Source organism: Rhinatrema bivittatum, unplaced genomic scaffold (assembly GCF_901001135.1).
Source record: "Rhinatrema bivittatum unplaced genomic scaffold, aRhiBiv1.1, whole genome shotgun sequence".
NCBI lineage: Eukaryota > Metazoa > Chordata > Amphibia > Gymnophiona > Rhinatrematidae > Rhinatrema > Rhinatrema bivittatum.
Genome location: NW_021820795.1, coordinates 1 through 133,186, shown reverse-complemented (window position 1 = coordinate 133,186; position 133,186 = coordinate 1). Strand labels below are relative to the sequence as shown.

Below are 133,186 nucleotides of genomic sequence, written 5' to 3'. Positions count from 1 at the left end.
TAAGCGGTCTGTAAGCCATGAGTAAACAGGATTACGATTACAATATAAGCAACTCCCATTTCAAAACAGCACTAAGTGCCAGCAACAACCATACATATAAAAAAAACAACCCGACAGCAACTGCAAATATTACACCCAGGCCAGTGACCGAGCCAGAACTGAATTTTTGGCTGGGCCCAAGGTTATTATAGGGGTGGGCTCTAAGAATATACATCTGAGCCATGGTAGCTATACTGTAATTGATAAAAACTAGCATGCACCCAGAAGAAATAACCATCAAACAAAATCAAGAAATAATGAATCATAATAAACCCATACTAATATGAATAAATATTTCAAAACATCTGATAATTAAAAGTTATATTTCCCAAAATACCAATAAAATATTTCAAAACAGCAGAAACTTCAAACACCTCAATTAAATCTGCTGAGGATTTTAAAAATTCTCCTGCCCTCGATACCTGGCTCTTTTGATTTCCAGTCACTCATGGACTGGGAGAGGTAGGGTGGCACAAACTTTATCTTTTCTCTCTCACACACACATTCTTACATGTTCATTCTCTCATATACAGACTCTTTCTCCCTCATATGTACATAGGCTTTTTCTCTCTCTCACACGTTTCATTCTCTGACACACTCCCTCTCTCATTCACATGCCCATGCACAACTCTACCTATGAAAAGGCAGCACTGCAAATATTACACAAGGCACTGGAAAACAGAACAAGCCAGGCTGCTATAGATCACTACGCACTAGCAGAATACCTGACCTCAGTTACACATGCAAAATACATATAGAACCTCACCAAATACAGAATAAACACCAGAAAGTATAAACAGAAACATGCAGACAAAAACTGAAATGGACATCACAAGCAGATGCTGTATACAATGGAAAAACAGAATAGCCACCATTTCTCATAAAACAATCATATTAATAAAAATATTTCAAAACAGTTGATGAAAAGATCATCCAATAATTAAAAACTCAATATAAAAATATTAAAATTGTCCCAAACACCAAGAAAATATTTCAAATCAGCAGGCACAAATAAACCCAATAATTAAAACTAGTAAGGGTAAAAAGATTGGGCTCTCCATACTTGGGAACTTTTGATCCTAGTGACCCTAAGCCTTGTGGTTGATTTATTTGAGTATTCATATCCCGTCCTTCCGAATAGTTTAAGGCAGGTTACACAATAACATACATAGTAATCAGTCAGGGGTGAGAGGCTGTGTACAAAGTTTCTCCTCTCATGTCCACATGCTCACTAACACACTCGCACTGTCAGATGCTCACACACACTCTCATATGTGCCTCCCATACATGCACATGCTCTTTCAGATACAAACACGCTCCCACATACATGCTCTCAGATCCTCCCTGACACACACCATTCTCCCTCCCTCACACATTCCCATACAGGCTGCCCGATTCATCACAGTGAGCTCTCTAATGCTTCTCCCCTCCAGAAAACAAAAAATATTTTTACTTACATTGGTGGTCAGGGAGGGAGGAAAAGAGTAAACAACCAATTCACATTTAGCTGTTCCACTCATTATTTAATAAACCTCTATCATATCTCCCCTCACTCTCTTCCAAGCTGAAGAGTCCTAACCTCGTTGGCATTTCATCCCCTTTATCATTTTGGACACTCTTTCTCTGTACCTTTCCTAATTCTGCTATGTCTTACTTCAGATGTGCACCCAGTACTCAAGATGAGGATGCACCATGGAGTGATACAGAGGCATTATGATATCTCTGTTTTATTCTCCATTCCTTTCCTAATAATCCCCAGCATTCTGTTTGTGTATGATATATGAACACAAGATGAGGATGCACCATGGAGTGATACAGAGACATTATGATATTCTCTGTTTTATTCTCCATTCCTTTCCTAATAATCCCCAGCATTCTGTTTGTGTATGATATATGAACACAAGATGAGGTTGCACCATGGAGTGATACAGAGACATTATGATATTCTCTGTTTTATTCTCCATTCCTTTCCTAATAATCCCCAGCATTCTGTTTGTGTATGATATATGAACACAAGATGAGGAGGCACCATGGAGTGATACAGAGACATTATGATATTCTCTGTTTTATTCTCCATTCCTTTCCTAATAATCCCCAGCATTCTGTTTGTGTATGATATATGAACACAAGATGAGGATGCACCATGGAGTGATACAGAGGCATTATGATATTCTCTGTTTATTCTCCATTCCTTTCCTAATAATCCCCAGCATTCTGTTGTGTATGATATATGAACACAAGATGAGGATGCACCATGGAGTGATACAGAGGCATTAGGATATTCTCTGTTTTATTCTCCATTCCTTTCCTAATAATCCCCAGCATTCTGTTTGTGTATGATATATGAACACAAGATGAGGATGCACCATGGAGTGATACAGAGGCATTATGATATTCTCTGTTTTATTCTCCATTCCTTTCCTAATAATCCCCAGCATTCTGTTTGTGTATGATATATGAACACAAGATGAGGATGCACCATGGAGTGATACAGAGACATTATGATATTCTCTGTTTTATTCTCCATTCCTTTCCTAATAATCCCCAGCATTCTGTTTGTGTATGATATATGAACACAAGATGAGGTTGCACCATGGAGTGATACAGAGACATTATGATATTCTCTGTTTTATTCTCCTTCCTTTCCTAATAATCCCCAGCATTCTGTTTGTGTATATATGAACACAAGATGAGGATGCACCATGGAGTGCTACGGAGACATTATGATATTCTCTGTTTTATTCTCCATTCCTTTCCTAATAATCCCCAGCATTCTGTTTGTGTATGATATATGAACACAAGATGAGGATGCACCATGGAGTGATACAGAGGCATTATGATATTCTCTGTTTTATTCTCCATTCCTTTCCTAATAATCCCCAGCATTCTGTTTGTGTATGATATATGAACACAAGATGAGGATGCACCATGGAGTGATACAGAGGCATTATGATATTCTCTGTTTTATTCTCCATTCCTTTCCTAATAATCCCCAGCATTCTGTTTGTGTATGATATATGAACACAAGATGAGGATGCACCATGGAGTGATACAGAGGCATTAGGATATTCTCTGTTTTATTCTCCATTCCTTTCCTAATAATCCCCAGCATTCTGTTTGTGTATGATATATGAACACAAGATGAGGATGCACCATGGAGTGATACAGAGGCATTATGATATTCTCTGTTTTATTCTCCATTCCTTTCCTAATAATCCCCAGCATTCTGTTTGTGTATGATATATGAACACAAGATGAGGATGCACCATGGAGTGATACAGAGACATTATGATATTCTCTGTTTTATTCTCCATTCCTTTCCTAATAATCCCCAGCATTCTGTTTGTGTATGATATATGAACACAAGATGAGGATGCACCATGGAGTGATACAGAGGCATTATGATATTCTCTGTTTTATTCTCCATTCCTTTCCTAATAATCCCCAGCATTCTGTTTGTGTATGATATATGAACAGAAGATGAGGATGCACCATGGAGTGATACAGAAGCATTATGATATTCTCTGTTTTATTCTCCATTCCTTTCCTAATAATCCCCTGCATTCTGTTTGTGTATGATATATGAACACAAGATGAGGTCGCACCATGGAGTGATACAGAGACATTATGATATTCTCTGTTTTATTCTCCATTCCTTTCCTAATAATCCCCAGCATTCTGTTTGTGTATGATATATGAACACAAGATGAGGATGCACCATGGAGTGATACAGAGACATTATGATATTCTCTGTTTTATTCTCCATTCCTTTCCTAATAATCCCCAGCATTCTGTTTGTGTATGATATATGAAACACAAGATGAGGATGCACCATGGAGTGATACAGAGACATTATGATATTCTCTGTTTTATTCTCCATTCCTTTCCTAATAATCCCCTGCATTCTGTTTGTGTATGATATATGAACACAAGATGAGGTCGCACCATGGAGTGATACAGAGGCATTATGATATTCTCTGTTTTATTCTCCATTCCTTTCCTAATAATCCCTAGCATTCTGTCTGTGTATGATATATGAACACAAGATGAGGATGCACCATGGAGTGATACAGAGGCATTATGATATTCTCTGCTTTATTCTCCAGTCCTTTCCTAATTCCATTTGCTTTCTTGGCCGCTGCACATTGAGCAGAGGATTTCAACATATTCTGCACTGACACCTAGATCCTTTTCCTGGGTGGTAACTCCTAACGTGGAGCCTTACATAGAGGTGAATTTTAAAAGCCGCCATGCACATTAAGTTAGGTGATGCGCAAAGAAGTTGGGCTCATGTGCAGGCCGAGCAGATTTTAAAAGCTGCCAAGATGCGCGCTGCTCTCCCCCGGCATGCGCAGTTCGAACATTTTTAAAAAGTGCATGTGAGTGGTCTGGGTGGAGCGAACCTGAGCTGTGCTCATCAATACCTATGCAAGCCCTGCCACATTACTTTACATCCACTATGGATGCCGCGTAAGTTACAAATGAAAGAAAACTGCAGGGGCTTAACTGGGGAAAGTAAAGGCTATCAAACCAGGAGGGAGGTTGGAGGTCTTCTTTCATAACTGGGGATGTCGTCGGCACGCGCCTTTCTTCAAATCCCCTGATTTAGGTGGCAGAAACATGATTTGCACGCATTTGCGAGCAGTGAGGCTATTTTTTATAACATGCGCGTGCGTCCCTGGGCACGGGCTGACGTATGTGAGCATGCGTGCCAGTTTGTACGTTACCATCCCCGTGTAGCTATAATTGCTGTTGTTCACTTTAAATTTCATCTGCCGTTTGGATGCCCAGTGTCCCAGTCTTGCAAGGTCCTCTTGCAGTTTCTCACAAACCTCTTGTGATTTAACAGCTTTGAATAATTTCGTATCATCCGCAAATCTGATCACCTCACTTGTCGTTCCCATATCTAGGTCATCGATGAATATGTTAAAAAGCAACAGTCCTATTACAGATCTATGGGGCACACCACTACTCACCTTTCTTCATTGAGAAAAACTGAACATTTAACTCTACCGTTTTCTATCTCTTAATCGGTTTCTCAATTTACAACAGAGCATCGCCTCCTATCCCATGACTTTTTAATTTCCTTTTGAGCCTCTCATGAGGGACTTTGTCAAACATTTTTCTGAAAATTTAGATGCCCCACCTTTATCCATGTTTATTCATAGCTTCAACAAATGTAGCAAATTGAGATGGCAAGACTTCCCTTGGCTAAATCCATGTTGACTTTGTCCTTTAACTATGTTTGTCTATATGTTCAGCGATTTTGTTCTTTACTTTCAGCTCAATGCACAATTAAACTCTGGAATTTGTTTGCCAGAGGATTGTGGTAGGCAGTTAGTATAGCTGTGTTTAAAAAAGGATTGGATAAGTTCTTGGAGGAGAAGTCCATTACCTGCTATTAAGTTCACTTAGAGAATAGCCACTGCCATTAGCAATGGTTACATGGAAATAGACTAGTTTTTTTGGGTACTTGCCAGGTTCTTATGGCCTGGATTTGCCACTGTTGGAAACAGGATGCTGGGCTTGATGGACCCTTGGTCTGACCCAGTATGGCATGTTTCTTATGTTCAGCCATTTTTCCTGGCATTAACGTCAGGCTTCAGCAGTCTGTGGTTTCTTGGCTCATCCTTTTTAAGAAAAGCAGCATTACATTGGCCACCCTCCAATCTTCAGTACCAGAGCTGATTTTAATGACAGATTACCAACAGTAGGTCTGCAGTTTCATTTTCCAGTTCTTTCTGCACTCTGGGACTGCTACTCTTTAGTTTATCAATTTGCCCTACTACAGTTTACAGGTTCACGAGATTTCTTTCAGTTCCTCTGAATCCTCACCTTAAATATTACTTTTGGCGTGGGTACTGCCTTACATCTTCCTCTGTAAAACAAAACAAAGAATTAATTCAATTTCTCCACGCTGGCATTGTTCTCCCTTAGCTCCCCTTTTACCCCTTGATCATTTAAGGGTCCAACTGACTCCCTCACAGGCTTTTTGCTTTGAAGGTCCCTGAAAAGGTTTGTAAGAGTTTTTGCTTTCACAGCAAGCTTCTTTTCAAATTCTCTTTGCCTTCCTTCTCCATGCTTTGCATCTAATTTGCCATTGCTTATGACCTTCCCTTCATTTAGACCCCTCTTCCATTTTTTGAAGGATATTCTTTTGGCTATCAAGCCTCTCTCCTGTCACCGTTAACCACGTCCGTAATCATTCGGTCTTTCCTTCCACCTTTTTTTCAATGCATGGAATACATCACGTCTGGGCCTCCAAGATGGTATTTTCAGACAACGTCCATGCTTGATGTAAACTCTTGACCTTTGCAGCTACTCCTTTCAGTTCTTTACTAAACATTTTTTCTCATTTTATCCTAATCTCCCTGTTGAAAGTTAAATGCAATAGCAGTAGATTTCCTTATGTCCTCCCTCCAGTTATTAAGGAAAATTTTATTAGTATTGGCAAGTGGCATAATACCATTACCTCTTTCACCAAATTATTGTTCCACTAAGGATTAGATCTACCTTTTTTTAATTCTTGTATCAGCTGCTCCATGAAGCAGTCATTGATATGTATGTGCATTAATTGGCACATACCTATCAATGGTTTAATTTCTTTTGGCAGTACGTGTGTATCTTCATGAATGAACAGTAGACATGGAAAACCGATGGTATGCACATATGTAGGCGGCCACACACACATACGAGCATACCGTCAATTTTGCGCACCTACTCTCCATTTGCATGCGTACCGCCGAAACAAATGAATTGACCAATGAATGCACATCCCTAGTCATTTATTTCATCTTATCTCCTTAGTATGTCCTGCTGTGACATTTATCCAGTCAAAATGGGGGTAATTTAAATCATCCATTATTACTGTGTTGCTATTTTTGTTAGCATGACATCATCTGTCTGTTCATTCTGGCCAGGATCTTATGGCCTGGTTTTGGCATCTGTTGGAAACAGGATGCTGGGCTTGATGGACCCTTGGTCTGACGCAGTATGGCCTGTTCTTATGGCCAGGGTGGACAGTAGTACACTCCCTTCTCACATGGAATTTCTAACCATAGATTCTGCAGTGCCTTTTTGTTTCCTGTAGAATTTTTATTCTGTTTGACTCTATGCCCTCTTTAATACCTCAACCAATTTGATCCATCCTATCATTGCGTTACAATTGTACCCTGGTAGTATAGTGTCCCACTGGTTATCCTCCTTCCACCAGGTCGCTAAGATGCCACTTATATCTACCTCTTCATCCAGCGCTATACACTAACTCTCCCATCTTATTTTTTAGACTTCTAGCATTTGTATACAGACACTTCAAAATATGTATTTTATTTGAATTAACAAACTGCTTATCAGTTGACAGGGATAATTGATATCTTACTCCTCTTTATTTAAAGGCACATAGGCTATTTTGGCATTTATTGCAACTTCTATATCAGGATGCCCTAACATCCCTGTTTCGTTAGTATCCTTCAAACGTACATCATTCTGAACCATCTGCTTCTGAGCAACTGTCAGCTTACCCCCATCATCAAGTTTAAAAGTTGCTCTCTCTTCTTTTTAAGGTTAGTGCCAGTAGCCTAGGCCCATTCCACCAGAATAGACTGCCCCTTCCCCAGAATGTTCCCCAGTTCCTAACAAATCTAAAACCTACTTTCTTGGATAATGTTTCATCCAGGTATTGAGACTCAGGAGCTCTGCCTGCCTCTGGGGTCCTGCGCATGGAACAGGGAGCATTTCTGAGAATGCAACCCTGGAGATTCCATATTTCAGTTTCCTATCTAAAATCCTAAAGGTAGCCTCTAGAACCTCGCTCCTGCATTTTTCCTAGATCATTGATACCGACATGAACCATGACAGTCTGCTCTACCTAGATAGTGCATGAGGTCCACTACCTTTGCACGAGGCAGGCAAGTTACCAAACGATTCTCATACCCACCAGCCACCTTTCTAATAATTGAATCACCCACTTTAATGGCCATCCTAACCCTTCGCACCTGGGCACACAGATCACCTGGAAGGCAGATTATAGCTACAGACTTAATTAACATCTCAGAGGAGATGGTGGAAGGAGGATAACCAATGGGCAGTGCTATTCCGGGGTACAAATGATATCGCAATGACAGAGAGGAGCATCTGGAGGCAGAGTGGTGCTTTATGTCTGAGATGGCATAGAGTCCAACAGGATAAACATCTTGCATGAGACTAAATGCACAATCGAATCTTTATGGGTAGAAAATCCCTTGGGTGTCGGAAGACTACAGTGATAGGAGTATACTACCGTCCACCTGGTCAAGATGGTGAGACAGACAGTGAAATGCTAAGAGAAATTAGGGAAGCTAACCAAATTGGTTAGTGCGGTAATAATGGGAGATTTCAATTACCCCAGTATTGAATGGGTAAATGAAACATCAGGACATGCTAGAGAGATAAAGTTCCTGGATGGAATAAGTGACAGTTTTATGGAGCAATTGGTTCAGGAACAGACGAGAGAGAGAAATTTTAGATCCAATTCTCAGTGCAGCATAGGATTTGGGTGAGAGAGTTAACGGTGGTGGGGCCACGTGGCAATAGTGAATTAATGACTGGAAGGGGGACCGTAAACAAATCCACAGCTCTAGTACTAAACTTTCAAAAGGGAAACTTTGATAAAATGAGAAAAATAGAAAAAAACTGATAGGACCAGCTACAAAGATAAAATGTGTGCAAGAGGCATGGACATTGTTAAAAAAAAAAATACCATCCTAGAAGCACAGTCCAGATGTATTCCACACATTAAGAAAGGTGGAAGGAAGGCAAAACAATTACCAGCATGGTTAAAAGGTGAGATGAAAGAGGCTATTTTAGCCAAAAGATCTTCATTAAAAAATTGGAAGAAGGATCCAACAAAAGAAAATAGGATAAAGCATAAGCGTTGGCAAGCTTAACTTGCCAACACTTGGCTAAGAGAGAATTTGAAAAGAAGTTGGCCGTAGAGGCAAAAACTCACAGTAAAAACTTTTAAAATATATCCGAAGCAGAAAGCCTGTGAGGGAGTCAGTTGTACCGGTAGATGATCGAAGGGTTAAAGGGCACTTAGAGAAGATAAGGCCATCGCGGAAAGATTAAATAAGTTCTTTGCTTTGGTGTTTACTGAAGAGGATGCTAGGGAGATACCTGTTCTGGAGAAGGTTTTCATGAGTAATGATTCAAATGGACTGAACCAAATCACAGTAAACATAGACTATGTGGTAGGCCTGATTGACAAACTGAAGAGTAGTAAATCACCTGGACCGGATGGTATGCACCCCAGAGTTCTGAAGGAACTAAAAAATGAAATTTCAGATCTATTAGTAAACGTTTGTAACCTATCATTAAGAACATAAGAAAATGCCATACTGGGTCAGACCAAGGGTCCATCAAGCCCAGCATCCTGTTTCCAACAGTGGCCAATCCAGGCCATAAGAAACCTGGCAAGTACCCAAAAACTAAGTCTATTCCATGTAACCATTGCTAATGGCAGTGGCTATTCTCTAAGTGAACTTAATAGCAGGTAATGGACTTCTCCTCCAAGAACTTATCCAATCCTTTTTTAAACACAGCTATACTAACTGCACGAACCACATTCTCTGGCAACAAATTCCAGAGTTTAATTGTGCGCTGAGTAAAAAAGAACTTTCTCCGATTAGTTTTAAATGTGCCCCATGCTAACTTCATGGAGTGCCCCCTAGTCTTTCTATTATCCGAAAGAGTAACTAACCGATTCACATCTACCCGTTCTAGACCTCTCATGATTTTAAACACCTCTATCATATCCCTCCTCAGTCGTCTCTTCTCCAAGCTGAAAAGTCCTAACCTCTTTAGTCTTTAGTCATTAAAATCATCCATTGTACCTGAAGACTGGAGGGTGGCTAATGTAACCCCAATCTTTAAAAAGGGCTTCAGTGCCAGGAAAAATAGTAGAAAGTGTTCTAAAGATCAAAATCACAGAACATATAGGAAGACACGGTTTAATGGAACAGTCGGCATGCCTTTACCCAAGGCAAGTCTTGCCTCACAAATCTGCTTCACTTTTTTAAAGGGGTTAATAAACATTTAGATAAAGGTGAACTGGTAGCTGTAATGTATTTGGATTTTCAGTAGGAATTTGACAAGTTCCTCATGAGAGGCTTCTAGGAAAAGTAAAAAGTCATGGGGACAGGTGGCAATGTTCCTTTCGTGGATTGCAAACTGGTTAAAAGACAGGAAACAGTAGGATTAAATGGGCAATTTTCTCAGTGGAAGGGAGTGGACAGTGGAGTGCCTCAGGAATCTGTACTGGGACCCATGCTTTTCAATATATTTATAAATGATCTGGAAAGAAATATGACAAGTGAGGTAATCAAATTTGCAGATACAAAATTATTCATAGTAGTTAAATCATGAGCAGATTGTGACAAATTGCAGGAAGACCTTTTGGGACTGGAAAATTGGGCATTTAAATGGCAGATGAAATTTAATGTGGACACGTGCAAGGTGATGCATATAGGGACAAATAACCCATGCTATAGTTACACAATGTTAGGTTCCATATTAGGTGCTACCACCCAGGAAATGATCTAGGCATCATAGTGGATTATACATTGAAATCATCGGCTCAGTGTGCTGTGGTAGTCAAAAAAAAGCAAACAGAATGTTAGGCATTATAGGAAGGGAATGGTGAATAAAATGTCATAATGCCTCTGTATCGCTCCAGGGTGAGACCATACCTTGAATACTGTGTGCAATTCTGGTCGCCGCATCTCAAAAAAGATATAGTTGCGATGGAGAAGGTACAGAGAAGGGCTACCAAAATGATAAAGGGGGATGGAACAGCTCCTCTATGAGGAAAGACTAAAGAGATTAGGACTATTCAGCTTGGAGAAGAGACGGCTGAGGGGGGATATGATAGAGATGTTTAAAATCATGAGAGTTCTAGAACGGGTAGATGTGAATCGGTTATTTACTCTTTTAGATAATAGAAGGGATAGGGGCACTCCATGAAGTTAGCATGTGGCACATTTAAAACTAATCGGAGAAAGTTCTTTCTTACTCAACGCACAATTAAACTCTGGAATTTGTTGCCAGAGGATGTGGTTAGTGCAGTTAGTATAGCGGTGTTTAAAAAAGGATTGGATAAGTTCTTGGAGGAGAAGTCCATTATCTGCTATTAATCAAGTTGACTTGGAAAATAGCCACTGCTATTACTAGCATCAGTAGCATAGGATAGACTTAGTTTTTGGGTACCTGCCAAGTACTTGTAGCCTGTATTGGCCACTGTTAGATTCAGGATGCTGGGCTTGATGGACCCTTGGTCTGACCCAGTATGGCATTTTCTTATGGATCATTTCCTGCCATACCAAGATGATAGTCTCCTGTCAGGTGACCATGCTCTTCCAAAGCAGCACAAGGGCTGATTGACTGGAGTTGGGACTGCTCTAATATGTCCCTTAAGGTCTTCTCCATATTCCTGTTTCAGCTCCTCCAGGTCTGCCACTCCGGCCCTCCAGCGATTGGACTCGTGCTCTGAAAGCCAGGAGCTCTTTCCATGAGTTCACACATACATCTCACCAACAGGCAGATAATCATACATGTGGCACTCATTGTAAAAGACTGAAGAGCTTCCCACCTTGCTGCTGGACTGTCTGCATCTTCATTTTATTGCTAAAGATTTAAAGCTGATTAAGGAGTAGGTATGTCTCCCACTTTAAGCGGTTTTTAAATTATTTGGTGCCTTTTAAATTCTATAAGGCAGATTTGAAAATGCTGTGCACCCAAAAAAGACCAAGTGAGTGTAGAAGAGCATATGTGTGAGTAAACAGTATTTTAAAACCCACTACCTACATGTGTAACACAAAGACTGCGAGAAGCTTTGCATCTAGAAAACAGGGGTGAACCGGGGTGGGGTGTTCTGGGAAGGGGCCCACAACTACGCGTATAAGTTGCTTTTTTTAAAACCTGTTAAAGTGATGTGGGCCAGTCTTTTACCTGCATATATTTATTTCTGCTCAATATCAAATGTGATTATAAATGTCATAAAATGATTGGGGGGAGGGGTCTGGGTAAACTGGGAGGAGCGCAGGCTGAAGAACCAGAGAGGTCGGGATGACTTAGACTGGGCAAACAGGTGGACAAATTGGCAAAACTGGTAACGTTCTTCACATGCACTTGTTTTAAAATTGTGTTCACTTGCCTGTGTAAAAGCTGACCAGTCTGAAGGAAAATACGAGAATAACCTTTGCTCATATAAATGCTGAAAATTAGGAGCACACTCAGTGTGTTTTAAATGGCGTGTGCTATATAAAATTCAGGAATGCGTGTGCCTGTATGCTTATTTTAAAGTTACCATCGATGCAACTGAATCCCCAACGTGAAGGCCTCCCCAGAGAGATCGCCATCGTGTTCTGCCTCTGCCCCCATCACTGCCCCGTAGTCCTCGAGACCTGCAGCGCGGGAGATTCCAAAATGGCTTCTGTCTCTGGCAGATGTGTGGCACACTGCGTGTCAGGTCCCTCGCAGATTGGCGGCGAAGCAGGGGCTAGGCCCACCATCGAGCAACGGCCAGAATTCTCTCCCCCCGATCAAGTGCACGCAGGGTAGACTGGGCTACTGCTCTGTAGCGGCCCAAAGGAGCCCATGGGGTTCTTACCCCTTGAAACCATGGGTAGACCTGTCCATCATTTCCCTCCATGCTGCAAAGACCACCACCAGCAAGGCCCTCCCCGTACACTTCTTCCCCACTCTGTAGTAGTCTCGACTGGCCCAAAGCCCCTGACAGTGCCTATCCTATACCACAGCAAGGCAGCAACTGGGGATCTCTGTTTGTGTCCGCCTTTGTTCATTTTTTTTTCATTTCCCTGCCGCTGAGCCCTTCAGGTAGAGTGTGTGTGTGAGTGAGTGTGAGAGAGAGAGAGTGTGAGTGTGATTGGGGGGGGGGGTGTGACATATGAAATCAGGAGGAAACCACCTCTCAAGTAAACACACAAGAGAGCACTTATCTGGCGTTTCAGGCTTTCCCTTCATTAAAAATATTTTTATACTACCTGTCTACAATACTAAGCAGTTTACAATAAAGCATTCATAAACACTTCAATATAAAACATGTTAAATAATACATATGCAACTAAAATCTTACAATCAAAAGACAAGATAAAAAACAAACTAAATATTTTAAATGATCACTTGCTGCGTTTAAAACACATGTTCAGCCCCCAACCCATCAAGAAGAGAGATTACTAAAAGCTATTTTTAAAAAGTGAGCTTGAACTCTCTTACTACATTTTAACAATGGTTTACTTTTGATGCTTCCAGGTAATAAGTGCCACAGTTCAGGTCCTTGAACACAAAACAGGTGTCCATTTTTTCCAACACTGTTCTCCCACCAAGCTCAACCAGGGGCACTAAAGGGTCTGGGAGCTACAGATGGGCTCACACTGCTGACCTAAGCCAGTGGCCTGGTCAAGAGCCAATGTCGGGCTGCTGCACCAATCCAGACTTAGCATCACTTGGAGGCAGAAAATACTGGCTTCCTGCTGCTAGCACCACCTCCTAAGTAGTGGCTGTGCTGTCACGCAGGAAAACAGTTTTATTTGTGGGGGGAAATATTACCCACTTATGGCGGGACTGGTGGAGCTGGAAGATCCAGTTTTGTGATCCTGGTTTGGCCTCAGCTCTCATAAGCGGCAGTCATCAGAACATAAGATATGCCATTCTGGGTCAGATCACAGTGGCCAATCCAAGTTGCAAGTAGCCGGCAAGTACCCAAACATTAAATAGAGCCCATGCTACTGCTGCAGGTAACAAGCAATGGCTATTCCCTATTGATTAATAGCAGTTTATAAACCTCTTCCAGTAACTTATCCACATTTTTTTTTTAAACCCAGCTACACTGTCTTAACCACATCCTCTGGCAATGAATTTCAGAGCTTAATTATGCTTTGAGTGAAAAAGAATTTACTCCAATTTGTTTTAAATGTGCTACTTGCTAACTTCATGGAGTGCCCCCTAGTCCTATTATCTGAAAGAGTAAATAACCAATTCACTTTTACCCATCCAAGTACTTTCATGATTGTGTAGACCTCTATCATATCCCCCCCCCTCAGTCATCTCTTCTTTATGCTGAACAGCCCTAGCCTCATGCTCTTTATCATTTTGGTTGCCCTTCTCTGTACTTTCTCCAGTACAACTATCTTTTTTTGAGATGCGGCGACCAGAATTGTACACAGTATTCAAGGTGCGGTCTCACCATGGAGCAATACAGAGGCATTATGACATTCTCTGCTTTATTTACCATTCCCTTCCTAATAATTCCTGTTTGCTTTTTTGACTGCCATAGCACACTGAGCCAACTATTTCAATGTGTTATCCACTATGACACCCAGATCTTTTTCCTGGGTGGTAGCTCCTAATATGGAACCTAACATGTAATTACAGCATGCCTTTTTCCCTATATGCATCACCTTGTCCATTGGAACGCCTAATTTTCCAGTCTCACAAAGTGCTCCTGCAATTTATCATAATCTGCTTGTGATTTATCTAATCTGCCTAATTTTGTCTCAGCTGCAGATCTGATCACCTCATTCATCGTACCCCTTTCCAGATCATTTATAAATACATTAAAAAGCACCGATCCAAGTGCAGATCCCTGAGGCACTCCACTGAAAACAGACCATTTAATCTTATGCTCTGGTTCAAGTTTGCAATCCACAAAAGAACAGGGAAGTTCATGTTGCCAGGAGGTGGGGGAGAAGGGTGGAGGGAGAGGGAAAATGATAATGATGCCAAGGTGATGTCAGGGGGTGGTGGGAATGGGAAGAGGTGATGCAAGCAGGTGGGGGAGATGGAAGATTGGCGTCAGTGGGGGAGAGGAGTGGAGAGAGATATTGCTAAAGGGTGAGGGAAGATATGATGATGCCAGGGAGGGAAGAGGTGATTGGCATGGGGCGTGGAGGAAGAAAAAAAAGTGATGATGCCAGGGAGTGAGGGATAGAGGTGGAGGAAGAGGGAAGATGATGCTAGGGGATGGAGGCAGAAAGAAGGTGATAATGATGCAAAGGGTGAGGGAGAGGGGTAGAGGGAAGGAGATGATGTCAGGGGAGAGGCATGGATTATGATACTGAGGGAAGGGAGGAGGTGATCCCTAAGGTTGGGAGGAGAGGGAAGAGAACGTGATGATGGGGAAGTGGCTGGTATACCTGTGCCATGAAACCAGACGTTTGGGAACCACTGCATTTCAGTATAAGGGACAACTTTAAGAAGCGTGCAAAATTATGGCCCAGTAATACATTTAAGCAAGTTTGCTGCACAGTTTTGAAACTGTGCGTGTTTTGCCCAAGAATTTGTCTTCCTACAATGACTGACAAGGGAAAAAAATCTATAGAAAAAACTGAAGGCATTGGGAGAGTTGCATCCAGGGCTCAAGTGAAAATTCAGCAAAAGCCCTACAGCTCCTTTTGCACTTTTATCTTACTTGAAAATTATGGAAGCAAACCGTCTTGCCCGCTTTATGCCCTGATTTTCTCCAAACCCAAATCTGTTCCTTAGTGTCCTCCTTGTACACCATCAATAATCTCACAGTGAAATGATCATGAAAAACCCAGGAATCCACAGAACGCTGCCTGAAATGGAGCCAAGCATTTTAGAAGTCTGATAAAAAAAGAACAGGAACCCGACGCTTACAGATGTTTCCCTGGGTATGTAAAATAGATGAAAACAACAACTGGTGAGACCTTCTCTTTAAGAGTATGAAATAAAGTTACTGTATTAAAAAAAAGACATGGAGAAGGGACCTGTATGGTGTCACTCATGTACATTATCATGGCAGCAGAATTCCAATGTTGGCTCAAAAAAAGATATAGGAAAACCGGTTCTTAACTGCTAATTTTCGTTCCTGCAGTACCACACATCAGTCCAGGCTCCTTGGTTTTGGCTCCCTACCAGCAGATGGAGGCTGGGAAGGTTTCACTAACACTATATATAATCCAGTGTGCCACCTGTAGTCCCTCAGTATTGATCTGTACCCAAGTGAAGATGACAGCAACAACCATACATTTCTAAGCAAACTCGCTGATCTCTGAGCTGGAAGAAGGTGGAGTTGCCCAAAAAGACAATGGAAAACTCTTTTCCCAAATTTAACATAAGTGATCAACATCGAAAACTAACAACTTTGCATTACATACAAAGTAACAGTACGAGCGGCGGACTCCCCCCCCCCCCCCAGTAAATGGGGGGGTCTCTGGCCTGATAGGTGGTACTACAGGAATGAAAATTAGCAGGTTAGAACCAATTTTCCTTTCCCTGTATGTACCCGGATCAGTCCAGACTCCTAGGATGTACCTATACTCCCCTTAACTTGGGTGGGACATGGAGAGTTCCGCTCGTAGCACACACTCACTAAAGCACATGGAAGCACACTCACATCCAAGCAATAATGCCTAGCAAAAGCATGCAACAACTTCCCCGTACTGCCCAGCAAATTTCATGTGGAGACGCCTGTTGTGACTCAGCCCAGGAAGTTGCCCGAGAACGCGTCAAGTGCGCCCCTAAACCTCCAGACAGCGGGCACCCTTTAGAAATGTAAGTCAACTCAATCATGTCCTTCAGCCACCACATAATTGTAGCCTTAGATGACTTATTTGCCTTCTTTGAACCACTCCACAGTACAAAGAGGCGATACGATTTACAAGGAGGTGATGTGATCTACAGAAATCATAAGTGATCTTTAGATACCTCTATAATGCATGGCTCCAATCTAAAAGCCTAAGCTCCCCTGTGTGAGGCGTAGACGAATCCAAATCCATAAAAGCTGGAAACTCTACTGTCTAAGATGGAACACAGACTACCTCAGGCACCATGCATAAAGATACCCCTGAATCAGACATCTGTAGGAAGGGATCTCGACATGCCAGTGCCTGGAGCTACGAAATTCTCCTGGCTGAACAAATAGCCTCCAAGAAAACCAATTTAAGAGTCAAGTCCTTAACTGTAGCTCTCTTTAGTGGTTCAAACTGAGCCTCACATAGAAACATAGAAATGACGGCAGAAGAAGACCAAACGGCCCATCCAGTCTGCCCAGCAAGCTTCACATTTTTTTCTCATACTTATCTGTTTCTCTTAGCTCTTTGGTTCTATTTCCCTTCCACCCCCACCATTAATGTAGAGAGCAGTGATGGAGCTGCAACCAAGTGAAATATCAAGCTTGATTAGTTAGGGGTAGTAGGGGAAGTAACCGCCGCAATAAGCAAGCTACACCCATGTTTATTTGTTTTACCCAGACTGTGTTATTCAGCCCTTATTGGTTGTTTTTCTTCTCCCCTGCCGTTGAAGCAGGGAGCTATGCTGGATATGCGTGAGGTATCAGTTTTTCTTCTCCCCTGCCGTTGAAGCAGAGAGCTATGCTGGATATGCGTGAAGTATCAGTTTTTCTTCTCCCCTGCGGTTGAAGCAGGATATGCATTGAAAGTGAAGTATCAGGCTTATTTGGTTTGGGGTAGTAACCGCCGTAACAAGCCAGCTACTCCCCGCTTTGTGAGTGCAAATCCTTTTTTCTTCTCCCCTGCTGTTGAAGCAGAGAGCTATGCTGGATATGCGTGAAGTATCAGTTTTTCTTCTCCCCTGCCGTTGAAGCAGAGAGCTATGCGTGAAGTATCAGTTTTTCTTCTCCCCTGCCGTTGAAGCAGAGAGCTATGCGTGAAGTATCAGTTTTTCTTCTCCCCTGCCGTTGAAGCAGAGAGCTATGCTGGATATGCGTGAAGTATCAGTTTTTCTTCTCCCCTGTCGTTGAAGCAGAGAGCTATGCTGGATATGCGTGAAGTATCAGTTTTTCTTCTCCCCTGCCGTTGAAGCAGAGAGCTATGCTGGATATGCATTGAAAGTGAAGTATCAGGCTTATTTGGTTTGGGGTAGTAACCGCCGTAACAAGCCAGCTACTCCCCACTTTGTGAGTGCGAATCCTTTTTTCCACATTTCCTCTTGCTGTTGTAGCTTAGAGTGATGTTGGAGTCACAGTAACCATGTGTATGTTTATTGAATAAGGGTATTATCTCCAGGCAGTAGCCGTCATTCTGGCGAGCCACCCACTCTTTATTGACGGCCTCTTGATTTTATGGATCCACAGTGTTTATCCCACGCCCCTTTGAAGTCCTTCACAGTTCTGGTCTTCACCACTTCCTTCGGAAGGGCATTCCAGGCATCCACCACCCTCTCCGTGAAGAAATACTTCCTGACATTGGTTCTGAATCTTCCTCCCTGGAGCTTCAAATCGTGACCCCTGGTTCTGCTGAGTTTTTTCCTATGGAAAAGGTTTGTCGTTGTCATTGGATCATTAAAACCTTTCAAGTATCTGAAAGTCTGTATCATATCACCTCTGCTCCTCCTTTCCTCCAGGGTGTACATATTTAGATTCTTCAATCTCTCCTCATAAGTCATTTGATGAAGACCTTCCAAATGACATAATCTTCTAAGGACAAGATTCAGATTCCAAGATGGACAAATGTTCCGCACCTGAGGATGTGTGGACAGAGGATACCCTTGCACTTTACCCCAGAGACAACCCAGTGTCGCTACCTGGACTCTCAGAGAGTTAAAGGCCAGTCCCTTGACCAGAACCTTTCTGTAGAAAAGCCGAAAGTCAAAATATGCGACACCATAGCCTGAACAGACTGAGGATGCACTGCGTCCTGCAGACCAAGACTCGAAGATCCTCCAAATTCGCACATACGTCAAGGATGTAGAAGGTCCCCTAGCCTGCAATAAGGTGAAAATAATCACTTCAGAATATCCCCTCCATCTCAGTCATTTCCTTTCAGAAGCAAAGCCACGAGACAAAAGTGAGCCACCTGACCCAAAAATATTGAGCCCTGGTGGAAAACAGTCGACTGATGTCCGAATCTCAGGGGCCCATTTATGGCCATGTTGATCAGATCTGGGAAGCATGGTCAATGTGGCCACTCTGGAGCTACCAGGATCAAGTTGCCCAGATGTTTCTCTATCCACCACAGTTCCTTGTCCACCAGAGGCTTTGGGAGGGTAGACAAAAAAGAATCCCTAGAGTCCACAGCAGCACCAGAGTTCCGATTCCTTTGTACCGTGTTCTGTTCAGTGGCTGTAAAACAACATTTTGGAGTTCTTTGTTCGGGATACCCCCATCTTCTGTGAATGAGACACATTGCTGCCTCAGACAGCACCCATTCCCCGGGGTCTTTCTCCAACTGGTAAAATCCACCTGAATGTTGTTCACTCTGGCGATATGAGATGCTGCTAGCCACACCAAGTGCTGCTCTGCCCAGAGAATCAACTCCCAGGCCTCACTACCTGATTCTGGTTCTGCCTTGAAGGTTGATGTAGGCCACAGTTTTTGCATTGTCTGATAGGTTCCATACTGGATGGCTGCATAACTTTGGCATACAGGCAAGCACATGAAATGCACTGCTCTCATCTTAACCAACTGATAGGCCATGAGGCCTATTTCAACCATTGGTCCTGTGCCAACTGATCTTGCCACACGGTCCTCCAGCCAGAGAGCCTTGCATCAGTGGTGACTATTATCCAATTCGGAATCTCCAATACCACACCACGCTTGAGACTGGTGCATGTAAGTCACCATGAAAGACTGTCTCTGGCTTTCCCCTCTAACGGAAGAGGAAGATGAAACTCTTCCAATAATGGATTCCAGCAGGAGAGAAGAGCCTCCTGCAGAGGCCGCACAAGTCTGAACGCCCAATGCATTAATTACATCAATACCATAGAACCCAGGACCTGTAAATAATCCCAGACCCTGGGCACCAAAAGCTCTAGCAGAATTCTCATCTGACTGCAATTTCAACAATCTCTCTCCATGGGAAACACTCTCTCCACCAGTGGGTCAAGCTGAGCTCCGAGATTCTCCAGAGTTTGTAAGAGGACTAAATGGCTTGTTGCTAGATTTACCACTCATCCTAAAGACTTAAAGCACATCTGTACCTTTTGTATCGATTGTTGACAGAAGTCATCTGATTTTGCACGAATGAGCCAATCACCCATATACGGATACACCAATACACCATCCTTTTGCAATGCGGCTGCCCCCATCACCATCACCTTGGTGAAGGTACATGGAGCCGTTACCAGCCAAAGGGAAGGGCTTGAAACCGAAAATGTTCCCTTAGGATCATGAACCTCAGTAATCTCTGGTGCGCTGGCCTGATGGGTATGTGCAGATACACCTCTATCAAGGCGAGAGATGCCAAGAAATCTCCCTTGCATACTATCGCTATGAGGGCCCTCAGAATCGGACTTCAGAGTTTCCATGCAGAAACTGAGAACCTTGAGAGCCGCATTAACCTTCTTTAAATCCAGTGTCTCTTGAATTGGATATGGGGAGGGGTGGGGGAAGAAACAGGATAACTTAAAACTGACCTGCAGCCACACTAAGTGTGTTAAGGGTCTGAGCCAACAAACTCAGCAAGACATCTCTGTGAAAAAAGAATCCAAAGTAGCTCTCAATCATATGCTATTTCTCCCTCTTCTAGAGGTGAGAAATCCAATTCCCCATCGGAATCCTCCAATGTCTCATGATCCACACCCCCTTGAACAGTACCAGGGACATCCTTCCTACGGCATTTGCCCGCTGTGGCTAACATCCTACATCCAACGCAATTCGGATTCAGAAAAAACCTAAGCACAGAAACACTTCTACTCTCACTTAATGACATCATTCTCAGATTTTGACACTGGTCACAAATACCTACTCATCCTCTTAGACCTATTAGCAGCATTCGACACGGTTAATCACACAATACTCCTGGACTGTCTAACCGAAATAGGACTAACCGATGTAACCCTACCTAACAGAAACTACCAAGTATCAATTAACAACCTCTCCAAAAAATAAACCTGAATACTGGAGTGCCCCAAGGATCCACCCTGTCCGCTACCCTTTTCAACATATACATACTGCCAATATGTCAACTTCTAAATAACCTTGGAGTAACTCACTTCATATACGCGGACGACATACAAATACTTCTACCAATTCAAAATACACTGGAAGAAACCTACAGGAAGACAGCCACATACCTAGCCGCAATCAAACTACTAACATGCCTGAAACTCATAATAAACATAGAAAAAACCGAAATAATAATCTTGGAACGTAAACCCACCCCCTCACCACCACCTCCACTAAAGCTTGAAAACCAATTAGCCACAATCTCCCCAGTCACACAGACCAGGAACCTAGGAGTCATCATTGTCAGTGAACTATCCTTCAAGAATCACAAACAAAATCAAGGAAGGATATCATAAATAGTTAACCCTAAGGCATCTAAAACCATTCCTAACCTCACAAGATTTCAGATCTAATCTTCAACTACTCATTTTCTCAAACATCGACTACTGCAACTCCACTCCAGAGATATAATGCTTTTCAAAAAGCATTCCCAACCACCACCTAATATCCCTTCAGATGCCACCATACGAAGAGACACTAAGGACTTACAAGTTACATTTCAATACTCTGTATTAATACAACAAGACACCCCATAAGCCACATTGTCATAAATGATCAAATTAATGTCATCTACAAGAATTAATGTCAAAGCTGCAACTACAAGATTTTATTTATTTTATTTACATCTTTTTACTATGCCGACATTCAAGACGAAAATTCTTATCACATCGGTTTACATCGAACCCAAACCTTGTAAAAGTTACAAACAACAAGTATCATCGAACCAAATCTAGGAAAAACTTATATAAATTATAAAAAATGAAATGTATAACAATGTATAACAAGGGATAATCAAGATAAATACAGTAAGTACAGTAAAACCTCGTAAGAGGATATAGATAACTTCAAACTTAACTCAGCACTTAGCTCGGATCTTATGGAAGGACAGGGCTATCAGGGAGGAGGGACTATGCGAGGTGGGGGGAGATAAAGCAACTAGGGGTTGGGTGAGGGAAAGAAAGTAAGCGTTATTACAGCAAGATTTTGAGCGATAACTGCATCAGGAGTCCGTATTTGTGTCGCAGGTAAGGAAAAGCTTGTATGAATAACCACTGAGGACATAATGGCAACACTGTCTCAGGTGGATCCTTCCAACCTCCTAACAAGAATTAAGTTTAAAATACAATGTTAAATAAGAATTAATCACAGTGTTATATAAGAGTTCATTACAATGTTAATAGGAACTAGTTACAATGTTAAATAAAATCTACTGAATGTTGTAATGTAAACCTAGAAGAAGTTACAATGTAAAACAAGAAGTCCCTCCTTCTTGAACACAGTTACAATGTAAACCGATGTGATATTATAAATTGAACACCGGTACATAAAAAATAAATAAATAAATAATAGGCCGAGGGGATGTCCCAACATGGTCCAAAGCTGTAGTACTCAAATAGCTTTGAGCATCTAAACAGCACTGATACAAAGAGCGAGAGAGAGAGTGAGGACTGAATTACTATCAAACGGCAAGCTTAAAGATTGCAAGGTGCTTGGACCTGTACATCCCTGGTGCTTAGCTATCCTAAACGTCGGCTCTATGTTGCCTCCTGTGCGCACACCAATGCCACCCAGGCATACAAGCACACCCCTCCAGGACACGCACAAATATGCACTTGAGACTAGGTCGCGATCAAAAGCACCCAAGTACATGCACAAATACGTGCTCGTATAGGCCGTGGTGGTACGCTCACAAATAAGTGTGCAAATACGCGCTCCAGTCTAGGTTGCGGCCTTATGCGCACAATACCTACACAAATATGTGCTTAAGTCTAGGTTGCAGACATACATGTGCATAACTAGGCCGGGGCCTTATGCACAGTGGTCCCTGTGCATGTAACCGCCACACGGTGAGAATGTGTGCACACACCTATGCACACGGGAAAAGAAACGCTGCCGTGACATACCACATGATTAAGCAAAGCCTGCCTGCACCTTCCGCGCATTTTGGCCCGGATCCGTTTAACATCTGGCACCGAAAATCTTCGGCCTGAAGAGCTTCTCAACAGCTCAGGCCTCCTGACTGTAATATCTACTGTACCACTCGAATCTTGTAAACAGTTATGATGGCGAAACCGAATGAGAATCCATGGAGACTGGGGCCAAAAGCCAGCATCCCACTAAAAAAGCTTTGCGAACAAGCAGATTAAAACTGGCAGAAGACCTCTACCAAAACCAGAGACTCCTACTCAGTGCAAATGCCTCTTTGCACCTCTGCGGGACAGGGAACCACCAGTGATAGTTGAGGAGGGGATTCCCCTGCCTCTCCCGCTGACATTAAGGAATTGAAAACGGCTGCTGTTTCCGCGCTGACAGGGAAAGCCTCAGCGCTAGACCCCATCACCCGTGAGGTTTGTTATACCAGTGCGGTCATGCAACATGCAGACCCTTGAACGCCATGCCGTTTTTGCCACACGCATACACTGTTCCTCTTCACACCCGTGGCACCACCAGCACCAGGGGAACAGTCCCTCAGTGCCATGGAGCCAGCACCCGGTCTCCTCCGTAGGCAAAGAAGCTGCTGAAAAACCCCATCGTTGAGCTCCCCAAGCTTCCCCCTGGAAGCCTGCTGCTGCACAGATTCCTCTAATTATTTCCCTTTTTCTCTATTTTTATTTTACTGTGATCAAAAAGATACATAGAAACCAATACTTTCCTTTGGTGCAGAGGTTCAGGTTCCAGGTGCGCAAGCCACATGGCAGATCAGAAAGGAACCAGACCACTGGCTATATTAGTCTCCTTTCACCAACATCTAGCGACCCAGCCCAGGACAGACCATATAAAAGGGATACTTCCCTGCTCCACTGGACTTATGGTGCAGAACTGCCAGCAGATTCCACCAATGTCTCATGGGGAATGAGGGATCTGGACCACCAGATGGCCACCCCATGGACCTCCTGACTGAGCTATCAGAAGGGTCACCAACCCCCTGCTGATCCATGGACCTACCAGGATCTCACAACCCCCTGGGAGTATCCAGAAATTTTGTCTTTTAAACTTCATTTTTTTCCTCTCTCTCTCCAGACTGCAGGTTTTACACCATCTACCATCTACTGGAGACAGATCAATACTGAGGGACTGCAGGTGGCACACTGGGTTATGTAGCAGTGTCCGTGAAACTTTCTCTGTCTCCATCTGCTGGCAGGGAGGCAAAGCCCAGGAGTCTGGACTGATCTGGGTACGTACAGGGAAAGCAGATTTGCTTACCTGTTAACAGGTGTTCTCCTAGGACAGAAGGATGTTAAGTCCTCACACATGGGTGACATCAATGGATGCAGCCCAGAACGGAAAACTTATGTCAAAGTTCCTGGAACTTTGACTGTGCATACTGAGCATGCCCAGCATGCTCTGATCCACGTGTGGTCCCTCTTCAGTCTCGTAACACAGCATTATGATAAAACTTTTATTTATTTATTTATTTATTTATTTATTTAAGTTTTTTATATACCAACATTCAAGACGGTAGTCCCATCATGCTGGTTCACATGAAACAGGGGTGCAATAAACTTTACAATTTGAACAATGGTGCAGAAAAGCAGTTACATGTAACAGGGAATCAAAAACCCACCAGAAACCCAACTCCGTGGAGTGGCGGGCAGATTTTGTGAGAACTACTATCCTGTCCTAGGAGAACATCTGTTACAGGTAAGCAACTCTGCTTTCTCCTAGGACAGCAGGATGGTAGTCCTCACACATGGGTAAATCCCTAGCCACAGGCTGCCCCCCAACACAAAAGGGGACCAACAAGCACCAACCAGGTGTCAATGGGCACAACAATCACAGTGCTGTTGGTAACTGAGGGGGAGACAGCCTGAACCCAAACAGTGGGCCCTAGATAGGAAGAGTTGGGTTCTACACCTCAAAGAGATTCCAAAGGACAGACCGGCTGAACCTACTGCCACGTCAGCCAACCCTATCCAGACAGTATTGAGATGCGAATGTGTGGCGAGAACGCCATGTCGCAGCTTCTCAGATCTCCTCCATGGGAGCTGCTCGCAAGTGGGCCACCGATGTTGCCATGGCTCGAACAGAGTGAGCTTTAACATGACCACCAAGATGCAGTCCCGCCTGGGTATAACAGAAAGAGATGCAGTCTGCTAGCCAACTGGATAGTGTCTGTTTGGCAACAGCAACTCCTGACCTATTCCTGACAAAAGAAATAAAAAGTTGGGTAGACTATGGGCTTCTGTCTGCTCCAAATAAGAAGATTGGTTCTTACCTGCTAATTTTCGTTCCTGTAGTACCAATGGATCAGTCCAGACTCCTGTGTTTATTCATCGGCACCAGGGCTTTTCAAGCAGTGTCAGTGAGGCTTTTCTCTGTCTCCATCTGCTGGCAGGGATGAATAAACCCAGGAGTCTGGACTGATCCGGGTACGTACAGGGAAAGAAGGCTAAGGCTCTCTTGCAGTGCTCATTTGCCTTGGTGCGAATGGGAACTGGGAAAGAATGTTGGCAGGACAATTGACTGGATAAGATGGAAACCATCACCACTTTAGGCAGGAACTTAGGATGTGACCAAGACTACCCTATCATGATAAACTTGATATAAGGTGGTTAAGTCACTAAGGCCTGGAGCTCGGTGACCCTGCGTGCTAAAGTACAGCCACCAGGTCAAGTACTTCAGGTCACAGGAGCACAGTAGCTCAAAAGGAGCTTTCATCAGCTGAGTTAGCACCATGTAGAGGTCCCAAGACACAGTGGGAGGCCTTAGGGGAGGCTTCAATTGAAGCAGGCCCCACATGAAGCATACAACTATCGACTGTACAGAGACGGGCACACCATGTACAGCTCGGTGGTATGTGCCAATTGCACCAAGATGAACTCTAACAGAGTTGGTCTTTAAGCCAGCCTCCAATAGGCGTAGGAAGCAGTCAAGCAGTTTTTGCGCAGGGCAGAACGGGTTTAGGGCCTTCTGCTCACACCACACAGAAAACCTCCTCTACTTCAGTCCATAAGACTTTCTAGTAAAAGGCTTTCTGGAAGCTACCAGGACCAGAGATACATCCTCAGAAAGATCAAGTGGCTGCAGGATTAACCTCTCAACATCTAGGCTGTGAGCGACAGGGCTTGGAGGTTGGGATACCTGTCTTGATCTTGCATGATGAGATCTGGTGAAGTCCCCAGACTGATCGGTCTCCAGAAAGACAACTCCTGAAGGAGTGGAAACCAGATCTGTCTCAGCCAATAAGGTCTTTGAGGATCATAGTCCCTTGGTCCCTGTGAAGCTTCAAGAGAGTCTTTGTGACTAGAGGAATCAGAGGATATGCATAAAAAAAGACTCCTGCCCTAATGTCAGGCAAAGGTGTCTGAGGCTGGTTTTCCATCTGACATGTACAGGGAGCAAAACCTAGACACCTTCCTGTTGCAGGGGGATGCAAACAAGTTCACATCCAGGCTCCCCCAGAGGCGGAAGATCCAGTTTGTTACCCCCTGGTCCAGAGACCACGCATGGGGTCTGATGGCACGACTCAAGTCTGTCTGCTATCACATTCTCTGTTCCGGCCAAATACATGGCCCTGAGTACCATCCCATGGGACAGGCCCCAGGACCAGATCTGGACCGCTTCCTGACACAGGAGATAAGACCTTGTGCTTCCCTGCATGTTGACATACCACATGACAACTTGGTTGTCTGTATCAGGACAATTTTGTTGGACAGCCGATCTCTTAGTCCATAGTGTGTACCTGATTGCCTGGTGCTCCAGGAAATTGATTTGACACCATGCTTCCTGGGCTGACCGTAAGCCTTGGGTGTGAAGACACTCCACATGTGCTCTCCACCTCAAGGTGGATGCATTTGTGGTTAGGAAAATTTGGGTAGAGGGATTTTGGAAAGATATTCCCCATTCCAAATTTGAGAGAACCCATCACCAGGAAAGAGAGTCCTGGAGAGGCAGAGTGACTCTGATGCGAGCCTGGAGGCTTTGCGTGGCCTGGTGCCACTGCGACCTCAGGGTCCATTGTGCTCTGCACTTGTGTAAAGGTGCCAAAGGAGTAACATGGATCGTTGCGGCCACATAGCCCAACAGCCTCAACATGTGCAGAGTTGAAACCTGTTGGCTCTGTTGAAGCTCTGCTGCTATGGACGCCAAGGTGACCGCCCTAGAACGCGGCAGGAAGGCTCTTGCCCGAGCCATGATTAGCAGGGCTCCTATGAAGTCCAATCGAGGTGATGGACTGAGATGGGACTTTGGGTAGTAGATGACAAACCCTAGCGACTACAACACCCAGATGGTCAAGCACAAGGACAGATCGTCCCCTGAGAGGTGCTCTTGACCAGCCAATCATCCAAGTAAATGAAAACATGCACACCCAGTCTGTGAAAGTGCACCCCCACCACAGCCAGGCATTTTGTGAAGACATGTGGGGCCGACACTAGGCCGGAATGGCAAAACTCTGTATTGGAAGTACTTTTTCCCCCCCACCACAAATCTGATACATCCTGTGATTTGGGAAGATCTCGATATGAGTGTATGGGTCCCTTAAATCGAGGGAACATAGCCAGTCCCCTTTTTGCAGGAGGGGAATCAGGGTGCTCAGGGAAACCATCTTGAACTTTTCTTTTTTGAGAAACTTGTTCAAGGCCCTCAAGTCTAGGATGGGATGGAGTCCCCCTGTTCTCTTTGGAATTAGAAGTGCCAGGAGTAGAATCCCTGCCCTCTTTGCCTTGGTGGGACAGGTTTGACTGCTCTGGCTATTAAAAGGATGGAGAGCTCCCATAACAGTACCTCCTGATGCGCTATTGGCCTCCAAAATGGGCACAGGGGGGGACAATTTGGTAGGACACCCAATAGGTTTAATTGATACTCTTGACAGACGATGGGCAGAACCTACAAGTCCAAAGTTATCCTGGGTCACCGATCCGCAAAGAACCGCAGTCTGCCCCAGGGTCCAGCATCTTGGGTACAGGTGGCTGGTTTATGCTCCCTACGATCCAGTCAAAACCTCAACCCAAGATTTGGCTGGGGAGCTGGCTTGGGGGCTTCTCTGTTGCCTAGGTTGGGCCATGAGAGCTCACCCTCTGTGAATGGAAGCGAGGGGCCGGTGGATAGTACTTCCTCTGGCAGTAGAAAGACCGCCTCTGACTCTGCCTTGCAGTCTTTCTGGCTAAGGAATGCGGGTGGAGAGCTGCTGGAGGGTCTCATGGTGATCCCACATCCCTCATCTTGTCTCCAAAGAGATTCTTTCCTGTGCATGGCAAGTCAGCAAGTCTTTCCTTTACCTCTGGCTGGAGATCCAAGGCCACAGCCAGGCCATTCTACGAGCATTGATTCCTGCCAGCTGGACCCTGCGCTCCAGTTCCTCTTCGAAAATTGCCGATGCCAAAATCAAATGGAAGGCAGGAGGGGTGGCCAAACCTTCCTTGGATCTCCGAGCTGGATCAGCAATTGGTACCAGGACCAGTGGAGACTTTTGCAGACCCCCACCATTGATGGAGGATGGGCACTCTTCGTCGCAGGGTTGCTTTGGAGGCATCATGACATGAGCCGGCACCTTCATGAACCCAGCACGATGCATCAAGGGTGACCGGTGTCGATACTTCCTTGGCTTCCCTCTGAGCTCGACCCGGTCTTTCCACAGTGCCAAGGTCAATGACGATGAATCTTACGTCCTCGACCTGGAAGAGACCTACAGGGATTGGGCTCCGGCACCTCTATCAGCCAACAGTGTTAACAGAACCAACGGCGGTGCTGATGGCTTGGTATTCGTCGGTGCTGCTCCAAGGTCCATCAGTATCGATGCCGAAGTTGATGGCTCAGACTTCCTCAACCCTAAGTTTTTTTTTCAACCCCGGACATTATCCAATGCCCCCAAGGCAGAGGGGACACACTTCGTGGGGGTCCGTGATGGACATGGTCCTCGGACACTGGGGATACTGACGAAAACCAGATGAGGCCATGACGAATGTAAAGGGAAAATGGGAGTTGGTGACGGCAAGTAGTTTATGCTGGCAGGCAGAGATTAAAGGGAATCGAGAAGGACCCGTGTTCGATAAAATTGCGAGAAAACCCGAAAAGAATGGTGGAAAAGTTTTCAAAGGCAATTTCTTAAAGAAAAGCCACAAGCTCATGCAACCATGATGCGAAAGATCCGCAGGAAAAAAAAAAAAAAAAAAAAGGAGACTGAAGAGGGATCCCCATGTGAACGCGTGGAATAGGGCATGCTCAGTATACACAGTCAAAGTTCTAGACTTTGACATAAGTTTTCCGTGCCAGGCTCCATCCGATGGTGTCACTCGTGTGAGGACTACCATGCTGCATGTCCATGTAAATTATTGGCTTGATGCTGACAATTTGAACTTTTCTGCTTGCTTACATACAATAAACTTTATGGACATTGTAGAGTATTTGATATCCTTCCTCCTATTATTGGTTGGACCATCGCCTATTATTATTATTTGCTCAATAAAATATATTACATTCAAAAAATGACAAGAGGCAGGTGGCACCTTATAGACTAATCAATTTATTGAGGCGTGAGCTTTTAAAGACAGAGTCTACTTTATCAGATGTAAGGTACCAGCTGCCTCTTGTCATTTTTGCTACACCAGATTATCATAGCTATCCCTCTCAAGATTTTGATACAACTTTCAACAAATCCATTTTGTCCACGTTCAGTACAACTACAAGAACGTCACAGGAATTAAAAGGTGACAATTTTTTTTTTGCAATTTTAAAATTATATTTTCCCATACATTTCTGTTTGGAAGAGAAAGCACCTTGTGGCTTTTCAGACTGCAATGACTGCTTGGTAAATCTGAAAGATGCATTGAAGTGCACACATTAAAGTTACAGGGTGAAATAGACTTTGAGACAGCAGGTATTAACATTTTTCTTTAAACAAACTAGTGGACAGAATTGTCTTTCCAGTCCCCACACCTCCTGAGTCCTGCCGTATCCACAGTACCCTGGTAACACTCCATTTGAGACATGGCATCACTGCTGATGGTCATATGATAAGGTGCAATGGCACAGCGGATCCTCTCTCGTCCCACATTTGTGGCAGATGTGCCCACAAGAGATCATCAAGCCCAGTTGCCATGCTGCTGCTGCAGGGTTCGGAGAGCCAGGGTCCATCTCTCCAGCCACTGGCAGAGACTCAGGCTGTGACGCGTCTCCCATGAGAGGGCAAACTGGGCTGGCTGCTCCCACCTGGAAAGAGAGAAGAGAAGCCATGACCTGCTTTATCTGCATAGTGCCCCTGAATCCCTCTATATTGTGGCATCAATGTGGGATAAAGACAGTGACAAAGAAGAGAGATAAGGAGACAAAATGACAATAACCAACTCAGGTAGGGCAACTTCGCCTTTAGCTCAATGTGTAGAGTTGCAGGTTCAAATCCAGAGGTTCCCAAACAGGCTGTGGTGCTGCAGCAAAATGTGTAAAACACCTTTATAAGAAGCTAGAAAATCAGTCTGAATACCAGCAGATGAGCTAACATCGTTGCCTCATATTTTCATCTGCAGTCTGCCCAGTACTGCAATGATGCCCTATAATCAGCAAAACTAGCAGAAAGCAGAGTTGCTTACCTGTAACAGGTGTTCTCCCAGGACAGCAGGATGTAGTCCTCACGTATGAGTGACATCATCAGGATGGAGCCCAATCATGGAACACTTTTGTCAAAGTTTCTAGAACTTTGACTGGCACCTACTGGGCATGCCCAGCATGGCACCAACTCTGTGGCCACACGGGGGTCCCCCTTCAGTCTCGTTTGTAGCAAAAAGTACGAGTGAAATATAAATTAATAAAATGTAGGCGAACCCAACTCCGCGGGGTGGCGGGAGGGTTTCGTGAGGACTAACATCCTGCTGTCCTGGGAGAACACCTGTTACAGGTAAGCAACTCTGCTTTCTCCCAGGACAAGCAGGATGGTAGCCCTCACACATGGGTGAATAGCGAGCTACAGGCTGCCTGAAAACAGAGTAAACCAAGCAGCACCCAAAAATGTGTAACAGGCACAACAGGGGTGCTGTCGGTAATGAAGGGCAGCCTGAAATTCACAGTGGGCTGTAGGTAGGAAGAGTTGGGCTCCTAAACTGGAAACAGACTGGCCAAAGACGCTGTCCTGCCTGCCAGTTTTGTCCAGGCAGTAGTGAGCTGCGAAGGTAAGGAGAGAGCTCCAAGTTGCAGCCCTGCAGATGTCGGCAATGGGTACTGAACAGAAGGGCGCTACTGACGTTGCCATGGCCCTGACTGAATGCGCTTTCACTCGTCCCTCTACGGGAAGGCCTGCTTACTGGTAGCAGAAGGAAATGCAGTCCAACCACCAGGTGGACAGGGTCTGCTTGCCCACCGCAACTCAGAGTCTATTTTTGTCAAAGGAGACAGAGTTGGGTGGACGGCCTGTGGGCTGCAGTGAGGTCTAAATAAAATGTGAGCGCATGTTTACAGTCCAAGGAGTGCAGAGCCTGCTCACCTGGGTGTGAGTGAGGTCTCGGAAAAAACGTAGGCAGTATTATGGATTGATTCAAGTGGAAATCAGTCACTACCTTCGGCAAGAATTTAGGGTGAGTGTGGAGCAATCTTGTATAAGGTGGGTACGTTACCAGTGCCTGGAGCTCACTGAAAGGCAGCACGCGATACTGGTAGAACTCTTCCTCTACCAGGAACCACAGTTACCTCTGATCTGCTGGATAAACAGGGATATGGGCGTATGCGTCTTTGAGCTTGTGGGAGCAGAGCCAGTCCCCAGCTCTGAGGAGGAGGATTAAAGCTCCCAACGAGACCATCAAACTTTTCCTCGACAAGAAACTGGTTTAATGCCCTCAGATCCAGAAAGGGGCAAAGGTCACCAGTTTTCTTGGGAATCAGGAAATACCTGGAGTAGAACCTGTCCCCCTCATTGGCCTGACGGGACTGGTTCGACCGCTCGAGCTATTAAGAGGGCGGATAGCTCTACTCAAATTATCTGCTGGTTCTCTACTCTTCTCCCCCAGGGACACGGAGGAGAACGGGGAGGAGTTCATTAGAAATGCAATCTGTACCCCTGCCTCACGATGGACAGGATCCTGTGGTCCGAGGTAACTGAAATCCATCGTTTTGCGAATAGTTGCAGGCGGCCCCCCTGTGGGGGGGGTGGGGGTGGTGGTCGGCAACCTGGGGTATGGTTGGTTGGCTCAAACCCCCTGGCTGCCAGTCAAAATCCAGCGATGGGGCTGGAATCGGGCAGGGCGTACAAGGTTGCCATGCTGGTCTTGCCGGTACCCACTGAGGTCTCAATCTAGAGGCCGGCAGGTAGTACTTGCGTGGCTGGTAAAAAGGCCGTCTTGGATATTGTCTGGGAGGCTTTTCGCTGGAGGGCTGGGTGTCCGAGGTGCTGGCTGACAACTGTTGGAGGTTCCACAATATTCCTTCAGTTGGGCCACAGACTCTATTCTTGTCCCCAAAAAGGTTCTCCCCTGTACAGGGTAGATCTGCTAGACAGTCCTGCACCTCGGCACTCAGCCAAGCCATGTGTCGAGCCTCAATGCCTGCTGTGGCAACCCTCATAGCTGTCTCAAATACTTCATACGCAGAGTGGACCTCGTGCTTATTACAGTCCAGGCCCTGCTGAATTATTTTCTGGAAGTCCTCCTGAAATTGCTGCAGGAGGCGATCCCCCAGCTCTTAGGCTTGTTTCCAGACGTTTCTGGAATACCGCCCCATATAGAGCTGAGAGAAGCAATCCTAGCTGCTAACATTGAGCCCTGGAATACCTGGCGTCCGAGAGCGTCCAGAGCTCTGTGCTCATGGCCCGGTGGGGGGATCCAGAGGCATGAGGCTGAAGTCTCTTTGCCTTCTTTAGGGTCGACTCCACCACCAATGACTGGTGAGGAAGCTGACGGCATTCAAAACCGGTGGTAGGCTGGACTAATCCTACCAGTAGAGAAAACAATTGAAAAAACATTAAAAAAAACATTAAACTTAGCAATGTTGTACCTAGATATAATTAAACAGCTACTAAGCCAAATGGAACCGGTAATTAATATTGAAAAAACAGAATTCATACACCTTGAACGAAAAACCACTGAATTAATACAGAATCCCAAACTTAAAAATGATCAGATAGTGGAACTAACTGAAAAAGCCAGAAACCTAGGTGTAATAATTGACAATGAACTCAACCTTAAGCAACACATATCATTGAAAATTAGGGAAGGCTACGCCAAACTAATGGTCCTTAGAAGGCTAAAACCCCTATAAACCCAAGCACATTTTCGAACTGTTCTACAAGCACTAATATTCGCTAGCACAGACTATTGTAACACACTTTTCCTGGGATTACCATATACAACACTAAGACCACTACAAATCTTACAGAACTACGCAGCCAGAATACTGACCGGAAAAAATATAAGGGACCACGTCACTCAGACTCTCGCTGAATTACACTGGCTGCCAACTGAACAAAGAGTGCAATTTAAAACACTATGCACAATTCACAAACTGATCTATGAAGAAAATACCGATTGGCTAAACACTGCACTATGGCTACATGTCCCCCAGAGAAATCTCAGATCAGCCAATAACAGCTAAACGGATGCAAGTGAGAGAGCGAGCACTATCCTTAGCTGGTCCAACATTATGGAACACAATGTCACTTGAAATAAGATTAATGAGAGATCTAAAACTCTTCAAAAAAAAAAGTTTAAAAACATGGCTCTTCAAAAAAGCTTTTCAAAATGAGAGTGGGGAGTAAGTAATACTAATGAACGAGAAAAAGAACTACACAGTTAAGTCACCAAAACATATATGCTTTCTTTATTATTTTTTCGCATAAAGTACAGTATCTCTCATGTTTGATGGAATTTCCAATCCACATTCCATATAGCAATATTATTTGAATCATGTAACTGAAAATTTATTGGCACCTACTAGATAATTTACAAACCAAGCCAAACTTATTTATGTGCCTATCTGTAAACCGTTGTGATGGTATATCACTAAACGACGGTATAGAAAAGTTTTTAAATAAATAAATAGACAGACCGCATCCATCTTCTGGTTCACAGGAGGAATGGAGATCCTTAAAGATGTCATGTTCTGGAACAGCCACCACTTCCATAGGGGCATCAAGAAATTGCAGAATCTCAAACATCTTGTGACAAGAATCCTGTTGTTAATAGCTGGAAAGACACAGACTCTACCATGACCTTGACAAACCTAGCAAAAGAAAGATCCTCTGGAGGGGATTTCCACCTCTCCTCTAGTGGAGAGGGTTCAGAAGGCAAGTCATCCAATTCCTCCATGGAGGAAAAAGATGCCTCCTTCCCAAGAATCATAGGGGGCCTTCCCCTTGAACATCCGGAGATGGGGGTGGAGTTCCCACCTGAACCCTAAGACCCGAGCCAGAGGACTGCAGAGGCACCATCGGAACCAACGATGGTACTGATGGCACTGGTGGGATCTTGGGCACTGATGCTCCTGATGCTGGTGGATCCAATGGCACCGGGAGCATCGGAGAGCCAGAGGTTGCCGGGATACTATGTGCAGCCAAGACACTGTCGACCCCGATGGACCTTCCTCATCCGAGGAATCGCTCACCGGAATGAAGACCGGTGGCAGCAGCAGCGATGCTTCCTTCAACAGCAAAGGGGTTCATGGTAACGGAGCTGGTTGCGACGGTAAGACACTGAGCAGTAGGTCCAGCTGCTCCAAAAGAGTCGCAAGCACCAATGGAGTCGGCTCCTGCGGTGGTCCTGGTGGAACCAGAGGCTCAATGCCCTGCAGGGCCTGGTTGACCACCAACCGCACGCACCTTTCTAATTCCTCCTCAAAAGCTGCTGAGGACAGGACAGATTGAGGAGGTGGCAGCAGCAGAATCGGATCGACCCCAGAGTCACAGGGTGGAACCAAACCTTCCACCGGAATCGGTGGGGACCGCGAGGACCAGAGGATATCACCTCCTCCGCACGAGAGCGCTTCGGGGGAGGCACCAATGAGGTCGATGCCTTCCCATGGTCTGACTTTAAAGAGGAGGATCAGTGTGTGTTTCCTAGACTTTTCTCAGTGCTCATTTCGGTCCTTCCCCGTGTCAGACAGTGAGACCTGGATCGCAAGGATATTGACCTTACATGGTCTCCTGCCTCTACCTCGGGATAGATAGTGGAAGGGACACCGAGGAGGTCGATGCAGACTCTCTTCCCTTGCGGTGTGGAAGTCCTGGAGGCTGACGATGGATTTTGTTTCTTAGCGCTGATCAGCTTTTCCATTTTGTCTAAACACACCCAATGGCCCTTAGGGGTCACCTGGGCACAAAGATTGCAAACACGGAGATCGTGCGACCCCCTCATGGGGGTCTGTGATGGAGATGGTCCAGGGGCACTGGCGAAAGCCGGATACTGCCATGCTGAAAAGAACCTGATGTGCTGTTGATGGCCACTGAGAGGCAATACCATTGATAATAGACCACGAAGTACCACAAAAACTTATTGAAAGCGATGACCCCGAAGCGCAGAGGGTCCCGACGCAACGCGGGAAGGAAGAAAAAACCTGATTTCTCACAGAAAAAAGTACAAGCTCCACAGCCATGAGGCTTCAGCTTCGCGGAAAAAGAGACTGAAAAGGGACCCCATGTGGATGCGTGGTTGGCAGCATGCTGGGCTTGCTGTGTGTGTCTGTCAAAGTTTTCATGCCGGGCTCCATCTGATGATGTCACCATCCTGCTTGACCTTGGAGAACGTAGCCCACTGCTCTAACCACTAGGCTACTCCTCCACTCCATACGCCTGTATGAAGAGGAAGGGTAACATTTCTTTTATATACATGTGCACCTCACAAATCAATCACACACAGTGTCAGTGCCTTGGGCACACTTCTGAGGCAAATGGATGCAAGCTTCTAGCACTCCGTACTTTTCTAAAGATAGCAACATAAGGTCGCACAGCCTGAACAATGTAACCTGGGGCAGTCTATGGTAATCTGCCAAGGTTACCAACTGGCTCCATTCTTTCAGTCCAGATTGATAGTGGTAGCGTAGGACTGTCCGACCCACCCTGTCTTTCAAAGATCTTTACTGCAGTTTTGTGATCTTTGCCTCCTTTTCTTGGAAACTTGACCCAACCATACTGCTACACTGTGTATGTTGGCTTGTCTTCTACCCTCCTGGGTTTTACCCTCATCGATTGCTTATGCTTACAGGTCTGCTTTTTCTTACATTTAGCTTTTTAATTAAAAATACACTTTATTTGAACCTAGTATTGTTGTGCCTGATATTTTGCTTTTCCTTAATTTCAGAAGACTCGCAGCCATAGCCCCCTAATTAGCTGTTTGCTCTAGCTATCTATCTATATCTGGGACACGGAAATCTTAGTGGAACCTATGTGAAGTGATAAAGATATGCATGGGACTCTATCGTTCCTGTGAAACAACTACAAAGTATCCTTTCTTGTGGATTGTGGTTCAACTGTATCCCCTTTTTAATGACGGTGTCTTTCATGTGACTCACTTGCAATTCACAAAGTATCTTTCTTGAAGTTCAACTAGATTGAAAAGGTTTTATTGTTTCCTTGCAATGTTTTATGTTGATATTTATACATATTATATAAATGCATATCACTAAAAGTTTAGAAGTGGTGTGAATGAGTAATGATTGACTAGGACAATTGATTGTGTGTGTTTTTGAAAAGTTTGGATATTGTCACTGTGTAATAAAGCTTGCAATATTAAGCATCTCTCAAATCATTTAAAATATTAGTGGTGTTACCCTATTTTAGGGTTCTCTGACAGATACACGATTTTAGGTACCCACATATTTTTATTTAAAGCCTAGATCAAATACACTGTATCTATAAATATATGTATGCATTATTTTAAGACAAGGACAGCCTGCCATCTAATCTGAAAATAGGGAGCCAGTTGATAAAACTACCTGCACCAAGCAAGATGATGGACTGTAAAAGTGGCGATGGTGGGGAGGGGTGGAGGAGTGGACATGCATGGAAGAAGGATTATTAGAACAAGAAACAGGACTCCCCACCAGTCAGTCACGGCTTGCTGTACGTCCTTCGTGTAGTCGATGCTCTGTGCACATTGCTGTGTAAGGAGCTGGATCTTAGGCACAAGGCAAGCAACTTGGTCTACATCGTGATCTTTCACCATCTTGATCAAAGCTGCAGCAAGAGAGAAACCATGAAAGGCAGAGATATGAGGAGAGGGCAGAATGATAGCGAGAAAGTGTGAGCAACCATGAAGGGCAGAGAGAGAATGAGAGAGAGAGAGGGACAACATGAAAAAACCATGGAACTCAGATGTGGGAAGAGAGGAAAATGAAACAAAAAACATAAGGAACTATAAACGACAGATCTGGGAGAAAGCAGACAAAAAAAAAAATATTAGAACATAAGAATATAAGAAATTGCCATGCTGGGTCAGATCAAGGGTCTATGAAGCCCAGCATCCTGTTTCCAACAGAGGCCAAACCAGGCCACAAGAACCTGGCAATTACCCAAACACTAAGAAGATCCCATGCTACTGATGCAATTAATAGCAGGGGTAGAGAGAGTGCTCCAACACAAATTCTGCTCTAGACTAAGCATATCTTCACCAGACATCTGAGAGCTTTAAACTGGCTTATAAAGCTTATAAAAGTATAAAAATTATTTTACCTGATAATTTCCTTTTCTCTAGAGAAGGCAAGCCAGTCCACTCAAGTGGGTTATGCACTCCTACCAGCAGATGGAGAAAACTGACTCGCTGACGTCACCCATATAGAGCTGTATTCTGACCATAGCCTGTAAAAGCCAACTGTAGACAACTGAACATATGAACCATAACTTTTAACTATCTCCTAAACCCATATTTTGTCACATTTTCTTTGGTTTCCATTTTTTTTTTTTTTTTTAAACTTCCATGAGACCAAGACCCAGTGGGCTCAGTAGCAGAGACAGAACACAAATCATAGCAATTAAACGCTAAATGAGACTTTTCAGGAGCTTCAATGATCCAAAGCATTTCTAACAATGTCCATTGTCCAATCTTCTCAATGTCTGCGAGAAAACGGACAAATGACTACGCAATGGAGGCAGCCCAGGACAAGATTGTGGACTGGTCTGCCTTCTCTAGGAGAAAGGAAATTATCAGGTAAGAAGTAATTTCACCTTCCTCTTCATTCAGGCAGGCAAGTCCACAGAAGTAGGATGTACCCAAGCTACTCCCCAGAAGGGTGGGAGGCTGCCCTTGCAAAGTATGCATCCCCCTGCGCCTGAACATCCAATTGATGCTTGGAGAAGATGTGCAAAGAGAGCCAGGTCACTGCTTTACAGATCTCCGAAGACAGCAACTGCAACTCTGCCTAGGACATTGTCTGCTCTAATCGAATGAGCTCTAATTTGCTTGGGCAATGGCTTGTCTGCTGCCACCTAGGCCTTCGTTATCGCTTTTTAATTCAGGGGGGTCACTGTGGTCTGTGATTTTGCTAATCCTTTTGTAACGCCACCATAACGGCCAAATCAGCCTGCTTTCCTCAAGAATTTAGTAACCTTAAAATAGCATAACAAATGCCTCAACATTCAGGGGGTGCAGGGTACAAAATTCCTGTTCACCCCGAAACCTGCCCAATGACGGGAAGGAAATGGACTAATTTTTTAAAAAAGTCCGAAACCACCTTTGGTAAGGAAGAAGGCACAGTCCTAAACTGTACTATGTCCTGGGCAAACAACAGGAACGGTTCTCAATACGAAAGAGCCTGCAACACCACAGCCCTTCTTGCTGAGCAAATCATGACCAGGAACACTGTCTTCAAGGTTAGTAAACGCAAGGAAAGCTGTTGAAGGGGCCGAAAAATTTGGCCTGATAAAAAGGACCAAACCAAATTTGGGTCCCAGAGTGGAACCAGAATGCGTAATGGTGGCCGAATGCCACGTCTGGATGTGACGAGAGGCGTTTGCCTTGGACATGCCCCTTATAACAAGCCGAAGCAACCGCCTGAACTTTGAGCATACAGAGAGCTAGCCCTTATATCAGGCCTTCCTGTAGAAAGTCCAAGATCAATGGTATCTCCAGTCTGAAAGGGTGAAATATTCGCTTTCTGAACCAATCCTCAAAAATTCTCCAGACCCTACCTTACGCAAGGAAGTGGAAACTTTTCAAGCCTGTAACACTGTGCTCACAGTCGCAGAGGAATAACCACGGCTCAAGCAAGACCTCTCAAGGGTCAAACTGTAAGACAAAACTGATCCGAATTTTCATGACGGATGGGTCCCTGATGGAGGAGGTCCTCCCTCTTCGTTACTATCAACAGCTGTCGACAATCAGATGCTAGAGATCCACATACCATGGACCAATTTGGGGCCACTACGACCACCAAGCCAGGATGCCGTGCAATCCTTTGCAGTAATCTGCCCATCATTGGCAATGGGGGATACACATACAGCATTTTCTCTGTCATCCAAGCCTGCACGAGAATATCGATCCTCTACGCATGAGAGTCCCTTCTGCGACTGAAGAATCATGGTACCTTCGCATTGGTGTGAGTTGCCATGAGAACCAATCAGGGATGACCCCCACTGAGAGACGACGAGCTGAAAGGCCTTTTTTTTCCAGCTCCCATTCGCTAAGATTTACTCCTCCTGTGATGTCAGCCATGGACAGCACCTGAAGGTATGGTTTATATTAGTCACCTCTGAAGCGTTGTCTTATCTTCACTGTTCTTCTGCTTATTCAACCTGTAAAGCTCAGGATTGCCAAACGAATTGCATGAGCCTCCAAATGGTTGATGAACCACACCATCTTTTCGGTAGACTAATGCCCTGTGCCATTAGTTCCTGGTAGTGAGCTACCCAGTTCTGGAGACGCACATCTGTAGTGACTACTATCCAATTGGGAATATCTAGATTCATGCCTCTCTCTAGATGATTCCTCTGCAACCTCTGCTGCACTGCTGATGGGAGGGTCCATTTCAGCCTGTACTCCTAGGACTGTGGATTCTACCTAGATAGCAAACACCACTAAAGGGATCACATATGCACCCATGCCCATAGGACCATCTCCAACATCGCTGCCATAGACCCAAAGATCTTCAAACAGCCCTATTCTATTGGATGAATCTATGCTCTCAGGGCCCATATTTGTCCCCATAACTTCTGGATCCGTTGCTCCAGAAGGAATATCTTGCCCTGTGTATTATCAAACCAGACTCCCAAATATTCTAGAGTCTGTGAGGGCTGTAACTTGCTCTTGATCAGATTCAATATCCAAGTTAGCGCCTGCAGCAATTGTACCGCCCTGCATGACACAAGCTGGCTTACTTTGGCTGACTTGACCCTGATTAATTAGTCTTCTAAATACTAGTGAACCTGCTACCTTGGAAAAGGTTCTTGGTGCCGGGGCCAACCCAAATGGGAGCACCTAAAAATGTCAATGATGATCAAGCACAGTGAACCTCAGGAAGTGCTGATGAACCCCTTTATGGGAACATGCATTAAAGGCTTCCATCAGATCAAGCAATGTGAGAAATTCCCCGCGCTGCACCACAATTACCGAGCGCAAGGTTTCCATCTGGAAGTGAGTTACATATAAGAATCTGTTGACTCCCTTTAGATCAAAATAGGGCGAGAGGCACCCTTCTTTTTGGGCACCACAAAATAAATGGAATGCCCCGTACTTTCCTGTCTCTTTGGGACTGGAACCACGGCTTCCAGGACGACCAATATTTGCAGACTGACTAGTACGGTGGCTCTCTTTTCTATAGAGTTACACGGGGGAACCATAAATGAGTCTGTAGGTAAGCAGTGAAATTCCAGGGCGTAGCCCATTATCACATCCAGAACCACTGGTCTGAGGTGATGTGGGTCCACCTTTGATAAAAGCGAGAATTGGACAGTAGGCCCCCAAAATTTCATTGTGAGGAAAGGGAAGCCCCAACACTGAAGTTTGTCCTTATCAGGCTTCTTGGCTCGAAAGGACAGAGACCTCCCAAATGAGTGAGATTTCTGTGCCCCTAAATTTCTGTAGGAGCGAAAGTATCAAGAGTCCCAAAATCTACCTCTCTAATAAGTGAAGCGGGGATTGGACTTTTTATTCTCCAGCAAACGTGGAATCTTGATGTTCCAACATTTTGCAATTTTCTCCAACTCCTCTCTGAACAGTAGGCAGTCCTTGAAGGGCCCCTTGGTCAAGTTGGATTTAGAAACAGTATCCGCCAACCAGTTATGTAAGTACAGCAGGCATCTCGCTGCTATCACTGATGCTACTTCGAGCCAACATATGTGCTAACTCAGTCTGCATCTGCCAGAAAGGCACCTCCAAGTAAGGTCCATTCTTCCCTAGCACCTCCTAGCACCCTGGTTTATTTATTTAAAAACTTTTCTATACCGTTGCTAAGTTAAATACCATCGCAATGGTTTACATGTAGGCACATATTTAATGTAAGTAAAAGTGTACTATAGTACATTTAACTGGTGCTGTCAAAGGTTCGGTTACAATATATCATTAGACAGTCATTTAGTGAAGTAGTTCATGACCAATTGTACCAAGGTACTTACACGGGTAGTTTTATCACACCTAGTATTATAGTTATGCTTGTTGTGGTGTAGAGTTCTAAGTACTGTGTGTCTGTGCCTTTCTGTCTTTTCCTGAATAATTTCTCTCTATTCTTTCGTCTCTTTGTAAAATGGTTGAGACAAACTGGCCTGCGCTACCAAACAACCGCAGCAAAAACCTGCAAATTCATGACCATCGCCTTGAAAGCGTGCTTCATGATCGCTTTCACTTTCCTGTCATAAGCATCCTTCAAAGCAGTTACACCTTCCACAGGAATTGTGATCCCCTTGGTGATGGCACACATTAGGGCATCCACCCTTTGGAAAGCAAAATTATTCCCATATCTTAGGATCTAGAAGGTAAATCCCAGCCAGGGACCTGCCCCTTCCCCTTAAAAGTTGCCTCTGGCGCATTCCATTCCAAATCAATCAGCTCTTGAACTGCTTCATGAGGAGGGAAGAAAAATCGCTTTGCACAAAACTGACTATAATCAGATCCTTCTTTTGCACTTTTGCCAAGTCTGTAGGACAGCCTCCATTCCCAGCGCCTTAAATATTTGAGCCAACAAGCCTGACAACTCGTCCCGATGGAATAATTGTAGCATCGTTCTGTACGGTTCAACATCCGGTGGGATTTCATTCTCCTTTAATGCCATATCTCATCTACACAAGCCCCCACCCCTTCACCATTTGTCACTTCGCAAAGGAAGGGGGGGATGACCTCAAGTGCTTCTGGCCCCTCAGGAAGGGAGGCCTCTGTTGGGGCTTCAATCTTGATCCAGCACACTGCCCTGCCTATCCTCTGCAAAAGGACAGAAGTCCCTTTCCAGAGGGATGGCAACAGGGTAGTGAGGGGGAGTGGGGAGTTCCATCCTCTCACTGAGATATTCAAATTCCTCTGCACCATTTTTGTATCCGCTCCCCCCCCCCCTCCCAGGGGAAGAGATCCCCGCAGGTGCAAAATTTGCAGGGGCAGCTCCCCGCAAGCCTTGCAGCACCTCAGGCACATACAGAGGGTCTGTCTTTTCCCGCACCTGCTGCCCAGCATCATTGTTCCCCACATGCTCTAATCCGGTGCCCTATTTATTCAGTTTATTTTTGGCTTTCAGAGGAGCACTCTTTTCAGGTGGCCATGCAGCCCGATAACATCACGTCCTCCACCGCTCATGTTTCTAAGATGGTTGATGGACTACTGTGCCTCTTCTATCATTGGCCCTGGACGGACTGAGATTGACATACTGCTCCCCAACTGAAGAGACTGGCATCTGTGGTCACTATCGCTCATGAGTAACGTCGAGGGCCACCCCTCACTCCAAATGGGCTCTGGCAAGCCACCAACCAAAACTGGACCTGGCAGACTCTGTAAGTGGTAAGAGAATTTGAAAGTTCTCCGACATCAGATCGCAATGGGAGAGCAATGCTTTCTGTAGAGACTTCATATGAGCAAATGCCCAGGGACCAATTCCAGGGTGGAAGCCATGGAGCCAAGGATCTGCACATAGTCCCAGACACTGGGTATTTGAACGTTCAAGAGATGCCGAACTTGCATCTGCAATTTGGCGATGCGTTCCTTCGAGAGGAAAACTTTGCCCACCTGGGTGTCAAAGAGCGCTCTCAGGAATTCCAGCACCAGCGAAGGTTGAAGATGACGTTTGCTCAGATTGATGACCCAGCCCAAGGACCTCAAGTGGGACAAGAACAATTTGACTGCCCGACTGCTGAGCTCTGCTGACTTCACCCAAATGAACCAGTTGTCCAGGTATAGGTGCAGCAACAACTACCATTATCTTGGTGAAGGTCCTCGGAGCTGTGGCAAGCACAAAACTGGAAATGCTTCCTGAAAATCATAAATCTGAGGAACTTCGAATGATCCCTGTGGATGCTGATGGGCAAATATGCCTCCTTAAGTCCAGGGAAGCCAAGAACTCCCCACTGCATACAGCCACTATCACAGAGCGCAGGGTCTCTAACTGGGAACGCGGAACCCGGAAGGCCTCGTTGACTTACTTCAAGTCTAGAAATGGACGGAAGGTCCCCTTTTTCTTCGGCACAGTAAAATAGATGGAATAACATCCCTTCCCCCATTCCTTCTGGGGGACAGGAATAATGGCTCCCAGGCTCTCTAGCCTGTGAATGGAGAAATTACTTACCTGATAATTTTGTTTTCCTTAGTGTAGCCAGATGGACTAAGGGCCAATGGGTATAGTGCTCTCCTGATAGCAGATGGTAGATGGATTCAGATTTCAAAGCTGACGTCAGCCTACATATACCCGTGCAGCGTGCTTAGCTCTTCAGTATTGTCTTTGAAACGCCAGTGTGGATATATGTTGCTTAATACTTTATTAACATACATACATATATATATATATATAGCTATATATAGATAGATAGATATATAAAACTTTTGGAACTGGAGACCACCAGTGCACTGAAACAAACGCCAACACCTGGGTAACTGCGGGTGTCTTGATTAGAGGTAGGCCGTGGCTTACCCGTACTTGTTCAGTCTCAAGATTTGATATCAGAGGTTCTCTATTTCTGGAGCAGCCGTGGGCGGGATGCAGAGTCCATCTGTCTACACTAAGGAAAACAAAATTATCAGGTAAGTAATTTCTCCATTTCTTAGTGTGTAGCCAGATGGACTCAGGACCAATGGGATGTACAAAAGCTACTCCCCTATAGGGTAGGAGGCTGCCAGTGGCCCACTTAGTGCTGCCCTTGCGAAGGCTGTGTCCTCCCTTGCCTGAACATCCAGGCAGTAGAACCTGGAGAAGGTGTGTAGAGAGGACCATGTTGCCGCCCGACAGATCTCGGCTGGCGAAAGCAGCCTGATTTCAGCCCAGGAGACTGCCTGGGCCCTTGTAGAATGCACCTTGACCTGTAGAGGTAATGGTTTTCCTGCATTAATAACTTCTTTAATCCAGCGGGCTATGGTGGCCCGTGATGCTGCTTCCCCTTGCTTCTTCCCGCTGTGAAGAACGAACAGGTGGTCAGTTTTGCGCAAGGATTCTGATCTCTTTCAGGTATCGGACTAGGATTCTGCCGACATTCAGGTGGCAAAGGAGTCGAACGTCTTCCACATCCCCTTGCTCATCTGGTGATGGTAAGGATATGGTCTAGTTCATATGGAACTGGGAGACCTTTTTCGGAAGGAAGGATGGTACTATACGCAGCTGTATGGTGCCCGGTGTGAACCTGAGGAACGGTTCCCGACAGGATAATGCTTGAAGTTCGGAGATGCACCGGGCTGAGCATATTGCCCTGATCAGCCAATCGTCCAGATAAGGATGCACCCAGACTCCTTCTTTCCCTCAGTGCTGCCGCCACTACCACTATGATTTTGGTGAAGGTTCTGGGGGTGGTAGCTGATCTGAAGGGTAGTGCTCGGAATTGATAATGATGGCCCAGTATCGCAAATTGTAGGAAGTGCTGGTGGTTCTGATGGATCGGGATGTGAAGGTAGGCACATTTTACTTTCAGAAATTAGCGCCTACCCAAAGGCTGGTGTTAATTTATGCTTTTCTGTGCACCCTCCGTCTTAATATCATGGTGAAATGAAGTCGGAGGTCCCGAAAGTTTAAAAAAAAAAAAAAAAGTTTAAAAAAAAAAAATTGAAATAGGCCCGCGGTTTGAAAACCGGACGCTCAATTTTGCTGGCATCCGGTTTCCAAACCCGTGACTGTCAGCGGGCTCAAGAACCGATGCCGGCAAAATTGAGCGTCGGCTGTCAAACCCGCTGACAGCCGCCGCTCCTGTCCGAAAAGAGGTTCTAGGGACGTGCTAGTGTCCCTAGTGCCTTTTTACCGCCAGCCCTAATTTAAATAAATTAATTTACTGTATCGCGCGCACAGGAGAGCGGGCGCTCGCCCGCGATTTTTACTGTATCGGCCCAATAAAGAGGGAGTACTCTCGAAGTTTTCTCTGTCTCCATCTGCTGGAAGGGAGGCAAAACCCAGGAGTCTGGACTGATCTGAGTACATACAGGGAATTTATATTTCTTGATTTGTTTGAGAACTGGTAATGTTTCTCTTTTTCCTTTGTTACACTGCATACAGTCTGGCTTGTTGCGATTTCCAGATCAGTTTTTATCTGCATGTTTCTATTTATACTTTTATGGTCTCTTTATTCTTTGTTAGGTGAGGGTCTGCACATGTGACTAAAGTGAAGTATTCTGTTGGCGTGTAGTTTCTGTGTAGGGCTCTATAGCAGCCTGGCTTGTTCCATTTTCCTAATCGGAGGAATATTGCAGTTTTAAGGCCTGGTGTAATATTTTCAGTTTTGCCTTGTAAGATGGTTACTTTTTGAGTGCTGGAAATTGGTGCTGTTTTGATATGGGATGTTTTACTATTTATGCAATTTCTGTTCAGACAGATTACTTATCTTTCCATTGTGTCATTTTTAATAAAAATAATACTGGGCCTTTAATTATTTATTTTTTTATTTTTACTTCCCCCGTGAATTGTAATGAGCAGTGTGTCACAGATGTGAGCGTGGTCTGTCATGATGGGAAAAAGGTTGAGAAGCAGTGCTATACCGATTAGTACAGAACCACAATTAAAAAGCCCTGCATCTCCAGGTCTGCAAAGTCATTCTGCACCCACAGAAACTCCCTTAATAGTCTGTACAGAGCAAAGTTAGGATATTTCCCCTTACTACTTACCATACAAAAAAAAATAAATTAATATTTAGGTTCTCAGTAACAGCAACTCTCCTCCACTACAGGCACTTTGTGAAGTATCATAAAATTCTTAAAAAAAACCAAAACATTTGTGTAACAAACATGCATATAATATAAAAATTTAATATACCAATATTTTTACACTAACAGCACTAAAACCAGCACTCAAATAGCAACAACCTTCCCTATTATAAGACAATATTACAAATATTACAACAGAGTTCATAGATATAAGAGCTGCACCTGTCCTAAAAGTAACATAGAAAAAAACATCTTCCCACAAAACACTTTGAAGTAAAAATTCTGTAAAACCCTCAGAGAAACATGAGAAAAGGCAACTATATCAGCAAAATATGTCATGGCCTGCCACCAGGCCGGAAAAGTAATCTGAGCAGACAATACAGAAGAGCACTAGAACCTGGGAATTATCTGTTATTTCTCTCCTTAGGGCCAGATTCACTAAGCTGTTTCCACACAAGACACAGAACGGGTAAAGAGTCTTCATGAATCAGGCCCATACTGTGTTACTTTGGCAGCTGTCATGCCAATGTTTCTTGAATCTGAGAGAAAGAGTGAGGAACTTTGAAAGGCAGAGATGTTGAGAAAGGGCACAGAGACAGAAAGAAATCATAGATAGAGGAGATGTGGGATTGCAAGAAACCATGAGGAACAAACAGATGGTGAGGGGAGAAAAAGCAACTCATGAAAAAATAGAGCTATGTAGAGAGAGGGAAGACCAGAGAAGCAGAAGAAATGTGGGTGGGGGATGATGTTGATCAATCACGAAAAGAAGACTACGAGGTCAAGAAAAGTAAAGTAGGGTGAATGAGCCAGATCGCTGATGGGTAAAAATCCTTACTCTGAACGTCAGGTGCCTGGGACAGCTTCTTCTTCAGCTGTAGCTCGCTCAGGGCTATGGTTTTGTAGCACATCTGGCCACGTAAGTAAACAAGATCCTTCTTGAGTTCAGCTACGTGGACTAAGATCTTCTCTGGAGCCTGAGGGGGGGAACAAAATACCATGCCAGCTACATCAACTGAGAGTTACAACTTGCTGACATCTTCATGACCCTCACAACAGAGCAGGAGCCATGACGGTCTGAAGACACAAGAGAATGGTAGCTGCAATGTTTTTCCAAGATATATGAAAGAGAAGAAGCCACAGCATTCAGACAGTTTCCTGTGACACAAGAGCACATTTGATGTTATCAAGACACAGAGGCAAGATGTTCCAAATTCTCCTGAGACACACGAGAGCACATGAGCTGTGACTTTCCAGCACTCGCTTGAGAAAGGAAAATTGGTTCTTACCTGCTAATTTTCGTTCCTGTAATACCACAGATCAGTCCAGACCAGTGGGTTGTGCCTCCCTACCAGCAGGTGGAGGCAGAGAGCAAAACCTTGGGCACTGCTACATATACGAGGTGCCACCTGCAGTCCCTCAGTATTTCTGACTCCAGCAGATGGTAGAGGTGCACTCCTGCAATCTGTTATCTAAAATTCTGTTTTTTAAACTAGTTGGTAGACTAGCTCCCTGAGGTGTTAGGCACCTTATGGGTCAAACCTCAGTGGAAGCCGGGCAACTGGGGAGTTGGATACCCCTGACGGGGATGATCCCAGCGTGGTGCATCTGTTTAAGCGTGATGAGCTGCACTCATTCCAGGGCCTAAAACTACAAGGTCCCTCAAATATATCTACCTTTGAACACAATTCTCTCACCTTATAAAGAGGGAATTTGAGGCTCTGGCAGACACCAGTGAAAACAAGGGAGTCCCATGGTAAAATCTGGTCCAGACGGTGGATGGAGAGCTCATGGGCTGGGACATGCTGGGTCCTGAAGGACAGAGATTGGGGGTGGGGGAGTGCAAGTAAGGCATTAATACACAACATATAAAAGCAAGTATACCTTAGAAATAGAAGGATGCCACATTCGGAAACAGCCTCCCTGCCCGAAGAAGGTTAAAAGCCAAAGGTCAGAGCTCCACCCAGCACCCTCACAAGGAGTTCCATCCAGACTGCCCAGTTCTTCCTGTCCAAATGGTCACCTCACCAGTTTGTGCCTTCTTTTAGTGCAGTGAATTACCACCTGAAATTCCCCCTCTCCAATCACCCTTGCTTATCTATATGGAGAATGGCCTGAGGTATATTTAAGAAATGCTTGCAATAGTTAGATAATGATATACATAAGAATCTCTTGGGTATTACCAGGAAGATATGCAGCAACAATGAATAGGGCTAGAAATTTAAAATCTTAGAAGTCAGTTTTAAAAGCATTGCTCACGCATACGTGGATACATGGGCTGCCACAAGCAATGCGGATTTTTAAAAGACGAGAATTACGCGCGCATGTACCTGTGCACATGTGAAAAATAAGGGTGTGAAAAGGGGCGTGCATGGGCATTCCAGGGTGGGGCCAATACTGAGGTACGCAACTCCATATTTTGAAACCGAAAACGCAGAGTGTGCAGGCTTGTTATCCGCATAACTCTTCTGCCCTGATAAGGAACAATCTGCAAATCTTGCATTTCAGGACTTACACAACAGGGTGAGGGGTCCGGGAAGAACAACCAGAGAGGTCTAGACCACCTCGATAGTAACTGGACAAACTGGTAGACTAACTGGAAAAAGGAAAATTGGTTCTTACCTGCTAGTTTTCGTTCCTGTAATACCACAGATCAGTCCAGAGAAGTGGGTTTATGCACTCCCACCAGCAGATGGAGACAGAGGACAAACCTTTGAGCACTGCTACTTATCTGAGAGGGCCACCTGCAGTCCCTCAGTACTGACCTGTGCCCAAGCCAAAGATTAAACCTCAAAACCCCCTTCAGGGCGAACAGGTAAAGCAGGGCTGGAACCCCCTGTGCTGGAGCCTCAGTCACCTCCAGATATCCAAAAACATACGTACAACTGAATAGAAATTTTGACATCGACTATCAGGAAAACCCAGTCTTTTGGCAGCAACAGGGAGGGTCTCTGGAACGAAAATGAGCAGATAAGGACCAGTTTTCCTTTCCTGTTCATACTCAGATCAGCCCAGACAAATGGGATGTACCCAAGCACCCCTAAACTGGGCGGGAACCCAAAAGAGCCGCACATAAAACACTCTCAAAGGACACATCCTCCTGCACAGCCAAACGGTAATGCCTGGTGAAAGTATGAAGCGAGGACCACACCGCTGCTCTACAAATCTCCTGGGGAGAGAGCAACTGACGCTCTGCCCAAGAAGCCGCCTGCGTGCTTGTTGAATGAGCTTTCAGCCCCACTGGAATCCTGCAACCCTTACAAATGTACACAGAGCAAATGGCCTCCTTTAGCCATCACAAAACTGTGTCCTTTGAAGCCTGATCACCTTTCTTTGCACTCCGAACAGCACAAAAAGGTGATTAGACTGCCGAAAATAATTTGTGACCTCCAGACACACATCCAAAAGATGCAGTTCCCTCTCCTCTGGAGAATCTTTAGACCCCTCTGGAACAGCTGGAAGATCCTGTTGCGACCGTCGCTGCTCGACGTCCTGACTCCGCCCTATTTACCTCTGTGGAGACTCCCTCCGGGTCTGATAGACGGCTGGCTGCTGTGGCGTTTCCATGCCGCCTCCCTCCGGCATCCTCGGACCGGCTCAAAACTGCAACTCCGCCATCTTGTCCTGATGCCTAGGGGGCGCACGCACTCGCGTCCAGACTCTTGTACCAGCAAGGGCGCGAACCTCAGGGGCATCCCCCTGAGATGACATCATCTGCTTCCAATATTTAAAGGTCTTTGAAAACGCTAACAAACTGAGTTAGCAAGGATACGGATACATACTCGCTTCGGCTATCCAAGCTACTCTGCCTCCTCGGACTTACCAGAGGTACTCGCTCCTCGGGGGCCTCGCTCTTTTACTTTCAGATTGCAGATAGGAACCAGTACTCGCTCCTCGAGGGCCCATGTTCCTGGACACTCTGAAGATCCGCTACTGCCTGGAAGCTATCGCTGCTACAAACAATTGTGAGTTACCATCGCTCTCTCAGAGCCTACCCTGGAACCAGGTACTCGCTCCTCAAGGGCCTAATCCTTTCCAGCTCCTGAGCTTCCTTGAGACCTTACGTGAGTTTTGTCATCTAGTTCTGTTCATGAACTCTGCCTACTCACTTTCTATAGTTTCTCAACAGCTCAGCCATCCTGGATCGCTGTTCCAGTACCTAAGGGACTACAGCCCTGCCGGGCATATCAGCTCACTACTGCCACCTCTGGTGGTTTCTAATAACCTGTTTAATAAAAGAACTATCTGTGTCTGTCTCCATACTCTAGCCTAGCCGGTGGTCCCTCTCGGAGTATCCTCCCGGGGGCGAAGTCATCTGCCACCGGCCCAGGGATCCACCCACAACTATATCTCATTCATTACAGACTGCTACTCCTTAGCAAGACGATATCTGAGACACTACAAGATTGCTGACTCCTCCCTCTCCAGAAGCCCGTTATACAGAGCTTTCTCTACAGACTGCTCCTCCTATCTGACTGCTCCTCCCATCAAGCATCAGATTTCTAATAGATTGCTAACTCCGTACGGAGATTCATAACAGATCCACCATCTGATAAACATGAAAAGAGGACACCACCTTCGGCAAAAAAGAAGGGACCGTTTGAAACGTGACCCCATCATTAGAAATACATTTAAAAGGGTCCCTACATGACAGAGCCTGCAATTCAGAAATCCGCTGAGCAGAATATATGGCCACCAGAAACACTATCAACGTGAGGTCCTTCAGCTTTGCCCTTCTCAAAGGCTCAAAAGACACACCACAGAGGTTCCAATTCAGGCACAAATTCTGAACCGGAGGCCGCATATGCTTGATTCCCTTCAGGAATCGAACCACATCAGGGTGAGAGGCCACAGACTTCCCCCACAATTTGCCCCTGGGAACCCAAGGCAGAAAACCTGAATGCGGAGGCAGTTAAAGACCAAACCCTTAGACAATCCCTCCTGCAAAAAAGGCTAAAATATGAGGAATGTCCATAGATAGAGGATCCAACCACAACTCAAAGACTCCAGACCCTGACATACGCAAGAAACATAGCAGGCCTCAGGGCCTGAAGGAGGGTAGAAATAACCAGTTCCAAATAGCCTTTCAGTCTCAGTCGCCGCCTCTCAAAAGCCGAGCCGTGAGTCAGAAGTGATCCTTCCAATCTGAAAATATGGGCCCCTGATAAAGCAAGCGTGGCAGATGGGCTATCCTGAGAGGTCCCTCTACCCTGAGATGTTAGAGATCCGCGAATCATGGGCATCATGGCCACTCTGGCATCACCAGATCCACCAGCCTCGGATGTGACTATGCACCGCAGAACTCGCCCAACCAGTGACCACAGGGGAAACACATACAGAAGTATTCCTGTCGGCCATGGGCACATCAGAGCATCCAATCTCACTGCACTGACCTTTCTTCTGTGATTGAAGAACCTCACCATCTTTGCGCTGGACCACTTCGCCTTGATATCCAACTGGGGTACGCCTCACCTGGCACAGATGCAATCCCAAACTTCCAGGGACAATTCCCATTCCCCCGGATCCAACTGTTACCTGCTCAGGAAATCCGCCTGCACATTGTCGCACCCGTGACATGGCACTCCGCCCAGACAAACAGCTGCCGCGCTTCCAGAGCCACCGCTGGACTCTTTGTTCTTCCTTGCCGGTTGATGTATGCCACTGTCGTCGCATTGTCCGAGAAAACCCGAACCATCCTGTCTCTGAAGGGAGGCTTCTTGCACCCAGACCGCTAGAAGCCTTCCAGGCGCTCTTCTGCACTGACCAAAGGCCTTGGGCAGTCCTCCCCAGGCACACAGATCCCCAACCCTTGAGGCTGGCATCTATAGTCACCACCACCCAGTCTGGATTCTCCAGATACCGTCCCTTTTCCAGATTGTGATGCGAAAGCCACCATGAAAAACTGGACCTGGATTCTTCTAGAAGAGGCAAGGGCTGATGATACTCCTCAGACACGGGATTCCATCTGCACAAAAGAATGCTCTGCAATGGTCTCACGTGTACGAAGGCCCAAGGAACCAAATCCAATGTGAAAGCCATGCACCCCAGGAACTGCAAATATTCCCAGGCTGTTGGCACCGATAGCCACAACAGATGCATCACCTGCGCATGTAACTTTGTCAACCTGTCTGGAGTGAGAAACACCCTGTCCTTCTGGTTGTCGAACAATGCCCCCAGATATCCAACGACTGGGTCGGTACTAGGTAACATTTCGCCACATTTATCACCCAAGCCAGCAACCGTATGCACTCCTCTTCCGTTTTTGCGTGAACAAGCCAATAGGAACCCGGATCAATCCAGACTCCTGGGATGTACCAGAGCTGTCTTACATGGGGTGGGACCCTGAGAATCCCACTTGGATCACACCTTCAACAAAGCCACCAGAGCCCGGGGCATGGACATCCAACCGGTAATGTCTAGTAAAGGTGTGCAAAGACTTCAAAGTAGTCTCCCTACATCTCTCTTGTGGTGAAACTTACTGACATTCCACATCTCTAGATTGTGGATTGGAGCGGTCCAATCCAGAAAAGACAGGAGCTCCACCGACTGATTCAAATGGAAGGAGGACACAACCTTTGGAAGAAAGGAAGGAACCGTCCACAAAGAAACTCCCGCATCCGTAATCCTCAAGAAAGGCTCCCTGCAGGATAACACCTGAAGCTCAGACACCTGGCACGCAGAGGAATTAGCCACGAGAAAAAACACTTTTAATGTAAGATCTTTGAGTGTCGCCCTCTTCAAAGGTTCAAATAGTGCCGTACACAGAGCTTTGAGACCCAAATTTAGGCTCCACAATGGACAAGGATTCCTGACCGGAGGACGCAAATGTTTTGCCCCTCAGAGAAAACGTACCACGTCCGGATACGCGGCTAAGGCTACCCCGCGTATCTTACCACGGAAGCAACAGAGGGCAGATACCTGCACAATAAGCCTTTAGCCAGACTGGCCTGCAGAAGGACAAGATATCAGACACCAATGCTCAAGTAGGGTCTCTACCTTGTGTTCCACACACCAAGACTCAAAAACCCCCCAAACAAGCCCTCTGCATCATGCTAGCACAAATCGCGGCTCGGAGACTCAATGTGGAAACCTCAAACATCCGCTTCAGCTGAATCTCCAATTTGTGGTCGTGAACATCTTTCAGAGCGGCTGACCCCGCTACCGGGTGGTCGTCTTCTTAGGTGACCACCGAAACAGCCGCATCCATCTTCAGCACCCGAAGGAGCACCAAGGTCTCCTCCATTAGAGGGTAAAGTTTAGCCATGGCCCTGCCCACCTTTAGACTCACTTCCGGAAAGCCCCACTTCCAATTGACTAACTTGCGAATCTTCCTGGGCAAGGGAAAGGCACTAGGAAGGCCTCACAGCCCATCCAGAACTGGGTTCACGATCTCATTATCTGACTCCTCCTGAGTCACCTTAACCCCCAACTCTTGTAATACTTGAGGAATAAGAGGATGTAATTCTTCTTTTTTAAACAAATGGACAAACCTAGATTTGTCTCCTTCGGAGACCAGAAACTCGTCCTGATCCGGATCCTTATTCGCATACGGGACTGCATTTGGAGCCGCGTCTGCATCCACAACTGGATCTATGCCATGCAAATCCGGAGGGTCCTCCTGTATATCAGAGTCACCTAGATCCCTGGGATCAGCCTCCAAATCTGCGCGACTGAGACCTAGGTGGTGCAGCAGGTCCCCGGACTCTCCAGCAGGTGCCACTTTAGGACACTTAAGTTCAACGGGGAGGTTGCTTAGCCCCCAACCACTTCCACACCAGGAAGGCCTTATGAAGGAGCAACACAAACTCCGGCGAGAAATCTTCCGAATCTGTCATCTCCCACTCTAGCAAATTGTCCTCCGACTCTGCCTCCCCCTCCTGTCCCTCCTGCACTACACGAGACAAAGGAGGGGGGAGAATCCCTGGCATGTCCGGCGGCTGCAGGCCCCTGTCTGTGATCTTCTGCAGGAACGGAAGCTCTCTAGGATCCCCCCCCCATCTCCGTAAAAGCAGCCCTCTTTTCCACAAGTGCCCCTGGGCCTTCTCCACAGGCAGAGCACAGGGACCTACTATTGAGCAGCGCGGACCAAACACAGCAGGTCTTACAACATGCGCTTTGGGTGCCATTCCTCAAAGTTTTGCTCTCTGTCTCCATCTGCTGGTAGTGAAGCATAAACTACTTGTCTGGATTGATCTGGATATGAACAGGAAATGGGAATGTCCCTTGCATGAGCATGTTGTAAAATCTGCTTACATACATGCATAAAAACCAACAAGGTCCTATGAAAGTCACATGCGCTAGCTTTACTCGAGTAATCTCTTAAAATTAGGAGCATACTTATACACAATTGGTGTATTAAGGAGAATGATGCCCCGAGCTGCCTCCCTGCACCACCAGCGCCGGAGAAAGAGAAATAAGGTGACGCAAACCTTGCCTAGGAGTCTGGACTGATCTGGCTACGGACAGGGAATGGCGTATTTTAAAACTTAAGCATGCACGATTTAAAATTTCAGTGTACCTGTGCTTGCCTGCTAATACGTGTGTGTATGGGCGTACGTGTGTTCGTTTTAAAATTAGCTTGACAGTGCTGGCAACTAAATTTCCTGAACTATGCAGGATCGCCAGCTACAGGAGAAGTTCAGCGGGCCGACATAAAACCAAAGTCAGCAGCTGCCAGAAGATTCTTGCTGGAGCCTTGAAATGTCCTTTGCAATCCGTTAATGGATGTGTGGCAGAATTGTTTCGTTTAGACGCACACTGTGCAGGAAGGGACAGAGGGCGCAGATGGGGGTCTTACCCATTGATGATGCGGTGCAGAAGGCAGGGGAGGAAGACTCTGGAAAATAACTTGAGCTCCCGTTCAACACCGCCACAAAGCTGCTGGACCTCCACCTCCACATCTTTCTGTGGGCTCAGCAGCCGACGCTGAATAAACTGCTGTACCTGAGAGAGAGAGGGCAGAGGGGCTTCAATAGCAACACTGGTAGCACAAGCATTGCTGTAACTTTCTATTAGTGTTGGGTTTCTCACTCTTTTCTCCTATATCCTTTTCTCTCTTACACCACTCTCTCTCACTATAGAACATCCCTCCCAATCCCAAAAACGTTTTTCTTCACATCTTAATTGCCTCTACTCTTCAAACTTTCCTGTTCACTCTGCCCACTACTTTTTCATCCCTTGCTCATCATATCCCTCCTCCAGTCTCTTCATCCTATTCCTCTCCCCTGCAAGGTTTTCACCGCTTGCTCCTCTCCTGTTCCATTTTTACCCCTCCGTTCCTTTCCCAGATGCTGTGCACAACACTACTCCTATTCCGCTGTGATCTTCCTGACAGTCACAGGTTATCCGCACTCTAGGAGATTCCTGCTGTTTATACATCACTGAAGGCACTCACCTCTCTTTGGCTTTTCAGTAACTGGGATTTGCTGCACGAGTTCCCCTTGATTAGGATTTGAATTTGCTGCTGCTTCCTCTCCTGGAAAAAACATACAATTAAGACTCTGTGGTATTCTGCTGCCCTTGGATCAGCTCTGCTGATGGGCCACCAGATGTCTATCCCTGGTGGCTGAGTGGCAATGCTGGAAGCAACCACGTGGAGGAACCTATCTTCGATTCTCAAGACTCTCCTTCCGTTTCTCCAACTAGCTGAGACTAGGAGGATACTACAGCGGAAACATTCACAGCCCTTAAAGGAGAGCAGGAGGGAGTCTCTACCACCACTCAGTGGTGATGTCCACTGGTTGGACTTAGGTTCCCTGTACGTACCCGGATCAGTCCAGACTCCTGGGATTATTCATCCATGCCAGCAGATGGAGACAGAGAAAGTAAAACTGACACTGCCTCATATACTCTGGTGCCACCTGCAGGTCATCAGTATTTTTCTGTCTCCAGCAGATGGTGGCGGATAAATAAACCTGCAGTTTGTTCAGCGTGCCCAGTATTTTTTTCTAACTTTTTGTTTCTTTGAGCCTTCCTCCCAGGGGCCGGGGTTCCTAGTGAGAGAACCCTACCCTGTTTGGTTGAGGTGGATGTGCTGGGGGGGGATTGGTGACCCTTTTGTACGCCCGGTCCAGGTTTAGCCGTGGGGTGCACATCTGGTGGTCCAGATCCCTCCCCTTCACGAGGGATCTGAGGTGACTTCTTTTGGCTCACTTTGTCTTTTCCTCTCCTTTTCTTAATTTGCTGAATTGAGCTGGACAGCTCTCTTCAGTGTTAGGTGCAGGGAACTGCGGTGAGGCTGCTTAAAGTTGTTTTTTGTTAAAAACCAAACAAAAAAAAAAACTAAGGAGTAGCAGAGGTCAGCAGTAAGGTCAGCTCTCTCTCTTCCCCACCCCACCCTGTGTGGGTGTTGATGCTGTTTTCTCTCGGGGTGTCTTTTTTTCGGCCCGGGTTTCTTTTTCCTTCTGCGGGCAGATGGTGAGGGGGGGGGTCGGCCTACAGCACGTGTGGAGCAGCCCCTGCATAGTTTAATCGCCACGGTCTTTGTGCAGCCTGCGTTTCGAGAGGGAGGGGCCCTCCAAACTCCCAGCACCCGTGAAATGAAGGAAATTCGCGGCCACCCTGACTGCTGCAGCTTTCGACGGCTCAACCCGCGTGCAGCTGTCTGCTCCTATAACCGCAGGAACGGCAGCCATTTTGGAATCCCCAGCCGTCAGGCCTGCCCTATCGGAGACTGATGGGGGATTTTCCTCCAGTGCTTTTCCCAGTCCACCCAGGTCTATACCTGCGGGTGAGGACATGTAGTGGCCACAATCTCTCACCGCAGTGCTGCATCCCTTCTCGCCCAAATTCATTCTGCTCTTGCACAAAGACTATTTAGTGCAGCAAGAGAGGCTTGGGCTCCAGCAGGGGGGTCAAGACCCTCCCGCTTTATATCCAGAGTTGGGATCTTGTCCGGTCGGTCCTGGGCCATTGCAGAGCACTTCCGGCACCAGGGTTCTGCATTCAGCTTGTCCAGCTCTGTAGGATGATGTCTCTGATCTGGGGGTAGCGCTCTCGGGGGACCAAGCGGTAGACACGGTGGTTACGGACGTGATGCAGGGGGATGATGTGGACCCGGTGCCGGCGGCCGAGGGAGATGACCCCAAAATCCTGCATTTGTCCCGCAGGGAGGAACTTGCCACTCTAATTCCCCAGGTTCTGAAGGAGCTGGGGCTCCAGCCTCCACCGGAAAAAACTCTCAAAGATGGGAGCACATCCAGTCCTGGAGGGCATGAGGAACCCTCCTTCCGGGTTTCCATATCATGCGTCTAAAGATGGTGGACCAGGAATGGGGCACGCCGGATGCTGGTTTGTGAGTAGGCAGGGCAATGGCGAAGCTTTATACTTTGTCAGAGCATACCTTGGATCTCTTTGCGCTTCCCAAGGTGGATGTGGCGGTCTCGGCTGTCACAAAGACGACGACCATTCTGGTTGCGGAAGCAGCAGTGCTGAAGGATGTTCAGGACCGCAAGCTGGAGGTCCATGTCAAGCAGATTTTTGAGGTTTCGGCTTTGGGTCTCCAGGAGGCCATTTGTTCCAGCTTCATGCAGAGAGCTTGCATACGCTGGGTGCAGCATTTCCCAAAGGAGTCAGGCCGAATGGTTGGAAGCTTCATGTAGCGGATGCCTTGCATGATTTGGTGCTGACGTCTTCCCGTATTATAGGAGCTGCGGTTTCCGCACGGCGTCTCTTGTGGCTCCGTAACTGGTTGGCAGATATTTTGTCTAAATCCCAGCTGGATTCTTTACCTTTTAAAGGCTGCCTCTTAGTTGTGGAGGACCTGGAACATCTAGTGAAGCAATTAGGTGACAATAAGGAGCATAAATTGCCTGAGGACAAACCTAGGGGCAAACTAAATTTTCCATCACATCTGCGTTTTCAGGACAATAAGGAGGAGAACTCGTCAGCTGAGGCGGGCCTTCAGCGGTGCAGAGGCCTTTTTCTGGGGACAGTCCTTTCGCGGAGGACGTCGGCCCTTCAGAACCCCCATCAGCGGAGGTTCCTCTGGGTCCAAGACTGCACAATGCGGCGAGGCCGGGTCACTCCGTCATTTCTTTTATAGGGGGGGGGGTCATCTGACTCACTTTTACGAGGAGTGGGCCAAGGTCACTCAGGACCAGTGGGTCCTCAGCGTAATAAGAGAAGGTCACACATTACAATTTGCTCGTCCCGTGCGTGACCTGTTTCTTATCTCCCCTGCGGCTCGTTGCAAAAGTGCACAGTGGTGTGAGAGACTCTAGACAGGTTGTAGCGCTTGGGGGCTGTGGTCCCAGTGCCTCAGGATGAAATCCGGACAGGTCAATATGCCAATTACTTCGTCATTCTGAAGGAGGAGGGAACTTTTCACCCCATTCTGGACTTTGAAGCGCGTGAATGTGGCGTTGAAGGTTCCTCAATTTTGCATGGAAACATTGTGGCTGGTGATAGCAGCTGTACACACTCAGGAGTTCCTGGCATCTCTGGACTTCACTGAGGCGTATCTACACATTCCAATTTGGCAAGATCAACACTACCTGAGGTTCATGGTCTTAGGGCAGTATTTCCAGTTTCAGGCGCTTCCATTTGGGCTGGCCACGGCACCCCGTACCTTCACCAAAGTCATGGTGGTCGTGGCAGTGACTTTGCGGCGCCAGGGAATCCTGGTCCATCCTTATCTCGACAATTGGCTCATACGGGAGAACTCTGAGAACAGTTGTCACTCTGCCCTACAGACAGTGTTTCGGACTCTGCAATTTCTAGGCTGGGTGGTGAATTTAGCGAAGAGCCACTTAATCCCGTCCCAAAATCTGGAGTACTTGAGGGTGCGTTTTGACATGATTCAGGCCAAGGTCTTCCCGGAGGAGAGAACACACAAGTTACAAAATCAAGTTCGGCACTTGTCAAAGTTGCACATACCCAGAGCTTGGGACTTCTTGCAGGTCTTCAGTTCAATGACTTCCACGCTGGACCTGGTACCATGAGCCCTGCTCATATGCAACCACTTCAGAGAGTTTTCCTAGCTCAGTGGAGTCCATTAGAGGAGTTTCATCAACCTGTGTCTCTCACTACTTCTGCCAGGGACAGTCTTGTCTTGGTGGCTTCAGATACCCAACTGGTGTGGGGGGGGGGTCGTGTTGGAGGCTCTGGATTGGATCATCCTTACTACCAATGCCAGTCTATCTGGATGGGGAGCAGTATGCCAGAGAAAAGCAGCCCAGGGCACCTGGTCGGCGGAGGCGGTTTCTTAGTCTATCAATCGCTTGGAGACCAGGGTGGTACAGTTAGCGTTACTTGCCTTTCGGCCTTTGGTTCAACGGCTTTCGGTATGAGTTCTGTTGGACAATGCGACGGCCGGGTGGCACCAAGAGTCATTCAGTAGCACAGGAGGCTCAGGAGTTTATCTTTTGGGTGGAACAGCATCTGGTTCAGATAGTAGCATCGAATATCACAGGAGTCGAAAATGTCCAAGCAGATTTTCTCAGTCGCAGTCTTCTCGATCCAGGAGAATGGGAATTGTTGGACATAGCGATGCAGCTCATTTGCGAGAAAAGGGTTCATCCTCATGTCGATCTGATAGCGACTCTGCACAATGCGAAGGCTCCTCGTTTTTTCAGCAGATGGAGGGGAGTACAGGGCCAAGGGTATAGATGCACTAGTGTTACAGAAGAACTCCGAGGCCATGGTAAGTTTTCCCCCGTGGCCTCTGGTAGGCAAGGTCTTGCGGCGAATAGAGAGGCATCCGGGGGATGTTTGCTGGTGGCCCTGGAGTGGCCTCGCTGGCCGTGGTTCACAGATCTGGTCAACTGGGTAATCGTGGGACCTTTGTGTCTCAGTCACCTCCCTCGTCTTCTGCAGCAGGGCCCCATATTTTCCGACCAGGCAGATCGCTTTTGTCTTGCGGCTTGGCTTTTGAGAGGAGACATTTGAGGAACAGGGGGTACCCGGATGTGGTGATTATTACCCTTCCACAAGCGAGACAGAAGTCCACCTTCTTATCGTATATCCGAGTCTGGAAAGCTTGAGTCATGGTGTGTGGCTAAGGGAGTGCAGGCCTTACGAACTTTGCGGTCCCACATCTTGTCGTTCCTTCAGGAGGGGTTAGTCAAAGGCCTCACTTTCAACTCTTAGATTTCAGGTGGCAGCCTTGGCTTACTTGAGAGGGTACCGGTTGTCTTCTCATCCTGAAGTGATCAGATTTATTCGAGGAGTCAAGAATTTGCATCCTCCTTTGAGGAGAGTTTGTCCTCCTTGGAACCTTAATCTCGTTCTTCGGGGTTTATATGAGGCTTCATTCAAACCTATCCGCAGAGCGACCCATTAGGATTTGACTCTAAAGGTCATTTTCTTGGGAGCCATTTGCTCTGCGAGGAGAATTTTGGAATTGCAAGCTCTGTTGTGTTGAGATTCATTCCTTCACATATCTGATGTAGGCGTGTCTTAGCGCCTGAAGGTGGTATTCGCCTTCCATGTTAATCAGACGGTGGAGTTGCTGGCTTTTCCAGACTTAGGTGCTTCTGAGACTAATGCATGAGAACTTAGGCTGCTGGACATCCTTAGAGCTTTGCTGCGCTATCTTAGTCACAAATGATTTTAGGTCTGATCATCTTTTTGTTTTGTGGAATAGTCCGAAGAAGGGTTCTCAGGCCTCCAAAACTACTATTGCAAGGTGGCCTAATGAAGCTATTGGATCGGCTTACATCCTCAAGGGTAAGCCAGTTCCAGAAGGTTTGAGGGCCCATTCTACTCTGTCTCAGGCGACCTGTTTGGGCAGAGGCCCAGTTGGTTTCTCCACAAGAAATTTGTAGAGTGGTGACATGGAAGTCTCTGCATACAATTGCATGGCATTATTGGGCTGGATGAGGGGGATCGTGAGTCTCTGTCATTTGGCGAAAGTGTCTTGCGAACGGGATTCTCCAGGTCTCACCCTCATTAGGGAGCTTTGGTACATCTCAGGAGTCTGGACTGATCCGGGTACATACAGGGAAAGGAAAATTGATTCTTACCTGCTAATTTTTGTTCCTGTAGTACCAAGGATCAATCCAGAACCCACCCGATTTATGGAAGTGGAGAGCTGTCCGCTCAGCTTTGTGTATTTCAGATAGCAGAAGATTTATCTACCAAATTTGTTACTAGTTTTCTTGGAAGGTTTTTTTGTTTGAGTGCACGGTTTGTTGCATTTAGCTTGGGTACAGATCAATACAGAGGATCTGTAGCTGGCATCAGGGTATATGAAGCAGTGTCAGTTTTACTTTCTCTGTCTACATCTGCTGGCACGGATGAATAAACCCAGGAGTCTGGACTGATCTGTGGTGCTACAGGAATGAAAGTTCGCAGGTAAGAACCAATTTCCTTTAAGAAGTGTGCTGGGTTCCAGAGGCTGCTATTATTTGTAACTGCTGGCCAAGGACCATCCCTACAATGGCTGAGTTAGGAGGGGGTGTTAGAAGTATGGCAAAACCCCCAAATATCTATGAATGCTTATGAAGTAGTAACCCAGAGGCCACTTGTGATTGAAATAGAAACCAAAAAGGACAGAAGGAAATTACTGGGCCTAAAAAATAGGGGGGAAAAAAAGTATTTCACAGTTACACACAGTGTTGAGGAGGAGCTTATAGTCAAGGTATCCTTGCCCCTCTCATGACTAACAGCTGTTTTTTTGTTTTCTCTCCTGCGTGTCCTCTCATACCAGCAGTTCTCTTCTGTCTCCCCGCCCAGTACCCACCACAAGTTGTCGGAAGTCTGTGATGCGCTGGTGTTTCTGCTGCAGTGCCTGCAGCTCCTGCTTCTTGGCACATGCCTCATCCTCCAGGGTACGGCACTCCTGCAGCAGGGAATCCCGACATGCCTTCAGCACTACTGCCCGCAGCTCCAGTTCAAAGGCTGCCCTGTCCAGGGCAAAAAAAAAAAGGCGATAAGAGATTAACCTAATAAGATCTGAGGAGAAAGTGAAGGAGGCAAGTCTACTGTATACATCTAGTACAGCTATAGAAATGATAAATAGTATTTAATCTAGAGAAGAAAGGATTAAACTAACTTATTGTGCAGACAAACATAGACCTGGCCAGCTTACCTCAATATCTGTGGGGATAAAAAGGTGAAAATTGTAACTACCGTTCATTCCTTTCCTATAGTCCTACCAGACCAGTAGGTTGTTCCTTCTCCCGGCAGATGGAGACAGAGAAAAAAAAACTTTCTAAGCTGCCTCTATTCTCTCTTAAAGACAGAAGCAGCAGGGCACATAGTATTTCATGACCACTTTTTCCAATAAAGGTGGCTCCCTGTACGTACCCAGATCAGTCCAGACTCCTGGGTTTTGCCTCCCCTCCAACAGATGGAGACAGAGAAAGTTTTACTGACACTGCCACATAACACGAGGTGCCACCTGCAGTCCCTCAGTATTTCTCTGTCTCCAGCACCTCCACCAATGGACCAGATGTCCATTGGTGGAGGTGCAAAGCAAAGCAAACAAGCAAACGGCAGAAGTTTGGCAGGACTCAAAAACCTTCCATACCAGCACGTATGAAAGATAAGTAGTAGATCGCCTAGCTTGTAGCAGCGTAGAAATAACCGCCTCGGGATAACCCTTATACCTCAATTGCCGCCTCTCAAAAGCCATGCCGCTAGACAAAAGCGAATGGCCTGATCTGAAAATATGGATCCCTGACGAAGGCAGCCCACTAAGTGACTGAAGTGAATTGGACCATCCACTGCAAAGTTGATCAGGTTTGCGAACCATGTGCAATGAGGCCACTCCAGAGCCTTGATGCCTCTCTAACCGACGCAACGCCTTGCCCAGAAATGGCCACAGAGGAAAAACAAAGCAGAACCTCCCACAGCCAAGGCACTACTAGAGCATAGACACCCTTGGCCCTGTGCTCCCTTCTCAGATTAAGAAACCGAAATGCCTTGGCATTCTGATGAGTCGCCATTAGGTCCACATGGGGGGAGCCCCACCTTTCGCGAATGAGCTGCATCGCCGACTCCAACAACTTCCACTCACCTGGATCAAATATCCTGCAGCTCAAATAATCCGCTTGAATGTTTTCGGCCACAGCTATATGTGATGCCACAATCCTCTCCAGGTGTTGTTCCGCCCAGAGAACCAACTCCTGTGCCTCCTGGGCTACTGCTGTTGGTTCCACCCCGATTTATGTAAGCTACCATCATCGCATTGTCCGACGGTACCTGCACCGAACAACCTCTCACCAATGGCAGAAAAGCCCATAAGGTAGGCAGACCGTTCTGGTCTCTAACCGATTGATAGACCAAGCAGACTCTTTCATGGACCAGCCACCCTGAGCTGACACTTGCTGACAAACTGCTCCTCAACCAGAAGAAGTGGCATCGGTTGTAAGCACTACTCAATCCGGAACTTCAAGATCTAGCCCCCGAATGAGATTGGAACTTAGACTCCACCGGAACTTAGAAGCCACCAGAACAGACTCTCCCGAGTGAATCCCTCGAGCAGCAATGGAAGATGAAACTCCTCTGAGACCGGGTTCCACCATGCCAGAAAAGCCCTCTGCAAGGGTCTCCTATGAGCAAACGCCCACGGAACCAAATCCAGGGTCAAAGCTATAGAACCCAGAACCTGCAAATAGTCCCAGACCTTGGGCATCGGTTACCCCAGATCTGCCCTTGCAGCTTCCGAACATGCTCCTCCGAAAGAAACACTTTGCCTGTCAGAGTCAAATTGAGCTCTCAGATACTCCAGGGACTGTGCCGGTTGCAGTTGACTACCACATTCACCACCCAGCCGAGCAACTCGAGAATATCTTCTGAACTGACTTGCGACAAATAACCTCCAATTTCGCCCTGATAAGTCAGTTGTCCAGATAAGGCGCACCAGAACCCCTTCCTGACGCAAGGCCGCTGCCACCACCACCACCATCACCTTGGTGAAAGCACGTGGTGCCGTGGCCAACCAGAAAGGAAGGGCCTGAAACTGAAAATGTTGACTCAGAATCATGAACCGCAGAAAATGCTGAGACTTTGGCGGAATGGGAATGTGCAAATATGCCTCAGTTAGATCTAGAGACTCCAGAAAGTCTCCCTTGCAAACCGCCGCAATAACCAACCTCAGTTTCTCCATATGGAAACATGGTACCTTGAGAGCTGCCTTTACCTTTTTCAGGTCTAGAATCGGTGGAAAGTGCCTTCCTTCTTTGGAACCATGAAGTAAATGGAACACCTTCCCAAGCCTAACTGCTCACGGGGAACCGGAATTACCACTCCCCAGCTTTCACAGACAGCCCAGTGTCTCTCGAATCGCCATTTGTTTGTCTACAGAACCACAAGGGTAAACTAGAAGCAAGTCTCAGATTGGACGAGCAAATTCTAAAGCGTAGCCGTCCTTTACCACACTGAGAACCCACTGGTCCTGAGTAATCTTGGCCCACTCCACGTAAAGCCATGCCAGGTGACCCCCCTCTATAATGGGAATGACGGCACGGACCAGCCTCACCTCATTGCAAGGACTTAACTCCTGCTGCGCTACCGCCGGCAGCACCCCTGAATGATCTCCTGGCATCCTGAAAGAACTGATCCCAGGATTGGCCCCATAGGGAAAATTTCATTTTCCTTAGTGTAGACAGATGGACTCAGGACCAATGGGTTATGCTTCCCTGCCAACAGATGGAAACTGAGTCAAATTTCAACGCTCATGTCACCCTAGATACACCCCTGCAGTATTCTCTTCAAAAGCCACTGTGGATATACTATTGAAAAAAACTTAACATAAGAAATTGCCATACTGGGTCAGACCAAGGGTCCATCAAGCCCAGCATCCTGTTTCCAACAGAGGCCAATCCAGGCCATAAGAACCTGGCAAGTACCCAAAAACTAAGTCTATTCGAAAAATGGCGGCGCACTTAACCGGCCCTAGCAGGAAAGGAAGGGAGAGTCGGCACGCCAAGATTAACAAACTTTTTTTTTTTTTTTTTTTAAAGCAAAGAAAACTTGCCCGATCGCTGTCCTTGGTTCTGGTCCTGCTGGGATGAGTGAGCCGGGCTCCCCAGTATCACCCCAGGGCTGCTTGAATTTAAGTTACAGGGCCCTCGACCCTTACTAGCAGCTGCCTCTAAACACCAGGAGGAACGGTCCCCTCAGGACCTAGCAACCCCCTGGGAGGCCAAAGAACTTCCTTGTCCTTGACTTTTTTTTTTTTATCCTAAAGGAAAATTAGGGCTTACCTCCGATAATTTTCGTTCCTGTAGTACCAAGGATCAGTCCAGACTCCTGGGTTGTGCCTCCGTAACCAGCAGATGGAGACAGAGCCAAACTTGTCAGGCTCCCCCTATATATACCAGGGTGCCACCCACAGCCTGTCAGTATAACGCAATGTCAAAGCAGAACTCTGACAACTAAATACTAACTAAAAACCCCCAGCCTAGGAACCGGAGGAACTCCGGGCCCACAGTCCCCAACACGAGACTAGCCCCGGAAGAGAAATTAGCATATAGCTAATCAAATAAGAAATCACGCAACATTTGCATAACAGAAAGAACACACACACACAGCGGACTCTCCGAAAACTGAGAAACACAGAGGGCGGGACTCTGGACTGATCCTTGGTACTACAGGAACGAAAATTATCGGAAGTAAGCCCTAATTTTCCTTTCCCTGTACGTACCGGATCAGTCCAGACTCCTGGGATGTACCAGAGCTGATATTACTTGGGATGGGATCCGGAGAGGCCTGCTCTAAAACACCTGCTCCGAAGTTGCCATCCCTTGCACCCCGAACATCCAAAATATAATGACACGCAAAAGTATCCCAGGATGCTAAGAGAGACAACTCTGCAATTCCCCAGTGCAGAGGTCCACATACACTATCCCAGGACGCCGCCTGGGACCTCGAACAGCCCTTGAGCCCTCGCTGTACCCATTTACCGCAAAGGGAATGAAGCGGACCCGAAAATCACCTTCAACCAGCAAGCCAGGGTAGCCTTGGAGGCCCTATTACTCCTCCTGTGGCCCTGACAAACCAAAAAGGGGTGAGTATATTTGACACCCCCCACTACCGGCGGAAAAATATTCGCGCACTTCCACGTCCTCAGATCGCTTGCCGATGGCTCCGATCCCTAGAGATCCTGAAGGAAGGAAGTTCCACGTCCCGGTGCAAGGAGAATACCACCTGTGGGAGAAATAAGGGAACCATGCGTAGCGTCCCCCCCCGCAGCGTCTCCCCGGCTTCCAGTATTCGCAAGAAAATTCCCTGCAAAATAGGGCCTAAAACCCCTGACACTCCTCTGGCAGACGCAACCGCCACCCAGAACACTGTCTTCCACTGAAGGACCTGAAGGTTGCCTGTTTGAAATAGTGTGAAGGGAGGAGCACTCAGGGCTACGAGGATCACACTCCAAAACCAGGAAGGACACTGAACCTTCAAGGTATCCGCAAGTGATCCGCCCCTCCGGGACCCGGGTCCAAACCGGTCGTACCGCTAAAATCTCTCTTCAATAACAATAACTCCCGAACTTCACCGAGAACCGCTACCTGAACCCTTAGGTAACCCCAGGATAGCCACAGGATAGACCGAGTGTCAAACCACGGTGTAGAAGGCAAATAGCTGAAAACGGAAGCCCGAGTAACGGGGATCGACTGTTAAACGAACCAGGAATCGAAGATATTGCAAACGCACACCACGTCAAGCAAGTTGACTCCTTCCGTGATCTCAGAAAGGCGGTACCATCGCGGCAAAGTAGCCTTTGCCCCCTTATGCGATGCCATTCAAAAACCATGCCGCCCGCTCAAGTGATCTACCTGATCGAAAACACATAGGAGTCTGGAGGAGGAAACCGGAAGACACGGCAAGCACCCCGGTCCCTCCACCGCCAGGTCGAGGAAATAGGCAACTAGGGCCTTCCTGGCCACCCAGGAGGTACTCTAACCACCGTGGATGGATAGAACTCCAGGCGCCGAAGGATTCCGCTGATCAGAGGCCAAGGAGGGAGACGTACCGAAGAATCCTCGTGGACCACGGCAACGTTAGGGCATCTACTCCTCTTGACCCTTTTTTCCCTCCGGCGGGCCAAGTCTGGAACATCGCCCTCAGGTCCCTGGCCGGCGTGTCCCATGTGACGCAGATGAGATGGGAGGCCCTGCTGTCAGAAATCATTCTCCTGGACCTACACTGGCGCCTGAAATCCGCCTGAATGTCGCCGACCCTTGTTACGCGAGACGCCGCTAAGCGCAGCAGGTGGCACTCCATCTACTGCCGCAGGCTACTAGCCTCGAAGACCACCACCTGACTTCTGGATCCCCAGTGCCTAATGCTGAGATCACCGTTGTCGCGTTGTCTGAGAGGACCCGGACCGACTCTCCATAGATCGGCTGATGCGACTCGGAAGCAGCCCAACGGTCCTGAACAGCCTTCCAACCCCAGAGCAACGAAACTTGCATCTGTGGTGAGCCCCGTCCATTCTGGCTTTGTCCATGGTGACGGGAGAAGGACTGTACCGACACTGGGCTCCATCGGGAGAGCAAAGCGGATTGTGATGGATCAAGTGTGGCCCCACTCCGACGAACGGAATACCGTTCCCTGGGTAGTATCGAACAACGCTCTTAGAGAACTCCCGTGATTGACCGGGAACGAGAGGACTCCTCGTGACGTTTGCCACTGCAGTCGCTAGTGATGGCGACCCCACAGAGGGGCTCCGACTGCGACAGAAGAGTCAACCGTCCAGGTACAAGGGTAACAGTGGTCCTCCCTCCGCGGCTGTGCCGCTACGACCACTATGCCCCTGGTAATAGTCCTCAAGGCTGGACACTGCACGCCTGTCCTCCCCGACGAAGAACCGGAGATGTTTCTGGAGATCTGCACTGGACCCGCCACGCAGATAAGCCTCCGGGAGATTCAGGGATGCCGGGAACTCCCGTCCAGCCATGGCGCCCTCTTACGAAGAACGGGAGACGCCGCCATCTGTTGACCCACTTGCGATCTGGTATGGGCCAGAAGTGTCTTTCCTGCTATGGAACTACAAAGGAAGTGGAGAAATGTCCGTTTCCCCGCTCCTGATGCGGGACCGGCCCCACTGCTCCCAGATCGAACCATCTTTGCAAGGTCCACTGGACCGCTCGGTGTTTGTCTGCGTCCCCGTACGGTGTTTGACTACCGGCAGTACTCCGCGCTCTGACGTGACCCTGGCCCATTCCTCTGAGAAGAGAGCCAAACAGAGTCTCCTGATGTCCGGGGGACCGAGGGGAAGGAGCCCCTGGGCACGAGCCCACCAGTTTAGGGCTGGATTAGAAGGATGACCTGGGGCGGGACTAACTTCCATCGAAGTTAAACCATCTTCTCCAACTCCTTCCCGAACCGCAGCTTCTCCTTGAAGGACCCCGGCATGGACCCGGGCGCACCATCCGCCGACTCATCCTGCACCGACAGCAATCGACTCGTCGAGCCCGTAGCAGCCACGGAGCGTGCCGAGGTCCGCAGACGATCATACCGGGCACCTGCACTGTAGACCATTACCGGCTCTCGGTGTCCGCCTGGCGAGCCTCCTCTTCCGACTGGCCCTCATTGGCCAGAAGTCGTAGGACCTAGCCTAGACCGGCTCTTGACAAATACTGCCAAATGCTGTCCAGAACCCCTAGGGCCGAGACCTCAGGGATCTTCTTCAATTGGATCTCCGACTTTCGATCCTGAAGACCCTCCAGAACCTATCCTGAAGACCCTACAGAGCCGTAGGACCGGTATGGTTGGGCGCTTCATGACCGCTGCCACGTCTGCGTCCACCCTGGGAGCTCGCAGGACTTCCCAGACGTCCTCCAGGTCCATGGGAGCGAGCCTAGACTTCTCAGGAGAATCCCTAAGTGCTCCAGGCCCGCTGGTATGAAGGGTCTAAGATCGGCCCTATGGAAGAGACCCTGGCGGCATGGCTCCGTCTACCTCTAGCCCCCTCGGGGGTGGGGACAGGCTCTCCAAAACCTCCTGTTCCGACGTGTCCTCTAAGGAAGCCGAGGTGTCATGTGGCGGGAGGGCCCTCCGAGCCTGCCTTGCCCGCAAAGATCCCGCAGTGGCCCCCAGGCCTCTCCTGCTGTACGCCTGCGAGACCTAAGGCCTCCGCCAGCCCTACGTAGTATGGGCAAAATAAAAGCGGGAGGTATCCGACTTAGGTAGCATCCCCAAGTAGCTGAATTGAGCACACCTTCTGCATGCGATGCAGCCCTAGCACCGAGCCACTGCTCTTTTTGGAACCTGAGATGCTCTCTGCTCCCTCCCCCGAAGGGCCCGCGGGCGTACACACAGTCTCCGTCCCGTGTGCTATGGGGAGAGAGAGAGAGAGAGAGAGAGAGAGAGAGGGAGGATGGCGAGCCAACCAGGGCGACCGGCTAAGATGGCGTCTTATGCTGCCTCTGCCTGTAGCCACTGCGGTAACGCCGTGGGAGGGGCCCCCAGCGCGACCGGCATCCCGATCAGCCTACCGAGCACCCGTTCGCGCGTCCCCCGATGGACCCAGCTCCACGTGCGTGCGCCGACCCGCAGGCCGCCCAGGCCGCACCTCCTCTTGCCCCCTCACCACTGTGAGCCGCGCGCGCCGCCCCGCAGGCCACCCAGGCCGCACCACGCGGCAGGCCAGGTCAAACCGCGCCGCCTAGGGAGCGAGAACTCTCCCGTGAGACCCGCGCGCCGTTCTGCAGGCCGCGCCACGCGGCAGGCCGGGCCGGTCCGCGCCCCCGACAGGCCGCGCCACGCGGCAGGCCGGGCCGGTCTGCGCCCCCGAACTGAAAATAAACTGAAAGCCTCTAAAAATCAAAATGTCTTTTTTTTTTTTTTAAATCAACTCACCGGAAACTGCGGCGATCAGGGAGGAAGGAGCCGACCGCGGCGATCAGGGAAGAAGGAGCCGACAAACACAATCAAACCGCGCCGCCGAGCCGCCGCCGCGAGAACTTACCTCAAAATTTTTTTATTTTTTTTTTTGAAAAAGCAACACGACGCTGTCCCCCGGCGAGTACTGAAGCGGCCTGGTTGGGGTGAGTGAGCCGGGCTCCCTGGTATCACCTCGGCTGGGCCGGTTCTCACCTGCAGGGTCCTCGACCCTTGGCCACAGCAGCCTACTACCGGGGGGATGGCCCCCTCGGGACTTAGCAACCCCCTGGGAGGCTCAGGCCCGATCCTCTGGAGAACCTGCAACCAATTTTTTTTTTTTTTTTTTAACTTTACCACAAGGAGAGGGAAGAGACAAAAGCCTAAAACTAGCCGCCTTACACCTATACACTACCACCTAACTGAATCAGGCAAGACTGTGGGTAGGCATCTGACCATCTGCTGGAGACAGAGTTATACTGACAGGCTGTGGGTGGCACCCTGGTATATATAGGGGGAGCCTGACAAGTTTGGCTCTGTCTCCATCTGCTGGTGCGGAGGCACAACCCAGGAGTCTGGACTGATCCGGTACGTACAGGGAATTAGAATTTAAAGGAACACAAACCTTAAAATTCCTACACTTCTAACCTCTCTCTCTTTTTTTGTTTACTAGGTAATCAGAACAGACTGTAGGTTTTGCACCTCCACCATCTGCTGGAGACAGAGAAATACTGACAGGCTGTAGGTGGCACCTCAGGGTATAGGGCAGAGTTTGTTAAAACTTCTGTCTCCATCTGCTGGAAGGGAGGCAAAACCCTGGAGTTTGGACTGATCCGGGTACGTACAGGAACTTTTAGATACTGCGTCAAAAGTCTACTGACATTCAAATGATGGAGGAGGCAGGACTCTTCCGCGTCCTTGTGCTTATCTAGGGATGGTAAAGGTACTTAACACCTCAGGGACCACTTGAAGTGAATTCTGTCTCTGCAAAAATCTCTTCTACCCTTTTTTTTTTTTTTTTTTTTTTTTTAAACTGCTCTCACTCAAGACTGCAAGTTTGCACTTCTACCATTTGATGGAGACAGAGAAATACTGAGGAATTGCAAATGGCACTCTCTGATTTGTAGCATTGCCTCAAAGTTCTTGTTCTCTGCCTCCATCTGCTGGTAGGGATGCAAAACCCACTTGTCTGGACTGATCTTTAGTACGAACAGGAACCTGGCCTGTTTGTGGCTCTTGAGGATTGGAGTTGGCCACCCCTGCACTAGTGGCTGAGTCTCATTTAACATTTTACAAATATGCTCTGGAGGTGGGGCCAGTGTGTTCAGTTCGAGAGAATGGAGACTGAAGAAGGTAGCACCAATCACCAAGACCACAATTCACTACAGGAACTCCTGCTCCATGGAAGACCTTACCTCTCACCTTTCATCGGAACTTATTAACCTTGACCTTTCCGACGCAGAAACAGCCATCTCTACATGGCATAACATCACAAACAAGGTGGCAGAAAAAATATGCCCCTTAAAAACTAAAGAGCTCAACCCATCCTGTAAAAACAAAAAACCATGGTTCAATCAAGAACTAAACACCAAACTAGAATGGAGAAAAAAAGAACATCCAACGATACACTAAATGAGTACAAAACCCTCATGCACAGTTATAGAAATAACATCCTTCGCACAAAGAGATTATTATGCCCACAAAATTCACAATTTTTCCTTCTATGCTAAAGCACTGTTTTCATATGTCTCAGAGCTCACAAAACCCACCTCACCAGTTATCCCTGACGATCAAGTTCAATCCAGATGCACTGAACTTGCACAATTCTTCGAAAACAAAATCCTTAAGCTAATAGCACCTCTGGCAACGAATAATATAGAACCTCCTGCTTTCCTCTCCCCCTCCTTCAGCCAGAAAGCAAAACTAGAATCCTTCGAACCCACTTCCTCACTCGAAATTGAATCGATTCTCAAAAAGATGAAACCCTCCACTCATCCGATAGATGCCATTCCATCTAAATTACTACTCACCATCCCAAACATCATTGCGAAGCCCTTAGCAGAGATCATCAACCGTTCACTAATCCAAAGATCAGTACCAGACACTCTGAAAATAGCAACCCTCAAACCTCTCCTCAAGAAACCCAACCTGAACCCAGCAGACCCGGCCAATTTTCGCCCCAACGCCAACCTACCGTTTGTCACCAAACTTATGGAGAGAATTGTTAACAAACAGTTGTCGGAATTCCTAGAAGACCACAAGATCCTCACAACAGCCCAATTTGGATTCCGCAAATCCCTCAGTATGGAATCTCTATTAATCTCATTGACAGACAGAGTCCTCTCCGGACTGGAGAAAAAGACCCCCTACCTCCTGGCACTTCGATATATCAGCATCATTTGACACCGTAAATCACTCTATCCTCATCTCCCAACTCTCAGACATAGGCATCTCAGGTTCAGCCCTTGAATGGTTCAGATCATTCCTTAACAGGACATACAAGGTCAGAATTAGTAACAAGGACTCTCACCCGGTCAAGTCCTCTCTAGGAGTCCCTCAAGGATCCTCCCTTTCCCCAACCCTGTTTAACATCTATCTCCTCCCCCTATGTCATCTGCTCTCAAATCTAAAGATCACACACGTCATATACGCCGACGACGTCCAGATCCTGTTGCCAGTCACTGAATCTATCTCCAACACCATCAACTTCTGGAACAATTGTCTACAGTCCATAAACTCACTCCTCACTAGCCTCAACTTGGTGCTCAATATTTCAAAAACGGAACTCATGCTATTCACTTTGGATGACAACTTTCAGGCTACCAACAATCTAGTCACACCGCTAAGGATCTCCCCCACACACGTAAGAGACCTAGGAGTCACTATCGACAAGAGACTGAATCTCAAACAATTTGTCAAAAACACAACGAAGGAATGCTTTCACAAACTACACATATTGAAAAGGCTGAAACCTCTCCTCCATTTTCAGGACTTTAGAACAGTCCTCCAAACAATTCTATTTTCAAAAATTGATTATTGCAACTCGCTGCTGATTGGCCTCCCAGCTATCACCACCAAACCACTACAAATGTTGCAGAACTCAGCAGCCAGGATTCTAACCAACTCTAGTAGACGAGATCACATCACACCTATTTTAAAAAACCTACACTAGCTCCCTATTAAATCTAGAATCATTTTCAAAGTACTAGCCATAACCCACAAGACCATTCATTCCCAAACTTCGCTAGATCTAAGCGACCCACTTCGTCCTCACGCTTCACTGAGACCTATCAGAACCAGCTACTTAGGCACCTTATATGCATCTCCAGCCAAGTCACTGCTCAAGAAACGAGCATTCTCGACCGCCAGCCCCTCTCACTGGAATACTCTCCCCACGGACCTTAGTCTAGAAACTTGTTGTCGAACGTTCAAAAAGAAGCTCAAAACTTGGCTTTTCACAAAGGCATTCACTTAAAGGTCTCCGATTCACGCTTTTCTTACTCCACGCCAAATATATGATGCCGTAACCATAATTTCGCAAGTTAATTGGACTAAAATATGCACCCTGGCTTAAGAAGGCTTTCGGTAATCCGAGCTTGACTGTTACTTACTATGTGTTTTTTGTAATAATAATTTTAAATCGTTCTCACCTTTTCTATAATCTCTTACAAGTTAGCCCTGTTATTTGCCCTGTTATTTGTAACCTCTTGTTCAATGTAATTTCCAACTTTGGTTCTATGTAAACCGACGTGATATGTACCAGTACATGAACATGAGTATATAAAAGCCTTTAAATAAATAAATAAGTAAAGGTGGTGTGCTAAGAAGCAGCACATTGCAGGAGTTGAGGAGACAGTGCTGCAGGAGGCTTAGTAAAACATATACCCAGTTCCTAGTGAAGCTAAAGCCCATAGGAAGACTATGAAGATCAACAGTATAGTATTCCCACCGCAGTGGAAGAAAAAAAAAAATCCAAGCTTTGAACTGTAATAATGGAGGACCTAAATTTCTGGTAACTCTGGAACAGACTGAATTCACTGGGCTGTACACCATGAAGGAGGGAATCAAACAGAAAATCAGCAGAAGTAGGGACTGACCCACAAATCCTTGCACCGAAACATCCCTAGTCCCTAGGCAGATCTCTGAAGTTTTGGTGCAACAGACCCAATGATGCTGGAGGTCTGGTAAGTTTAAAGTGCCATGCATGAATTTCTTTGGTGCAAATCTTCCCCTGCTGACGACTCATGGACTGTAACATCAAAATTCAGATCCCTCTGCAAGTGCCTACACCCCCACAAACTTTGGTTCACCTACTCTAGCAATTTGCAAATTATAAGGGAATTTCATTACTACAGTTAGAAACCTATCTTTTAAGGCTTTCAGAGTGCAGAAAAGAGAATGGCTTTCATGACACCAATAAAGCAGCTAACAAGTGTGAGGGAGTCCATCCTGGTGTTTACCTGGCAAGGATTGACTCCTCAGAACCACTGGAGAGAAGCTGGTGGGTCTCCTGCACCACAGATGCCAGCTGTGCTGAGAGATTCGTGACCTGGACCTGCAGCGGGTGTTGCTGCACCCAGAGCTTCTCACATGCAGTCCATCCTTCCTGCAGTGGGTGAAGCACAGAAACATAGAAACATAGAAATGACGGCAGAAGACGACCAAACGGCCCATCCAGTCTGCCCAGCAAGCCTCACACATTTTTTCTCTCATACTTATCTGTTTCTCTTAGCTCTTGGTTCTATTTCCCTTCCACCCCCACCATTAATGTAGAGAGCAGTGATGGAGCTGCATCCAAGTGAAATGTCTAGCTTGATTAGTTAGGGGTAGTAGGGGTAGTAACCGCCGCAATAAGCAAGCTACACCCATGCTTATTTGTTTTACCCAGACTATGTTATACAGCCCTTATTGGTTGTTTTTCTTTTCCCCTGCCGTTGAAGCAGAGAGCTATGCTGGATATGCATTGAAAGTGAAGTATCAGGCTTATTTGATTTGGGGTAGTAACCGCCGTAACAAGCCAGCTACTCCCCTCTTTGTGAGCGCAAATCCTTTTTTCACATTTCCTCTTGCTGTTGAAGCTTAGAGCGATGTTGGAGTCACAGTAAGCATGTGTATGTTTATTGAATAAGGGTATTGTCTCCAGGCAGTAGCCATCATTCTGGCGAGTCACCCACTCTTCATTGGCGGCCTCTTGAATTTATGGATCCACAGTGTTTATCCCACGCCCCTTTGAAGTCCTTCACAGTTCTGGTCTTCACCACTTCCTCCGGAAGGGCATTCCAGGCATCCACCACCCTCTCCGTGAAGAAATACTTCCCGACATTGGTTCTGAATCTTCCTCCCTGGAGCTTCAATTCGTGACCCCTGGTTCTGCTGATTTTTTTCCTACGGAATAGGTTTGTCGTTGTCTTTGGATCATTAAAACCTTTCAAGTATCTGAAAGTCTGTATCATATCACCTCTGCTCCTCCTTTCCTCCAGGGTGTACATATTTAGATTCTTCAATCTCTCCTCGTACGTCATCCGATGAAGATCCTCCACCTTCCTGGTCGCCCTTCTCTGTACCGCTTCCATCTTGTCTTTGTCTCTTTGTAGATACGGTCTCCAGAACTGAACACAGTACTCCAGGTGAGGCCTGGAGTACTGTGTAGCCCCAGCAGTCAGAGACACTGACTGCTGGGGCAGCGGCAGCCCCGGGGGTTCACTCATGCCACACCCCTTCTCCAGGAGAAAGGCAGCCATGTACTAACCTGTATCAAACAGCGGACAGATGGCAGAGCACCTGTTGTCTCCGAGACATCTTCCAAGTGTGAACTTTGAAACCGAAATCTGAAGAAACAGAATTACAGCACAAGCAGTACAGTGAGACAACTATTGGAAACCTCACAAAATCTATTTCATTTCTCTGATCCACTCCTCTTGCTTAGCATTAGGTGCTTGTGTGCCACTATATATCTCGTGTACTCTTTTACTCCTCCCTGTATGGCCTTCCTTCTTCCAAATCTCCTTTTTAATTCAGACTTCCTGTGCACAAAGCCACCACGTACACCTTAATACACCAAAATGCAATTTAATAACCTACACACCAAACTGTAGGCATGAAGTAGCTGCCTAGTGTTTAGAGCAGAAGACCGAGAATGAGCAAAGCCAGGGTTCAAATCCCACACTCCTTGTGACCTCAAACTTCACCCTCCATTGCCTTAGACTAAGCTCTCTGGGGCAAGGAAATACCTAGAGAACCTGAATGTAACGCCTTCAGCTTGGATTTGGAAAGATGAGCAAACTTAAAATCCAGATTCAGGCACGTAGACACATAAATTGAGCTCTGGTGTAGTACAATTTGCCTGGCTGATTTTTGTATTCTGTGCCTTTGGACAAAGGCTGCTGAGCCTGGGTTATGTTTCTGGAAGTTTTGCATGCACAATTGTGTGCAGGTAGTTTTGATGGGGCAATTTTCAAAGTGAATTTACACATGCAAGCTCACTTTGAAAACAGGTGTAATTGATGCACTTTTTTGCCAACTTTATGCCCCTCTTAATGTTCAGCTGTTTCTTATTAACCTGCAAAGTGTTCAGCATCTCCACCTCTGCTTAAAGGTGGCTAACCCCACCCCCGCACAGCAGGCATGTAAATATCCCCCCGCCCTGTGATTATTCCCATCTCCGAGATAAATAGCACCTACTTGAGGGCCTGGATGTCATGATCAATGTCCATGTTGGATGTGAGATTGTGAACCTCCAATGTGTTCTGCCGTGTTAGGTGCTCCAAGGCCGCCAAGATGTGGTTGGGTGGGTGGGTGCTCAGGATGTTCTAGGCACAAGGGAACCACTGTTAGAAAGCTGCATTCTCTTTTCCCTCTTAGGACTTCTTTCCCAGGATAAGCGCCCTGTGTGAACTTAGCATACACGTACTTTGCACATAAACACACAGACAAAATACCTGCCCTTTAACATGCACATATGAAATGCATGTACCTTTGTGCACATGGACAAATGCACATATGAAATGCATGTACTTTTGTGCACATGGACAAATGCACATAGGAAATGCATGTACTTTTGTGAACATGGACAAATGCAGCTACTCTCACAAAGTGCACTTTTTTACATTTGATCTGTGCACATTACATGCTGATTTAATAAACTGATAAAGCTGGCCCAGGTGTGCTCCCACAGCCCATGCAAAGATCCATACTTCTAGCTACAAAAGCATTCAACCCATCTACAGCCCCAAGCATAAGGACCACTCTGCATGAGCGGCCTTACCTCCACCACGCTCAGCCACTGATGGTGCGACGTTCTGCGCAGCTCCTCACTCACACTGCCACTAAGAGAGAGAGAGGACAGGCGCATAAAGGGAGAGAAATCACATTTACTCAACACATTGGTCTGAAAAAGGCAGAATAGGGTGCTCAGAGCCTTACTGGAGGTTTCCTGCCACGCTGTCATCGTGGAGGCTTTTCAGGAACAGAAAGCGCATCAGGCAGGCTTCCTTCACATCCCGCTAACACGTCCAAGAACAAGGCAGAAAAAAACGTTAAATAAGGTCATGGCCCTCGAAAAGACTGCACACAAGAGGAACAGGCAACATGTGAAAATAATAAGGGGGGAGGGAATCTGCTGTGGCAGCGGGCAAGCAGGAAGAAATGAGAACGTCCTGTAGCCCCACTTATCCATTATTGGCTTATGAAGTAACCAAACCTAATTTTGGCCTTTTAATAGCTGCCAGAAATCTTTGCGCCCTGATGCTGCTCCCCACTAATTCATCGAAGGACACTCCTATCCACCTTCCTAGTTCCCATTCCTGTAGTACTTGGGATTGTTTGCTCTAAGCCTGAAGAAAGAGGGCAGAAGGAGAAATTTAGTCTTACCTGTTAATATTCTTTGCTTGAATCCTGCCAGACCAGTCCAGCTATGCCCGCAGATGGAGCCAGAACAACATTTTTTCAGTAACCTCATCACTGCTATTAGTATTGGAGCAGTACAGAGTCCTATCAATATCCTTATGTCAAAGCAATGAAGTAAATACCCCATACAAACATGAACCTCTCTCTCAACACTCCAGCATAATAAGAACCAAAGATGATCCGACTAGTCCCAAGGTGGCAGAGAGAGGAGAGCTTCAAGTTCCCAGAAGTTATAAAGGAACAAAACAGCGAACTGCAGTCAATTGACTTCCAGAATGGGTCTTGGATTGGTCTAGCAGGATTCAAGGAAAGGAAACAGACAAGACTACATTTCTCCTTATCATCCTTCTAGACCAGTCCAGAAAACCCAATTATTGTGGTTGAGAAAAAGATAGGGCTGCCTTACAAATGTTTACCCTAAAGGCTGCATCCACCTTAGAACATAAGAACATAAGAACATGCCATACTGGGTCAGACCAAGGGTCCATCAAGCCCAGCATCCTGTTTCCAACAGAGGCCAAACCAGGCCATAAGAACCTGGCAAGTACCCAAAAGCTAAGTCCATTCCATGTTACCATTGCTAATGGCAGTGGCTATTCTCTAAGTGAACTTAATAGCAGGTAATGGACTTCTCCTCCAAGAACTTATCCAATCCTTTTTTAAACACAGCTACACTAACTGCACTAACCACATCCTCTGGCAACAAATTCCAGAGTTTAATTGTGTGTCGAGTGAAAAAGAACTTTCTCCGATTAGTTTTAAATGTGCCACATGCTAACTTCATGGAGTGCCCCCTAGTCTTTCTATTATCCAAAAGAGTAAATAACCGATTCACATCTACCCGTTCTAGACCTCTCATGATTTTAAACACCTCTATCATATCCCCCCCTCAGCCGTCTCTTCTCCAAGCTGAAAAGTCCTAACCTCTTTAGTCTTTCCTCATAGGGGAGCTGTTCCATTCCCCTTATTTTGCTTGCCCTTCTCTGTACCTTCTCCATCGCAATTATATCTTTTTTGAGATGCGGCGACCACAATTATACACAGTATTCAAGGTGCGGTCTCACCATGGAGCGATACAGAGGCATTATGACATTTTCCGTTTTATTCACCATTCCCTTTCTAATAATTCCCAACATTCTGTTTGCTTTTTTGACTGCCGCAGCACACTGTACCGACGATTTCAATGTGTTATCCACTATGACAGCTATTTATTTATTTATTTATTTATTTCTTTTGTATACCGACATTCGATCGAGATATCACATCGGTTTCCAGATAACTAAAGGAATAGGGTGGTAACAGCCCTATTTTACATTATAACATGGTATTAAATAGATATAAGAATATTTTACATTATAACATGGTAATAAATATAACAAGAATATTTTACATTATAACATGGTAATAAATATAACAAGTTGTAACAGAACTAACAGGAGTACATGGAACATTAGACTATAGTATATAACATATATACATAACTGGCTTGTTGATGAGGATAAATTATGGTAAGGAGAGCAGGGAGTGTAGAGGGGGTAGGGGAGAGGAAGGGATGAGTGGGAGGAAGGTAGTGATAGGGAGGGAAAGGGTGGTGGGAGATGCTTGTGTAGGGAGGGAAGGTGTGGGGCGAGATGCTTGTGGAGGGGGCATGGAGTGGATGGTGCGAATTGGGCGGGTTATGTGTCGGGTGGGAAAGCTTTTAAAAATAGCCATGTTTTGAGGTGTTTTTTGAAGACTTGCAGTGAAGGTTCGTTTCTGAGACAGGTGGGGAGGGTGTTCCATAAGGTGGGGCCCGCTATTGTTATGGCTCGTTTGCGGGTGACGTTGAGGTGTGCAGCTTTGAGATTGGGGACGGCTAGGAGTCCAGTGTTGGTGGATCTGAGAGTTCTTTGAGTAGGGTAAGGTTGTATTCCGTTGTTTAGCCAGTCCATTTTGTTGTTGTTTATTTTTTTGTGCATGAGGGTGAGGGTTTTATACTGGATTCTTTGTGTAATGGGTAGCCAGTGGAGTTCTTTGAGCGTGGGTTGTGATGTGAGGGGATTTTTTGTTGTTAGAGATGATTCTGGCGGCAGCGTTCTGTAGAACTTGGAGGGGTTTGATGTGTATTTCTGGTAGTCCGAGGAGGAGGGAGTTGCAGTAGTCGAGTCTTGACAAGATAATTGATTGGAGGACTGTTCTGAAATCGTGCTCTTGGAGAAGGGGTTTGAGTTTTTTTAATGTCTGCAGTTTGAAGAATCCATCTTTGATTGTATTGGAGATGTGTCGTTTAAAGTTGAGTTGGCTGTCAATTGTTACGCCTAGGTTTCTTGTGGACGGCGTGAGTGAGGTTTGTGAGATTTGTGGCACTCCCGGGTTGATTGAGTTTCCTGGGTGGTCAGAGGGGGTGCACTTGAGTGGATAGGAGGGATGGTCATCGTGGATGTGAATGATTTCTGTTTTGGCTTGGTTGAGACATAGTGATAATTGAGATAGTAAATGGGATAAGTTTGAGCTGAGTTTGTTCCATTTTTCCATAGTGAGTTGAATGGAGTTGTTTATGGGGAGTAATATTTGTATGTCGTCTGCATAGACAAAGTAGGTGAGGTTTGCCTCTGATAGGTATTTGCATAGTGGGATGAGATATATGTTGAAGAGGGTTGATGATAGGGAAGAACCTTGTGGGACTCCATGAGTGAGGGGCACTTTCTTGGGTTGTAGCACCTAATATGGAACCTAACATATTGTAACCATAGTATGGGTTATTTTTCCCTATATGCGTCACCTTGCACTTATCCACATTAAATTTCATCTGCCATTTCGATGCCCAATTTTCCAGTCTCACAAGGTCTTCCTGCAATTTATCACAATCTGCTTGTGATTTAACTACTCTGAACAATTTTGTGTCATCTGCAAATTTGATTATCTCACTCATCGTATTTCTTTCCAGATCATTTATAAATATATTGAAAAGTAAGGGTCCCAATACAGATCCCTGAGGCACTCCACTGCCCACTCCCTTCCACTGAGAAAATTGCCCATTTAATCCTACTCTCTGTTTCCTGTCTTTTAGCCAGTTTGCAATCCACGAAAGGACATCGCCACCTATCCCATGACTTTTTACTTTTCCTAGAAGCCTCTCATGAGGAACTTTGTCAAACGCCTTCTGAAAATCCAAGTACACTACATCTACCGGTTCACCTTTATCCATATGTTTATTAACTCCTTCAAAAAAGTGAAGCAGATTTGTGAGGCAAGACTTGCCCTGGGTAAAGCCATGCTGACTTTGTTCCATTAAACCATGTCTTTCTATATGTTCTGTGATTTTGATGTTTAGAACACTTTCCACTATTTTTCCTGGCACTGAAGTCAGGCTAACTGGTCTGTAGTTTCCTGGATCGCCCCTGGAGCCCTTTTTAAATATTGTCCTCCAGTCTTCAGGTACAATGGATGATTTTAAAGATAAGTTACAAATGTTTACTAATAGGTCTGAAATTTCATTTTTTAGTTCCTTCAGAACTCTGGGGTGTATACCATCCGGTCCAGGTGATTTACTACTCTTCAGTTTGTCAATCAGGCCTACCACATCTTCTAGGTTCACCGTGATTTGATTCAGTCCATCTGAATCATTACCCATGAAAACCTTCTCCAGTACGGGTACCTTCCCAACATCTTCTTCAGTAAACACCGAAGAAAAGAAATCATTTAATCTTTCTGCGATGGCCTTATCTTCTCTAAGTGTCCCTTTAACCCCTCCATCATCTAACGGTCCAACTGACTCCCTCACAGGCTTTCTGCTTTAGATATATTTAAAAATGTTTTTACTGTGAGTTGTTGCCTCTATGGCCAACTTCTTTTCAAATTCTCTCTTAGCCTGTCTTATCAATGTCTTCCATTTAACTTGCCAACGTTTACGCATTATCCTATTTTCTTCTGTTGGATCCTTCTTCCAGTTTTTGAATAAAGATCTTTTGGCTAAAATAGCTTTTTTCACCTCCCCTTTTAACCATGCCGGTAATCGTTTTGCCTTCTTTCCACCTTTCTTCATGTGTGGAATACATCTGGATTGTGCTTCTAGGATGGTATTTTTTATTTATTTATTTATTTTAACAATGGCCATGCCTCTTGCACACTTTTTACTTTTATAGCTGCTCCTTTCAGTTTTTTTCTATTTTTCTCATTTTCTCAAAGCTTCCCTTTTGAAAGTTTAGCACGAGAGCCGTGGATTTGCTTACTGTCCCCCTTCCAGTCATTAAATCAAATTTGATCATATTATGATCACTATTGCCAAGCGGCCCTACCACCGTTACACCTCTCTCACTAAATCCTGTTCTCCACTGAGAATTAGATCTAAAATTGCTCCCTCTCTCGTCGGTTCCTCAACCAATTGCTCCATAAAGCTATCATTTATTCCATCCAGGAACTTTATCTCTCTAGCGTGTCCCGATGATACATTTACCCAGAGCTTGAAGCTCCGAGATTCTGCGGGCAGAACAGATAGCTACCAGGAAAACCGTCTTGAACGTGATATCTTGAAGGTCGTGGAACGCATGCGTTCAAAGGGTGGAACCGACCAAAATTTGGAGAACGAGATTGAGACTCCACGAAGGATACAGAGCATGGACTGGGGGTTTCACGTGCTTCACCCCCCTGAGGAATCGGATGATATCCGGGTGAGAGGAGAGGGAAGTTCCCTCTCATTGATGAAGTAGAGAGCCTAGGGCAAAGACTTGCACTCTCAGCGAGTTGTAGGCCAGACCCTTGTCCCGTCCCTGTTGAAGAAAAGATAGGATCTGAGCCACCGAGGCGGTCCGTGGCCACACAGGTATGGAGGCACACCAGTTCTCAAAACAAAAAAACAAAAAACACAAACTTTCCATACCCTGATTTTAGACATGATATAGGAGATGGAGGTAGACGTCTTTCTAGCCTTGAGGAGGGTCAATATAATGGCCTCTGGGTATCCACGCCATCTCAGCCGGCGCCTCTCAAAAGCCAGGCTGCAAGACAGAAGTGATCGGCCTGGGCGAAAGATACCGGATCCTGATGCAGCAAGCGTGGAAGGTGACCCAGACGAAGAGGTCCGTCCACTGCGAGGTTGATCAAGTCTGCAAACCACGGACGACGAGGCCATTCCGGCGCCACCAGCATTACCGGACCCTGGTGGGACTCTATTCTCCGGAGCACCTTGCCCACCAGAGGCCAAGGGGGAAACACGTAGAGGAGAACGTGACAGGGCCAGGGGAGGACTAAGGCATCCACTCCCTCTGCGCCGTACTCTCTTCTGCGACTGAAGAACCAAGCTGTCTTGGCATTCCGGGAGGTTGCCATTAGACCCAGATAGGGGGTCCCCCATCTGTGGAACAGGAGATTCACCGCCTCTGGGAATTCCCACTCTCCGGGATCTAGATGTTGATGACTGAGAAAGCCGGCTTCCCACATCGCAAGCGTAGACGCTAGGCGGGAGAGATGAGTCTCCGCCCACGCCATCAACCTGTCTGTCTCCCGAGAGACATGCCGGCTCCTCATGCCCCCTTGGCAATTGATGTAGACCACAGTGGTCGCATTGTCTGAGAGTATATGGACTGCACGATGGACGAGAGGTAGGAAGCGTTTCAATGCCAGATGCACTGCTCTGGTCTCCAAGTGAATGATCGGCCAAGTTGCTTGGGACGGTGTCCACTTCCCTTGTGCAGAACTCATCTGACACACTACTCACAAAGGAACACCCTGGAGAAGATGAGACAGGTTGAACCACCATGAGAGACTCTCCTTGGCTCCCTGCGGGAGAGGAAGGATGGCGTGGAAGTCCCGAGACACCGGCTTCCAGCGGGAAAGCAAGGCGCACTGTAAGGGACGCATATGTACAAATGCCCAGGGGACCAAATCGATGGTGGAAGCCATGGATCCCAGGACCTGGAGGTAATCCCACGCCGTTGGAAGTGAAAGACCGATGAATCGCTGTATCTGAGCTATGAGTGTATGAGCCCTGTGTCGAAATGCGCCCCCAGGAAGTCCAGAGACTGACATGCTCTTGGCGAAGTTGACCACCCAACCAAGGGAGTGAAGAAGCGTAAACACCTTTTCGACCGCCCGGTGGCACTGGGCTCAGGACTTTGCCCGAATGAGCCAGTATTCCAGGTATGGGTGCACCAAGACTCCCTTCCCTCCGGAGAGCGGCAGCTACTACTATCATCACCTTCGTGAAAGTTCGAGCAGTGGTCGCAAGACCAAAGGGTAGAGCCTGGAACTGGAAATGCTGTCCCAGAATCTTGAATCTCAGAAAACGCTTGTGCGCTTGGAGAATGGGAATGTGTAGATAAGCTTCCATCAGATCCAGGGAGACCAAAAATTCTCAGGAGTGTACCGCCACTATCACGGAGCGCAAGGTTTCCATCCGAGAGTGGGGAATCTTGAGGGCCCTGTTGACCATAGAGATCCAAGATCGGGCGGAAGGAACCTTCCTTCTTGGGGACTACGAAATATACCGAATAATGTCCCCAGCCTACTTCCGGGGGGAGACACGGACTGGACGAATCGCTCCGAGAGCCAGAAGCCTGTCGAGTGTCTGCCGGACTATGAGTTGTTTCTGGACTGGGCCACATGGAGAGAAGAAGAGGAACCTGTCTCTTAGTGGCCGAGCAAATTCTAACGCGTAGCCGTGTCTTAGAATATCCAGGACGAAAAAGACCCCTAAACTAACTAAACACAAGATAATCAACTTAGGCACACAGCCCAGACTGTAAGCTTGGCACCTCTCCCATCTGCTGGAGACAGAAGAATACTGCCGGACTGTAGGTGGCACCAGCCTATTTATAGGCGGAGTTTGTTTTGATAACTGCTGGGGGGGGGGGGGGGGGCAAAACCCAGGAGTCTGGACTGATCCGGGTACGTACAGGGAACACACAAAAAAAAACCAAAAAAAAAAAAACTTTATTGCCTGAAGCATCCCGCGACAGCCCAGGCCCGACTGGCTCCGTGGCTGATCCGGGGGACAAAGCGGGAGGGTTCTGACCCCCCCTGCTGAAAAGCAAGTCCTTCCTGCTGTGCCAAATAGGCCTTGTGCAGCAGCAGGATGAATTCGGGCGAGAAGGGCCAAGGGGCCACGGGAAAAGCCTGCAGCCACAACTCCCCAGCCGCAGATGGGGGACCCTGACCCATGGCACCCTCTGTCCCACAACAGGACCTGGGTGGACCGAGGAAAGCGTAGGAGGGAAATCCCCATCGGGCCCTGAAAGAGCAGGCATGACTGCCGAGAATTCCAAAATGGCCGCCGTTCCTGCGGTTATGGGAAAAGAAAATTATTACTTACCTGCTAATTTTCGTTCCTGTAGTACCATGGATCAGAGGGGGTAGTAGTACTTAAGCTTCGGGCGTCACCTTAAGTACTACTGCAGGAGTTCAGTATCGAGTATATCAAAGCCCGAGTAAACAGAAACCCCCTGCTTGGATCAAGTTGAAACAAGACGGCAACAATAAGCCGCTGAATGTTAATAGAGGAAACTGGAACCGTCCCACCAACGGGTGGGAGGGCACGAACATGGCGTGTCCACCTCCAAGAGAACGGTGACAAGCAGTGACAAAAACTGGAAACACGTAAAAACAACAGCAGTAAGGGCACTACTGTAACAGGAGGAACAGCTGAACAGAATCAGCATCCGCATACAGCCGAGCAGGAGTAGAACCCAAAAGCGGTGGGCGTCTGGACTGATCCATGGTACTACAGGAACGAAAATTAGCAGGTAAGTAATAATTTTCTTTTCCCTGTACGTACCAGGATCAGTCCAGACCGTGGGATGTACCCAAGCTTCCCTAACCCGGGTGGGGTCCTGCGAGGCCTGCTCGTAGAACCTGTTCGCCAAAGTGTCCATGGACGGACGAGGCGAGATGTAATCTATAGTGTCTCGAGAACGTGTGCAACGATTTCCAGGTGGCCGCTCTACAGATTTCTTGCGAAGATACCGAGCGGCTCTCCGCCCAGAGGCCGCCTGAGAGCGTGTAGAATGCGCTACAATGCCGGGTGGGGGAGTCCGCCCCACCCCAATGTAGGAGGCGGCAATGCCGGCCTTCAGCCATCTGGCAATGGTCGTCTTCGAGGCCTGAGATCCCTTCCGGGGACCGGACCAAAGGACGAAGAGATGGTCAGAAGTCCGGAAATCATTCGTAGCCTCCAGGTAGAGCCGCAGAGTGCGCTTGACGTCAAGGAGATGGAGAGACCGCGGCTCCGACGAAGAGAAAGATGGAAGTTCCACCGTCTGATTCACATGGAACGCGGACACCACCTTCGGAAGGAAGGAGGGCACAGTACGAAGTGAAACTCCCGAATCGGAGAACCGGAGATAAGGCTCTCTACACGACAGAGCCTGCAGCTCCGAAATACGCCGAGCGGAGCAGATGGCCACCAGGAACACCGCCTTGAGAGTGAGATCCTTGATCGTCGCATTCCGCAGCGGTTCAAATGGAGGTCCTGACATGGAACGCAGTACCAGATTGAGACTCCAAGAGGGACAAGGGTCCCGCAATGGAGGCCGCAAATGCTTGACCCCCTTGAGAAAACGGGCGATGTCCGGGTGTTGCCACAGAGATCCTCCGTCACGCAGGAGGGAGCCAAGAGCGGCCACTTGAACCCGAAGTGAGTTGTAAGCGAGCCCCTTGTCCACCCCCGCTTGTAGGAACTGGAGGATCTGAGGGACAGACGCCTCCGAGGGTCTTGTGTTCAGGCCGGTACACCACAGCTCGAACACCTTCCAGACTCGCACATAGGCCACCGACGTCGAAGTCTTCCGAGAACGCAGCAGCGTGGACACTACCGCCTCCGGGTATCCCCGTCGTCGAAGGCGACGCCTCTCAAAAGCCAGGCCGCAAGACAGAAGAGTTCTGCCTGGTCGAAAAATACCGGTCCCTGGTGTAGGAGGCGGGGCAGATGTCCCAGCCGGATGGGTCCGTCGATTACTAGGTGAAGGAGGTCCGCAAACCAAGGTCGTCTTGGCCACTCTGGCGCGACGAAGATGACAGTCCCTCGATGAGCCTCTATCCGTCGTAGTAGCCTTCCCACCAGTGGCCACGGGGGGAACGCGTATAGAAGCAGATCGGCCGGCCACGGGAGAGCGAGAGCATCGACGCCCTCCGCCCCCCGTTCTCTCCGGCGACTGAAGAAACGAGGAGCCTTGGTGTTTTGGGCGGACGCCATAAGATCCAGGTGGGGGGAGCCCCACCGCCGAACGAGCAGCTGCATGGCCTCGTCGGAGAGGGACCACTCTCCGGGATCCAGGAGCTGGCGACTGAGGAAATCCGCCTGGACGTTGTCCACGCCCGCGATGTGCGAGGCCGCCAGACGGGCCAGATGCCGTTCCGCCCACTGCATCAGCATCGCCGCCTCGAGCACGACCTGCGGGCTGCGAGTGCCGCCCTGTCGGTTGATGTAGGCCACCGTAGTCGCGTTGTCCGATAAGATTCTGACTTCCCGATTCCAAAGGAGTGGCAGGAAGTGGAGAAGCGCCAGCCTGACCGCTCTGGTCTCCAGACGATTGATGGACCACGTCGACTCCTCCGCGGACCACGTCCCCTGCGTGGCGCTGCGGTCGGAGACTGCCCCCCAGCCTACGAGACTGGCGTCGGTGGTTACCACTACCCAATTTGGTAGATCTCCGGGACCATCCACCAGTCCAAGCTGCTCCGTGCAAACTGGGGCAGCGGGAGTATCACCTGGTAGTCCTGCGAAAGTGGTTTCCAACGGGATAGAAGTGCTCTTTGCAGCGGCCGGAGGTGCGCAAATGCCCAAGGAACCATGTCGATGGTGGAACCCATCACCCCCAGGAGCTGCAGATAGTCCCAGGAGGTGGGAGCTGGTAATGCAGAAAACCGCTGTATGTGCTCCCGCAGGGAGTGTGCCTTGTCCTGTCGTAGAAAAACCACGCCCAGACGGGTGTCGAAGGTCGCCCCCAAGAAGTCCAAGCGCTGCGAAGGCACGAGGGAGCTCTTGGAGAAGTTCACCACCCATCCCAGGGACTGCAGAAACTCTATCACCCTGGACACTGCCGCCTGGCCATGCCGAAAAGACTTCGCCCGGATGAGCCAGTCGTCCAAATAAGGATGAACTAGAATACCCTCCTTCCGAAGGGCAGCCGCCACGACTACCATGACAGGTCCTGCAGGTAAGCTGTGTGCATCAGACGGATAAACTCCGGGGAAAACCCCGGCCTAATCGGGGGGACCTCCGCGGGTGGGGGCCCCGGGGGACCCTGCCCCTGCGGGCCTTCCTCCGGGTCTGTCTCCGGTAGTAACCTCGGGGGAGAGCCCTCTGAAGCTTCCTCGTCCCCCCGCGCTGCCTGGGCTCCTTCAGGGCGCAGCGCATGCAAGATGGCCGCCGTTCCCGCCAGGAATGGGGGAGGGGCCGGCCCACGCCGCCCGGGCAAGGCTGCCAGAGGGGGACGATGAGTGAGGGGCCGAGACGTGCCTTCCCCCCTTGGGAGGCACCGAGCACAGATTCCCTCCCTTGACACGCGCGATCCAGGCTCGCCGCAGGCCGAGCAATGCGCCGGCCGCGGCATCGAGACCGCGAGCGAAAACAGTCCCCGGCAGCCAAGAACACCCTGGTAATCCCGGGGGGGGGGGGGGGGGGGGCCGCGAGACGGAGCGCCGCTGCGGGGGGGCCCGGATGGCCTGCGCTACCCGCCGAAGACAAAAACGGCGCCGCGGGGGGGCCTTCCTGGCCGCGCGACCCGCTGAAGACGATCACCCCTCTCCCCGCTGCAGCCCACGTGGAGCCGCAAAATGGCCGCGGGAGAGGGCGAAGACGCTGGGAGGCCGGTCCCCCGGCAGCCGCGTCCAACCTAGCTGCAAAAGAAGATAACAGCCGAAAAAGAAATCTCACTTACCCCGGTGAAGCAACGACTAGCGCCGGGAAAGAGGAAAGAGAGAGACAGAGAACAATAAGGAAGCCACGCCTCTCCAATTAAGCAATCAACTTTGGGTTTTTTTGTTTTTTTTGAAGCACAACTTGATCCAAACAAACAAGCTAACCAAATCTACAGAGCATAAAGCCCCAAACAAGGGACGCAAAAGAAAAAAGGTTATAGGCAATCGGGAGCAAGCCCAGATTCCCCTACTCGCATCTGCTGGAGTCAGAAGATACTGAACTCCTGCAGAAGGGGTAGTAGTACTTAAGGTGACGCCCCCTCGAAGCTTTGGGCTGACTCCATCTGCTGGATTGGGGACATAACCCACGGTCTGGACTGATCCGGGTACGTACAGGGAACAGGGGGTTGTACACGGTCAGAGGTGCTCAAATTTACTTAAGTCGGGGCGGCCACCCTAGCACTGATTTCCTCCTTTTCGTGGGGAGTGGGAGATCGGAGGGCCCCCCAGGATACAAGCCGCATAAAGTCCATGGCGATTCAGCCATGCAGGAGCTGCTCCCCACGCACGGCTGATTGATCCCCTCATCATCGAACCGCAGGAGGGCAGAGAAAAAAACGAGCCAAAAAAAGGGGAGCTAGGGGAAAGCAACGCACAGGGGTGCGGAAGAGAGAGAGAGAGAGAGAGCCGTCCTTACCGCTGCCTCCTGCCTGCTTCCCTTTCTTTTTTTTTTAATCTTTGATCAGCCTCACTGTTGTTCCCGTCTCCTAACACTGAAGAGAGATGTCCAGATTAATTCAGCAAATTAAGAAAAGGAGAGGGAAAAGGCAAAGTGAGAGCAGCTAAAAGAGCCAAAGAAAAAGTCACAAGTGACCTTGTGAGGGGAGGGATCTGGACCACCAGATGTGCACCCGATGGCTACCCCTGGACCGGGCATACAAAAGGGTCCCGCCAAGCCCCAGCCTGTCCGCCTCAACCAAACAGGGCAGGGATCCCTCGCTAGGAACCCCAGAAGAAAGGCTCAAAGAAAAAAAAAATACTGAGCAGACTAAAACTGCAGGTTCATGCACCAGCCACCATCTGCTGGAGACAGAGAAATACTGAGGAACTGCAGGTGGACCAGGGTACAGGAAGCAGTGTCAGCTTTACTTTCTCTGTCGCCACCTGCTGGCACGGAGGAATAAACTCAGAAGTCTGGACTGATCTGGGTACGTAAGGGAACAGAGATATACTGTAAGAACTGATAATGCATGAGGCTTCATGTTCAAACAAAGGTGGGAGAAGGGGGAGGGAGATAGAGAGAAAAAAGAGAAATGAAGCAGGAAGGCAAGAAAGCAGAAGAAATACCATGGGAGACTGCGTTCTTATCAAAACCGCTGGCTTCAGACTTCACAAGACCAAAGGTTTCACAAACTATTTTATGATGTTGGGGCTCAGTCTTGCAAAGGCACCTTGAGAAATTGTAATGCGATCGAGCTTACAATAAAAGCAGCTCACAAGAAAGGACTTTTAAACACAGCGCCATTGGTATTCCACATCTAGCAGGAAGGTCCCAAAGGGTAAGCTACGTACCAGCACTTCTGGCTCCAGGATAGAGAAAGCAGAGAGACTGGAATCGGGAGCCTGTGTGCCCAGCATCAGCTCCTGCTTAGCTTTTCTGAAAAAACATGTAAAATATTCTCATTAAATGTACCCATCATACTATATCTCCCACCCCACGTAGTCTTGGATGTGCTGTAACCCAACATTTATAAAGCACACTCCTTCCCCTGTTACCTAACCATCTCAATCCCCTATTCAAGGGGTTTATCAATAAAATTCAGGCTAAAAATATTTCAGCAAGTTATCCCAAGAAAGTATACTGTGCCGGAAACCCCCTATGCTAATCAGCTCGACATGCAAGAGTGTGTGTTTCCTTCTTCCTCCCAAAATGACAGCATAACCCCCGCCACTCCTAAACTCCCCTTCCCCCAGGAGAGCAACAGCGCTCCAAAGCCCTCTCCAACTACCGAGTCCCAAACTCTCTGCCCAGCCTTCTGGAATGAAGCTTCACCATCCTAGAAGATTCTGCTTCTGCTGTTCCCAAAAGGTGAGGTGCCATTCAGCAGCGGCCTAGGCAAAAGATGCTCCAATAGCCTTCCTGTCCATGAAGAGCAGTGGGAGGTCGGGCCTCGTGCTGAGGGAGAGCTGTGGGTGGGTGGGTGAGGAGGAAAACCCTCCAGCTAACCTGCCATTAGTGCTGGGGGACAGGCAGCAGTAGACCTGGTAACAATGTAGCACCTGTGTCTGAGAGAGATTTAAAATTTCGGGACTTTACTGAGCCCAAGGAAAACAAGTGAGGAAAGTATACCCTGCTGTTTACCATGGGCCCAGTAAAGCCTCATTCGATGCTTCCTCATTTCAATACGAGGGCTCACACATTTCCTGCAACATTAATGACTTGAGGCGCCGTCTTAGCGAGCACATCTAGGCCTATTATTTTAGAGTGCACATTAAACGTTATTGCACAGACCCTTTGTCTGTGCCTCTCACACCACTGGCTCCTTCCTACCTGCTAATCTCCTGGAGCAGCTCCCCTCGATGCCTCAGCCGGGAGCTGCTCTCACGAAGCTTCTCCCACTCCTGCTCCTTCTTCTGGGAATAGGCCGTCAGCAGCAGGGTCCTTCGCCTGGCATCCTGCATCCTCTCAAAGCTTGCTTCCACCAAGGCTTCTGCAACGAGGAAGAGACTTTCAGGCAACCTCCATACATGAAAAACCCCAAAAAACATAAAACAAACCCCAGTTCTAGCATTCCTTCACTTCCACTGAGCCCTCAGCACCATAACTGTACTCCCTAGGTTTTTGCAGCAACCCAGAGATAAAAAAAAAAAAAAAAAAAGTTCTACTGCAGTTCTGCTACATATTTGCATAAACTGAATAATGTTACATTTATTTAAAAGGATTTGTTACTCATATTCTACAAAGATTGACATGAGGAACAATAAAACATTCATAAAAATTGCAAATACTGACAGACAGACCAGTCCTCAGATACGGAAATTTATTTATTTTTATTTATTTATTAAACTTTTATTTACCGACATTCGTGAAACACATCATGCCGGTTTACATAGAACTCAATTGGGAAATACAGTATAACAATATAACAATATAACAGTATGACATTGAAACAATAGGATGTTACTAAAACGAGAAGCAACAAACAGAAAAACCAAAAGCAAAATACAACAAAATAAATAATGTTAAAGGAAAACGAGGAGTGTAGGTTTGTAAGAAGGGTAGGCCGGGGGGTAGGGCGAGGGGGGGGAGAGGGTAAGGGGTAGAAGGTAGGAAGGGTGGGAAAAGGGGGATAAGTAAGGGAAAAGAAAGGTATAGATTGAGGAAAACGGGGAGAGAAAGTGGGAAAAGGAAAGGAGGGGGAGAAAAGGCTTGTTTGAAGAAGTGAGGGGAGAGAAAGGCAGAAAAGAGGGATACCATGTACAGATGGCTAATATACATGGACTCGCTTAACTAGGTAGGATTATGGAGAGTTGAAGTAGGTGGTATTCAATGGGGTAAAAGGTTTTCTTCAGAGGAATATCAAATATCAAACATACAATGGAACTGCTGATATTCACACGAAATATATTTAAAGGAATAAGCAAAGTGTTAAATAAAATTATCCACAAGGAAAAGATTATTCTGTCAGATTGAAAGATTCCCAAAATGTTTTTAAAACCGGCCAATGAGATTCAGGAAGAGAACTCCATACTAACTCACGAAGATTTCCAACCTTGCTTTGTGTTTGTAAAACGTATTCTGTTCTTTTGGGAGATTTGTGTGTGGGGAATCTCAGGTATCGCCATGGGGAAGAGCAGATCTCAGGGGTGGGAAGGAGGAGACAAAGAGGCGAGAGGGGAAAGAGGATGAAAAATAGGAGATGGGACAGTGAAGAGAGGGAGGGGATGGAGGAAGAGCAGAACGGAAAGTGTCCCTCCCCCAGCTCTGGCTTTATTCTCCCCACCCCCGGTTTTCATTCTCTCCCTTTCCCGTTCAGGCATTCAATCTCTCCCCCCCACCCCCAATCCTCTCTCTCTTTGTCCATCCCAGGTGCCCTCTCTCTCATCCCATCTCAAATGCCAACACCAACACCCCCCCCCCCCCTCAGCTATTTACACACCCATCCCCCAAGTATCTTTCACGTGTACACATACCCCAGTAACTCCTACACATGCTCCCCATCCCCAGCTCCTTTCCCACCCCATTTCCCATGCACACCATCTCCTCCCTTCCTGGTTCCCACCAGCCCCCCCCCCCCCTCACTGCTTGCCCTCCTGCTTTCACACCTCCCCCATGTCCTCTGGTCCCCTTCACATGCATACACACACCCACCCCCTGAATCAGCCAGGCCTCTTTCACCCAGAATTCCCTCAGCCACTCTTTCACACCCCCCACCAATCTCCAGCTTGTCTTTCACACTAATGCCCCCAATCACCCAAGCCCCTTCTGTAGCCCACTGATCTTCCCTCCTCTATCCTGTGCTGATCGGGCTAGCGGGAGGGTAGTGGGCTGTGGCACCTTGTGGGTCTGACTGCTGCTTTTAACTGTGTGGGACAGGAAGTAGCTGGGCCTCAGGCAGCAGAGGTGGAGGACATGGCCCATGGGAGGGAGGTGCAAATGAGCTTCCAGTCAGTAGTCACTTATCCAACCCAGTGTGGTCCCAGTCTCCTGAGATGATTGGTCTGGCCTATTATGCTGCAAGGGCCAGATTTTGTGGCTCTTTCTGTGACCACAGAATCACAGGAGAACGGGAGCCCTGGAAGGAAAACTGGTTCTTACTTGCTAATTTTTGTTCTTGTAGAACCACAGATCAGTCTAGACTCCTGGGTTTTGCTTTCCTTCCAGCAGATGGAGACAGAGAAATTTTTACTGTCACAGGCACATAACCTGGTGTAGCACCTGCAGTCCCTCAGTATTACTATGTACCCAAGCTGATACAGGAAAACACCCGTAAGAAATTTTAGAATCAGCCACTCTAGAACGAGTAGAGAGAAAAACCACATAACACCATAAACGATCTTGAAAACTTCACAGAGAAAAAGAAACCTGTGCCATTCTTCAATGAGGACAACAGACAAAAAACAGATCAAGCGGACTCTCCAAAAGCGCACACACCCTTGAACGGGACTCTGGACTGATCTGTGGTACTACAGGAATGAAAATTAGCAGGTAAGAACCTATTTTCCTTTCCCTGTACGTACCCGGATCAGTCCAGACTCCTGGGATGTACCAAAGCTTCCCTAAACGGGGTGGGACTGTGAGAGTCCCACTCAAAGGACACTCTCTCCTAAACTAGCAGCTTCCAGCACCTGAACATCCAATCAAAAGTGCCTGGCAAAGGTATGCAAAGATGTTCAAGTTTCTGCCCTGCAAATCTCTTGCGGGGACACTAGCTGACATTCTGCCCAGGCAGCCTCCTGGGACTGGGCTGAATGAGCCCTTAACCCCTCTGGGACAGGATGACCGCAACAAATGTAAGTGGAACCTATGGCCTCCAACTAATGTGCAATCCTGGTTTTCGAAGCCTTCTGGCCCTTTTTTGCACCACTCCACAGCACAAAAAGGTAATCCAATCATCTACAACTGTTTGTAACCTCCAAGAAACGTTACAAGGTGCATCTAACATCCAAACACCTTAGGTCCTTAGCATGAGGTGTCCCAGGCTCCAGCTTGGAAAAGCCGGAAGTTCCACTGATTGACTTAAGTGGAACGCCGAAACCACCTTAAGTAGAAAAGATGGGAACGTCCTCAAGGAGACCCCGAATCCAAGATCTGTAAGAAAGGCTCCCTGCAGAACAAGGCTTGAAGTTCAGACACCCTTCTGGCCAAACAAATAGCCACCAAGAAAACCACCTTCAAAGTGAGATCCTTTAAGGTAACCCTTTTAAGGGGCTCAAAAGGCACCCCTCACATGCCTTTGAGAACCAAATTAAGACTCCAAGAGGGACACACCTACCTAGTAGAAAGCCGCAAATGCTTCGCCCCTGAGAAAACGCACCACATCTGGATGGGATGCAGAGACTTCCTATGAACCTGGCCTCGAAAATAGCCCAGAGCTAAAACCTGCACTCTTAGGGAGCTGAAAGACAAATCCTTTGTTAACGCTTTCTGCAGAAAAGCAAGGGTCTATGCCACCGATACTCGCCACAGATCAATCTTTTGATCAGTGCACCAAGACTCGAAAATTCTCCACACTGACATATGCCAGAGAAGTGGAAGCCTTTCAAGCTTGCCAAAGTAGTAATGACATCCTCAGGATATCCCTACTTTCTTAATCGCCACCTCTCAAAAGCCAAGCCTCTAGACAAAAGTGATCTGCTCGATCTAAAAATATTGGTCCCTGACATAGGTTTGGAAGATGACCCAGTCTCAAAGGGCCGTCCAACGCCAGATTGACCAAATCTGCGAACCAAGGTCTCCAAAGCCACTCTGGAGCCACCAGAATTAATCTTCCTGGGTGTACCTCTATTGTCCTCACTATCTTGCCCACCAGAGCCCATGGCAGAAACACGTATATCAGAATGTCACTTGGCCAAGGAAGAACCAGGGCATTGACCTCTTCTGCTCCTCGCTCTCTCCTGCGACTGAAGAATCGAGGAGCCTTGGCATTTCGCTGAGTTACCATTAGATCCATATAAGGAACACACCATCTGCAGGTAATGAGGCACATTGCTTCTTCTGAGAGATATTCTCCAGGATCCACCTTCCACCGGCTGAGAAAGTTGGCCTGCACATTGTCAGACCCCACAATGTGGGAGGCTGCCAAAGACAGATGCTGCTCCGCCCAACACATTAGCATCTTCACTTTGAGCCACTGCTAGACTCTTGGTCCTCCCTTGGTGGTTGATTTGGCTACCATCGTTGCACTGTCTGACAGAATTCTGACTGGATGGTTGTACAACAGAGGTAAAAATGCCTGAAGGCCTAACCGCACCACTCTCGACTCAAGGCGATTGATGGACCACGACACCTTTGACGACGACCATTGACCTTGGACAAACTGGGACTGGCAGACTGCTCCCCAACCGGAGAGGCTGGCATTGGCAGTTACCACCATCCACTGAGCAACCTCCAAGTCCACCCCATGGCTGAAATGGTGGCGAGAGGACCACAATGACAGACTGGACCTTGCTGAATCAGTAAGGGAAGATGAAACTGCTCCAATACTGGATCCCAGTGGGATAGCAATGCCTGTTGAAGAGGCCGCATATGAGCAAAAACCCAGGGATCGAATTCCAAGGTAGATGCCATGGAGCAGAGAACCTGTAAGTAATTCCATACTCTGGGCACACGGGCCTGTAAGAGACTCCATACCTGGGACTGTAGCTTGAGCATACGCTCCTCCATGAGAAAAACCTTCCCCACTCGTGTGTATCACAACATGCCCCCAGAAAATCCAGTACTAGGAAAGGGAGAAACTGGTTCTTGCATAAGTTCACTATCCAACCCAACAACGGCACGTAACCACCTCCATTGCTTGCCTGCACAGGTCTTGCAAACTTTGCCTGAATCAACCAGTTGTCCATGTATGGGTGTACAAGCACGCCCTCCTTCCTGAAGGCCGCCGCCATCACCACCACCTTGGTAAAGGTCCAGGGAGCTGTCGCCAAGCCGAACAGAAGGGCACAAAATTGAAAATGTTCTCCTAGGACCATGAACCAGAGATACCTCTCATGGTCCGGACGGATTCAGATATGCAGATACCCTTCCATCAGATCCAGGGATGCCAAAAACTCTCTCCTTCGAACCACTGCGATGACAGAACACAAAATTTCCATTAGAAAACAAGGAACTTTGAGAGCTGAGTGGAACGTCCCGTCCTTTTTGAGCACCACAAAATAAATGGAGTAACTATAGCCCCCAGCCGACGCAGACGATTGAGAGTGTGAAGCACAATTCGCTTCTTTTCCAATGCGGTGCAGGGAGACATGATGAAAAGGCTTTGCAGCGGATGAGCAAACTCTAAAGCGTAACTGTTCTATCATGCTTAGAACCCACCGGTCCAATGTCATCTTGGCCCATTCCTTGTAAAAATAAGACGACCACTGGGACGGAGGAGTGGACCAGCCTTGCTTCATTGTGAGGGTTTAGCCCCGCCAGAACCCTGGCTGAAGCCATCCCTGCCCAGTCTGCAGGACTAAAAGGACTGATTCCAGGACTGTGACCTCCCTGAGGCCTGCCGCTGGCCAGTGGCCAGAGCTCTATTCTGCCTGAAGTACCTTTGCCCCCGGAAGCAAGACTGAAAGGATCCCTTAGACCCTTTGGGCTTATCCTCTGGCAATTTGTGAACCTTATTCTCTCTCAACAGCTATATCAGCTGATCCAAGTCCTCGCCAAAAAGAAGCTTGCACTTGAATGGCAACACTCAGAGCTGAGCCTTTGAGGAAATATCAGCAGACCAGTTCCGCGACCAAAGAAGCCCCCTGGCGGAAACTGCAGACACGATTGTTCTAGACAAAGTACGAATGAGGTCATATAAGGATCAGCGCCATACACAACCACAGCTTCCAGACGCTCTGCCTGCTGAGACTCCGTGGGTGACATATCCGCACGTTCTTGTAACTGCTGCACCCCACCGCAGAGATGCTCGAAGCATAAAACTGCTGCAGACAGCCGCCCAAATGCCCAGTGCTGATACCTCAAAAATCTTTTTAAGATGCACCTCAAGCTTATCTTACACATCCTTCAGAGTGGCGGCCACAGCAACCGGAATGGTCGTTTTCTTTGTAACCTCTGAAATGGAGGCATCCACCATCGGAATCCGAAGCAACTGCAAAGGGTCCTCAAGCAGCGGATACAGTTTGTCCATAGGTCTGCTCACCTTCAGGTCAGTCTCTGGAGTATCTCATTTCCTGACCACCAACTGCTGCACTGACTTATGAAAAGGAAAATTCTTGGCTGAATCCCGCAGGCCCGCCATGACTGGGTCCACTTCCTCGTGGTCCGAATCCATATGGGGTGCCACTATGCCTAACTCTGCCAGGACATATGGGATCAAGGAACCCAGCTCCTCCTCCTCCTGAAAAAGGCGAAGCATTTTGGGATCATCGCCCTCTATGGACAGGACAGACTGCTTCCTCGGACGGGTCCTGCAGGCCCCAATCCGGATCAGTGTCTGAGGCACCAACCACCGAAGGCAATTCCCCCTCAGATTTCTGGGAGGAAAACCCCCCTCCAAAATCCCCGCCTTCGGAGGCCCCTGGATCCACCAAATCCTTGGGGACCGTGAGAGCTTGGATCTCTTCCCCTTTGGGGGATCAGCAGCCTGGCGCTTGCGAAAGGGCCGCCCCGAGGATTCATGGGCTAAAATAGCTTTGCGCATCAAGAGCACGAACTCGGGTGAAAAAGGGAGGAAAGACTCCAGATCCTCATCCAGATCATCAGACTCTCCACAGGCCTCCTTGGGGCTTAAATCGGCCAGGAAAAGCCCGGGTAGGAGATTCCCCTCCCCTGCCGATTTCTGTGCGAGGATCCCCAAAACGGCCCCCGTTTCCATGCTCAGTGGCAACGGAACTTCAGCCTCACACTGCGCAGCTTTTGATCCGCTAGACTGGTGCTGCTAGGGAGATGTCGCAGGGCCCCCCCCCCGATGTGCCCTCACCAGCGGTGAGGCATCGGACATAGCGGCCTGCCTGCGACAAGCACGAGGAAGCAGACCCGCAAACGGTGCATTGGAAATCCCGAGGCATTCAGAGTTACAGCGGTGACCATGCGGGCTGGGAAGAAAACCAGCAGGAGAGCGAAAAAGAATAACTAACCCACCCCCAAAGCACAGAGAAAAAGCCACATGATCGCCTCCTGCCTTTCTGACCCTCTTTATTTTATTTTTTAACTTTATAAAAAAAAGGAAAAAACACAAACAGGCTGAAAGCAAGAAAAAGGACAGACAGAAAAAGAAGCAGGCTTAACTGAAGAGTGGCAAACGAATCTTACCTGGGATCCTGGAGGGAACTGGACCAACAGTTTTCACCCCCCAACAGGTCACCAAGAGCAATATAGGGTCCCCAACCCCTGCTCATTCGACCCTACAACCAGGAGAGATGGTCCCACCAGAAGGGGAATCTTCTATCCACTCTCCGTACTTTCTCAGTCTTTTTTTTTTTTTTTGAGGTTCAGAACTGCAGGTTTTGCACCTCCTCCATCTATTAGAAGATGGCACTTATCTTGCTTTTGTTAGGATTTAATAATTTATGAACTTGTTTTATTGTATTTTTATTTTATTACAAGATGTGTAATTTTTAATTATGTTATTTTATTTTTATGATTTGTATCTTTTGTACACCGTTTTGACTAAACCTTGTTTGGAAAAGCGGTATAGAAACATTTTTAAATAAATAGAGATAGACTATTACGCATCAAGGATTCATCAATACCAATTCAACCCACGTGCTCTTTTCCAATATGTATCTAGCATAATTACTCCTCCAAACGTTAACTCAGATAATGAGGATGAAAACAAGTGTGAGAAGCTAGCTGATTACTTTCATGACAAAATAAATAACATCATGGCACGCTTTACCTCCTCCCCCCTTATTGTCAATTCACCTACTACCAAAACACGCATCACTACACCCTCTCTTAACGCACACATACATAACCCCAATACAACTATACCACCCTTGGTCACCCTTACAAAAACTTTGAAACCATTACCCCTCTAGAAATAGAAGCTATCCTCAAAAAGATTAAACCAGCGATGCACCCCTTTGATATCATACCCACAAAAACACTCCTTTCTTCTCCAGCAAGGATTGCCAAACCCATTTCCAAGATTCTCAACAAATCTATCACCACTGGCCTGGTACCCACGCAACTCAAGCATGCCATAATAAAACCGACCCTCAAAAAAGCGGACTTGGACCCTACTGAACCATCCAACTACCGACCAGTTTCGAACCTTCCTTTCCTTTCTAAAATAATGGAGAAAATCATAAATAAGCAACTCACAGAATTTCTAAATGAACATCAACTACTACTTCCGTCCCAGTATGGATTCCCCAAGAACCATAGTACCGAAACCCTGCTCCTGTCTCTATCAGATTTAATACTAAAAACACTAGACACGGGTCACTTACATCCTTGCTCTGCTTGACATATCAGCTGCATTTGACACTGTCAATCACAATACCCTGATCACCCGCCTATCTCAAATCGGAATCTCTGGATCTGCTCTTTGCCGGCTTCATTCCTATCTTAATGAGAGAAAATACAGTGTTAAAATTGGCCGACACGAATCCAAACCCAGAAAACTACAACAAGGAGTACCTCAAGGATCCTCTCTCTCATCAACACTGTTTAATATCTACCTTATCCCACTATGTCGACTCTTGATGAAACTTGGATTCCCGCACTTCATATATGCAGATGATGTACAGATCCTCATCCCCATTAAGGACTCTCTACCCAATGCTCTGAAAATCTGCCCTTGAAGAAATAAAGAATCTACTCACCGAAAACTTTCTAGCAATCAATACCAGCAAAACGAACTTCTCATCATCTCTTCACAAAGCAACATCCCTATCAATCCTACCAATTATTCACAAGCTGGCCCCCTCGCCTTACAGCAAGTCCGCAGCCTCGGCGTTATCATAGACAACCATTTCTCCGTAAAAAAATTCATTGCAGCCACTGTAAAAAAACGGCTTCTTTAAACTCCACACTCTGAAAAGAATCAAATCTCTCCTACACCCGCACGATTTCCTAACAGTTTTACAAGCTACAATATTGTCAAAACTGGACTACTGTAATTCCATCCTACTTGGACTGCCAAAAAACTCATTACAGCCTTTACAAATGCTACAAAACACAGCCGCCCGAATACTCACCAATGCGCATCGCCATGATCATATAACACCGGTACTCCAATTCCTTCACTGGCTATCAATAGCATCGAGAATTACATACAAAATCCTTACCCTCATACACAAATCCATCCACAACCAAGAAATGCAATGGTTCTCTGACCATTTTACATTCCACAAATCTAATAGACCTACAAGAACAATACACCAAGCCAAACTCAAGACTCCCGCTCTCAAACAAATTAAACATGTTTCCACAAGAGAATGTTCATTTACCATAGCAGGAACCAACCTCTGGAATAAAATGCCCGTAGACCTGCGCCTGGAGCCTTGTCACAAGAAATTCAAACAAAACTTAAAAACTTGGCTCTTCAGAGAAGCCTATACATAATGTCCTCCTACCCAATCAGCCTCCTTCTCCTTCCCCTCAAAGAGCCATCCAACCTCAAATAGCCACCCTCTCCCCCCCACCCCTATTCACCTCTATCTGCCTCTTCCTCTCCCTGAACGTACCTAATTATACATAGATTGTATATTAATATTTGTACATAATGCACCTAATCATATATAGTTTGTAATTATACATAGTTTCTCCCAGGAGATTAGATGGGAACCAATTGTACTATATGTTTACTCTTTGCCTGGTTTATTGATATATGCTCGTTCAGCCTGAATTGATTGTAAAGCCTGTTGCTAAATTATTGTTCATTGTAAACCGAGGTGATGTTTGAAACATTCCGCGGTATATAAAAAACCTTTAAATAAATAAATAAATAGAAAAATACTGAGGACTACAGGTGGCTGTAAAAATTTCTGTCTCCATCTGCTGGAAGAAAGGCAAAACCCAGGAGCCTGGACTGATCTGGGTACGTACCTGTAACATAGAATAGGTATTAGTAACAAATGTACTTTTCCCAGTAGCTGTAATCCCACAATTAAACATTTTTGTGCCTACTGCAGCTTAAAAAATGCATCCCCTCTCCTTTTTCAACATTACCAGAGCCTTCTCAGATGATCTTAACCACCAACACCATCAAACTCCCAACCAGACAACTCAAAAGAAAAAACAGAAACACCGCCCGATCAACCCTCGATGGAACTCTACAATAGACATCTAAGAACTTTACCTATATAAAAAACGTACCCTCTTTAATCCCCAATGTTACTCAACTTTATCGTTGAAATTCTTTGTTAAAACTCTATTGTTACTCTCCTAATTTTCCTGCCCTGTAAACCGTTATGATGGCAAAACCAAATATACAGTATACAAAACATGTTAAATAAATTCAATAAATTCAATATATTTAATGAGATTGCAAACCTTCCCCACCCCACACAATGGTTACACACAGTGATGGTGCATGCCTCACACTACCATATTATGGCTATGCTCCAATCTTTTATTTGGAAATCCAGATATTACCATTAGCTATAACCTCATGCTCTGTCCTCTTATCTGAAAAGTCAGTTGTTCATCCACTGTCAAAAGTAACCTGACACACTGGAGATCCAGCTATAGGTGGTGCGCTCTCACCATTAGCTGTAACTTCCCGCTCTGCCAGCTTTATCTGCTGGTTCAGCTGCTGCAGCTCCAGCTTCACTGTTGCTATCTCCTTCACGAGCTGCTTTCTGTGCTCCTGCTGTAGTTCAAACTCTGACTGTTTAACCTGTGGGAAATAATCCAAGGACAGTCAGCTCAGAGCTCTCCTTCCACCTCTCCTGTATTTGAATCCATCTTCCTCTTTTACATGATGCAAGAGGACAGAGAAGTATCATTCACCCCATATACATCTGTCAAAGTGGCAGGAAATCTCACTCCTCGAAATATTTGCTGAGAGTGGCCAGAAGAAGAGGAGTTTTGCCCATCCCTCTCTGGTCGTTATCATCATAATTTAACTGCTAATTCAGTGAGAGAAAAAGAAAATTATTACTTACCTGCTAATTTTCGTTCCTGTAGTACCATGGATCAGTCCAGACAGTGGGTTATGTCCCCAATCCAGCAGATGGAGTCAGCACAAGCTTTGAGGGGGCGTATCCATATATGCTACTACCCCCTCTGCAGGAGTTCAGTATCGAGTATATCAAAGCCCGAGTAGAAACCCCCAAGGATCAAGTTTGTAGAAACGGAGAATGAAAACAATTGTAATCGCAACAAGTAACTGCAAACATCCTACCAACTTGTAGGGAGCTGTGAAAAACAGCGAAAAGAAACAACTGTGAAGACACAGAACACTGCGAGCAAGAAGCAGCGCAGAGCCGAGCAGGAGCAAGAACCCAAACGCAGTGGGCGTCTGGACTGATCCATGGTACTACAGGAACGAAAATTAGCAGGTAAGTAATAATTTTCTTTTCCCTGTACGTACCTGGATCAGTCCAGACAGTGGGATGTACCCAAGCTTCCCCAAATCGGGTGGGGTCCTGCGAGGCCTGCTCGGAGAACCTGCTCGCCAAAATGACCAGAGACTGTAGAGGCGAGATAGTGCCTTGAGAACATATGTAACGACTTCCAGGCGGCTGCTCCACAGATCTCTTGAGAAGAGACCGAGCGAGCCCCCGCTCAGGAGGCCTCCGGAGAACGTGTAGAGTGCGCAACCATGTCGGGTGGGGGAGTCCGCCCCACCCCAATAGAGGAAGCTGCAATGCCAGCCTACAGCCATCTGGCAATGGTCGTCTTCGAGGCCTGGGACCCCTTCGTAGGGCCGGACCAAAGCACGAAGAGATGGTCAGACGCCCGGAAATCATTCGTAGCCTCCAGATAAATACGCAGAGTGCGCTTGACATCCAAGAGCCGTAGAGACTTCGGCTCAGAAGAAAAGAAGGGCGGCAGTTCCACCGTCTGATTCACCTGGAACACAGACACCACCTTCGTGAGACATGATGGAACGGTGCGGATCGAAACTCCAGAGTCGGAGAAACGTAGATAAGGCTCTCTGCACGAAAGAGCCTGCAGTTCCGGTATGCGTCGAGCGGAACAGATTGCCACCAGAAACACTGTCGTAAGGGTGAGATCCTTAAGCGTTGCACTCCGCCGTGGCTCGAACAGTGGTCCCGACAGGGAGCGAAGCGCCGCAGAATGTCCGGGTGCTGTAGCAGAGAGCCCCCATCGCGCAAAGGCGAACCAAGGGCGGGCACCTGAACCCGTAGGGAAGTATAGACGAGTCCCTTGTCCACTCCCGCCTGTAGGAATTGAAGGATCTGAGGAACAGAAGCCGTAGTGGGTCCCGTGTTCTGGCTGGAACACCACGACTCAAACACCTTCCAGACGCGAACATAGGCCACCGACGTCGACGTGTTTCGCAAGCGCAACAGCGTTGACACTTCCGCCTCCTGGTAGTCCCGGCGCTGGCGCCTCTCAAAGGCCAGGCCGCAAGACAGAAGAGTTCTGCCTGCTCGAAAAATACCGGGCCCTGACGTAGGAGCTGGGGGAGGTGCCCCAGCCTGATTGGCCTGTCGATCACCAGCTGTAGTAGGTCCGCAAACCAAGGTCGCCTGGGCCATTCTGGGTCGACGAAAATCACGGTCCCCTGATGGCTCTCTATTCTGCGGAGCATCCTGCCCACCAGAGGCCACGGTGGAAAAGCGTAGAGCAGAAGGTGCGGCGGCCCCGGGAGGACCAGGGCATCCACTCCCTCCGCGCCTCGCTCACTCCGACGACTGAAGAAGAGTGGAGCCTTGGCGTTGAGAGCGGACGCCATCAGATCCAAGTGGGGAACCCCCCACCGATGGAGGAGAAGTTGCATCGCTTTGTCGGAGAGGGACCACTCTCCTGGGTCCAGTAGTTGACGACTGAGGAAGTCCGCCTGGACGTTGTCCACCCCGGCGACGTGCGAGGCCGCTAGCCGGACAAGATGACGCTCCGCCCATTGCATCAGCAGCGCCGCCTCTAGCGCGACCTGCGGGCTGCGCGTGCCTCCTTGTCGGTTGATGTAGGCCACGGTGGTAGTGTTGTCCGATAGGATTCTGACCTCCCGGTTCTGAAGAAGCGGTAGAAAATGTCGCAGAGCCAGCCGGACCGCTCTGGATCCCAGACGGTCGATTGACCACTGCGCCTCCTCCGCTGACCACGTCCCCTGCGTGGCGCTGCGATCGCACACTGCTCCCCAACCCTTCAGACTGGCGTCGGTGGTCACCACCACCCAATCGGGAACATCGAGAGACATCCCCCGGGCCAGGTGCGAAGGATCCAACCACCAGGCCAAACTGTCCCTGGCCGGCTGCGGGAGCACCATCTGGTAGCCTTGCGAGAGAGGCTTCCAACGGGAGAGCAGCACCCACTGCAATGGTCTGAGATGCGCAAACGCCCAAGGGACCAGGTCGATGGTGGAACCCATCCGAAGGTCGCCCCCAAGAAGTCCAAGCGCTGTGAAGGCACGAGCGAGCGCTTGGCGAAGCTCACCACCCATCCCAGGGAACGCAGGAACTGTATCACCCTGGCTACCGCTGCGCGGCCATGATTGAGGGACTTCGCCCGGATAAGCCAATCGTCCAGAGAAGGATGGACCAGGATGGCCTCCCGCCGCAGGGCTGCCGCCACCACCACCATAATCTTGACGAAGGTGCGCGGCGCCGTCGCCAACCCAAACGGGAGGGCTGTGTACTGAAAATGTTGGCCCAGAATCTTGAAACGAAGAAGCCGGTGACAGTCCGGACGAATGGGGATATGCAGATAGGCCTCCGTCAGAACCAGGGAGGCGAGGAACTCTCCGCGATGCACCGCCGCGATCACAGATCACAATGTTTCCATGTGGAACCGAACCACTCGTAGTGATTTGTTGATTTCCTTGAGGTCCAGGATGGGTCGGAAGGATCCGTCCTTCTTTGGAACGACGAAGTAGATGGAATAGTGGCCTGAGCCCACCTCTCCGGAGGGCACGGGCGCGATGGCGTCGATCTTCCGAAGCCTGTCCAGAGTCCCCTGAACCACTCTTCTCTTGTCGACCGAACCGCAGGGGGAGAAGATGAACCTTCCCTGCGGAGGGCGGACAAATTCCAATGCGTAGCCGTGTTTAATAGTGTCCAGGACCCACTGGCCTGAAGTGATCCGCGCCCACTCCGCGTAGAGATACCTTAGCCGGCCCCCGATCCTGGGGGCCGGGGAGTGGGCGAGACTGGCATCATTGCGAAGACTTGGGAGAGGGATTCCCGGGTCCGGAGGAAGCGCGCGCGGGGCGGCGCCCGCGAAAGGAGCACGACCAGGGCGGAGACCGTGGAGCGGATGGCCGGGAGGCCGGTTGCCTGTAGCCCCTGTAGCGCCGTTGCGCTCTGGATCTGGTCCGGGAGGAGGAAAATGCTCTGGTCGTGCGGTACCTATCTTCTGGCAGTCGATGAACTGCGTTCTCTCCCAGGAACTTGATGATCTGATCCATGTCCTCACCGAAGAGGAACTTACCCCTGAATGGAAGAGAGCCTAGGCTGGACTTGGAGGAAGTATCAGCCGCCCAGTTGCGAAGCCACCAAAGATGCCGTGCCGCCACCACCGAAACCATGGAGCGAGCGAGAACCCGAAAGAGGTCCTAAGAGGCGTCTGACCCATACGCCACTGCGGCTTCCAGGCGATCAGCTCGGGCGGCCTCGGCGACCGGCGGGTCCTGAGAGGTGAGGAGTTGTTGTACCCAGAGGAGGCTAGCCCGCTGGGCTAGCGAGCTGCACATGGCTGCCCTCATCCCTAGTGCGGAGACCTCGAAGACCCGCTTGAGGAAAACTGCCAACTTACGATCCTGGGTGTCTCGCAACGCTGCCCCACCCGTCACCGGAATGGTCGTCCGCTTCGTAACCGCCGACACTGCGGAGTCTACCCTTGGCACCTTGATGAGGTCCAGGAAATCCTCGGGTAACGGATACAGCTGTCCCATGGCCCGGCTGACTTTCAGGGATGCCTCCGGGGCGTCCCATTCCCTGGTGAGGAGTTGTAAAAACGAATCATGAATGGGAAAAGGCCGAGCCCTTGGTCGGAGGGTCGCGAGGACTGGGTCTCCCTCCTTCGACGAAGTGACGACAGCGGGGGCAACTGGGGCTGGCGGGTCTGGTGGTGGTTCCAGATCCAACTCCTGGATGATCTGCGGGATGAGGTCGTCCAGCTCTTCCCTCTGGAAGGGGCGCAGGGTACGAGGATCATCCCCCTCCTGCGTGCCGTCTCCCTGTCCCCCGTCCGGGGGGTCGTGGCCCAGTTCAGCGGAGCTTGGTCCCGCTCCCACTGGCGCGGGCACAGGTCGGCCCCTGGTAGAAGGGTGGGGGGCCCCCGCGCCCGACGGGTCGGGGGGGGCTGGCGTCGAGGGCGACATCCGTGGAATTTTGGGAGGAGGTGGTCCCGCAGGCGCCTCCAACTCCTGGAGCTAAGCAGTAAGCATGAGCAGGATAAACTCCGGGGAAAACCCCGGCCTGCTCGGGGGAGGATCAGTGGACGGCGCGTTACCGGTGACCTGGCTATGGGTGCCTTGTTCCTGCACCAGAAGAGGGGGAGCCCCTCCGCAGGAAAAACCCGCTAGGGATCCGTCCTCCCTTGTGATCTGCGCCTCCGGGCGCTCTGAGTGCAACATGGCCGCCGTTCCTGCCAAAAACGGCGGAGTGGCCGGCCCCCGTCGCCCGGGCAAAAAATGAAAAATCCTGAAAGACCTGTGAGGGCCCTTCCCCCCCCCGGGGAGGCATCGTGTACAGATGCCCTCCCGAGAGATCCGGGACCCCGGTTCGCCGCAGGCTGCACAGCGTGCTGGCCACGGCATTGAAAAACGCTGCCGGAGCACAGACCAAAACAAAACAAAAAACAGTGCCAAAAATCGGGAGAAGCCTCGGGGGGGCCACGCGCAAGGAAGCGCCGATGCGGGGGGGGGCCCGGCCGGCCCGCACTGCCCGAAGTCAGAAACGAGGAGAAGGTGCCGCGGGGGGGGCCTTCCCGGCCACACAACCCGCCCCAGACGTCCTTTTCTAATCTCCACAGCAGCCCCCGAGGAGCTGCAAAATGGCCGCGGGCTAAAGGAGAGACGCGAAGAGGCCGGCACCACGAGGAGAAGGTGCCGCGGGGGGGCCTTCCCGGCCACACAACCCGCCCCAGACGTCCTTTTCTGATCTCCACAGCAGCCCCCAAGGAGCTGCAAAATGGCCGCGGGCTAAAGGAGAGACGCGAAGAGGCCGGCACCACCGGCTTTCGCGGGCACCGGGGCTGAGCTGCAAGGGAAAAAAAAGAACAAAAACAACTTACCCCTGTTCCAACAGGAAAGAGACAGCCCAGAGCAAAGACAGAGAAGCAAAGTCACTCCCCAGAAATTGAGAGGATCCTGACCCTACTTCTAACCTTTTTTTTTTTTTTTTTTTTTTTTTAACTTAAAACAAACTTGATCCACAAGACAAACAAGCAAACCAGCAAGAAGTCAGGTAACTAAAAGAAAATGAAATAGCAAGGGATGAAGGGGAGCCTGAATCCCCTACTCGCATCTGCTGGAGTCAGAAGATACTGAACTCCTGCAGAGGGGGTAGTAGCATATATGGATACGCCCCCTCAAAGCTTGTGCTGACTCCATCTGCTGGATTGGGGACATAACCCACTGTCTGGACTGATCCAGGTACGTACAGGGAATGGAAAGTAGGTAAAACAGACTAGTCTGAATCTCTCCACAACCACTGATCTCAGGTTGGCTTTAAACCAAAAGGTTTTTCGGAAGTTATTTGTCAAAGTATGTATAAAGGAAAATTGGTTCTTTCCTGCTAATTTTCATTCCTGTAATACCCACAGATCAGTCCAGACAAGTGGGTTTTGTATCCCTACACATGGAGGCAGAGAACAAAACTTTTGCTACATATCCGAGCACACCTGCAAATCACTCAGTATTGACCTGTACCCAAGACAATGAGCAGAGAAAACTGAACCCCCAAAACTAGGGTGAACAGTTTACTCAGGGTTGGAGCCCCCCATAACTGGAGCCCTCACTTCCCTGTAAGGAACGACAACCGCTCAACCCATTTACAATTTGTGGATACAATCTGAGAATCCAAACACAAAATTTGGTCTTTCAGCAACTAGGGGATGGGTCTCTGGACTGATCTGTGGTATTACAGGAACGAAAAGTAGCAGGTAAGAACCAATTTTCCTTTCCTGGTCAGACAAGTGTGATGTACCCAAGCACTCCTACACTGGGTGGGAAGCCAAAAACCCTGCACACAATACACTTACACCAAATGTGGCATCTTCCTGCGCCCGAACATCCAAACGGTAATGTCTGGTAAAAGCATGGAGCAAAGACCACGTCATGGCTCTGCATACCTCCTGAGGCGAAACCAACTGACACTCCGCCCGGAAGTAGCGGAGTTACTCGACCTTTACAAATACAGGGTGGCCCATGGAAAAAGTAGCCCACCTCCAATACCAGTGCCACACAGGGCAGGCTACTTTTCCCATGGGCTACCCTGTATAAGTCGAACAAATGGTCTATTTTAGCCAACGAGAAATCGTGGCTTTAGAAGCTTTGATTCCTTTTTTTGCCCCACCAAACACAGAGAAGGTCCAATCGCCGTAAATTGTTAGTGACCTTAAGATATTGTTAGTGACTTTAAGATATCTTAAAGAAACACTGGGCAAAACTCTCTAATATTGGGAATCCTGCCTCGTAAAAATTAATGACCTGCTTGCCAGCCTAAACCTTGTCCTAAACACCACCAAAACGGAACTCATGCTAATCTCTCCAGAAATCAACCACAACGCCAACACCAACACCCCCCCAAGCAACTCACTCTCCTCCCAAGTCAGAGACCTAGGAGCTTTAATTGATAACAAGATGAACATGAAAGCATTTGTCAACCGCACTACCAAGGACTGCTTCCACAAACTCCAAGTGCTGAAAAGGATAAAAACGCTTTTCCATTTCCATGACTTTAGAACAATTCTTCAAGCAATTATCTTTGCAAAATTAGATTACTGTAACGCTATCCTACTAGGTCTCCCTTCGTCGTACACTAAACCGCTACAGATGGTCCAAAATGCGGCGGCAAGAATCCTTACCAACACCAGAAGAAGAGACCACATCTCCCCCATACTAAAAAATCTTCATTGGCTCCCCATCCATTTCAGAATCATCTATAAGTCCATCACCATCATATACAAAACCATCCACCACCTTACATCACTTGACCTTCAACACCCTCTCAGCCAACATAACTCCAAAAGACCGACCAGAGAAGCATACAGAGGATCCCTCCAGGTACCCAATACGAAATTCACGCGACATATAACCCTGAAGAACGGGCCTTTTCGACAGTTGGACCATCTCTCTGGAACTCCATCCCCACGAATCTTCACCATGAACCTTGCCTCCCTACATTCCAAAAAAGACTTAAAACCTGGCTATTTAAACAAGCCTTCCCAGAACACTCCTAAATCTCACCTCAACTACTCAAAGAATGCATCCACTCTGACTCTGTAAATAATTTATTATGATGTTAACTTACTCATGTCTTTCTCTCTTCTCCTAGTTCCATTACCCTTGTTCATTGTAACTTCATTTCCTATGCACTAGTTTTAGTTTTGTTATCCTGCACTCCTTGTTCAAATGTAAACCGGCATGATGTGATCTTATCATGAATGCCGGTATATAAAAAACCTAAATAAATAAATATCGCAAAAGAACCTGACGCACATCTAAAAGATGAAGATCTTTGGACTCCGGCGAATCCAGAGACCACTCTAGAAAGGCCGGCAGCTCAACCGAATGATTAACATGAAAAAAGAACATCACTTTCGGTAAGAAGGAAGCAACCGTATGCAGCGTAACCCCGTGATTGGAAATACGCAAGAACGTATCTCTGCAGGACAAAGTCTGAAGTTCCGAAATCCATCTTGCTGAACAAACAGGCACCAAAAACAGTCTTCAAGGTCAAGTCCTTTAGTGAGGCTCCTCACAAGGGTTCAAATGGAGACTCGCAAAGCACTTTCAGAACCAAATTAAGATTCCAATCAGGGCAAATCTTATGCACTGGCAGACGCAAATGCTTAATGCCTCTCAGAAAACTAACATCATCATGGTGAGAAGCCAAGGCATCTTGGCCCCTAAGGCAACCCAAGGCCACCACCTGCACATGGAGCGAGCTATAGGCTAACCCTTCTGATAACCCCTGTTGCAAAAAGGACAAAATGTGAGGAATATCCATGGTCAGCAGATCCAGCTGCTGCTCCAGACACCAAGACTCAAAGACCCTCCAGAGCTTAACATACGCTAGAGAAGTAGAAGACCTTCTAGCCCAGAGCAGAGTGAAAAGAACTCTGAATATCCTTTTAAGTGCCTTTGCTGCATCTCAAAAGCGAGCCTCCCAATCCGAGAATATGGGTCCTTGACAAAGAACTCCTGGGAGATGGGCCAATCTGAGAGGCCTGTCCACCGCGAACCACAGCTGGTACGGCCACTCCGGCACCACCAGAACCACCCTCCCAGGATGCATCTCTATGAGCCGCAAGACACGTCTGACAAGGATCCAGGGAGGAAACACGTATGGTAGAACTCCTTTCGCTCACGGGCACATCAGCGCATCTATTCCCTCCGACTTCTCATCTGCGACTAAGGAATCAGGTCGTTTTGGCATTGCCCTGCGTGGCCATGAGGTCCACTTGGGGGAAGCCCCTTCTGTTGCAAATGAGAGCCCAGGCTTCCGGGGACAACTCCCATTCCCCTGTATCCAACTGCCGTATGCTGAGGAAGTCTGCTTTCACGTTGTCTGCTCCTGCGACGTGAGAAGCTGCTATTACCTCTAGGAAACGTTCAGCCCACGTAAAGACGTTGAGCCTCAGGGCCACCGCATGACTCCTCGTCCCTCCTTGACGACTGATGTATGCTACAGTCTATGCCTTGTCGAAAAGACTCATCCTCCGACACTTGATCCAAGGCAGGAATGCTTCCAGGGCTCTGCGAACTGTCTCTAGGCAATTGATTGACCAGGCTGTCTCCACCAGCACCCAGAGTCGACCACCCCTGACAGACCACTCCCCAACCCTGGAAGTTGGCATCCGTAGTCACCATTACCCAGTCCGGACACTCCAGATTAATTCCCTTCTCCAGGTTGTGCCACAGCCACCACGAGAGACTGGACCTGGATTCCCCCTATAGCGGTAAAGGCAGCTGATACTGTTCTGACAATGGATTCCATCTGGACAAGAGTACTTTCTACAAGGGTTGCATGTGAGCAAAGGCCCATGGAATCAAATACAACGTGGATGCCATGGAACCCAGAACCTGCAAATAATCCCCGACTATGGGTACTGGCAGATGTAACAGGCGCGTCACTTGTCTCTGCAACTTAGACACTCTGAGGTCAGGAACACCCTGCCTCTCTGAGCATTGAATAGAGCCTCCAAATATTCCAACGACTGGGTTGGAACCAGATGGCTCTTTGTCAGGTTTATTACCCAACACGGCGATCGCAATCTGTTCATCACCCACTACACTGAGTGACTGCACTCCTCCCCGGGAGGCGATGTGGCACTTTATGTCCGGGATGGCATAGAGTCCAACAGAATAAACATCCTGCATGAGACTAAATGCACAATTTAATCTTTATGGGTAGAAATCCCTTGTGTGTCGGGGAAGACTATAGTGATAGGAGTATACTACCGTCCACCTGGTCAAGATGGTGAGACGGACAGTGAAATGCTAAGAGAAATTAGGGAAGCTAACCAAATTGGTAGTGCAGTAATAATGGGAGACTTCAATTACCCCAGTATTGAGTGGGTAAATGTATCATCGGTACATGCTAGAGAGATAAAGTTCCTGGATGGAATAAATGACATTTTTATGGAGCAATTGAGTTCAGGAACAGACAAGAGGGAGCAATTTTAGATCTAATTTTCATTGGAGCACAGGATTTGATGAAAGAGGTAACGGTGGTGGGGCCACTTATTTAAAATCTTTTCTATACCGTCGTTTAGTAATGCACCATCACAACGGTTTAGAGAGGCACATAAATTTACATTTGGTTAAATTCTAACAAAGTGCCAAAACATTTATTGGTAACAAGTTTTCATAATATAAGGTATATGATGTGTGATCTGGATCTTGTCCTTTTATCTGATTAATAGGAAAAACCATACAAGAATTGCACTTATACTGCATATCTTCTTAAATTATTCTATAATGAGTAAAATTAATAAATTGGAAGCCTGGGACTTCTACTAGGTGACTTTAGCTGTGTGTAGATGTTCATTTGCACTTCATATTCCCCATTCTCATTGTAAAATGCTTTTTTGAAAAGCCATGTTTTTAAAGAGTTTTAAATCTCGCTAAACTTGTTTCGAGTGGCATTGTGTTCCATACTGCTGGTCCGGCTAAGGAAAGGGCTCGCTCTCTAACTTGGGTCAGTTTTGCTGACTTGACCGAGGGGATGGTTAGAAGAGCTCTATTGGCTGATCTAAGATTTCTCTGTGGGACGTGTAAGCGTAGCGCTGTGTTTAACCAGTCTGCTTTTTCTTCGTTGATCAATTTGTGAATGGTGCATAGTGTTTTATATTGCACTCTTTGTTCTATCGGTAACCAGTGCAATTCGGCAAGTGTTTGGGTGATGTGGTCTCTTTTGCTGTTACCAGTCAGTATTCTGGCAGCCGAGTTTTGTAAGATTTGTAGAGGTCTTATTGTTGAATATGGTAGTCCCAGAAAAAGTGTGTTACAGTAGTCCTGGTGAATATAAGTGCTTGTAGAACTGTTCGGAAATGTGCTTGGGTTAATAGGGGTTTAAGCCTCCTGAGGACCATAAGTTTGGCGTAGCCTTCTCTAACTTTTTGTGATATGTGTTGCTTAAGGCAGAGTTCAGTGTCAATTATTACTCCTAGGTTTCGAGCTGTCTCGGTTAGTAACACTTGTCGTTTTTAAGTTTGATGGGGTTTTGAATTCTCTCAGAGCTTTTACATTCTAGGTGTATAAATTCATTTTTTTCAATGTTAATTACTAGTTCCATTTGGTTTAGTAATTGCTTAATTATATCTAGGTACATCATCATGGCAATAGTGATCATAACAGAACAGTAAATAACTAACATTTGATTCCCTATGTTTAACAACAGTTTGAACCTTTTTTGAAACTCTGTTTATCCCTTAAAATTGTAACCTTCATATTTGTAAACAGTTATGATGGATTTATGATGATTTATTTATTTATTTAGAAACTTTTATATACCGGCATTAGTGGGTACATCATACCGGTTCACATAATAACTGAAAGTTTGGAAAATACATTTCAACAGGGAGACAGTAACTGGGCAGGGGATAAAATAAATAGGCAGTAGGAAAGATAGTTAAAAAACAAGAAAGTCATAACCAGAGAATACAGTTTATAATTTACAATGATAGTCTCCTTAATATAAGGAGAGGGCAGACCCCTGAAGGGGGAATTGTGAGGGGAGATGGAGAAGGGTTATTCTGGGTAGGCATGGTTGAACAGGAGTGTTTTTAATTTCTTTTTGAATTTGGTTGCACAGGGTTCAATGCGCATGTGGTCAGGTAGGGAGTTCCAAAGAGCCGGACCGGCAATAGAGATAGCACGGTCGCGGGTAGTGGAGAGATGAGCCATTTTCAGGGATTGGACATGTAGGGTGCCTTTGTTGGTAGATCTGGTGGCTCGGGTGGACAGGGGGGCAGTGAAAGGTAGGTCGAGCCAGTTGGAGTTGTGGGTGTGGATGGACTTGTGTATTATGGTCAATGTTTTGTAATGTATACGGGACAGGATGGGGAGCCAATGTAAGTCCTTAAGGATGGGGGTAATATGGTCGTGTTTGCGTGCGTTAGTAATGAGTCTTGCAGTAGCATTTTGTAGTAGTTGAAGGGGTTTTATTGAGGACAATGGGAGCCCTAATAGGAGAGCATTACAGTAATCTAGTTTGGAGGTGAGAGTGGCTTGAATCACTGTACGGAGGTCATGGGTGTAGAGCAGGGGTCTGAGTTTCTTTAGTACATTGAGCTTGAAGAAGCCCGCTTTAAGGATGGAATTGATGTGAGGTTTCATGCTAAGATTAGGATCAAGAAGGACTCCGAGGTCCCTAATGGACGGTTGGGCTGTGAGGAGGTTAAGTTTAGGGTCGTTAGGTGGGAGGTCGGGGGGATGTGAGGAGATGTAGAGGAGTTCCGTTTTGTTCGTGTTGAGTGCAAGCTGTAGGTTGGAGAGGAGTGCGTTGATGGCTGTAAGGCACTTTTCCCAGTGCTCCAGGGCGTCAGATATAGAGTTGTGAATGGGAATGATGATCTGTACATCATCAGCATAGAGATAGAATTTGAGTTTAAGGTCGGAAAGGAGATGGCAGAGAGGGATGATGATGAATTTGAATGATTGTATATAAAACCCGATAAATAAATAAATAAATAACACGATCAAATTTGAATTAATGACTGGAAGGGAGACAGTAAGCAAATCCATGGCTCTCATGCTAAACTTTCAAAAGGGAAACTCTGATAAAATGAGAAAAAATTGTTAGAAAAAAACTGCAAGGAGCAGCTACAAAGGTAAAAAATGTCCAAGAGGCGTGGTCATTGTTAAAAAATACTATCCTAGAAGCACAGCCCAGATTTATTCCACACATTAAAAAAGGTGGAAAGAAGGCAAAACGATTACCAGCATGGTTAAAAGGGGAGGTGAAAGAAGCTATTTTGGCCAAAAGATCTTCATTCAAAAATTGGAAGAAGGATCCAACAGAAGAAAATAGGATAATGTATAAGTGTTGGCAAGTTAAATGTAAGACATTGATAAGACAAGCTAAGAGAGAATTTGAAAAGAAGTTGGCTGTAGAGGCAAAAACTCACAGTAAAAACTTTTTTAAATATATCCGAAGCAGAAAGCCTGTGAGGGAGTCAGTTGGACCGTTAGATGATCGAGGGGTTAAAGGGGCACTTAGAGAAGATAAGGCCATCGCGGAAAGATTAAATGATTTTTCCTCTTCAGTAAACACCGAAGCAATCAGTCAGTGGTAGAAGATAAAACTGCTGTGAGCGAATTCCACCAGGAGAGCAAGGCTGACTGAAGAGGACGCATATGTGCAAATGCCATTGGCACCAGTTCGAGAGTAGAAGCCATCGACCCCAGGACCTGCAAATAATCCCAGACTCTGGGACGAGAAATGGATTTCAAGGACTCCTCCTGAGTGAGAAGTTTGGACACTCTCCTCAGTAAGAAAACCTTTCCCAAGATCATGTCGAACCAAGCACCCAGAAACTCCAAGGACTGGGAGGGAAGCAGGTGACTCTTGTGGGGGTTGACTACGCAACCTAATGAGCTCAACATCTGTAGTACCCTCTGAACCGCAGCCCTGCAAAGGCATTCCCACTTCTCTCGAATCAGCCAATCGTCCAGGTAGGGGTGTACCAGAATCCCCTCCTTTCGCAGTGCCGCCGCTACAACTACCATCACCTTGGTGAACACTCTGGGTGCTGTCGCCAGACTGAACAGCAGGGTGCAAAATTGAAAATGATGCCAGAGTATCGCGAACCACAGATATTTATGATGATCCGGGTGGATAGGAATGTGCAAGTAAGCTTCTGTCAGGTCCAGAGACACCAGGAATTCCCCTTTGTGTACCGACGCTATCACCGAGTGGAGAGTTTCCATTCGAAAACAAGGTACCTTTAGAGTTCGATCGTCCCTTTTTAAGTCGAGGATGGGACGGAAGGTGCCCTCCTTCTTGGGCACCACGAAGTAGATGGAGTAGTGCCCTTGTCTGAGTTCTCCTGCGGGTACCAGCACTATGGCTCCTAGGTCTTGTAAACGCCGTAGAGTGTCTTGGACTGCCGGCGCTTTTGGTGGTAACTGCATGGGGAAACCAAGTATCGGTCGTGAATTGGCTGAGCAAAATCTACCGTGGGCGCATCCCACTTTCTTGGCCGGGTGGAGCAGAAGATCCTGATCAGCATCCGGTCCCTGATCAGGTCCTTGTGGCGGAGACTTCCCCCCGCATCAGAACTGTCTGAAGTCCAACTGTCCCCCGGACAAGAAGGAGAACGAAGAGGGCATTTGGCCTTGGGGGTATCTAGGCTGCCGGGTGCCCTTGACATGCTTTCGGAGTGAAGAGGGTCCTCTCCCAGCCTCCACTAACACTGGGACCTCACGAGGTACCTTAGTACCCTATCCTTTTGCCGCTTTCCGCACTTTAAATGCTTTATGCATTAATAAAACAAATTCAGAGGAGAACGAGGAAGACGACTCATCCGAGCCCTTCTCCTGTTCATCCCTGGAGGAATAATCCTGATCTGCCTGCAAAGCGCCCCCCCCCCCCCCCAGGGACAGCAGGATGCAGCGAAAGAAGTGGTGGGGAACTCCCTTCCCCCAGCGTAGCCTTCTCCTCTCTGAAGGTTCTCACAGGGCCTCCGTCCCTGCATGAGGAGAAATGGATTCGGGGGCTGACGCAGTAAATCTGGCCTCCCAGGGTACCTGCGCGCCTTCAAGCTGCTGCTGCCGCTCAATTTAGCTGGAACCGCCTTCTCCGATGTGCCTTCCCCTCCCGACAAACAATCTGAGCAAACTCCTGCCCGAGACAGCCGCGCGCGTGCTGCGGCAGGCAGAGCAGGCCGCACCACGCGGCATGATCCCCGGGCTAAATTTGAAATCGAGACCCGAAAATTCAGATGGCCAAAAAAAGCACCCGGGAACTTGTAGGACCGCGACCGGATGGCGAAAACAGCATCAGGAAGTAGGGAAGGGCTAAAGAGGACACTAGGCCGGTCTAAAATTTCAAATAATTACCTCCCGGTATCACCCTTGACCGCTGGCAGTTACAGGGCTCCCAACCAGGACCTAGCAACCCCCTGGGAGGCTTAAAAAATAGTTGTGTATAAATCCTACTTTTTTTTTTTTTTTTAAGTTGTAAGGAACGAATACAGAAAACTAACACCTAACACTAAACCCAGACTAAAGGTTTTGCACCTCCCACCATCTGCTGGAGACAGAGAAATACTGACAGACTCTAGGTGGTACCTCAGGGGTATAGGACGGAGTCCGTTAAACTTCTGTCTCCATCTGCTGGAGGGGAGGCAAACCTCAGGAGTCTGGACTGATCCGGGTACATACAGGGAATGGGTAATATTATTCACCTTTCCTTCCACAAAGTTCAATGTACCAAACGAGCTAGGAGAGCACTACCAAGCCATCTACTGGAGAGGTGGCAGCATGTACATGTCCAAAATCAGGAAAGTGCTACACAATCTAATCTGGGTGAAAGTCACCTCTACAGTCCAAGATTACTGCACCTGCTAGGGAAATGCCTTACTTCAGTCTGATGCAGGTGCTGATACCTGGAGAGTTATCGATGTAAAGGAAAAAGTACTCTGCATAGCACAAGCACACTGTCACATTCTCCCTCCCATCCCTGCACCTCCATTACAAAGCAAAAATGAGTGTGTACAGCAGGGCTTGGACAGGGTACATGCTGGGACATTAATTACCTGATAATTTCTCTTTCCTTAGTGTAGATAGATGGTACCAATGGGTCATGCTTCCCTGCCAGCAGATGGAGATGGAATAAGGCTATAAAGCTTACAGTACATATATCCCTGCTATGTCCTCAGCCCTCTTCAAAAGCCACTGTGGACATTAGTAAAAGGACTTGATTAAAAATATAACACCATAACTGTACTCAACCAACCATAAACACTGAACTCCAGTAAGAATACAAATACTCTAATCTAGGGACTGGATGAACACTTACCCGTAATCCTTTGGGTTTGAGGCAGACACCACGGACGCACCAATGACAGAGTCCTTGAGCAGCCAAGGGCGGGACGCTGAGTCCATCTGTCTACACTAAGGAAAACGAAATTCAGGTAAGTCATGTCTCCATTTCCCAACGTGTAGCCAGATGGACTCAGGACCAAATGGATGTCTAAAAGATTCTCCCTATTACGGCAGGAGGCTGCCCACGGTCCAGGTAACACTGCCCATGCAAAGGATGCATCCTCTTGGACCTGTACGTCCAGGCGATAAAACCTGGAGGTGTGCAAGGAGAACCATGTCGCCACTCAGCAGATAGGCAGTCCATCTTTCGGACCAGTTCTGAGACTTCCAGATACCGCACTAGGAGTCTCGACATCCAAATGACGGAGGAGATGATATTCCTCCATGTCCTTGAGTCAATCTAGGGATGGCAACAAAGTGGACTGATTCAAATGAAACTCCAGTATTACCTTGAGCAAGAAGGATGGAACCGTAGGTAGCTGTAACACCCTGGTACAATAATATCTGCAGTTTAGAGATGTGACGTGCCAAGCATATAGCCACCAAGAACACCATTTTCAAAGTCAATAAACACAAAGAAAGACTGTGCAGTGGTCGAAAGGAAGGAACTGCCAAAAATTCCAGTTCTAAATTAAGATTCCACAATGGAACCGGCAACCGTAAGGGAGACCGAAGGTGCTTCACTCCCTTCAGAAAATGGTTCACGTCAGGATGAGTCGACAATGAGGTCCCATTCACCTCATCCCTGAAACAGGAGAGCGCCGCTACCTGCACCTTCAAGAAGTTAAGGGCCAAACCTTTATTCAAGCCGTCTGCAAAAATTATAGAACAAGTGGGATTTTGACCATCTGAGGGAGGTCACCGCACCTTTTTGCACCAGGCCTCAAATACTCTCCAGACCCACACATATGCTAGGGACATTGATAACTTCCGAGCACGGAGCAAAGTGACAATTACCACTGCAGAATATTCCCGCTTCATAAAGGCAAGCCCTCTCAAGGGCCAGTCTGTAAGACAGAATAGAGTCGGCTCCTCGTGAAGGATCAATCCCTGCTGCAATAAGTTCCTGTGCAGAGGGAGAAGCCTCCGCATGTTTGCATACCACGGATGCCTGGGCCAATCTGGAGCTACTAGTAGGATTAGTCCCCTGTGGTGTTTGATTCTGCGAATGACCCTGCCTAGTAGGGGCCACGGAGGGAAGGCATATAGCAACTCGTCTTCCAGCCAGATCTAGATGAGAGCGTTGATTCCCAGGAACAATGGATGTCTTCTGCAACTGAAGAATCGAGGAACCTTCGCATTGTGAGATGCAGCCAGCAGGTCGATTGATGGGGGCCCCAGAGATCTATCAGTTGAAATACTTTGGTCAACAGTTCCCACTCTCCTGGATCCAGTCTCTCCCTGCTTAGAAAGTCTTCTCTGACGTTGTCTCTTCCTGCAAAGTGGGAGACAGATCTCCTTATGTATGTATTTCTGCCCACTCCATAAGGAGATCTATCTGCTGTGACACCTGCTGGCTCGTTTCCTCCCCTGGCGGTTGATATAAGCTACTGTTGTTGCATTGTCAGACATCATGCAGACCGCTTGACCCTGGAGTCTGTGGCTGAACTGTAAACACACCAATCTGACTGCCCGGGCTTCCAGGCGATTGATATTCCAGAGGCCCTCTTCCGTCCAACATCCTTGGGCCATCACCTCCTGATAGTGAGCTCCCCATCCCCAGAGACTCACATTTGTCGTGAGAACCAGCCAGTTCGAGGAGGACAGGACCACCCCTCTGCCCAGATGAGCTTCCTACAGCTATCACTGGAGTAGAGAGCATATATCCATTCATTGGTAGGTGGAGGCGAATCGAATAGTCTTGAGATTGCGGGTTCCAAAGTGAGTGAGCATTGAAGTGGTCATGAGTGCCCTCGCCTGTAGCACTACCTCCAGGGTTGACGCCATCAAACCAAGAACCTGGAGATAGCTCCACACCTTTGCAGGTATTGTGCTCATCAACTTATCCGCGTGGTTGGAAGGAAGACCTTGCCCTGCTTGTTGTCAAACCGGAATCCCAGACTTCTCCTCCTCTTGGAGGAGAAGTCCATTACCTGCTATTAAGTTCACTTAGAGAATAGCCACTGCCATTAGCAATGGTAACATGGAATAGACTTAGTTTTTGGGTACTTGCCAGGTTCTTATGGCCTGGATTGGCCACTGTTGGAAACAGGATGCTGGGCTTGATGGACTCTTGGTCTGACCCAGTATGGCATTTTTTTATGTTCCAAGGATTGGGAGGGCTTGAGACTGCTTTTGTCCAGGTTTATGACCCAACCGAGTTCCTGAACCAAGGAGGTCACCCTGTTGGTCACCCGGATGCTGCCACTACGACCACCATAATCTTGGAAAATGTTCTGGGGGCAGTGACTAGGCCAAAGGGCAGTGCCCGGAACTGATAGGTCCAGGAAGGTTAGGAACTCTCCCGATTATATGGCCACTATCACAGAGAATAATGTCTCCATACGAAAAGGAGTCATTCGCAGGTGATGGTTGACACTCTTAAAGGAACCTTCCTTCTTGGGTACGACAAAATAAATGGAACACGCCCCCCCCCCCGTATTTTCCTGGAGTGTAGGTACTGGATCACCGCCCTCATCCTGAGGAGCCTTAGAAGCGTAATCTCCACTGCCTCTTTCTTGTGCAGTGAGTAGCAAGGAGAAATCATGAAACATCCCGAGGAGTGCTGTGGAATTCCAGTGCATATCCTTCTCGCATGACTTCCACTACCCATTTGTCCAAAGTGATCGAGACCCACCATTGGTAAAAGAGAGACAGATGACTATATCCTCGACCCGAAGGTAAGTTGGTAAAATTTCATTGGGGAGGTTCGGGATGAGCCTGAACCCGAACCTGCCCCTCTTGGTCTACCGGATACGAAAGGACTGAGACTTCTCAAGGGGTCGAAACCTCCGAAATGTCAAATTTCTGTAGGGACGAAAATGCTGTGAACCCCTAACACCTCTCATAGGTGAGGGGCGCTGTAACTGCTTCCTCTTATCTTCTGGTAACCAGGGAACTGGAGATTCGCTCCATTTACTGGCCAGCTTTTCCAGCTCGTTCCCAAATAGGAATGATCCTTTAAAGGGCATCTTGTAAGATTAGCTTTGGAGGCTGCATCAGCTGACCAATTCCGCAGCCATAGCTATCATCTGGCCACCACCACTGAGGCTAAATGGACTGAATCAGATCCCATCTCTTCTAAAAAAGGCAGCAGCGGGTTCCATAACCGCTCTGGAATTCTCCCGAGTCATCCACCTTCTGAGAGAGAAGTAGACCCGACCGAGCCACCAGAGCGCAACAAGAAGCAAACTGTAAGGTCATTGCTACTGTGCCAAAGGCTTAAGGATAGACTCAATCATTCGCATCCTTTAATGCCAATCCTCCCTCCATTGGGATAGTTGTTCGCTTAGAGACAGCACAGACAAGTGCATCCAATTTAGGGAAATGCAAATGTCCTCTTACCATCGGGTCCAGAGAGTATAGATCTGCCAACACTTGGCCCCCTTTAAAACTTGCTTCTGGGGCATCCCATTCCAGATCAATGAACTCCTGGATGGCATCCATCATGGAAAGTAGCAAGAAGCCTTCCGCGGGGAAATCAGAATAGGATTCTTCTTTGGTTCAGTCATAGAACCCGTCCCAGGAACTCAAGAGCGTCTTCAGGGTCTGGGAAACCAGGGCCGGCAATTAGTCTGTGAAAGAATCATAACATGGTCCGTTATGGTTCCAATCCGGGGGGGGGGGGGGGGGGGCGGCTTTCCCCATCTTCCAAGGAATCTGGTCCTCCTCTTCATCCGTGCCATCCAGGTCCCTACCGGGATACCCTTGGTAAGGCGAGGCATGCCTTGGGGTCTGCCAGTAAGAATGGGAGAGGGAGGGGGTCACCAGCTGAGGTTCCACCTGGACAGGGGCAAGTGAGGCAGCAGACTGCGCCTGTACGAAGACTAGTAGCCCCTGGAAAAACTCCACCCAAGAAAAGGCAGCCGGGTCCATGCCTAGTCCAGGAAGTACTGAGGTGGGTCCAGCTGAATTTCCTCTCCCTCGGATGACCTAGTCAAGGGGTGTACTCAGATTCGGCGTACTGCCAGTTAAGGCTGTGACCAACCCGTCATCATAAGTCTGAGGTGGCCAACTCCCCCTTGGGCTTCCTGACAGTGCTGACATAAGTTGGAATCCAGTCAGGCTGGAAGCCCTAATATAACAAGCAATGCAGAGAGCAAGGCGCTTGGATTTCTTGGCTGCCAGCGTCATTGAGCGTATAGCTCCTGCTGCCAATCGGCTCGCACTTAAAAATTTATGCGCACAAATTTAGAGTATCTAGGTGCGGCAAGGCGCACATACATTCCGCGCACACAGTTTCTTCCTGTATCATGTGTTTTTGAAGTTGTGCGCACATCACGTGTGCAGAGCCGGCGCACTGACGTCCTATGGAAGGCAATACGGCACACGCAGAAACACATGCCAAGATGGCACCACCATGGCCTACCATGCGGTGAGCCGATCAAAGCCTACAGCAGGGCCTAGCTCACTGGGGGCTGCTCAACCCGCTCTGAAACCCAATTCCCCTTACCCCAACGGGAGTAGGAACGGTGCTCAAGCATGGAGACCGGGGGGGGGGGGGGGGGGGGGGGGGTGTCCTTACCGAAAATCCCTCTAATCGTCTCTGAATCAGAAAGTAAATCTTCTTCCGTTTTTTTTTTTTAAACTTACCTGAGCTCGCCACTTACCGGCTGAGTACAGAGACAGTCTCCAGCTGTGGGGGAAGAGAGCTTTAGCCATCACAGCCACACTCAGCTTCCTCCACCCGCTGCCTTTCAGCTGCCTAAGCAGCAAAGTCCATGCCAGGACTAGGGGGCATTCCATGAAGTTAGCAAGTAGCACATTTAAGACTAATCGGAGAAAATTCTCACACACTCAACGCACAATTAAACTCTGGAATTTGTTGCCAGAGGATGTGGTTAGTGCAGTTAGTGTAGCTGGGTTCAAAAAAGGTTTGGATAAGTTCTTGGAGAAGTCCATTAATGGCTATCAATCAAGTTTGCTTAGGGAATAGCCACTGCTATTAATTGCATCAGTGGCATGGGATCTTCTTGGTGTTTGGGTAATTGCCAGGTTCTTGTGGCCTGGTTTGGCCTCTGTTGGAAACAGGATGCTGGGCTTGATGGACCCTTGGTCTGACCCAGCATGGCAATTTCTTATGTTCTTAGGAACCAGCTACCGGACCAAGGCCCACCTCTGAGGGATCTCGGAAATCGCCTCAGGAATTCTCAACTGGGGGAGAGACCTTTAGGTATCATCGCAGGAGATGGGGCTCAATTGCTCCCATTTAAAAATGTAGAATTTCTCCTTCCAAAAATTACAATCCCATAGGGAGAGGAACATCCACCATCTGCTGAAGACAGAATACTGGAGGGCTGAGGCAGGGGTATATGTACTGTGTCGTCAGCTTTACAGCCTTACTCCGTCTCCATCTGCTGTCAGGGGAGCACAATCCATTGGCTACATGCTAGGAAAAAAAGAGGACTTTCTCAGGGTAGGCTGGAGGTATTTAAATTAAAAGGATACCAAAGTAGGTTCCCCTCAATCTTCTTCACATTCCTGGGAAAAAAAAGAAAGGAAGAATTAGAAGGAAGATCAATATCTGTGAGAACGGGGAAAAGGAAAGGACCTGAGAAACAGGAAAGCTGAAACTTTGAGGAAGAGTTAACTTGCAACATCACTGTTAACGGCAAAGCATCAGCAGTACACAGCACTGTACTCACTCTCTCTGATAATCCTGAGTGTGTCACGATCACAAATGACTCCCATTTATAAGTCCTCATGAGTGCATGCAGCAGTTTAAATCACAGAACAATGATGATGATTTAGAAAGCATGAGTGTACACAGCACTGTACAAAAGAGAAAGTAAAGAACATATAGGAGACCCACAGTCATGAGGACTGCTGCTCCTTTAATGAGGGCGATTTCCCAGATCACCCCCCTATTGCCTGCAAAGGCTGGGGCTACTTTTCACCCACGGTCTTTGCACCAATTTTCAAAGCCAAAAATATACGTGGACTTTCATTCTGAAAACTGCCACAGATATTTGCACATTCTGGAGGTACAGAGATTTGAAAATGCGATCTACCTTCCCTGACTTAATGCATTCCCAGAAACGCCACCACCTAATGCGGTTAAAAATGCATGTGTTGTGGAATTGGCCCACCCTGGTCAGGGTGGGCAATTTTCAGATAGCACTTATTACCCGGTTACATCGGTACTTACCAAATGGCTTTTGAAACTTGCCCTGCATTTTAGGAAGAATATGAGGACCTATCAGAGCTTATCCCTCACCTCTGACTGTGACGTGTCCGTATGACGTACTTCCAGATGTCTCCACACTGGCCGACACAAAGCCTGGAGAGAGGACATAAAACAGACCCTTTAGTTTGAATACAATGCCACAGTGATCCCTCGGGTAGCCCACCCCAACAAGGTCAGGTGGCTATTGCAAAAGACCTAGGGTCTTGTCAGCCTTAGCCATCAGGATGGGAAGGAATGAGCCCGTACTTCCTGAACACAGCTTCGGAGGGGACCTTGTGCGCCGCTAGTCCCATCTCTTCTGTGACCCATTTTTTCAGCTCTGTGCCAGACTCTTGTGCTCCATTGGCCCTAGAAAGGAGGAGGAGAGTACAAAATCACCAAATTAAAAACATAAAACTAACCAACCACAATGTCCCCACTCACCCCACCCCCAGAAAAATCAACCAATCAGATTGCTAGACAAATTGATAGTGCCTGGGGCTTATGCAACACTCCCAAAGATACATGGGTTCAAGTCCAAGAAATGCTTTTGAAAATGATCCTTTAATGGCCACATCCTCCTTCCAGCTTCTCACATTTACATTCCACCCAAAACAATGCATAACTTATATGCCATTATCCTTGTAAACAGATGTAAGTAAGATGATCAGATCGTTTCACACCATCATTTATTAACCTGCTTCAATGGGGAAATATTTTTTCCATGGACAGGGTGATAAATGCACAGAACGCCCTCTTGGAGCAGGTGGTGGAGGCTAAAATGGGAATAGATTTTTAAGAAAGTGTGAAATAAATACAGATGATCCTTAGCTGCAGAAAAAAAAAAAGCAAAGAGCTAGTGGAAGCACAACACAACAGGTCCCGGAGGTTAGCCGAGCATTTTAATACTTCCCAGAGATTGGATGGATTGGTGCAACACATTGAAGTTATCAGGCATACTACTCGAGAGCAGAAGGTGAAGCCTGAGCAGGACATGGCAGGCCAGCAAATGTTATTTTGGATCAATGGTCACTTCAGTGCTGTGGGCCAAGAAGCGAGCTTAGAACCAAAGGGTGCACGTCTGCATTGAAAGGAAATATTGACCTGTAACCCAAGCTAAAACCACCACCACCATATACTTCTAAGCAAACACCCTCCCCTCCAACAAGCCGGACAAAGGTGAAGTTGCCCAGAAAGACAATGGAAAACTCGTTTCCCAAATTTAACACAAGCGATCAGCATTGAAAACCTCCAATTCCAAACTATATATGAGCGGCAGACTCTCCCTACCAGTAATGGGCAGCTCTCTGGATTTCTAGCAGGTAAGAACCAAATTTTCCTTTCCCTGTAGGTACTCAGATCAGTCCAGATTCCTGGGATGTACCTAAGCTCCCCTAACTTGGGTGGGACCCGGAGAGTTCCACTTATAGAACATGCTCACGAAAACACACGGAAGCTGCAGCCCCAACATCCAAGCAATAATGCCTAGCAAATGCATGCAAAACTTCCCAGTAGCCACTCTGTAAATTTCATGAGGAGACACCTGTTGTGACTCAGCCCAGGAGGTCTCCTGAGAACATGTCAAGTGCGCCCCTAAACCCCCAGCTCCGGCACTCCTTAGAAATGTAAGTAGACTCGATCACTTCCTTCAGCCACCAGGCAATTGTAGCCTTAAAAGCCATATCTCCCTTCTTTGGACCACTCCACAGTACAAAGAGGTGATCTGACCTTTAGATACTTCAATAATACACACCTCCCATCCAAGAGTCTAAGCTCCACTGCGTGAGCACAGAAGAAACCAAATCTGGAAAAACTTTTGGAACTCCAAGACTACCTTAGGCAGAAAAGAAAGCACCATGCATAAAGACACCCAACAAATCAGACATCTGTAGGAAGGTATCTCGACACGACAGCACCTGGAGAGCCGAAATTCTCCTGGCTGAACAAATGGCCACCAAGAAAATCCCTTTAAGAGTCAAGTCCTTAAACATAGCCCTCTCTTTAGTGGTTCAAACAGAGCCTCACACAATCCTCTAAGGACTAGATTCAGATTTCAAGATGGACAAACGTTCCTCACCGTATAACATCCAGATGCAACGCTGCAATTTCTCCCCATGAGAAACATGCTCTCCACCAGTATATCGAACTGAGCTCCCAAATACTCCAGAATTTGAGAGGAATAAATGGCTCTTTGTTAGGTTACCACACATCCTAGAGACCAAGCGCATCGTCGACAGAGGTCCTCAGATATCCCATGAATGAGAAGTCTTCCAGTCACGTTTGCACCAACACACTCTCCTTTTGCAATGCAGCCACCGCCACTACCACCATCACCTTGGTGAAGGTATTTGGAGCCATCGCCAGCCTAAGAGAAGGACTTGAAACTGAAAATGTTCCCCTAGGACCATGAACCTCAGGAATCTCTGGTGCTCCAGCCTGATGGCTATGTAAGATATATGTCTCTCAAAAGTGGAGAGATGCCAAGAACGCTCCCTTGCATACCGCTGCTATGACCGACTTCAGAGTCTCCATGCGGAAACAGGGAACCTCGAGAGCTGCAGTTACCTTCTTTGAATCCAATACTAGCCAAAATGTTCCTTCCTTTTTTTCCCCGGACCCATGAAATAGATGGAATATAGGAAAATTGCCTCCGCAGCATTCCACTAAAGGCCAAATAAGTCTTGAATTGGATACAGGTAGAAAAGGAATAAGAAACTTAAATTGTCCTCCGGCCACATTGAGCATGTTCAGGGCCTGAGCCAACAAACTCAGCAAGACATCTCTGTGAAAAAGGAAAAAAATCTGAGCAGAGTCCAATGCCATATAAAAATCTGAGCAGAGTCCAATGCCGGTATTAAAAAAAAAAAAAAAGTTTTAAATAAATAAATGTGGCTCTCAATCAGATGAGAAAACCAATTCCCCATTGGAATCTTCCGATGTGTCATGATCCACATCCCCTTGAACTTTACGAGAGATACCCTCCCTGCGGGCGTCTCACTTAGACCACTGCCATTAGCAATGGTAACATGGAATAGACTTAGATTTTGGGTACTTGCCAGGTTCTTATGGCCTGGATTGGCCACTGTTGGAAACAGGATGCTGGGCTTGATGGACCCTTGGTCTGACCCAGTATGGCATTTTCTTATGATTGACAAATGGGAGGCCCGAGCACGCAATCCCTACATAGTAGGGTTTTTTGCCTTCGCTGGGCACCCCTGCAGAAAGGACTGGAAACATCCCAGCCAGGAGAAGGAGGATTTAACTATACTGGAGCCCATAGGCCCAACCTTGCTCTCTCGGGGAAGCTTCTGCCATTAGGAACAAGAACTGACCATTGCCTCGCCTCCCTGTCCAATTCCCCTCCACAGACACCATAGGCCGAGGGGATAAGAACATAAGAACATAAGAAAATGCCATACTGGGTCAGACCAAGGGTCTATCAAGCCCAGCATCCTGTTTCCAACAGTGGCCATCCAGGCCGTAAGAACCTGGCAAGTACCCAAAAACTAAGTCCATTCCATGTAACCATTGCTAATGGCAGTGGCTATTCTCTAAGTGAACTTAATAGCAGGTAATGGACTTCTCCTCCAAGAACTTATCCAATCCTTTTTAAACACAGCTACACTAACTGCACTAACCACATCCTCTGGCAACAAATTCCAGAGTTTAATTGTGCGTTGAGTAAAAAAGAACTTCTCCGATTAGTTTTAAATGTGCCCCATGCTAACTTCATGGAGTGTCCCCTAGTCCTTCTACTATCCGAAAGAGTAAATAACCGATTCACATCTACCCGTTCTAGACCTCTCATGATTTTAAAACATCTCTATCATATCCCCCCTCAGTCGTCTCTTCTCCAAGCTGAAAAGTCCTAACCTCTTTAGTCCTTTCCTCATAGGGGAGTTGTTCCATTCCCTTATCATTTTGGTAGCCCTTCTCTGTACCTTCTCCATCGCAATTATATCTTTTTTGAGATGCGGCAACCAGAATTGTACACAGTATTCAAGGTGCGGTCTCACCATGGAGCGATACAGAGGCATTATGACATTTTCCGTTTTATCCACCATTCCTTTTCTAATAATTCCCAACATTCTGTTTGCTTTTTTGACTGCCGCAGCACACTGCACCGACGATTTCAGTGTGTTATCCACTATGACACCTAGATCTCTTTCTTGGGTTGTAGCACCTAATATGGAACCCAACATTGTGTAATTATAGCACGGGTTATTTTTCCCTATATGCATCACCTTGCACTTATCCACATTAAATTTCATCTGCCATTTGGATGCCCAATTTTCCAGTCTCACGAGGTCTTCCTGCAATTTATCACAATCTGCTTGTGATTTAACTACTCTGAACAATTTTGTGTCATCTGCAAATTGATTATCTCACTCGTCGTATTTCTTTCCAAATCATTTATAAATATATTGAACAGTAAGGGTCCCAATACAGATCCCTGAGGCACTCCACTGTCCACTCCCTTCCACTGAGAAAATTGCCCATTTAATCCTACTCTCTGTTTCCTGTCTTTTAGCCAGTTTGCAATCCACGAAAGGACATCGCCACCTATCCCATGACTTTTTACTTTTCCTAGAAGCCTCTCATGAGGAACTTTGTCAAACGCCTTCTGAAAATCCAAGTATACTATATCTACCGGTTCACCCTTATCCACATGTTTATTAACTCCTTCAAAAAAGTGAAGCAGATTTGTGAGGCAAGACTTGCCCTGGGGTAAAGCCATGCTGACTTTGTTCCATTAAACCATGTCTTTCTATATGTTCTGTGATTTTGATGTTTAGAACACTTTCCATTATTTTTCCTGGCACTGAAGTCAGGCTAACCGGTCTGTAGTTTCCCGGATCGCCCCTTGAGCCCTTTTTAAATATTGGGGTTACATTTGCTATCCTCCAGTCTTCAGGTACAATGGATGATTTTAATGATAAGTTGCAAATTTTTACTAATATGTCTGAAATTTCATTTTTTAGTTCCTTCAGAACTCTGGGGTGTATACCATCCGGTCCAGGTGATTTACTACTCTTCAGTTTGTCAATCAGGCCTACCACATCTTCTAGGTTCACCGTGATTTGATTCAGTCCATCTGAAATCATTACCCATGAAAACCTTCTCCATTACGGGTACCTCCCCAACATCCTCTTCAGTAAACACCGAAGCAAAGAAATCATTTAATCTTTCCGCGATGGCCTTATCTTCTCTAAGTGCCCCTTTAACCCCTCGATCATCTAACGGTCCAACTGACTCCCTCACAGGCTTTCTGCTTCGGATATATTTAAAAAAGTTTTTACTGTGAGTTTTTGCCTCTACAGCCAACTTCTTTTCAAATTCTCTCTCTAGCCTGTCTTATCAATGTCTTACATTTAACTTGCCAATGTTTATGCTTTATACCTATTTCTTCTGTTGGATCCTTCTTCCAATTTTTGAATGAAGATCTTTTGGCTAAAATAGCTTCTTTCACCTCCCCTTTTAACCATGCCGGTAATTGTTTTGCCTTCTTTCCACCTTTCTTAATGTGTGGAATACATCTGGACTGTGCTTCTAGAATGGTATTCTTTAACAATGACCACGCCTCTTGGACATTTTTTACTTTTGTAGCTGCTCCTTTCAGGTTTTTTCTAACAATTTTCTCATTTTATCAAAGTTTCCCTTTTGAAAGTTTAGCACGAGAGCCTTGGATTTGCACACTGTTCCTTTTCCAGTCATTAAATCAAATTTGATCATATTATGATCACTATTGCCAAGCGGCCCCACCACCGTTACCTCTCTCACCAAGTCCTGTGCTCCACTGAGAATTAGATCTAAAATTGCTCCCTCTCTCGTCGGTTCCTGAACCAATTGCTCCATAAAGCTATCATTTATTCCATCCAGGAACGTTATCTCTCTAGCGTGACCCAATGATACATTTACCCAGTCTATATTGGGATAATTGAAGTCTCCCATTATTACTGCACTACCAATTTGGTTAGCTTCCCTAATTTCTCTTAGCATTTCACTGTCCATCTCACCATCTTGACCAGGTGGACGGTAGTATACCCCTATCACTGTAGTCGTCCCTGACACACAAGGGATTTCTACCCATAAAGATTCAATTTTGTATTTAGTCTCATGCAGGATGTTTATCCTGTTGGACTCTATGCCATCCCGGACATAAAGCACCACACCTCCTCCCAAGTGCTCCTCTCTGTCATTGCGATATAATTTGTACCCCGGTATAGCACTGTCCCATTGGTTATCCTCTTTCCACCATGTCTCTGAGATGCCAATTAAGTCTATGTCATCATTTACTGCTAACGCATTGATGGCGTCTTTTTGAAGAAATGATATATTATCCACAGAAGACTTTGGTTTCACCGGCTACTATGCACACAGGATAACATCCCCTGAAGAAAGGTCTGTTCGCGGACCAGAAACGTGGCTACGTCGGGCTTTCAATCATCAACAGATAAGTCGGGACTTTTTAAGACATTGTGCGAAGTCAACTGTGTTTCGATTTTTTAAAAAAAAGTAGATAAGAAAATCACATTGGGATATGAGGATTTAATTATTTGAACTGGTTGCACAGAGCTTTTCAAAAAATCTGGACGGTGGAGGTTTGGTTCATGATTATATATACAGAAATGAGCACAACCCTGGTTGGGGTTTTAACTCATATATATGAAACCTGCCTTCCGTCTCTTAAAAAATTTTTTTTCAGTCTTTTGCAGTGAGGTTGGATTGGGTCAGATTTTCAGGCCCGCCAACCTCCTGCATAAATGATGTTTGTTTATTGACAAGATTCACATTCCTGTGAGCTTTTCAAATGTTTAAATATTTCATCAAAAATAATCCAAAAAAGGGGGTTATTTGAATGTGAATTGGATCATTTACTGCTATACATTCTAATTCTCCCATCTTACTTCTTAGACTCCTGGGATTAGCATACAAACATTTCAAAGTTTGTTTTTTGTTTGTATTTTTATTCTGCTTTTTAATTGATAGGGATAAGTTAGAATTTTTTAGCTCAGGTGAGTTTTTAGTTACAGGCACTTGGACTACTTTTCTAATTATTGGAACCTCACTTTCGGGATGCCCTAATTCTAATGCATCATTAGTATCCTTTAAAGATACCTCTCTCCGAACCATGCGCTGCTGAGCGACTGTCGGCTTTCCCCTTTGTTCTAGTTTAAAAGCTGCTCTATCTCCTTTTTAAAGGTTAGCGCCAGCAGTCTGGTTCCACCCTGGTTAAGGTGGAGCCCATCCCTTCGGAAGAGACTCCCCCTTCCCCAAAAGGTTCCCCAGTTCCTAACAAAACTGAATCCCTCTTCCTTCACCATCGTCTCATCCACGCATGTCCCAACATGGGCAAAAGCTGTATTAGTCAAATCGCTTTGAGCATCTAAGTGCTGACACAAACGGAGAGAGAGTGAGGACTGAATTGCTCTCAGACGGGAAACCTCACATATAGCAAGGCGCTCAGACCTGTTCGTCCCCAGCACCTAGCTCTCCTGAACTTTGGCTCCAGGCACACACACACACACACACACACACACACACACACACACCCCAACGACACCTGGGCGTACAGGCACACCTCCAGGCCGCATGCAAATACGTGCTCAAGGCTAGGTCGTGGTCAAATGTGCACAAAAACACACGCAAGTATGCACTCCAGTTTACGTTGCAGTCTTTATGTGCACAAGTACCCTCACAAATACGCACTCCTGTCTAGATCGCGGTCTTATGTGTACAAGTACCTGTGCAAATACAGGCTTAAATATAGGTCGCAGACGTACGCTCAAATCTAGGCCATGGCCTTACACGCACAAGTTCCCACACATGTAACCACCATGCGGTGAGAATGCGCACACACACCTATGCATGCAGGAAAAGAACCAACACTGCAGCCTACTACGCGGCTAAGCAAAGCCTGCTTGCACCTTCAGCACATTTAGGGCCTGAATCTGTTCAACCGGGACCAAAAATCACGAAAGGCCTGAAGAGCTTCTCAACAGTTCAGACCTCTTGACTGGCTGAGAGCCAGCATCCCCTGCTGCCTGTTCCGCTAAACAAGCTTTACGCATAAGCAAATTAAAACCGGCAGAAAACCTCTACCAGAACCAGACTCCTCCTTGGTGCAAGTGCTTCTCTGCACCTCCGTAGGACAGGGAACCACCTGCAATATTTGAGGAGGGGATTCCCCTGCCTCTCCAGCCAACGCTGAATGGGAATTGAAAAAAGGCTGCCATTTCCGCGCTGACGGGAAAAGCCTCGATGCTAGACCCCATCACCTACAAGGCTCGTTTAGCTGTCTGTCCAGCACTGGGCTCCCCCTAAGTGCCTTCCCCACCAGGGATGGACACAGAATACAAGCTGTCTGAATTCAGGCGCAATAGCGAGTGTGCACACGAATGGCACTGCCTGCCTCTGCTCCGAGCAGCGTGCCACTATCGCCACCCCGTTTACCCGAACCTAAGGAAACCCCCAGGTGACCAATTCTGAAGCAGCGATCAAGGCTCTAAGTGACCGGCATAACGATTCCACTGGTTCCCAGTCGTTTTTGCTTGCTTTTTTTTTTTTTTTTAAACAAGCTTTAAAACTGCATCCACTGCTGTAACTAACCCCAGAACAGAAATTTAATACTTCCCTGCTCAGTCGGGGACCTGAAACG

The 133,186-nt window shown here is 47.4% G+C and overlaps 1 protein-coding gene across 2 annotated transcripts; it reads right to left on the bottom strand.

Moving 5' to 3' along the window:
* Window positions 1-29,183: 29,183 nt before the first annotated feature.
* On the bottom strand, window positions 29,184-124,859 carry LOC115082140 (HAUS augmin-like complex subunit 5). 2 transcript variants are annotated; one of them, XM_029586398.1, is made up of 19 exons: window positions 124,795-124,859; window positions 124,579-124,641; window positions 123,810-123,842; window positions 117,739-117,763; window positions 102,059-102,191; window positions 91,235-91,394; window positions 90,256-90,340; window positions 77,368-77,447; window positions 77,210-77,270; window positions 76,627-76,754; window positions 75,695-75,773; window positions 74,406-74,551; window positions 61,856-62,018; window positions 55,568-55,648; window positions 54,971-55,116; window positions 47,871-47,985; window positions 47,012-47,150; window positions 36,974-37,106; window positions 29,184-30,169 (listed from the first exon to the last, which is right to left on the bottom strand). In XM_029586398.1, exons 1-19 carry the CDS (start codon window positions 124,839-124,841, stop codon window positions 30,043-30,045), a joined length of 1,944 nt encoding a protein of 647 aa, XP_029442258.1. In that variant the 5' UTR covers window positions 124,842-124,859; the 3' UTR covers window positions 29,184-30,042. The 2 variants fall into 2 exon arrangements, with proteins under 2 accessions (XP_029442258.1, XP_029442259.1); XM_029586399.1 differs by lacking the exons at window positions 29,184-30,169; window positions 47,012-47,150 and having other exon boundaries at window positions 36,978-37,106.
* Between the last annotated feature and the right edge of the window lie 8,327 nt (window positions 124,860-133,186).

Bases quoted from the DNA above. Each gene is read 5' to 3' on its own strand.
- LOC115082140 (XM_029586398.1), bottom strand. From the start codon at position 124,841: ATGGGACTAGCGGCGCACAAGGTCCCCTCCGAAGCTGTGTTCAGGAA. The intron at 77,448-90,255 runs GTACGTAGCTTA...TGGACGTGTTAG, and splicing joins TCCTGGAGCCAGAAGTGCTG to CGGGATGTGAAGGAAGCCTG. The intron at 55,117-55,567 runs GTGAGTGCCTTC...TCTCTCTCTCAG, and splicing joins TACTGAAAAGCCAAAGAGAG to GTACAGCAGTTTATTCAGCG.